The sequence below is a fragment of the Somniosus microcephalus genome, chromosome 1 (assembly GCF_052327205.1).
Source record: "Somniosus microcephalus isolate GS21.2 chromosome 1, FLI_Smic_1.0, whole genome shotgun sequence".
NCBI lineage: Eukaryota > Metazoa > Chordata > Chondrichthyes > Squaliformes > Somniosidae > Somniosus > Somniosus microcephalus.
Window position 1 is genome coordinate 261135936 of NC_140987.1, and position 101212 is coordinate 261237147.

General features: G+C 46.0%; 3 protein-coding genes across 5 annotated transcripts in view; 2 read left to right on the forward strand and 1 right to left on the reverse strand.

The window, feature by feature from the left end:
- The window catches only part of ecpas (Ecm29 proteasome adaptor and scaffold), a 167180-nt gene extending 156916 nt beyond the window's left edge, over positions 1-10264 (forward strand). Inside the window, 5 exon segments of the mRNA XM_085992949.1 lie at positions 4841-4970; positions 6527-6632; positions 6746-6834; positions 6926-6997; positions 7825-10264. Of these exon segments, the coding sequence (XP_085849075.1) occupies positions 4841-4970; positions 6527-6632; positions 6746-6834; positions 6926-6997; positions 7825-7964 (537 nt within the window). The 3' untranslated portion in view covers positions 7965-10264.
- A 17995-nt stretch (positions 10265-28259) lies between these two features.
- Positions 28260-82192, forward strand: scg5 (secretogranin V). 3 transcript variants are annotated; one of them, XM_085992976.1, is made up of 6 exons: positions 28262-28365; positions 29013-29226; positions 54599-54748; positions 60040-60152; positions 68014-68064; positions 81846-82192. In XM_085992976.1, the coding sequence occupies exons 1-6, from the start codon at positions 28309-28311 to the stop codon at positions 81942-81944; spliced, it is 684 nt and encodes a 227-aa protein (XP_085849102.1). In that variant the 5' UTR covers positions 28262-28308; the 3' UTR covers positions 81945-82192. The 3 variants fall into 3 exon arrangements, with proteins under 3 accessions (XP_085849111.1, XP_085849102.1, XP_085849120.1); XM_085992994.1 differs by lacking the exon at positions 28262-28365 and adding an exon at positions 28525-28631; XM_085992985.1 differs by lacking the exon at positions 68014-68064 and having other exon boundaries at positions 28260-28365.
- An 849-nt stretch (positions 82193-83041) lies between these two features.
- The window catches only part of smc2 (structural maintenance of chromosomes 2), a 74825-nt gene continuing 56654 nt past the window's right edge, over positions 83042-101212 (reverse strand). The window contains 5 exon segments of the mRNA XM_085992963.1: positions 83042-84110; positions 90188-90335; positions 95133-95293; positions 96948-97064; positions 98576-98776. Of these exon segments, the coding sequence (XP_085849089.1) occupies positions 83919-84110; positions 90188-90335; positions 95133-95293; positions 96948-97064; positions 98576-98776 (819 nt within the window). The 3' untranslated portion in view covers positions 83042-83918.

A 101212-nucleotide genomic window follows, 5' to 3' on the forward strand; every position in this document is an offset into this window, starting at 1 on the left:
GTCGCTCTCTCTTCCCCCCCCCCAGTCGCTCTCTCTTCCCCCCCAGTCGCTCTCTCTTCCCCCCCAGTCGCTCTCTCTTCCCCCCCAGTCGCTCTCTCTTCCCCCCCAGTCGCTCTCTCTTCCCCCCCAGTCGCTCTCTCTTCCCCCCCAGTCGCTCTCTCTTCCCCCCCAGTCGCTCTCTCTTCCCCCCCAGTCGCTCTCTCTTCCCCCCCAGTCGCTCTCTCTTCCCCCCCAGTCGCTCTCTCTTCCCCCCCAGTCGCGCTCTCTTCCCCCCCAGTCGAGCTCTCTTCCCCCCCCAGTCGAGCTCTCTTCCCCCCCCCCAGTCGCTCGCTCTCTTCCCCCCCCCCCAGTCGCTCGCTCTCTTCCCCCCCCCCCAGTCGCGCGCTCTCTTCCCCCCCCCCAGTCGCGCGCTCTCTTCCCCCCCCCCAGTCGCGCGCTCTCTTCCCCCCCCCCCAGTCGCGCGCTCTCTTCTCCCCCCCCCCCCAGTCGCGCGCTCTCTTCTCCCCCCCCCCAGTCGCTCTCTCTCTTCTCCCCCCCCCCCCAGTCGCTCTCTCTCTTCCCCCCCCCCCCCCAGTCGCTCTCTCTCTCTCCTCTCCCCCCCCCCCCCCCCCCCCCCAGTCGCTCTCTCTCTCTCTCTTCCAACAACAACATGCCCTCAAAAAAGCCTCGGCACCGCCGGGCACTCCAGCTAGTATATATATGTAAAAGGATAGATCTGTCTGTCTGTCTGTCCTTCGGTGTGTCTGTCTGGCTATACACTCGAAAGTTATAGAGCGTACCTACACGTGCCTTACGTCCAAAGAAAGTTACGATTCCAGGACGGTCGTAAGCGTATTTACTTTTCGGTCGGACAAAAATTGTTCGCGCGTTATGCAAAAAACCTTCAAAATTCCACTCATTATCCGCTCATTAGCATTGATTGACTGACGTCAAGGTCGACCAATCCTGTGCCGTCATGATTGACCAATCCTACAGTTCAGTCACCTGATGGTTGGCCAATCGCTGCAGCTGTGGACGGGACTAATCATTTTGAACTCAGGCATCGGGCAGCCATTGCTTCAACTACTTCCAGCTCAAAATCTGCTAATCCAGCTTTGAAAAAGTTAGTATCTCTTTTAAAAATAACATAACATTTACCAAAAATGTTTTATAAGTACTTTCACTTTCATCTTTGAAGGTATTAAAAGGTACAAATGTTGCCCGGCAGCAGATTCACAGAGAGACAGGGCCCAAAGCCTGGGACTCGATTTAAACCGCCCGGCCCAAAACAGCCCTGGCAACACGGGGCCCCCCCAGCTCAAGAAAAGCAGTGGTCCTTGTACCAACCCCTGGGGAACACCACTGTGTACCTTCCTCCAGTCTGAAAAACAACCGTTCAGCACTACTCTCTGTTTCCTGTCACTTAACCAATTTTGTATCCATGCTGCCACTGTCCCTTTTATTCCATGGACTTCAACTCTGCTGGCAAGCCTATTATGTGGCACTTTATCAAACGCCTTTTGGAAGTCCATGTACACCACGTCAACCGCATTGCTCTCATCAACCTTCTCTGTTACCTCATCAAAAAACTCAATGAAGTTAGTTAAACACGATTTGATATAACAAATTCGTGCTGGCTTTCCTTAATTAATCCACACATGTCCCAAGTGACTTAATTTTGTCCCGGATTATCATTTCTAAAAGTTTTCCCACTACCGAGGTTAAACTGACTGGCCTGTAGTTGCTGGGTTTATCCTTGCAGCCTTTTTTGAACAAGGGTGTAACATTTGCAATTCTCCAGTCCTCTGCCACCAACCCCATACCCAAGGAGGATTGGAAGATTATGGCCAGCACCTCTGCGATTTCGACATTAACCCCACCTCAGCATCCTAGGATGCATTCCATCCGGTCCTGGTGACTTGTCTGCTTTAAGTGCAGCCAGCCTTTCTAGTACCTCCTCTCTATCAATTTTTATCTCATCCAGTATCTCAACTACCTCCTCTTTCACTATGACTTTGGCAGCATCATCTTCCTTGGTAAAGACAGATGCAAAGTATTCATTTAGTACCTCAGCCATGCCCTCTGCCTCCATACATAGTGTAGTGTCCGTGTGTAGATAAAGACACTGAAGACAGGAGTTGGTTCATAGGTATTTACTAAGCAAGTCTGGGGGGGGGTTCTAAAGGATATACACAATACACAGGCTTATATAGCCCAAGTGGCAATTACCGGCATTACGCACACCTGGGGCTCTTAAAGGCACATACACCACACATAGGTCCCCTTTTTGGTCCCTAATCAACCCCACCCCTCCTCTTACTACCCGTTTATACTATTTATATACCAATAGAAGACTTTTGGATTACCTTTTAGGTTAGCTGCCAATCTATTCGCATACTCTCTTTGCCCCTCTTATTTCCTTTTTCACTTCTCTTCTGAACTTTCTATATTCAGTCTGGTTCTCACTTGTATTCTCAACCTAACATCTGTCATACGCTCCCTTTTTCTGCTTCATCTTACTCTATCTTTTTCGTCATCCAGGGAGCTCTGACTTTGGTTGCCCTACCTTTCCCCCTCGTGGGAATGTACCTCGACTGTACCCAAACCATCTCCTCTTTAAAGGCAGCCCATTGTTTGATTACGGTTTTGCCTGCCAATCTTTGATTCCAATTTACCTGGGCCAGATTCATTCTCAACCCACTGGAATATTCCTTCCTCCAATTAAGTATTTTTACTCTAGATTGCTCCCTGTCCTTTTCCAAAGCTAATCCAAACCTTATGATATTATGATCACTGTTCCCTAAATGTTCCCCTACTGACACTTGCTTCACTTGACCCACCTCATTCCCCAGAACTAGATCCAGTAATGCCTCCTTCCTCGGGCCGAAAAGTTCTAAATATAGTTTGGTTAGTGAAAGCAGTCATAGCCCAACATATTTCATTGTCTTGGTGATGCTTCGTAAAAATCTACATTTGTCAACTTCTTTAATGTTGCACACACTCAATGCTCACAATCTTTCTGCTATAGCTGTATCTCTGCCTCTTTTCTCAATGTCCTCCAAGTAAAATGCTTGTTTCTTTCAGTTCCTAATAAACAGTTCTAACCTCTCTGCCTTGGCTCCACTCTTAGTTCCCCATCCATCAACAGACTTTGCCTCACTATCTGTGACCGCAAAAGGAGCATTCTCATCACTTACGTTCTGTTTCCTCTTTCATGTCAAATGCTTCTTTCTCTTCAAGAGCTCATAGCTCTACTGGAAGTCTCAAGTCTAATCAAGACTGAAATACCATTGCTTTGTTTGGGAGGGCTTCCTATCCCTCCTGGACATCAGATAACTCATTCTGTACCAAAGGGTTCTCACCAACTTTCTCCCCTCTCACTTCCTCCCTTCCTAAAGTAATGACTCCTTGCTGGGCTACGGTTAATCTGTGCATTTTAGTAGCCAGTTGTGGCAGGCTATTTGATTGCGATGGGGCATTGCAGCCAATCTCGATCCAGTCCTCACTTGAAGTCCACATATGTGCACTTTCAGCAGCAGCCACTGAATAGCATCTAAAATGGAAACCCAGGCCAATGTTCACTTCCCAAACCCAGGGCACAGAGGTCCCAGTTGCCATCAGCCAATTCAGCATAGTCTAGTCATCAAATATGGGAGTTCCTGCTCTGTTATTGCTCAGCTGCTCACTGGATTAAACTCACGGAGCCATTGGAGAAGCCCTCATTTTGCTTCTAAAGTCCAAGCCTGGAATCCCTTCTGCTGTGGCTAATTTGATAAAGACAGCATGTGATTGAGGCACACAGACCAGAAGATCCCTGCTCTATGTTTAGTTAGCTGGTCTGATCCAGAGTGGCAGTAAGGGCTGTACAATTGGCCAAAAGTCCCCTGACCTAGGAAGAGAAAATGTCAATCTGGGCTCCTTCTGGAAAGGGTCTATGTGAACATTGAGTAAAGAGTTTAAGTACAGATCAACCATTGGAACAGGTTTGAGGGGCTCCTGGCCCTATAACAAGAATTGGACTCAGAAAAATAGCCAATTCGACAGGTTGCTAGAGAACATACATCAGCTCCTTCAGAAAAATCATAGAATGATACAGTGCAGAATGAGGCCATTCGGCCCATCGTGCCTGTGCTGGCTCTTTGGTAGAGCTATCCAATTAATCCCACTCTGCTGCTCTTTCCTCATAGCCCTGTAATTTTTTTCCCTTCAAGTATTTCTCCAATTCTCTTTTGAAAGTTACTATTGAATCTGCTTCCACCGCCCTTTCAGGTAGTGCATTCCAGCTCGCAACAACTCACCGTGTAAAAATAAAAAAAATAAACATTTCCTCATGTCGCCTCAGGTTCTTTTGCCAATCACCTTAAATCTGTGTCCTCTGGCTACCAACTCTTCTGTCATTGGAAACAGTTTCTTTTTTTTACTCTATCCAAACCATTCATGATTTTGAACACCTCTATCAAATCTCCTCTTAACCTTTCCTTGGTGCAGAGAAGGGAGAAAATTGGGGAAGGACCTTTTTTGAAAATAAATACGGAATGAGAAACAGCTGTTTGGGCTGTTGAGCCTACTTCTTCCAATAAAGTGCATACAGTTTTCACTGTCCTAAACCTAAAGCATACACCTGGGCATTATGTGTATGATCTCTTTATAAATGTTGCTGTGACTCAAAGTGCGAGGTGAAGACAACAAAATTAGATTGTGGTGGTTTCTCAATAATATATATACTTTTAATAATTTTGAAAGGTTAACTTTTCTGTGGGGTTTGAGTTAGGTTATAGCAACTGCAAATTGAAGTTGTAAATCAAAATAGAAAAGTTTTTGGAAAAGACTTGAACCTGGAATTTTTCACTTTCCTTTTCAGAGTGCAGCAGCAGGATCCTCCATGGAAGAGGATCATGAAGAGGATAGAGAGAAAGAGCTACGGATGGAATATCTGCTTTGTGCTTTTGAAACTCTTGGGAAGGCGTGGCCCAGCACTCCAGAAACACAAGGTAGGACAATGAACCTCGTAATGTTCCTTCATAAAATGTTAATTCACTCAATCGTCACCTGTATTCTAAAAATCTTTAAAGTATTCTGAATAAACAAATCGACCATATTCATGGGCGGCAGTACGGCTGTGAAGAGGCCACTTACTGTTCACAATTTTCAGTCTCATGTTCATTGAGCCCATATGGGAAATGAAAATAGTCCCGTTATAAAACACACAATTGAAGTTATCTATAACATACTAAAAACCTCAGTCTCTACGCACTTCCTGTCTACAAAATCTTACATTCTGTTGCCAATTTTTGTCACGTTTTTGCCTCAACATTTTCTATTAAAAATTCCCATGTCCACATTTAGAATGAAAACTTCCAATATAAACTTGTCATGCTGTAATTACACCTTCCTGCCAGTGGTAGTCCTGTGGCACATCGGTTTTGAAGACTGTACTGTAAAGAAACTCCTACGCTCCAACCATTGCTACTTCTCTGCTTCTCAAATGCCTGTAAGATTTGCTATTTAACAATAAAATAAAATCACAGTATTTATATTTAAAAAAAACTATGGACAGATTGTATGTCTTTAAAATGGGATCTGAACCCTAGTCCAATTATCCCCATCATCTAACTCCACGCCATCTAAAGATTATACTTGGTCTTGATCTCCATATGCAATGCTATGGGAAATCAACGAGTGACTGAATAATTTTAGACTTTTTTAAAAAACTGCCATAATGGTTTTTTTTTTACGTGCAGTTCATTTGTGAGGTACTGTAGATTTACAGCCCATTGCAGTTATAATAATAATCAACTTTATTGTCATTGTTAGTGCACAAGTGCAGTACAACAAAATGTAGGCTTGCGGCTCCCGAGAGTGTACATTTTGATTAAGACATTTAACATTCAACATTCATTTGGCTTGTAATACATAAACTGCATTGGCAGATGTGCAGGCTTTAGAGTTTATTTGTAGAGTTCAGTAGGATGACAGCCCTGGGAAAGAAGCTGTTCCTAAATCTGGTCGTTCGGGTGCGAATGCATCTGTAGCGTCTCCCAGATGGCAGGGGGGCGAACAAACTGTGGCTGGGGTGGGTAGGGTCTTTGATGATGGTCAGTGACCTCCGTAAACAGCGTTTCTGGTAGATGTTCTCTACGGTCGGTAGCCCGGTGCCGGTAATGCGTTGGGCAGTTTTGACTACCCGCTGCAGGGCTTTCCGGTCATAGGAGCTACAGCTGCCACACCACACTGTGATACAGTTTGTCAGGATGCTCTCTATTGTGCAGCGGTAAAAGTTAGAGAGGATCAGGGGTGACAGGTTACATCCCTTCAGCCTCCTTAGGAAATATAGGCGCTGCTGGGCCGCCTTCATCAAAGAGGAGGTATTGAGGGACCAGGAGAGGTCTTCCGTGATGTGGACTCCGAGGAACTTAAAGTGGATAGAACACCCCCCCCCCCCCCCCGCTTGTTTTATTGGTAAACTACACTAAATTTAATTTAGTCGACGTATAGAAGTCCCTATTTTGGTGACATGTTAATGAAAATGTATTTGTCTTTTCCACAGCTCGGTACCGTTTAGAACTGTGTCATTTAATGTGTGAAAGACTAAAATTGAGTACATGGAGAGTTCAACTCGGAGTGCTGCAAGCCATGAACACCTACTTCCAAGGGTAAAATAAATGATGCACCGTTTTGTGCGTGCAGTTTTATCACCAAACATTTAAGAACCCCATTAACAAACTGCCACAAAAAAAATTCAATAACAAAACAATTGTTCCTGCAGCTTATTGCTTCTAGGCCAAGACAACAAAGATGCAAGTGCATTAACTGAAATCCTGAAAGATACCTGCTCAGCACTCACATTTCCACTGGGTGAGCTAACATAAGAGTAGAGAACTTGCATGGTTTAAGCAAAAGTTGAACAAAATCTTTCGGGTTTTAAATTTTTCTTATTTTTTTTAAGAAAACAAGAGCTACTCTTCAGTACGGACAGAAGCTTTATCAATAGTGGAACTTCTATTTAAAAAACTGGAGGGTAAGCAATTTAAAGTATTTATACAACACTGCAAGACAATCTTCGGCAGCTATTAATCTGAGACGGGAGTCGCAGCAAATTTAAAATTGTACTCACTTTTTCCAAATGCTGCAACACCCCTCCTGCAATGCACCTGTTAGCGTGCACATTTCTGAAGGAATCTGGGGAGGGTGGTCCACTGGAAATATTTTAATGTTTGGATTTTTTTTTTAAGTACATTCTGATTCAGCATCTTTTACTGCATAAGTGATAGGTTTTTAATCTTTTAAAAAATATATGTGACATTTGGATTTATCTACATTTGACACATCAATCAGGCCATCATTTTCCAAAAGACTGTTTCAGCAGTTTCTCTCATCCCTTTCACAGGATAGGACTCTGTGTTGCCAGAAGGAATTCCTCATTGTTCATGAGACCAGGGATCCCAACTTGTGAGGTCCCAAATTAATCAGGAGTGTCACATGTGAGCAGCAGCCTAATGCAGCGCTAGCGAGCTCGCAAAAGCTCCAGTAGATTGTTGGAAGCTAGCTTTGTAGCTCCGGATACAATTTCCATCTCTGCCCACTGAAGTCTGGCTAAACTCTTTCCCTGCCTTGCTGTTAGTGTTCTGCCTCTTCCCCCTGGGCAAAAGGAGCTAAGGATACTTTAAACTCTAAGTACACATGGGGGACCCTCGCTCATCCAGCATTGGTATCGCCGTTATCTGAATTCTCTCAACTTTTTCTCTTAATTGCCAGCAGCCAACTTGCTCGTGATCATCGTTCTTCTAGGTCATATATATTCAGTTACAGTTTGCATGTTTAAAATCAGATTTTTTTTTTTTACAGAGACTAATCAGTGGGCAACTTTGACATCTGAGAAGAGGGACATAATTCTTCAGTCCCTAACCAGCATGGAATCAGACAACCGGCCAGAACTGAAAGACAAGGCCTCGGACCTTAAGAAACACCTTGCAAATCTCCCATAATCCTGCCAAGACCTATATTCTGCAACAGAATAACTTCAGCTGAAGACTTGACAACCCAAAATCTGGCTATCCAGTTTGGATATATAAAATCTAAAATGTTGCTTCCTATGTTGTCGGTTGGCCTGTTTTGAGTATAAGACAAATGCTGCACCTGGTACTTGGAAGAGTGCGAGTGTAGTGAATTCCATTTTCAGATGTGGGTTTGTGTGTGTGTTCAGTTAGTCGCGTTTTGCAGATTCTCGTGTCTGCGCAAGATGTAAATTATATCTCTGCATCTTGTCTTCCTCCAGTGAAGCAGGAAAGTACAGAAGCTGAGGGTTACGGTCGTGGGACATTTAATTAATGCATGTGTCAAACAGTGGATTCTGAATTGGAGGTGAGGTGCACACAGCTGCACCAGAAAAAACAATTCAGTTGAAAATAGTCCAGTTCGGTTGGTACCAGGTCTAGTAAAGTTAAATGTTGGGCTAATAAATTACAACATGAAGACATGTAAATTATGTTCGAATCTAAAAGATCTAGCACACTGCTGTCAAAGGTGCATCGTGCCTCCATTTTATATGTCATTGTATACTGCCATTGAAGTGGCATTTCTAATGTGTTAATTGGATTAAAGTTGAATATTTCTCCTGTGGGCCGTGTGCACATAATGTGCACTCCAAAATGCAATTCAGACATTAACTCTTAGTGGTAATTCCAGCATTTGTTGGTGTTAGTATGCTGTTCCTGTTCAGCTGCGTAAAGATTTAGCACTACCTTTTTCATGCCTGCATTTCATTTTTTTTTTTAAGAAACAACAAAAAGCTTTTGAGTTAAGTTTCTGCATAATTTGAGCACTAGAAAAAAATTGTTTTTGATTATATAACCATTACTGCCATGTTAGATCTTTTCCACTGCACCATTTACTTGTGAAGTGGAAGTGGAATCACCTAGGAACTATTTTAAGTAGTTCGGAGTTCGCCATATACTTCACACTTGAGTCAGGTAACCATCTACTGTGCGAAGCATTTTGCTGTGCTTGGTATTGTAGCAAAAGCAGTGATTCCTAAAGGACCCAGAAGCAGATTATCAAGATCACACACATATCCTTAAAGCACACCTTTACTCCATTTATGTCACAAATTTGCTGATTAATTCTTTAGATAGTTAAATTGAATTGGAGTTTGTATATTTTATTATTTAGAATATATACTGAATTCTTAAGCTGCCCCCCTCCCCACAAAAATCAATTTACACTTCAAATGTTTTTAAGTTACTTGCTATAAAAAAATCTTAAAATGCTGTAAATTAATCTTTCAAACTATAACCACAAAGTTTTCTTTTAAATTCAGTCTTGTGTAAAACAACCTGGAAGGATCCCATCTCATATACTGGACAGCTGTGCAAGGAGCCCTCCTAACTTTTCATCAGTACTGGGTAATTGAGAATTGCAATGCTCACCTTACATGGAGCAAGACTCCTGTTTGAATGTGCTAGAGGTAGATCAGAAGAAAGTGGTGAATAATCATCCCCCTCCTTCTCATAAATAAATTTTATTTAAATTATAAGATGTATTGAATACTTCTGTAGGTCATATGCACTTTTGCGGGAATTAAGGGAAATGATGAAAAAGTAACGAAGTTGGACATTGCCTTTCTAAATATTTCAGATCTATTAACATTTTTGCAAAGTGGTGGAACACTCCCTGTCTCAGAAGCTCAAGTCAAGTTGATTTGAGTTTAGTTAGGTCCTGGTTAAGAAGTTTCGATGGAGCATCACACAGAAGCGAAAAATTGTCCAGCTACTTGAATTGTGCCTCGTGTCAGAGCTGATGTGTGATGGTGAGTGATCTGCAATGGGGAGTTAAAAAAAACTTTTTTTTTTTTTTTTTAAAGGTGGTCTTTGTTTGAAGTATGGTTATTCCTGTAGCTATATGAGAGTATAGACTTGTAATGGATATTGGGTTGTCCTTAATGTTGTATAGTACAGTATGTGACAATTTGTTTACTGACTGAAATGTCACTTAAGATGCTCCGCTTTTTAGAATTCTTGATGGTTTCAAACTAAACTTAATGTGAAAGCAAGGTGTGTCACATGATCAGAAGAAAAGTAGTGGTGTTGCACATACAGTGTGAATGTGTGATGCCAGCCACAGCCAGGTAGAGTGTGGCCTTCCTCAAGTTTTCTATGAAGAACGATTGCACTATTTTACTAACTTTGAACACTGTACCTTGCCCCGTGTGGGCATTTACTTGCTGCTGCTGCCATTCACTGGTGAAGCTTTGTATTGAAAATTAAATCTGCTTTTGTTCTGACTGTCAGCACATGTTCTCGACATTAATTGTTTGTGCAGAACAGAAACCAGGACTTGAATTGGCCAACAAACAAGACAAGAAAAATACATTCTAGTTAAAAGACCCCATTACAGATGTAGATTCACATATTTTCAAATTGATTTTGAATTGAATTGCGTCAGTGGTGCAGATTAATTTACTCAGGCCAGAGTTAGCAACTCCAGTACCAGTTTAAAACTAATTCTGAAGCTAAAGGTGTCAGTAGGAATTGCAGTTCCTGCGATGATCTCATTTGGCCTTACAGCGTAACACCTGTAGCGTATGCTTATTTGGGCACATTTGGAATGTACATCCTGGCCCATAAGAGGGGTTCATAAGCATCAGATGCATCAAATTCATTGTGTCAGTATACATGATTTAGAGCTGGGGGGTTTAAGGATTGTTTGAGAATACTTGTGGGCCCCTTGAAGAATGTCCATATGAATTGTGCTTGCATGATGTGTATAATAAAATTATGCCTGGGTCTTCTGTGAGACATTGCTGATGGGGGAGGGGAGGGTGAATACAGACACTTTAACATTGCCAAAATCAATAAATGCTCTTGTGCTGTTGTACTAATTTTCTGCCTTTCGAATCTGCAGTTGCCAAGACAGGTGACTGTGCATTATTCTGTAAATGATTATGATGTCACTGACTAGACGCGTGCTAATTTAACTGGAGTTGAAATAAAAACTTATCAAAATGCAGGCATGTAATGCCAACGATCATCTGCAGACCGCTCACTTCAGATGGAATGTATTTGAACTCTCCTGTTCTTTTTCCCATCCCCAATTTTTTTTTAAAACACAGTAAAACTTCACAAAGCCTGAATGTGTAGCAACAACAGCAAAAAAGTTGATGGGCCCAGAGGGAGGATCATGCAATGGCTAAAATGCAGTCGCACGTGTTCTCCACCAGACTGCGTGGAGGTCTGCAGCCTGTAGGGAGCAGCATCTGATGGAGCTTGACCAGACTAAAAGAGCAGTATTGTGTTGGAATGACCTTTTGGCTCCTGGTGTCACTAAAGATTGACCTCTGAAGGAACTCACTGAACTGATTTATTTGAGAAATTGGAGAGAGTGTAAATTTTAATACTGCCTTCTAACTTCTAGGGCTGTCTTCAGTGAGTATAAAACTGTCCCTAATCCAGCACCAATTGACAATCTCTCTCTCAAGCCGGAGGGTGACTGTTGTCGGACAAATGTTGCAAGATTTTAGGTAATTGGCAAAAGAACCAGAGGCGAGATGAGAGTTTTTTTACCCAGCGAGTTATGATCTGGAATGCACTGCCTGAAAGGGTGGTGGAAGCAGATTCAACAGCAACTTTGAATTGGATAAACACTTGAAGGGGAAAATTTTGCAGTGCTGTGGGGAAAAGGCAGGGGAGCGGAACTAATAGGATAGCTCTTTCAAAGAGCTGATACAGGCACAATGGGACGAACGGCCTCCTCCTGTGCTGTATCATTCTATAAGTGGTGAGTGGGGGTGCTCTTCTGAATTGGGGCTGAGGCACATTGACCAGAGCAGAAGGGAGTGTCACTCTGCATCTGACCACTATACCATTGCCCAGCACTAAGATCTCATTTTGTGGAGCACATTTTTTTTAAAGAATGCCTGCAAATCTGCAAGCTCACTTTCAACAAGCATTGTGTTTTCTCATTTACAAAAAAACCCACTAATTGCTGTCTTAGAATGAGACACACAGTAATTTAGACTTATTTCTAAGGTAGGCATATTTTTGCCGATTAAAATATAATTGTCAAGCTATTTGTGATCTAAATCTTTAGTTATACTTCATCTGTTGGTACTGTGGATGATGCAAAAACTTTGGGGATTTTTTCTAACAACTTAGATCACCTCTTATTCTATCCGTTAAAATTGAGCCACTATATTTCAATTCTTTATCTGTTTGCGCATGCAGACTTAAATCTGTGCAGTTACTCTATACAAGGTGTAAATTCTGTTCAATTTTTTTTTCCCCTCTGGAGAATTTGTTTAGGTCTATGACCATTTTATGCCAGCTTAATTAGCTATAAGAAACCATTCCCCATCACTGATGATCACACCTGTTCTTTCATTTAGCCATAATTTATGACCTGCGCTAGTGGTTTGAGGAAATAACAAACCAATTTGAAAAAGATAGCCCAAAATTAAAATAACCAAGAAAAATGTATACTTCAGAACAAAAAAAAAACTTCTTTATTGGTTCGAACTCTTGTATATCAATGAATAAACATTTGTCCAAATCTGGAGGCAGAGGAAAAAAAAGACTTGCATTTATATAGCACCTTTCACAACCTCAGGATGTCCCAAAGCACTTTACAGTCAAGTACTGTTGAAGTGTAGTCACTGTTGTAATGTGGGAAACACGGCAGCTAATTTGCACACAGCAAGACCCCACAAACAGCAATGTGACAATGACCAGATCATTTGTTTTAGTGATGTTGGTTGAGGGATAAATATTGGCCAGGACCCCTGCTCTTTTTCGAAATAGTGCAGTGGGATCTTTTATGTACACCTGCGAGGGCCGATATGGCCTCAGTTTAACGTTTCATACGAAAGACGGCACCCCTGATAGTGTAGCAGTCCCTAGATTTTTTTACTCAAGTGTTTGGAGTGGGACTTGAACCCACAATCTTGTGAAGAAAACCACTGACACTTTGGGCCCGATTCTGTGGCTTGTGTGGGAAATGGTCGGATTCCCCCGAATGTGGGGTTCTGACACACAAAAAAATGTCAGCCAGCTCCACGCAATTTTCCCTCAAGTGGCCAATTAATTCCCAGCATGTGGGCAGCCTTGCTAATTGTCCATTTCTAGTCAGAAAGCCCCACAGTATGATGTCATCATTCGTGGTGCTTCCAAGGTCCATAGCAAGCACTAGGAGTGGGCCTTTGGTGTAGCGGTAAGCATCCCCGCCGCTGGGCCAGAAGGTGTAGGGTTTCGAACCCCGCTCCAGACAGTCCCGGCAAGTATAGTCAGAGCTCCGGCTCTAAATTCTGGGTTGACATCCAGCGGGATACTTGCATCCGTGGGTGTGGGTGGCCCCCCCCCCCTCTCGTATGGGTTGTGGGAGCCCGTAAAACCCTCCCGCCATAGGACTAACCACCCTAATGGCTGGTATGAAGATGGTTACGGTCACGGAACGAGCGTTTAACGCGGCCAGAAATCCTTCCACTACTTCATACTGTTCCCCAAAGGGAACAGTGTGTAGACACGATAAGAAGAAGCAGCAAGTACTGCATCCTCTGAAGGCTTCCAAACTAACCATACAGGATGGCAGAGGAGCCCGCAGCAGCTGTGGCTAGTGCCAGACCCTGAGCTGCCTCCAAATTTGACGAAGCTTCATTGCAGGCATTATTAGATGGGGTTAGGGCCCACAGGGAGGTCCTCTTCACTAGGTCAGGCAGGAAGAGGCCTCCCACTGAGACCAAGGCTGCATGGATGCAGGTGTCAGCAGATGTCAACTCAAATGTGCATGTAACCTTGGCATCACATCTCTAACTCCTCCTTCTACTCCCCCACAGGACCATCCAGAGCCCCCGTCCCCACTGTGGAGGAGGAAGAGGCTGTGCAGCCAGACTCCTCAGAGGAAGCTCCAACCTCTGGGCGCAGCGTCAGCAGTAGTAAGCGCACCCAGCACCAGCGCAGTCACCTCGGGGGGACTTTCGGGACATGGAGTAGTGTTGTCACCTGGTGCTTCACAGCTCACAAGTGAGCCTCAGCAGATTCTGGAGACGGACAGCAGTGGAGAGTCCTCGTCGGAGGGCGCGGGACTCTGCCAGCTCAGCTGCGCTGCATGTTGACCCTCTGGGTCTATCCGCAAGAGAAGAGGTGATGGATCTCCATGCACAGATGCAGGTTTTGTCTCCAGGGTCGCTGCGAGTGTGGAGCGAATGGAGCAGTCCATAGCGACCATGAGCAGAGCCTTTGTGGAGTCATTGGTGCATGAACGCATCACCAAGGAAAGGTTGGCAACCTCCATGGAGGAGATAACTCGCCAGGGTACGGAAAACATGGTGAGTGCTCATAAGAGAATGACCTCTCTTGAGCAGCGTTGGCCATCTATTGAACAGAGAAACCAGACCTTCATGAAAGTCCTGAGTAGGACTGCCAGTGCAGAAACGGGTCCCCGTGGCCCCCTAAAGCACAGCAAGGTGCTCTCAAGCCACTTCCAAGCGCTGGTCCCTTCTGGCCTGTGCAGCTTCAGGTGAGTGAGCAGCAGCCTGGTGCTCATCCTGCTGTTCCTGGTTCTGCTGCTGCCGCCTCTGCTGCTGGAGATCCTCTAATGGCAAGAAGGGAAGGAAAAAAGGCATCCCATGCTTCTCGTAGATGCCTCCGCTGAGGAAGCACTGAGTGAGGGTGGCGAGAGGGGCTTCCCAGGAGATCACATTGGAGAAGTGTGTGAGGCTCCAACCTTCCACAGCTGTGCCTAAGCCTTGAAGAAGTAGCCCCAAGCCTGCAGCAACAAGGTCCTTCACCATACAAATGCTGTCCCTTTAAATCGCAGCTTTCCTGAATGACCTACAGCTGACAGCAAGCAAGCCGGCAAGCTTCACACCAGGTTTCATCAGCGGGGTTCCCCGCAGGCGTGTTTAGCATAGGGAACCCCACAAAATCGCAACGGCCCCTGAAAATCAGCTTAAACATGGAAATAAGTGGTAATTAGTGTTCCAACGGCCAGTCCCGCCAGCGGCGGGTGGGACTGAATTGGGTCGCAGAGAAACGGCGGTCCGAAAGTCGGACGGGGCGGGGAATCAGGCGGGGGGTTGAATGTTGAAATACTCAACATTTCATTGTGCAGTACACACGTCTGCTGCATATATGACAAATAAAATTGAATTGAATTTGGGGGGGGGTCGCGACCCGCTTTTTCGGCCCCCGGCCGCATGACAAGCTGCCCGGCGTTGCCAGAAAATCGGGGCCTTTGAGTTCAGTTGCTCTTGGTTACCTATGTGGGTGCATCCTTTCATTCCCCCTGCCCCCCACACATAAAATAATGTATTTTGTTTTTGTAAAAGATTTTTCTTCCAACTTCGTTCTGTTATGAACAGTCAACAGCATCAGCCTTTTTTTGTAAAGTCCATGATTGGTTTTTAACTTAAGAACTTGTTAATAATTCTATTGGCTGAATCAGTTGAAGCCTGAAAGTCCTGCCTGGAAGTGGGTGAGGCACTATGTTACATAGAATTTACAGCACAGAAACAGGCCATTTGGCCCATCTGATCTATGCCAGTGTTTATGCTCCACACGAGCCTCCTCCCACCCCTCTTCATCTCACCCTATCAACGCTTCCTATTCCTTTCTCCCTCATGTGCTTATCTAGATTTAGCTTAAATGCATCTATGCTATTGGCCTCAACCACTCCATGTGGTAGTGAGTTCCATGTTCTAACCACTCTCTGGGTATAGAAGTTTCTCCTGAATTCCTTATTGGAAACATCTCTATGTCTACCCTAATCGAACCCCTCCATAATTTGAACATCCGTAATATTTGACATGAATCAGTCATTCATGAAAGAAAGACTTATGAAATAATACTGAGCGGCCTGCGGGTGGTGCGGTCCAGGGAGAGTATGAATACTTGGGCATGGGCCCAGCTTGCTCAGGACATTCTTAACAGGAACTAGTGAAGGACACAACTAGCCCTCCACATTGTAAAACGGTTGATTAAAGCTTTGTTTAATGCTTAGACCAAGTGCCTAGTAGTTTTCTTACGTCAATATTCACAGCCTGAGGGTCCAGACCAGAAGTGACGCTCAAAATTGACCCTTCGATTTCTGTTGGACCTGCCGCTTATCCGCACCAAATATCACCAGCTTTTTAGGCTTAACCACCACTGTGGAGCACAAAGCAAAGCTTGAAGACTATACGCCTGTTTTCATTGATTCCAACTAATCATTCTGTGTTCCCAGTTACTTGCTGCAGATTGTTACTCTGTGATTTTCCACACAATAGACTAAATACGGTAAATCATCCATTCAGGGCAAGAACCTTCTCTCCCTGAAAATAATAAAGAAATTAAATGCATTGGGTGAGACGGTGCCTATGAAGAGCATCCGCTACGTGATAATTGTGGCACCCTAAACTCTGGTTTTAAGTTCAGTCCTTGTCAAGCAGATGATAAATGTGGCATAAAGTGGGGGTGACTGACTTGCCCACACAAGCAACATAATACTGTAAAACTCTGCCAAAAATAATCAATTGATGCGATTAACAAACTAATGTGCTATGCAGCTCCAAAAACTCCTTAGTAAAATGCTTCAATATGACAACATTTCCTGGTTTTCTCCCAGTAAATTGATGATTCAATTGTATGTGAAACTGAAACTCCATTTAAATAAGGAACATAAGATTTGGATGCATGCAATCCAATACTCGGCCTGTTCAACTCCCTCCATCATTGACATTTTCATTTAGGACCCAAACAGACCAATTTAATTTCACGTCTGAAGATTCCTCTATTGGGGTGCCAGTATAGCATAAGAATTAACTCTGCTAGTTAATCTAATGTGTATTAGAGCTAGGCCATTCAGGGGTGATGTCAGGAAGCACTTCTTCACACAAAGGGTAGTGGAAATAAGGACATGGAATAAGAATATGGAACTCTCCCCCAAAAAGCTGTTGAGGCTGGGGGTCAATTGAAAATTTCATGCAGCAAGACCTGGACAACATCGCTGCAGGAGTTCCTCAGGGCAGTGTCCTAGGCCCAACCATCTTCAGCTGCTTCATCAATGACCTTCCCTCCATCATTCGGTCAGAAGTGGGGATATTCGCTGATGATTGCACAGTGTTCAGTTCCATTCGCAACTCCTCAGATAATGAAGCAATCCGTGCCTGCAGAAAATAGGAGCAGGAGTAGACCATTTGGCCCCTCGAGCCTGCTCTGCCCTTCAATAAGATCATGGCTGATCTTCTACCTCATCTCCACTTTCCTGCACTGTCCCCATATCCCTTGATTCTCTTAATATCCAAAAATTTATCGATCAGTGTCTTGAATTTACTCAACAACTGAGCCTCCAATGCCCTCTGCGGTAGAGAATTTCAAAGATTCACCACCCTCTGAGTGAAGAAATTTCTCATGCCCTGGCCAATAATTATCCCTCAATCAGCATCACTAAAAAATAGATTATCTGGTCATTTTCACATTGTTGTTTGTGGGAGCTTGCTGTGTGCAAATTGGCTGCCGCGTTTCCTACATTACAACAGTGACTCCACTTCAAAAGTACTTCATGGGCTGTAAAATGCTTTGAGATGTCCGGTGGTCATGAAAGGCGCTATATAAATGCAAGTCTTTCTTTTTAAATGGCCGACCACTTATTCTGAGACTGTGACCCCGTGTTCTAGAATCCCCAGCCAGGGGAAACATTTTCCCAGCGTTAACCCTGTCAAGCCCCTTAAGAATTTTAATATGTTTCAATTAGATCACCTCTCATTCTTCTAAACTCGAGGGAATATAGGCCTAGTCTACTCAATCTCTCCTCATAGGGCAATCCCCTCATCCCAGGAACCAGTCTAGTGAACCTTCATTGCACTCCCTCAAAGGCAAGTATGTCTTTCCTTAGGTAAGGAGACCAGAACTGTGCACAGTACTCCAGTTGTGACCTCACCAATGCCCTGTATAATTGTGGTAAGACCTCTTTACTCTTATACTCTAATGCCTTTGTAACAAAAGCTAACATACCATTGATTTCTTAATTGCTTGCTGTACCTGCATGTTAACTTCCTATGATTCATGTACAAGGACACCCAGGTCCTTCTGAATGCAAACATTTCCCAGTCTTCATTCAAAAAATATTCTGCTTTTTTGTTTTTCCTACTAAAGTGGATAACTTCACACTTCCCCACATTGTATTCCATTTGCCATGTTCTTGCCCACTCAGTCAACCTGTCTTTATCCCTCTGCCACCTCTTTGCGTCCTCCTCACAGTTTACTTTCCCACCTAACTTTGTATCATCAACAAACTTGGATACGTTACACTCAGTCCTTTCATCTAAGTCATTAATATAGATTGTAAATAGCTGAGGCCCAAGCACTGATCCTTGCGGTACCCCGCTAGTTACAGCCTGCCAACCCAATTCAATGGCATTACCATCGTCGAATCCCCCACCATCCACATCCTGGGGGGGTCACCATTGACCAGAAACTTAACTGGACCAGCCACATAAATACTGTGGCTACAAGAGCAGGTCAGAGGCTGGGTATTCTGTGGGGAGTGACTCAGCTCCTGACTCCTCAAAGCCTTTCCACCATCTACAAGGCACAAGTAAGGAGTGTGATGGAATACTCTCCACTCGCCTGGATGAGTGCAGCTCCAACAACACTCAAGAAGCTCGACACCATCCAGGACAAAGCAGCCCGCTTGATTGCCACCCCATCCACCACTTTAAACATTTACTCCCTCCACCACTGGTGTACCGTGGCTGCAGTGTGTACCATCTACAAGGTGCGCTGCAGCACCTCCCAAACCCGTGACCTCTACCACCTAGAAGGACAAGGGCAGCAGGCGCATGGGAACACCACCACGTCCAGGTTCCCTTCCAAGTCACACACCATCCTGACTTGGAAATACATCGACATTCCTTCATCATTGGGTCAAAATCCTGGAACTCCCTCCCTAACAGCACTGTGGGAGTACCTTCACCACACGGACCGCAGCGGCTCAAGAAGGTGGCTCACCACCACCTTCTCAAGGGCAATTAGGGATGGGCAATAAATGCTGGCCTGGCTAGCAACACCCACATCCCGTGAATGAATTAAAAAAACTGTGATAGCTTTTTGTTAGGCAAGGCTATTAAGGGTTACAGAACCAAGGTTGGGGGGGGGGGGTGGTAGATGGAGTTAAGATACAGATCAGCCATGATCTAATTGAATGGCGGAACAAGCTCAAGGGGCTGAATGACCTCCTCCTGTTCCTATGTGTAGCTGAGCCATTTACAAATGGGAAAGGCCCCAGGTTTGATTGTATGTCTCTGCTGCGAGCCGATCTCTGGTAGGATGGAAGTGCTATAGTTGCTCTCCGTGCCCTTGAGTAATGAAGGAGAAGAATTATCTCAGGTTCTTACTGCTTGCCATCCACCATATGTGCATGAGAGCTGGCTGAGGATAGTTTCAGACTGATGAGATGCCAACACTGATTGTCAGGACTTGCACAAGAACACTCGCCATTTGGGTGAATTATTGGAAGGCGGCCTACCCCTTATGGAACGAGAAGTGAATTGGCTAGACTTTCTGATTGATGTTATTTTAACACCAACAGCAACCCACTGCCAGAGCCTTATTAAAACCTATCTCTGCAACATCCCTTCCCACAAGATTAGGACCTCTAACACTGGGTTTTGTACATTCTCCCTGCTTTCGTCCTACAATTGGTGGTAGAGTCTTTCTCCTTGGCCCGACTCACTGGAAATCCCTCCCTAAACCTTTCCATGTCTTCTTCTCTCTCCACCTTTACAAACCTTCCCAAAACCCATCTTTTCAACCAAGCTTTTAGCCACTCATCCTGCTCTCTCCCTCCAGGGCTCAATGTCCATCTCAATTCTTGAGGATATTGTTTACATGATAGGCAGCATATAAATGGCAGCTGTTGTTGCTGCTCTCCAGCTTGTGCGCCTAAATTAGGAATAATCAGATTCCAAAAACAAACCAATCACCCAATCAAACCAGCGGATAATAACCATCCATTCACCAATAGGCATTCCCCCACCCCACCCCCACTACAGCCAGTAACAGCACCTGGAACTACCCCTACCTGTAACATTTGCATATTGAATTACCATTAGCCCGCAGGCATCTGTAAGGAATACCTATTATTCACATGTGATCACATGCTGAGTTGTCATTGGCCTGCAGGCATTTGTAAGGACTACTATTGTTTTGGAAGACCCAGGGTCCTGGCTCCATCTTGTCTCCACTGTACTGCTGTGAGTAAGAGCAGACCTGATGCTTCATAAAAGAGTTTAAACTGTAATACTCCGTTGCCCTGCAATTTATTATTTTTGTACAAAGTGTGCAAAACAAGACATGGTGTCAGAACAGGGATTGAAAATGGACATCGTTGGAGCTCCCTCGCCTCGAATGAATTGGGAATCTTTGAACTTACATAGAGAATGGAGCAAGTTCAAGCAACACGTGCAGTTGATGTTCTCGGGTCCACTGAAAAACAAAGGGGAGGAAGAAAGATGCAGCTGCCTACTCCTGTGGATCGGAGAAAAAGGGAGAGACATTGTTAACACATGGGCCTAGAAATTGGGTTTTGGCTTAGCCAGGGCTTTAGCGCCGGAAATTAGTGCCGGCGCTAAGTCCCCTGCGCGCGCCAAAAATTCAGTGGCGCCGCGCCCAAACGGCTGCCGGCGCTACTGAAGGGTCTTAGCGCCTGGAAAAGGGCGCTAACTGCCGTTTCGCGCCGCAATTCCGGCGCTGCGGCACCCGATGCGGTGCGGCAGGCTGGGGAAGTGCAGGCCTCCTCCTTCCGTTAAGGAGGAGCTGCCTGCACCCGGCCGCGGCCCGCGCAAATCTCCTCAAAAATGAGCCCGGCACCTCGGACAAGTGCCGGGCTTGCATCTGTTCCGGGGGGGGGGGGGGGGGAGAAGTCCGGGGAGGGAGCTGCGGGCAGGCGGCCGGCGGGAAAGCGGCCGGCCGCCGCGCCTCCTTAAAGCGCCGGCGCAGACTCCGGCAGCACTCGTTTGCCGGAGTCTTAGTTGCGGCTGCCACTGGCGAGGCGGCCGCAACTGAATTTCGGCTTGGGGCCGGGTTACCACGGCAACCGGGACGCTGCGCACACCGATGACGTCATCGGTGCCGGCGCAGCGCTACCGGTCTACCGCGGCGGAAGGGCCCCAGGCAATTTAGGCGCCGGCGCCAATTGCAGCGCTAGGCCCTCTAGCGCCGCAAAATCGGCGCTAAGGGCACTGAATTTCTAGGCCATGGTCTCTCACTGCGGATGAAGCAAAGGTACTGAAAAGTTATTTTGACCGTTTTGAAGCATATGTGATGCCCAAGACAAATACGATATTCGCTAGGTACAAGTTTCAGGAGAAAGTACAAGGAGCTAGTGAATCGTTTGAACAGTTCGTAACTGAGTTAAAACTGCTGGTAAATGACTGTGAATATGCAGATAAAGACGAGATGGTCAGAGACCGCATCGTGTTTGGAATACATTCAGCTAAAGTGAGAGAGAAACTTTTGAATGTTGGGTCCGGGCTAACGCTGGACAAAGCTATGGACATAGCTAGATCGCATGAGATAGCCCAAGCACAGTTGAAAACCATAACCGGCGCCACGAACAGCTCATGTGAACAGACAATGCACGCAGTTAATAGACACACACCAAAGAACACCGCCCAGAGAGCGTGTTTCAGAGTCCTAAAAATGGGCGACACAGACATAAAACGCTTCAAAAACTGTGAATATTGTGGAAACAACTGGCATGGAGAAAAGGAGCAATGCCCTGCCAAAGGAAGGCAATGTACTAAATGTGGTAAACGGAACCACTTTGCTAAAGTTTGCAGGACTGTTTTCTGAATAGCAGTACACACAGTGAGTGACAGCCAAATGCCAGATAGAGAGCCAAATGCAGAGGAACTGTTTATTGATTCTGTGTCACAGAAAAAACAGATTTCAGAGACTGAGCAAGCCTTTGCTGATATTGAGATAAGAAAACAGGGCACAGAGCTTCGGTTTAAACTAGACACTGGAGCTCAGGTTAATGTAATTCCTCTGAGTGAGTATCACAGCTTGAAGGATGAGTGTGAGCTACAGCCCACCTCACGCAGACTGACCAGCTATGGGGGTGAGCAGCTCATTGTAAAAGGCACATGCGTGATGAAATGCAAGTACAAAGAAAGCGACACGATGCTGGACTTTTACATTGTTGACACTCAAGCACCTCCAGTGCTAGGTCTAAAGGCATGTTTAGACATGGACCTCATCAAGCTAGTGCTATCATTGACAGCACCAGTTGAGAAGCAAAGACAGTCATGGAAGAGTTTGCTGACGTTTTCAAAGGAATCTGACTATTCCCAGGTGAATGCACTATTCACCTTGACCCAGCAGCAACCCCTGTGGTTTGCCCACCAAGAAGGATACCCCTTGCTCTACGTAGTCACCTGAACGAGGAGCTGCAGAGCATGGAGAATACAGAAATCATCGTCCGGGAAACAAAACCGACAGAGTAGGTCAACGCGTTAGTAGTGGTTGAGAAACCACATACAGGCAAGCTCAGAGTCTGTCTCGACCCCAGAGATTTGAACAAGGCTATCAAACGCCCTCACTACCCTCTACCAATGCTAGATGACATCACACCCAAGCTAGTGGGAGCACGTTACTTCAGTGTAATGGACGCACGATCAGGATACTGGACTATCAAGCTCACGGAAGAGTCATCTAAGCTAACAACGTTCAACACACCATTTGGATGCTACCGATTTCTGCGTTTACCATTTGGTCTTAGCTCAGGATGAATTCCAGCTGAAGATCGACGAAACCTATGAAGGTCACGACGGAGTAGTCGCAATCGTAGACAACATCCTCATCTATGGCAGGAATAGAGAGGAACATGACAGGAACCTCCGTGCGATGCTACAAAGATCACGGGAGAAAGGTATCCGGCTCAACTCCGAGAAAAGCATAATCAGATCCACCGAGATCAGTTATTTCGGGCATCGCCTCTCAACTGATGGCATTAAGCCAGATCCAGAGAAAATCTCCGCCATCAAGAAGATGGAGCCGCCGAAGAACCACACAGAGCTGGAGACAGTACTAGGCATGGTTAACTACTTAGCCAAGTTTGCCCCGAGCCTCTCCGAAATCAACGCACCCATGCGTCAGTTGCTCAAACAATCCAATGAGTTCCTGTGGGACAAACAACATGACACAGCATTTCAGAAAATGAAAGACCTAATCACCAGAGAACCAGGACCAGTTCTTGCCTACTTCGACCCCAACAAAGAGCTCAGACTACAAGTGGACGTGTCAAAGTATGGACTAGGCACAGTATTACTGCAAGAAGGAAAGCCCATCGGCTATGCTTCCAGATCTCTCTCAGATAGTGAAATCAACTATGCTCAAATCGAGAAAGAGCTATATGCAATTCTGTTCGGATGTAAGCGTTTCCACCAGTACGTCTATGGCCGACAAGTCATTGTGGAATCCGACCACAAGCCCCTCGAGTCAATCATGAGGAAACCACTAGCCGCAGCCCCACCAAGGCTACAGAGAATGATCCTTCAGCTACAGAAGTACGACTTCACAATCATTCACCATCCAGGCAAAGACATTCCTGTTGCAGACACGCTCTCCAGAAAGTCTCTTAGCTACCAGGACAGCAGCCTCAGTGAAGGCATGGATGTGCAGGTGCACATGGTGTACAACAGCTTACCTGTGAGTGACTCAAAACTGAAGGAGATCCGAGCAGGAACAGAGAAAGATGCACAACTCACACTGCTGAGCAAAGTCATACATGAAGGATGGCCTGAGGAAAGGAGGAAATGCCCTCAGAGCATATCTGAATTCTGGAACCACAGAGACGAACTGTCACAAATCAACAGAATTGTCTTCAAAGGGGAGAAAATCATTATTCCTACCAGTCTCAGACAAGAGATGTTGACAAAAATTCATGCTGGACATATGGGCATGAAAAAATGCAAACAAAGAGCACGTGACGTTATGTTTTGGCCCGGAATGTGCAAACACGTTGAGGACATTGTCGGAAAATGTTCCATTTGTCTAGAATGCCGCCCATCAAATGTCAAAGAGTCCATGATACCTCACCGCATCCCAGACAGGCCCTGGCAGGTCGTGGCAACAGATCTGTTCACATGGAACAATGAGGACTACATAGTGACTGTTGATTACTACAGCAGATTTTTTGAACTGGACAAGCTTCACAGCACCACATCTGCAGCTGTGATCCACAAGCTAAAGGCAGCCTTTGCCAGGCATGGCATGGTAGAGACTTTAGTCTCAGACAATGGCCCCCAATATAAATCAAAAGAGTTCGAGTCGTTTGCCAAGGCATGGAATTTCACACATGTCACATCAAGCCCACATTACCCTCAAAGTAATGGCCTTGCTGAAAAAACTGTCCAGATTGCAAAAACACTCATGGACAAAGCCAAAGCGGACAAAAGAGAACCCTACATCAGTCTCCCGGAGTACCTCGACACTCCGGTTGACAACTTCAAGTCACCAGCACAGCTGTTGATGAGCCGCAGACTTCGCTCAATCCTTCCAAGCACCAACCAGCAGCTGCAGCCAGAGGTCGTCAGCTGCAAGCAAGTGCATGCAAAACGTGTACAGAGACAGCAACACCAAAAGAGATACTATGACAGGTCAGCTAGACTACTGCCGCCGCTGCACAATGGAGAATCCGTCAGAATCCAGGAGCATGACTACTGGAAGCCAGCAGTCGTCATCCAGCCAGCTGACACTGAGCGATCGTATCACGTCCGCACCCCAGAAGGACAGGTGTACCGCCGCAATCGCAGGCATCTCCTGAACACCAAGGAACAACACCGTCATTCCGACGAGAGGATCAGTTCAACAGAGTGTGATGAACAGAGCAATACACAAAACACATCATACTTACCTGAACCTAAACCTGAACTTGATTTGTTGACCGATTCAGGAGCATGCTCAGTTCCATACCACACAAGGTCGGGACGAGAGGTCAAGCCTAGAGTTATCCTTGACTTGTGAACTGTCAGAGTGTCGGCGGATCACTGCCCTAAAAAACTGTACATCGTTATTGAAACGTTGAGATGTTTTCAGTGCTAGTTAAATGCTGAGTTTACTTATATGTTTATGCTACTGAGAACATTAGCTAGAAGAAAGGTTTAAAAGTAATGCATAACATTTTTCTTTTGAAAGAAAGGGGATGTAACATTTGCATATTGAATTACCATTGGCCCGTAGGCATCTGTAAGGAATACCTATTATATTCACGTGATTACATGCTGAGTTGTCATTGGCCTGCAGGCATCTGTAAGGACTACTATTGTTTTGGAAGACCCAGGGTCCTGACTCCATCTTGTCTCCACTGTACTGCTGTGAGTAAAAGCAGACCTGATGCTTCATAAAAGAGTTTAAACTGTAATACTCAGTTGTCCTGCAATTTATTATTTTTGTACAAAGTGTGCAAAACAAGACACTACCAACTAAAGGGAGTGCTATCTTTTTGGGTTGTACACTAGGTAGTCATCTTGGTGTTAACCTCAATAACCACTCCCCTAGGCAGACCTCATGACCTATGTGAACCTGAGTGTGCATTTAACTGGCCAATATCTGGGTAAACAATAGTGAGGCTCAGGAAATAGAGAACCCGTACACTGTATGTCAGCTTACTGGAGTGTATTACATTGTCACTATGTGATTCTCCTCATCTTTGATTGGCACATTGACGATACATTCTATCAGACTGAGGCTGGGGCTATAAACCAACAGGCAGTTTGTTAAATATAGAACTGAAAAATGAACAGTAATCAGTGAAAAATAGTGTAACTACAGTAACTTACGAATTTTGCTATCCTTCACATAGTGTTGCCAACCCTCCAGGATTGTCCTGGAGTCTCCAGGAATTGAAGATTAATGTCCAGGACACGGCTGGGAGCAACACCCAGGAGAACAATCATCGGGCATTAAACAAAAATGTGGGGGGTTTTCAATTTTCTTTGAACACTTTTGTTTATTAGCTATAAAAATAATGGAGATGGGGGGATAGGGAGGCTGTTTGACTGACGGCCAAGAATCATCTGATTGGGTAATGAAGAGTTTTTGTGCTTCCCAATTGGCCGTGGGAAGGCGGGCCACTGAGGATGGGCATGTTGGGTGACCAATGGAGAGAGTGTGGGGGCGGGGCAGTTAGAGGCAGAAGGTCATATGATGAAACCTCCAGGAATACATCCAACCAGAGTTGGCAACCCTACTTTCACTCCAGGTGGATTCCCTGCTCAGGCCTGAATTAAAATTACAGTCGGGTCTCAATGATGTCATCAGGCCGCAGCATGCATATGTAAAGAAGGACCCTGTTGTGGAGGCGGGACTGCCGGGAAAATGGCAGAAACTGGGAGCGGGTGCGCGTCCTTGCTGCCTGCTCAGGAGAGCAGGTTAAAATTGCAGATGTTGCGATCATGGTGGCTTTCGGACAGGTAAGAGCCAGGGCGATTTTAACTGCCAACCTGCCAGGTTTCTGCTGAGTAGGTCTAAAATCGCCCCCGGTAACCCTGAGCTATCATTCAGCATAACTAGATCCCTGAAAATGGATGACCAGATTGCAGGATTGGATTTTAATAGACTATACATTCTGAGGAAAGTTCTTGTGCTGACTCTATGGGCTGGATTTTCTCAATGGAGATGTGCTGGAGGCGGGACTTCTGGTTTCCGGGTTTCAGTCCCACCCCCAGCGACGTCTGACCAACCCACGGTATTTTCCCTTGATTGGCCTTGTTAAGCCTGCCCTGCGGGCTTACCGGCCAATTAAGGGAAAGCCGGTGACAGATGACGTCAGCGTATGACGCTTCATGTCGAACATTTTTTGACAGATGAATTGTCAGCTTTGAGAAGCTGTCAAACACTGACAATCTCTGTTCTAAGGTGAGCCCTTGCACACAGGCCTTACCAAGACTTCACTTCTCAGCAGAAAGCAGATGGCTGCTGTATCTGAGAATGCAGCAGCCATTCTGTCATCTCTGCCGTTGAGATGCGGCACCTCCGGATCCTCAAAGGTTGAAGCCTGCAGAAAGAAGCAAAGATAAGGAAACTTTTTCCAACACTTTACACTCACCTCTCATACTTACCTCTCCACACTTGCACCCATCACTCACCTCTACAGGTGATATTTCAACCCCTCTCACCCCCGCAGACCCACTGCTCGCCTCGCTGACCCTGGCGAGGTTCGCAGCCATCGGGAAGCCCGCACTTGCAGGGGTAAAATGGGGAAAAGCCTCAAAACTGCATGTTAACTATCTGTTACCAGGCAGTTAATTGGCTCTAATCCCCTTCCTGCCTCGAGGAGACGGGTCCCTGCGCGACTTGGGGACCAGCCTCCTGGGAAGATGGCACGGAGGTGGGTTGGGAGCGGGGTCATTACCCGCTCCCAGTTTCTGCCATTTTCCCGGCAGTCCCGCCTCCACACCCGCCTCCCCAGAACTGGGAAAATTCCCCCCTATGCTTCTTTCTACTGAGGACTCGCAGTTAGGCCATCCTGGCTGATGCCCTGGAACAGATTTTTTTTTAATTATTAGTTTTTTATGGGATGTGGGCATCGCTGGCAAGACCAGCATTTATTGCCCATCTCTAATTGCCCTTGAGAAGGTGGTGGTGAGCCGCTTTCTTGAACCGCTGCAGTCCGTGTGGTGAAGGTACTCCCACAATGCTGTTAGGGAGGGAGTTCCAGGATTTTGACCCAGCGACGATGAAGGAAGGGCGATATACTTCCAAGTCAGGATGGTGTGCGACTTCGAGGGGACCTTGGAGGTGGTGGTGTGCCCTTGCGCCTGCTGCTCTTGTCCTTCCAGGTGGAAGAGGTCACAGGTTTGGGATATAATCATTGATGTGCCATGTCCAATTAATATTCCTCTGGGAATTTATGTTGAGGAATTTAATTAACTTGCTTGGATAAGGCAATCACAGATTAAAGCCCCCAGTCAGAGGCTTCTGGACACAAGCTACCCACCAAAAGACTACAGATAATCATTGACTCTGCCCCTTCTCAAAGGCCAGAGACGCATTTCCAAAATTTAAAAAAATGAAGTAAAACTCTCCATATTGCTACTCCATTGTGGAGTTTAGGAGTATTTACTAAGCCCAGACTTTCCATCTGCTCTCTGTTCCAACTATTATTGTACTCTGAATAGGAATGATTCCAGCATCCTGCCCATTTCCATTGTGGGAATATTAAGAGTTGTCGCTGATTTGATCACCATCTTAGTAGCCACTGAACTGGTGATGGCAGCTGCCATTTTGTAACCAGGCATCCTCACAGATCCTGCAGGGGGCTAACAAGCCCTCACATATACATCGCACAGACCAGTTAGTGATGAGCCAGATTTTAAACAAATGTACACTGGCTAGGTATTTCACAGATAATGAAAAGGTAAGTTATCTTTTTTTTTTTAAAGAGTGACGGTCAAGCAGCGACATTGCACTCATCCTATCCTTCGTTCCTGCATTGGTGAAAACAAATGGAAAATTCCCTGCAGCAGCTGGTCCTGTCGGCAGGTGATGTCATTGCCCTGCTGCCTAGGCAACAGCAAATGAATTATTCACAGCAGATAAAAGGAGCCAGCACAAGCTGCAAAAATAATACTCCTGGCTGTTTTTCATAGAACACATTTGCCAAGGTACCATACCTTGTGTAAGGTAAGTCCCGTCAGGCTGGCACATTTTGTAAATGTTTAATTTTAACATAGATACGTTTTACGGTAAGAGAATCAGGCTATTAAGAAAATATAAATCCAACGTTGCAGTAACTGCTTTAAATGTATGATAGAAATACAATGGAGAGATGCATTTTACCAATATTACTGTCGTTCAGTAATATTTGTTGTGCTAATGCTGCTCTATTCTTAGACTGCCAATTTAATATTATGTTCTGTACTTCATTGCTCATCACAATGCTGTTTCTGTTCTGCAGTATTTGATTTAATTTCAGGTGCTTGTAGTGAATGTTGTAGATGGTGAGTGAAAGAAATTCTCCCATTTACTCCTTGTCTTGTCAGTCATATATCTTTCTGCCTGCAGGTTGCCATGCCCTCGGCTATCATGTTCAAGACAGTGATGCTGACAGTCTTGGCTCTAGCTTCAGGTCACAGCTCCCGGGATCCAGACAAGGTGACTGAAGCAGACGTCCAACGATTGCTGCATGGAGTCATGGAGCAGTTAGGCATCGCTCGGCCTAGAGTCGAATATCCAGCCCACCAAGCAACAAATCTGGTCGGACCACAGAGCATTGAAGGTAATGAGTTCCAGCAATATTCAGGAGATCACGGAGTTGTGTACCTAAGCGGTTTTTTTGTTTTGATTGGCAAAATAAAAGTAAATCCCAGAAAATATTATGAATGTAACATCAGATAACATAAAAATAATTCTTGCAGTAGTTATACCTTTTAATAGGGAATTCAGGAGAAACTTTGGTGAAAATGTGAACTCGCTACCACATGGAATTTAAAGGGAAGCTGGATTAGTACATGAGGGAGAAGGAATAGAAGATTATGCTGATAGGGTGAGATGAAGAGAAGTGGGAGGAGGCTCATGTGGAGCATAAACACCAGCTCAATGATGTCATCGGGTCGCAAAATGCATATGTGAAGAAGGAGCATAGACCTGTTGGGCCGAATGGCCTATTTATGTGCTATAAATTCTATGCAATTTTATTGAAGTAACTTAAAAAATTGTAATACCAAAACTTGTATTTATAATACAGCTGAAATAGTGAGGTAATCCTGCCACTTTAAAAATCATTGGCGTGACCGCATTTAGAATACTGTGTACAATCCTGGGGCTGGATTTTGCCAGTGTGGGCGGGCTGGGGCGTGTCAGGACCCCAACTCCTAAGTAGTGTTGAAAAAGTGGGATTTCCCCCTAATTGGGCAATTGATTTCCAGCGTGTGGGAACACCTGGCCCATTGAGTCTTTTCACACAGAAAGTCGCCTCCGATGACATCATCAATGCTGCTGGATTTAAGGCCTGCAAGCAGACTTGCTTCTTCTGGAGACTGCAAAGGCTTTGCAAATTGTATGAAGGAGTTGATTTCCCGATCAAGCAAAAGTGTGCACCTCGGTTTGATGAACCCTCCCTCCAAGCTCTGCTGCACGGAGCCAGATGTAATAAGGAGGTGCTGTTCCCTTCCTCGGAGAAAAAAGCCACCTCAGCAGACAAAAGCTGTGTGGCTGCAAGTGGTCGAGGAGGTCAACTCCATTTCAATGAGCCGCAGAACCTGGCTGCAATGTAGGAAGAGGTTTCATGACCTTCTCCGTACAGGAAAAGTGAGTATGTCTTTCACATCACCCTCAATCTGATCCCCATCGCCTCCTCACCAGCACTCTGCTTTGCCAACCTCTTCCTCCACATTCCACTTGACACTTACATCCCTGCACCCTTACCCATTCCCTCTCTCTCTCTATGGTCACATTTACTTAACTATTCGACCATGCAGCCCTCACACTCCCTATCACTGTGCTGCAATGACAACAACAACTTACAACACACAGGGAGGGTCCTTTGTATCCTTGTAAGCAGCTATGCTTTGGAATCTCTACACTCACTCCTTCATTCTCACTCAAACTCCACTTGTGTCACTCATTGCAGGAAAAGAGAGCCCGCAATAAGAGGGAAAGAGCCATGACAGGAGGAGGGCCACCCTCAATAGCCCAGCTCACCGCCTGGGAGGAGGCGGCCCTGGAAATCGCCGGGCTCAAGGACGATTCCCAAGTGGGGGACGGACAGACGGGCGCATCACAGCAAGCTGGTGACAGAATAGTTTGGCATCTCTCTCATTGTCATTGCATGAGTCACTGATAATGAATCTGATGATCTAACAGATTGACTTGTGATCATCTGCACTATTTAATGTGCATGTAACCTTGACCTCATCTCTAACTCTTTCCTTTATTGCCCCACAGGACCATTGAAAGCCCCCATCCCCACTGTCCAGGAGGAAGAGTCTGAGCTTCCAGACTCCTCAGAAGAAGCTGCCACCTCTGAGGGCGCAACATCAGCAGAATTCAGCGCACCCAGCACCAGCGCAAATACTCACACCTCAGTGGGACCTTCGCGAGATAGTGTTGGCACCTGGTGTAGCACAGCTCACAAGTGAGCATCAGCAGATGGTGGAGACAGGGTCAGTAGCGGAGTCCTCATCGGAGGGCGCAGGACTCTGCTAGCTCGGCTCAGCTGCATGTCGACCCTGTGCCTCCGGGTCCATCCAGAAGGAGAGTGTTGCGGGAACTCGAGGAACAGGTGCAGGAGTCTCTGGCAGGTTTTGTCTCCAGGGTCACTGCAAGTGTGAAGCGAATGGAGGAGTCCATCATGAACATGAGCAGAGCCTTTGTGGAGGCATTGGCGCATGAACGCATCACTGCAGAAAGGATGGCAACCTCTGTGGAAAGGATGGCTAACTCCCTGGCCACCATAGAGGAGAGGATGGCTACGGCCATGGAGGAGCTTAGTCGCCAGGGTATGGAAAACATGGTAATTGTTGAGTAGATTGGGACTCTACTCATTGGAGTTCAGAAGAATGAGAGGCGATCTTATTGAAACATATAAGATTGTGAAGGGGTTGGATCGGGTGGATGCGGGGAAGATGTTCCCGATGATGGGTGAAACTAGAACTAGGGGGCATAGTCTTAGAATAAGGGGCTGCTCTTTCAAAACTGAGATGAGGAGGAACTACTTCACTCAGAGGGTGGTAGGTCCATGGAATATGCTGCCCCAAAAAGCTGTAGAAGCTACATTATTACATAAATTTAAAACAGAAATAGACAGTTTCCTAGAAGTAAAGGGAATTAAGGGTTACAGGGAGCGGGCAGGAATTTGGACATGAGTCTAGGTTCAGATCGGTCATGGCCCTGTGGGTAGCGGAGCGGGCCCAGGGGCCGTGTAGCCTGATCCTGCTCCTATTTCGTGTGTCTAATTCTGTTAGATTCAGGAGATGGTTCTGTGATAGTGGATTGGCGGTTAGGATCAGATCAGCCATGATCTTATTGAATGGCGGAGCAGGCTCGAGGGGCCGATTGGCCTACTCCTGCTCCTAGTTCTTATGTTCAGACTAGAATGACATTTCTTGAGGAGCGATGGTCAGCTATTGAGCAGACAAACCAGACCTTCATGGAAGTCCTCTGGAGTAGGACTTCCAGTGCAGAAACGGGTCCTCATGGGCCCCTGAAGTGCAGTAAGGTGCTGTCAAGCCACTTGCTAGCTCTGAAGTGGGGCTGACCCAGGAGAAGGATGTTGGTGGCAGAGAACAAGGAAGTGGGGGCTCCTCTCCAACCGCTCACACGACCATGCCACTGCAGAGCCCTCGGTCAGAGCCCCACTAGAGTCCTCACCCAACTGAGATGGGCGTCTCAGCCCCTGCGCAGCCGCAGGAGCAGCAGACTGTTGGCAAGCCCGCACAGGTTCGCCACCCCAAAGGACGGCCGCCAAAGGTGTCTAGTCAGGAGCAGCAAGAAAGTGAGCAAGGGGCCTCCACATTTGCTGAAGCCACAGGGGAAGCACCACGTAGGAGCACGCATAAGAGGAAGATAAAGCACAAGTAGTCACAAGGGTAGTCACTTGGGTGCTGTAATGTTTTGTATTTGGACCAGCTGTCATTGTCATTGTATTATAAACAGATTTGATGGCAAACTGTTGAAGTTGTGGCCTGTGTCATTTCGCAAATGGGACTCTCACATTTAGGGCTTAGGGTGCCTTGCAATTGTCAGTATGGTGGTCAGAGTGATAGGTTCTTGTCCATTGTGGATGCTCTATTAAGGTGCGAGACAAAAGTGTTTGATTGTGCAGGCTCACCAAATCTGGCCAACATGCATGCATCCCTTGCAGCAATGTTGTCGCGCGCTGGTGCCTTCTGGCCTGTGCAGCTTCAGGTGGGTGACTAGCAGCTTGGCGCTCCTGTTGATGCTCCTGCTGTTGATCATGGTTCTGCTGCTGCCGCGGCTGGTCTTCATCTGAATCTGATGTCCAGGAGGAAAGGAATTAAATGGTTGCTGTGCTTCTGCTATATGCCTCAGTTGAGGAAGCGCTCAATCAAGGTGGGGAGAGGGGTTTCCCAGGAGGTCACACCGGAGATGGGTGTCAGGCTCCAAACTTCCACAACAATGAGTAGGCCTGCTAAAAGTTCGCCCAGACATAAGACAACAAAGTTCTGCCACCTGCAAATGATCATCGGTGAAAACTCCTTTGTAGTGGTGAAGCTGCAGCTGTTAGTAAGCAATCCAATTGTGAGGCCACCAGGATTACCTGGTGTGTTCCAGAGGAGGCATGGAGGATAGGGGAAATGTCTAAAAATCGGAAAGGCCTCTCAAAATGGGATAATAGAGGCAATTAAGGGGCTGTTAAGGGCTTATCCCGCCTCTTGGAGGCGGGATGGAAAGAGGGTCAGAAAACACGCATTTGGGAAAATTGCTTGGAGGCAGGATGGGGCCTGCCTGCCATTTTTTGCGATTTTACCACCTCGCTGCCTCCAAACCTGCCTCCTCGTCCGTGGCAAAAATCTAGCCCCTGGTCTCCAAACCTTTCTTTCAGATCCACCTCTTTCTCCCTAATTCTCTTCTCCATTTAACTCTTGATCACTTAGAGTCATAGAGTCATACAGCACAGAAAGAGGCCCTTCGGCCCATCGTGTCTGCGCCGTCCATCAAGCCCTGTCCAATCTAATCCCATTTTCCAGCATTTGATCCATAGCCTTGTATGCAATGGCATTTCAAGTGCTCATCCAAATGCTTCTTGAATGCTGTGAGGGTTCCTGCCTCTACCACCCTTTCAGGCAGTGAGTTCCAGATTCCAACCACCCTCTGGGTGAAAAAGTTCCTCCTCAAATCCCCTCTAAACCTCCTGCCCCTTACCTTGAATCTATGCCCCCTTGTTATTGACCCCCCTACTAAGGGGAAAAGTTCCTCTGTCTACCCTATCTATGCCCCTCATCATTTTGTACACCTCAATCAGGTCCCCCCCTCAGCCTTCTTTGCTCCAAGGAAAACAACCCCAGCCTGTTTAGTCTTTCTTCATAGCTGAGGCGCTCCATCCCAGGTAACATCCTGGTGAATCTTCTCTGCACCCTCTCCAAAGCAATCACATCCTTTCTATAGTGAGGCAACCAGAACTGCACACAGTACTCCAGCTGTGGCCTTACCAGCGTTTTGTACAGCTCCATCATAACCTCCCTGCTCTTATATTCTATGCCTCGGCTAATGAAGGCAAGTATCCCATATGCCTTTTTAACCACCTTATCTACCTGTTCCGCTGCCTTCAGGGATCTATGTACATGTACACCAAGGTCCCTCTGACCCTCTGTACTTCCTAGGGTCCTACCACTCATTGTGTATTCCCTTGCCTTATTTGTCCGTCCAAAATGCATCACCTCACACTTTTCAGGGTTAAATTCCATTTGCCACTTTTCCGCCCATCTGACCAACCCGTTTATATCGTCCTGTAGCCTGAGGCTTTCCTCCTCGCAATTTACCACCCCACCAATTTTCGTGTCATCTGCGAACTTACTGATCATACCTTTTACATTCTCATCCAAATCATTTATGTAGATCACAAACAGCAAGGGACCCAGCACCGATCCCTGAGGTACCCCACTGGACACAGGCTTCCAGTCACAAAAGCAACCTTCGACCATCACCCTCTGCCTCCTGCCACTCAGCCAGTTTAGGATCCAACGTGCCAAGGCACCCTGGATCCCATGGGCTCTTACCTTCTTGACCAGTCTCCTATGCGGGACTTTGTCAAAAGCCTTACTGAAGTCCATGTATACCACATCCACAGCATTTGCCTCATCCACACACCTAGTCACCCCCTCGAAAAATTCAATCAGATTGGTCAGACATGATTTACCCTTGACAAAGCCATGCTGACTATCCCCGATTAATCCTTGCCTCTCCAAGTGGAGACTAATTTTGTCCCTCAGAATTTTTTCCAATAATTTCCCTACCACAGATGTTAGGCTCACTGGCCTGTAATTCCCTGCTACCCTTCTTGAATAATGGTACTACGTTAGCTGTTCTCCAGTCCTCTGGTACATCCCCTGTGGCCAGAGAGGTTCTGAAAATTTGTGTCAGAGCCCCTGCAATCTCCTCCTTAGCCTGGGATAAATCTCGTCCGGGCCTGGGGATTTATCCACTTTTTGGCCTGCTAAAACCGCTAGTAACTCCTCCCTCTCGATGCTAATATGTTCAAGTATATCACAGTCCCCTTGCCCGATTTCTATGTCTACATCGTCTTTCTCCATAGTGAACACAGATGCAAAAAATTCATTTAAAACCCCGCCTACATCATCTGGCTCTACACACAGATTGCCACTTTGGTCCCTAATGGGCCCTACCCTTTCCCTGGTTATCCTCTTGCCCTTAATATACTTATAAAACATCTTAGGATTTTCCTTTATTTTCTCGCCAGTGTTATTTCATGGCCCCTCCTCGCTCTCCTAATTTCTTTTTTAAGTATGCCCCTGCACCTTTTATACTCCTTTAGGGCTTCCTCCGTCTTTAGTCTTTTGTAACTGCCAAAAGCCCCCCTTTTTTTCCTAATGCATTTTTGTATATCCCTTGTCATCCAAGGTTCCCTTTGCTTGTTGGTCCCACCCTTGACCTTTACGGGAACATGTTGGCGTTGTACTCTCTCTATTTCCCTTCTGAAAGTCTCCCACTGCTTTGATGTGCATTTTCCTATAAGTAGCTGCTCCCAGTCCACTTTGGCCAGATCCTGCCTTATCATATTAAAATCGGCCTTCCCCCAATTTAGAACCCTTATTTCCGGGCCGTCTTTGTCTTTTTCCATGACCACCTTAAATCTCACCGAATTATGGTCACTGTCGCCAAAATGCTCTCCTACTGACATTTTCACCACTTGCCCGGCTACATTCCCTAGAATTAGGTCCAGTACCGCCCCCTCTCTTGTAGGACTTTCTACATGTTGGCTCAAAAAGCTCTCCTGGATGCACTTTAAGAATTCTGCACCCTCTAAGCCTTTCACACTCTGACTATCCCAATTAATATTGGGGAAGTTGAAATCCTCCACTATTATTACCCTATTATTTTCGCACTTCTCTGAGATTTGCCTACATATCTGTTCCTCTATCGGGGGCCTATAGTACACTCCCAGCAAAGTGCTTGCCCCCTTTTTGTTTTTAAGTTCTACCCATATGGCCTCATTAGAGGAACCCGCTAATATATCATCCCTCCTTACAGCAGTAATTGACTCCTTAATTAATATTGCAACACCCCCTCCCCTTTTACACCCCCCTCTGTCTCGCCTGAAGATTCTATACCCCGGAATATTCAGCTGCCAGTCCTGACCCTCCCTCAACCATGTCTCCGTGATAGCAACAATATCGTACTCCCATGTGTTCAACAGCAACTTCAGTTCATCCACCTTATTTGCAAGACTCCTTGCATTAAAATAAATGCCTTCCAGCCTTGCCATATTCCCTTTTGCCTTCACCTATTTGCTCTGCCTTCCCAGCTCACTTGTTTTTTCCTCCGTATTTGGCTGTAAATCACCCCCCTACTATAGCTCCACTCTGTATCCCATCCCCCTGCCAAGTTAGTTTAAACCCCCCCCAACAGTGCTAACAAACCTCCCCGCAAGGATATTGGTCCCCCTCTGGTTCAGGTGTAAACCGTCTGACTTGTACAAGTCCCACCTTTCCCAGAAGCAGACCCAGTGATCCAGGAAACTAAAGCCCTCCCTCCTGCACCATCCCTTTAGCCACGCATTCATCTGTTCTATCTTCCTATTCCTATACTCACTAGCACGTGGCACCGGGAGTAATCCAGAGATTACAACCTTTGAGGTCCTGCTCTTTAATCTTCTACCTAGCTCCCTAAATTCTTGCTGCAGGACCTCATCCCTCTTTTTACCTATGTCGTTGGTACCAATGTGGACCACGACCTCTGGCTGTTCGCCCTCCCCCTCCAGAATGCCCTGCAGCCGCTCAGTGACATCCTTGACCCTGGCACCAGGGAGGCAACAAACCATCCTGGATTCACGTCTACGGCCACAGAAACGCCTATCTGTTCCCCTTACTATAGAATCCCCTACCACTATTGCTCTCCCACTCTTTTTCCTCCCTTCCTGGGCAGCAGGAGCACCCCCAGTGCCAGGAAGTTGGCTGCTGCTGCCTTCCCCTGGTACATCATCCCCCCCAACAGTATCCAAAGCGGTATACCTGGTTGAAAGGGGGATGGCCACAGGGGTCTCCTGCACTACCTGCCTGCTTCTATTGTCCCGCCTGGTGGTCACCCATTTCCCTTCTGCCTCTGTAGCCCTACCCTGCGGTGTGACCAACTCACTGTACCAGGCCTTGAATGAGTCACAACTCCTTCATCTTAAAGTCAGCAAGGGTTTAATGGGTGACATGGGAGTGATTGTTTCCTCGGGTTGCAGAGTCAGTGACGAGGGGTCATCGATTTAAAGTTGTCACTGAGCGAGTGAGTAGAGAGGTGAGGAGAAATGTCTTTAGAGTTGGAAAGCTTTGCCACTGGGAGCAGTTGAGGCAGAGACCGCTCTATCTTTTAAGGGAAGAGTAGGTAAATATTTGAAGCAGAAGATATAGGGTTATGGAGAAAGCATGGAGCAGTGGGATTAGTTTGGGATTTCTCCAGCAAAAAGCCTGTGATTTTCCAATCTGTGCCCCCAATGGGTGAAGATCCCTACCACTGTGCACTTAGAAAATCACCCCCTTTTTATATACGGAAATATTTTATGATTTATATGTTACTTCACGAGAGAATATATCCCACTAAACTGAACAGAAATAAATTAAAACTGTGAGTAACCTGTTGTAATATACTTACCCTTGGCTCGTTTCAAGTTGTTTCTTGCGATACTCAACTTGTTTTCTTAACCTAAATATCTCTGCTGGTAATCCTAACAGGCAAATGCGTATCTTATTTGAACATAAGAAATAGGAGCAAGAGTTGGCCATTTGGCCCTTTGAACCTGCTCCGCAAAAAAGGAGTCACATTCCCTGACCGGGCGGCAGCGATGAAAGCACTGAATCCTAAGCACTAGACCACCAGGGAATCTGTAATAATTGTACTGTATAATATTCCTTTGTCCATTTTTGTAATGGAGGGGTTATGGTGTTTAAATAAACGGTTAAGTAAACCTTGATTAAAACAGTGGACAAGGAAATGCCATACCAACCCATTAATCATTATCATAGAATGGTTACAGCACGGAAGAAGGCCATTCAGCCCATCGAGCCCATGCCAGCTCCCTGCAAGAGCACCTCAGCTAGTCCCGCACCCCCGCCCTTTCCCCATAGCCCTGCAAATTTTTTTCTCTCAGGTACTTATCCAACTCCCTTTTGAAAGCTGTGATTGAATCTGCCTTCTCCACCCTTTCAGGCAGTGCATTCAAGATCTTAACCACTTGCTGCGTAAAAAAGTTTTTTCTTATGTCACCTTTGTTTTTTTTGCCAATCACCTTAAATCTGTGTCCTCTGGTTCTCGACCCTTCCGCCAATGGGAACAGTTTCTCTCTATCTACTCTGTCTTGACCCATCATGATTTTTGAACACCTCTATCAAATCTCTCAATCTTTTCTGCTCGAAGGAGAACAAACCCAGCTTCTGCAGTCTATCCATGTAACTGAAGTCTCTCATGCCTGGAATCATTCTCGTAAATCTTTTCTGCACCCTCACTAAGGCCTTCACATCCTTCCTAAAGTGCAGTGCCCAGAATTGGACACACTACTCCAGTTGGGGCCAAACCAGTGTTTTATACAGGTTAATCAGAATTTCCACACTTTTATACTCTATACCTCTATTTATGAATCCCAGGATCCCATAAGCTTTTTTAACTGCTTTCTCAACCTGCCCTGCCACCTTCAACGATTTGTGCACATATACCCCCAGGTCTCTCTGTTCATGCACCCCCTTTAGTTTATATTTGCTCTCCTCATTCTTTCTACCAAAATGCACTTCGCACTTTGCTCCGTTAAATTTCATCTTCCACGTGTCTGCCTATGCCACCAGCCTGTCTATGTCCTCTTGAAGTCTATCACTATCCTCCTCACTGGTTACTATAGTTCCAAGTTTTGTGTCATCTGCAAATTTTGTTACAATTCATTCATCCACTAATATCGCCAAAATTAATTCCTAGGCTTTGGTCTCTAAAATGAATTCTGATAGTATAATATTATAGGAGTAAAAAAACTCTTCGTTACAGTCTTCATCATAAGGTGGCTGCCCACATCACCTTGTCCTCATGGCATCTGCCATTTTGTGCTTTTGGAGTCCGGATTTGGTGTAGTTATGGATCCCATAAGAGGCGGCCCATTTAGGTTTGAAATGAGGAGTGCCATTCTATTGTTTAATCTTCATCAATAGTTAGCCTCTAAAAATGAGATGTGGATATATTCCATACAACCAAGTATTCGCTCCATTACACGCTGTCAAAAAGTCAGCATATTCTCACCTCCAAAATAAACAGTGGGATTATTCAGCATACCCTAATGATCCCTTTAAGCAGCGCTTTGTTCTACGCGGCCGGTTTCTTTTAGTGCGCGGTCTGTTTAAATTTCCGCACATGCGCGGTATTTACAATGGAGAAGTCGGTGAGCGGCTTGCGTGGGACCTTTCCAATTGCTACGCAGCTTAGAGGGGACATTGCTGCCATATATACCCTTTATTATATCGCTATACACCCCTGCACCAGGAGTACAAAATTGTTGCACAAATTGGTTGTTTTTATTATAGTTAAAAATCACATCTGAAAATTGTAACAAAACACAGCGGATACTGGAAATCTGAAATAGAAACAGAAAATGCTGGCAATACTCAGCAAGTCAGGCAGAACCTGAGTAGATACCTGATCAAACACGAGAAACGAAACAGATAGCAATGAACATAAGAAATAGGAGCAGGAGTAGGCCAATCGGCCCCTCGAGCCTGCTCTGCCATTCAATAAGATCATGGCTGATCTGATCCTAACGGCCAATCCACTATCGCAGAACCATCTCCTGAATCTAACAGAATGAGACACACGAAATAGGAGCAGGATCAGGCTACACGGCCCCTGGGCCCGCTCCGCTACCCACAGGGCCATGACCGATCCGAACCTAGACTGATGTCCAAATTCCTGCCCGCTCCCCATAACCCTTAATTCCCTTTACTTCTAGGAAACTGTCTATTTCTGTTTTAAATTTATGTAATGATGTAGCTTCTACAGCTTTTTGGGGCAGCATATTCCATGGACCTACCACCCTCTGAGTGAAGTAGTTCCTCCTCATCTCAGTTTTGAAAGAGCAGCCCCTTATTCTAAGACTATGCCCCCTAGTTCTAGTTTCACCCATCATCGGGAACATCCTCCCCGCATCCACCCGATCCAACCCCTTCACAATCTTATATGTTTCAATAAGATCGCCTCTCATTCTTCTGAACTCCAATGAGTAGAGTCCCAATCTACTCAACCTCTCCTCATATGTCCATCCCCTCATCCCCGGGATTAACCAAGTGAACCTTAGTTGTACTGACTCGAGAGCAAGTATGTCCTTTCTTAAGTATGGACACCAAAACTGTACGCAGTATTCCAGGTGCAGTCTCACCAATACCTTGTACAACTGAAGCAATACCTCCCTATTTTTATATTCTATCCCCCTAGCAATGAAAGCCAACATTCCATTGGCCTTCTTAATCACTTGCTGCACCTGCATACTAACCTTTTGAGTTTCGTGCACCAGGACCCCCAGATCCCTTTGTACTTCAGTACTTTCCAGTTTCTTGCCATTAAGATAATAACTTGCTCTACGATTTTTCCTGCCAAAGTGCATAACCTCACACTTTCCAGTATTGTATTCCATCTGCCAAATCTCTGCCCACTTACTTAGCCTGTCTATGTCCCCTTGCAGGTTTTTTATGTCCTCCTCACTCACTACTTCCCCTCCCATCTTAGTATCATCTGCAAACTTTGATATGTTACACTCGGTCCCCTCCTCCAAATCGTTAATATAGATTGTAAAGAGTTGGGGACCCAGCACTGACCCCTGCGGAACACCACTAGTTACTGATTGCCAGTCTGAGAATGAACCATTTATCCCAACTCTCTGCCTTCTGTTAGATAGCCAATCCTCTATCCATGCCAGAATATTACCCCCAATCCCATGATTTTTTATCTTAAGCAATAATCTTCTGTGTGGCACCTTGTCAAATGCCTTTTGGAAGTCTAAATACACTACGTCCACTGGTTCCCCTTTATCCACCCTATATGTTACTTCCTCAAAGAACTCCAACAAATTTGTCAAACATGACTTCCCCTTCATAAAACCATGCTGACTTTGTCCTGTTAAATTATGATTATCCAAATGTCCTGTTACTGTCGCCTTAATAATGGACTCCAAAATTTTACCTACCACAGATGTTAGGCTAACCGGTCTATAGTTTCCAGCCTTCTGTCTACTGCCCTTTTTAAATAAGGGTGTTACATTAGCAGTTTTCCAGTCTGCCGGGACATTTGCTGAGTCCAGGGAGTTTTGGAAAATTATTACCAATGCATCCACAATCCCTACCGCCACTTCCCTCAAGACCCTAGGATGTAAGCCATCCGGTCCAGGTGATTTATCCGCCTTGAGTCCCATTATTTTACCGAGTACCACTTCCTTAGTGATTTTGATCGTGTTTAGCTCCTCCCCCCCCATAGCCCCCTGTTTGTCCAGTGTTGGGATATTCTTAGTGTCCTCTACTGTAAAGACTGATACAAAATATTCAGTGCTTTTGCCATCTCCATATTTCCCACCATTAATTTCCCGGTCTCATCCTCTAAGGGACCAACATTTACTTTAGCCACCCTTTTTCTTTTTATATAACTATAAAAACTCTTCCTATCTGTTTTAATATTTTTTGCTAATTTACTTTCATAATCTATCTTCCCTTTCTTAATCAATCTTTTTGTTATTTTTTGCTGTCTTAAAGTTTTCCCAATCCTCTATCCTCCCACTAGATTTGGCTACCTTATATGCCCTTGTTTTTAGTCGAATACTATCCTTAATTTCTTTACTTAGCCACGGATGGCTGTCTTTTCTTTTACACCCTTTTCTTCTCAGTGGAATATATATTTTTTGGAAGTTGTAAAATAACTCCTTAAACGTACACCACTGATCATGTATCGTCTTACCCTTTAATCTATTTTCCCAATCCACTCTACTCAATTCCGCTCTCATACCTTCATAGTCTCCTTTATTCAAGCTTAGCATGCTTGTATGAGATCCAACCTTCTCACCCTCTAATTGAATATGGAATTCAACCATGTTATGGTCACTCATTCCAAGGGGATCCTTTACTGGGACATTTTTAATTAATCCTGTCTCGTTACACAGGACCAGATCTAAGGTTGCTTGCCCCCTGGTCGGTTCAGTTACATACTGCTCAAGAAACCCATCCCTAATACACTCAATGAACTCATCCTCAAGGCAGCCCTGCCCAATTTGATCTGTCCAATTAATATGATAGTTAAAATCCCCCATAATTATAGATGCTCCCTTATTACAAGCCTCAACTATTTCCTGATTGATACTCCGTCCAACAGAGTTGCAACTGTTCGGAGGCCTATAGACTACGCCCACTAGTGTTTTTTCCCCCTTATTATTCCTTATCTCCACCCAAACTGTTTCATTATCCTGATCTTTTGACCCAATATCATTTCTCTGTATTAGTGATTCCTTCCTTTATTAACATAGCCACCCCACCTCCCCTTCCTTCCTGCCTGCCTGTCCTTCCTGATCGTTAAATAACCTGGTATGTTTAATTCCCAGGCATTGTCACCCTGCAGCCATGTTTCTGTAATGGCCACAAGATCATACCCATATGTAGTTATTTGTGCCATTAACTCGTCTATTTTGTTACGAATGCTACGTGCATTCAGATAGAGAACTTTCAAATATGTTTTGTGACACTTAGTTCCTGCTTTTGCCCTTTTTATTACTTTACCTTTTACTCCATACCTTCTGCCTCTTCCTGACACGCTCTGGTTTTTAATTTCCCCACTGCTACGTAAGTCTATGACCTTCTCTGTTGTCAATTTTATTATTTGCTCTCTAGGAACCTCCCCCCCACTAGTTAGTTTAAAGCCCTCTCTACAGCCCTAGTTATATGATCCGCCAGGACTCTAGTCCCAGCACTGGCCAAGTGAAGCCCGTCCCAACGGAACAGCTCCCTCCTGCCCCAGTACTGGTGCCAGTGTCCCAGGAAGCAAAACCCATTTCTCCCACACCAGTCTTTGAGCCACGCATTTAACTCTCTAATTTTATTTGTCCCAGCCAAATTCGCTCGTGGCTCAGGTAATAATCCAGAGATTATTACCCTTGAGGTTCTGTTTTTTAATTTGACCCCGAGCTGCTCATACTCCTTTAACAGAACCGGCTTCCTAGTCCTATCTACGTCGTTTGTACCAACATGAACCACGACAACTGGATCCACCCCCTCCCACTGCAAGTTTCTTTCCAGCCCAGAGGAGATGTCCTTAACCCTGGCACCGGGTAGGCAACACAGCCTTCGGGACTCTCGCTCTCGGCTGCAGAGAACTCTATCTATCCCCCTAATAATACTATCCCCTACCACTACAACATTTCTATTTACTCCCCTATTGAATGGCCCCCCGTTCCACGGTGCTGTGGCCAGGTTGCTCATCCTCCCTGCAGTCCCTGCTCCTGTCCCCACAGGGAGTAAAAACCTCGAACCTGTTGGTCAAGAGCAAGGGCTGCGGCTCCTCCAGCTCTACCTCCTGGATCCCCGTACCTGCCTCACTCGTAGTCACACCGTTATGTCCCTGACCATGGGCTACATCTGAATTACTTAACTTCATAGGTGTGACCACCTCCTGATACACAGAGTCCAGGTACTTCTCCCCCTCCCTGATGTGTCGCAGTGTCTGAAGCTCAGACTCCAGCTCATCAACACGGAGCTGGAGTTCCTGTAGCAGCAGACACTTGTCACAGGCGTAATCACCGTGAGCCTCAATGGTGAAGGTGAACAAGATAAAAGATGATGTGCCTCAATGAATCCGAGACTCGATGTTAACGGAGCAAAGCAAGGCTGTTATTAACTCAAAGTAATACACATTGGAGAAGTGTCTCTCATCCAGAGATCTGCTGTACTGCCGTGAGACACGCTGGGGCTTGCTTAAGTAGGGGCCAGGTATGGGCGGAGCCCTACACACAATACAGGTAAGGAAATGAAACTGAAACTAAACTAAACACAGGGAATACAGTGCCTGATGAATGGCATATTTCATCACATTCACCCCTTCTACAGATTTAGTCTGTTCGGGGGTTTGATAGTTCTCTGTGACCGACGTAGCTGTTGTGGTGCCGCGGGTGTCCCCGGTGGCCTCCTGGGTCTCTGCCGGGGGCGCCGCCAGGGTTGTTGAAGGGGTAGTTGGTGGGGGCACCGTTAGTCGATGTTCTTCCGGGGGTGGTGAAAGGATAGTGGGTGGGTAAGAATTGCTGTGATCGTTGTTGTCGTGGTTGTTGTCGTTACCGGCTGGGGCGACGTCTTTTATGGACACGGTGTCCTCCCTTCCGTCGGCGTGCATACGCGTATTGGGGGTTGGCGTGGAGTAGGTGCACTGACTCCACGAGGGGGTCCGTCTTGTGGCCCCTCACATGCCTTCGTACAAATACCGGACCTGGGGTGGAGAGCCATGACGGCATGGATACGCCAGAGGTGGATTTCCGGGGAAAGACAAACATTCGTTCATGAGGCGTGGTATTAGTGGCAGTGCACAATAGCGACCGTATCGAATGGAGCACCTCTGGGAGGACTTCCTGCCAGCGGGAGATAGGGAGGCCCTTGGTCCTTAGAGCTAGAGTGACTGCTTTCCATACAGTCCTGTTCTCTCGCTCCACCTGGCCGTTACCCTGGGGGTTGTAGCTGGTGGTATGGCTCGTGGCGATCCCCCTGGACAGCATGTACTGGCGTAGCTCTTCACTCATGAAGGACGCCCCCCTATCCGTATGGATGTAGCTCGGCATACCGAACAGGCAGAACAGGCTGTTGAGGCATTTAATGACCGTGGCGCTGGTCATGTCTGGGCAGGGGAAGGCGAATGGGAAACGGGAGTATTCGTCCACAATGTTCAGGAAGTAAACATTGCGGTCGACTGACGGGAGGGGGCCCTTGAAATCTAAGCTGAGCCGCTCAAAGGGCCGTGTAGCTTTGATTAAGTGGGCTCTATCTGGGCAGTAGAACCGAGGCTTGCACTCAGCGCAAGTGCGGCAGTTCCTGGTCAGAGACCGAACTTCCTCAATCGAGTCGGGTAAGTTGCGGGACTTTATGAAGTGGAACAGCTGCGTGACCCCTGGGTGGCAGAGGTCGTTGTGGAGGGCCTGTAGCCGATGCCCGGTGGCGCTGGCACACATCCCTCGTGAGAGGGCGTCAGGGGATTCGTTAAGGGCCCCTGGCCGGTAAATGATGTCATACTCGAAGGTGGAGAGCTCGATCCGCCACCTAAGAATCTTATCATTTTTAATCTTCCCCCTCTGTTTATTATTGAACATAAACGCTACCGACCGCTGGTCGGTAAGTAGGGTGAAGCGTTTGCCGGCTAGGTAGTGCCGCCAGTGGCGCACTGCCTCCACGATGGCTTGGGCCTCCTTTTCCACGGAGGAGTGTCTGATCTCGGGCCCTTGGAGGGTCCTCGAGAAGAAAGCTACGGGCCGCCCCGCCTGGTTGAGGGTGGCCGCCAAGGCAAAGTCAGACACATCACTTTCCACTTGAAAGGGAGTGTTCTCGTCCACTGCCTGTAGCGTGGCCCGCTCAATATCCCGCTTAATGCTTTTGAAGGCGGTGTGGGCCTCAGCAGAGAGTGGAAAAGAGGATGCTTTCAAGAGGGGGCGGGCTTTGTCGGAGTAGTTGGGGACCCATTGGGCATAATAAGAAAATAACCCCAGGCACCTTTTCAGGGCTTTGGGAGTGTTGGGCAGGGGGAGCTCCCGTAGGGGGCGCAATCGGTCGGGGTCTGGTCCGATTTCCCCATTCTCCACCACGCTGCCTAGTATGCAGAGGCGCGTGGTGTTGTAAACGCACTTGTCCTCGTTGTAGGTGAGGTTGAGTTTTTGTGCGGTTTTCAGGAACCTCTCGAGGTTCGAGTCGTGATCCCGCTGGTTGTGACCGCAGATGGTGACGTTGTCGAGGTAGGGGAAGGTTGCCTGCAAGTGGTGGTCATCGACCATGCGGTCCATCTCCCTCTGGAAGACCGAGACCCCATTTGTCACCCCAAAGGGGACTCTGAGGAATTGGTAGAGGCGTCCGTTCGCCTCGAAGGCGGTGTACGGGCGGTCCTCTGGTCTGATAGGGAGCTGGTGGTACGCTGACTTGAGGTCGATGGTGAACACCCGGTATTGGGCGATTTGGTTCACCATCTCGGATATGCGGGGTAGCGGGTAGGCGTCTAGCTGGGTGTATAGATTAACCGTCTGGCTATAATCTATCACCATCCGCTTCTTCTCGCTACCCCTCACCACCACCACTTGGGCGCGCCACGGGCTGTTGCTGCGTTCAATAATGTGCTCCTTCAGGAGCCTGTCTACCTCGGTCGCGATAAACCACCTGTCCTCCCAGCTGTACCTCCTGCTTTTGGTCGCTATTGGCCGGCAGTTGGGAGTAAGGTTCGCGAATAGCGAAGGCGGCTTTACCTTCAGGGTAGCCAGACCGCACACTGTGAGGGGCGGCTGGGACCCACCGTAATTGAGCGTGATGCTTTGGTGGTGGCACTGGAAATCCAGGCCCAAGATCACGCTCGCACATAGATTCTTCATGATTAGTAATTTAAAATTATCGTATACAGTTCCGTTAACGGACAATTGTACCGCGCAGTAACCCATAATGGTCGATGTCTGGGTCTTATCAGCCATAGAGATGGTGCCCCGAGCAGGGACCACCGTTAGAGAGAGTTGTTGTGCTAGTTCAGGGTGGATAAAACTCTCCGTGCTTCCACTGTCAATTAAACATTTAACCCCGCACCCGTTTACCTCGATGTCCACCATTGATTTGGATAGCGGGTGCGGTCTGGTCTGGTTCACTGTGACCGATGCCACTGTAGGGCCCTGATCAAGACAAGATGGCGTCCACGCTGTCTGCTCACAAGATGGCGGACCCCACGAGGTCGGGCAAGATGGTGTCCAAGAGGGCCGCTCCCACGGCGCACACGCGGCGGTGGCGGGTTTTCCAGCGGGGTTCCCTCTGCACACCTTCCCGAAGTGCCCCTTCTTACCGCACTTAAAGCAGGTGGTGCCTTTCGCCGGGCACAGGTTTCTGATCTGCTTCGGCTGCCCGCAGAAGTAGCAGTTGGGGCCCCGACGCTTCACGGCTGTCGTAGGGCTTCTGGGGGGGGGGGGGGGAGAGCGGGGCCCCGACGGTGTCGGGCTGCCTGGCGGGGAAGATGCCTTCCAAGATGGCGGCGCCCTTGGTGCACACGTGGCAGCGTGGGCGGCGCGGGCCGAAGAGTAGGCGTCCGAGTTTCTCTGGGCCACATCCAGGGATCGCGCTGTGTCCACAGCCTGTTTCAGGTCCAATCCCATTTTTTCCAGTAGTCTCTGCCGGATGTAAGTGGAGCTGAGGCCTGCGATAAAGGCATCACGAACAAGCTCGTCAGTGTACACTGCGGTTTTTACATCTTGGCACTTGCAGTCTTTGCCAAGCATTTTCAGGGTGACTAGGAACTCATCCAGCGATTCTCCAGGTCGCTGTATGCGAGTAGCGAGCAGATGCCTAGCGTACACTTCGTTCGTAGGCTGCTGGTAATGCGCCTTTAGGATGTCGCAGGCGGCCGGGTACGTGTCGGCGTCTTGGATGAGGGGGTAAACCCGGTGGCTTACCCAATTCCGCAGGATTCCAAGTTTCATACTCTCAGCGTCCGTAGCGCCTGTGATGGCTGCGGAATTGTCCAGGAAGAATTCCATACACTTAAACCAGTGTCCGAATCGTGCCGATGCGTCCGAAGCATGCGGGTCCAAATCCAAATGTTCGGGTTTCAAGAGTTGGTCCATTGCGTTGAAAATTGAGTTAATAAAATTGATGTGCCTCAATGAATCCGAGACTCGACGTTAATGGAGCAAAGCAAGGCTGTTATTAACTCAAAGTAATACACATTGGAGAAGTGTCTCTCATCCAGAGATCTGCTGTACTGCTGTGAGACACGCTGGGGCTTGCTTAAGTAGGGGCCAGGTATGGGCGGAGCCCTACACACAATACAATACAGGTAAGGAAATGAAACTGAAACTAAACTAAACACAGGGAATACAGTGCCTGATGAATGGCATATTTCATCACAAAAGAGACCAACGGAAATGCCATCGGGAGAGAAAGAGCAGAACTTCTTCAAGGTGGGGCATTCCTGGAAGAGAAGTGGCAGTGAATTAAAACACTGCATCTAAAGCAAAATACTGCAAATGTTGGAAATCTGCAATAGAAACAGAAACTGCTGGAAACAGATGCTGCTTGACCTGCTGGGTGTTTCTGAAAAATTGTAACTTATCTTTCAAATATCACTTCAAGTTCATTAGCAAGATCTCTCTCCCCTCCCCCACTCTTTTGTCTTTGTTTCCCCATACCTCCTCTTCTATAGAGGTTTAGGAGGGGGAAGTGGAAAGGCCAGACCCGTTGCTGTTGTTGATAAATGTGCACGTCCAGATAGAGGTCAGGAGTGGGAGCGACGGCCAATATTCTGTCCCTAATCCAGAGATGCTGGAGGCAATTGCAGCTCCCCTTCCTCAGCCCCCTACTCAGATCAGCTAGCTCCGCACAGATCAGGGATCAAACCCAGGAGCCTGTCCTGTTCTTCAGGAAAAGAGGGAAATGTGAACAATTGGCAAGAAAACGAACACCTTAAGAAAATAAACACATCCGTTGATAAAGTTGTATTTCTGTACCAATAGGTAACACACACACATACACACATATGTGGAGACTTCAATTCTACTCCCCATCAAACATTAATCCTGGGAATAAAAAAATAGAATGCAATTTTATTTTGGTTGCTGAATTATTACCAACTAAAGTTGCCCTTTCCATGACTGTTAAAAAGTCTCTCCTGTGCACAGACATCCACTGAACAGTCCATCTCAATATTTTGATTTTTTTTTCCCCCATTACACTGCAAACATGTCGGGCGCGATCTTGCCAGCCCTGGGGAGGCGGGACTGCTGGGAAAATGGCAGAATCTGGGGGCAGGTGCCCATCCTGCCTCCGTGCCATCTTCCCGGGAGTCGGGTAGCCGACTCGCGCCGGGTCCCGTCTCCTGGAGGCGGGAAGGGGATTATAGCCACTTAGCTGCCTAACAGGTAGTTAACAGGCAGCTAACAGGATTATCCCCATTTTACCCACACAAGAGCGAGCTTCCCGAAGGCTGCGAACCCCGTCAGGGTCACCAAGGTGAGCAGTGGGTCTGCAAAACTGCGCTGTGAAGGTAAGTGATGGGTGTTATGTATTGTGTGTTCTATTGTGTGTTCTCCTCCCACCTGTGGTGGCGCTGTCACAGGAGATAAATGGTTGGGTGTTCTCTGTTAAGTTTTAGCTCTCTTTGTTCGGAACTTTCCAGAACTTCCTTTCCTTCCAATAAAGCACTTCATGTTTGAATCTCGAGTCCTAAATTGTGTCGAGGTAGAAAGGTACCGACACAAGTGGCAACGAGGAGCGGATGAATCTGCGTACATTACGGGTGCAGTGAGTAAACAGAATATTTAATTTGAAACGTGAGATGGCTACTATATTAGGAAACATCGGTGATTTTGATGAAAATGTGGAGCAATGGAGCGCATATACTGAACGTTTTGACTATTTTGTATTGGCGAATGCAGTGGCAAATGAAAAGGTCGTGCCTACCTTTTTGAGTGTAATCAGGCCGAAGACTTTCAATTTACTTTGCAGCCTCGTGCAGCCAGATAAGCCAGGAACTAAAACATATAAGCAACTAGTGGAAATTCTTGGAGCACATTTTTCACCAAAACCTCTGGTTATTGCTGAGAGATTTAGATTTCACAAACGGAATCAAGAGGAGGGGGAATCAGTGACGATGTTTATTGCTGCTTTAAAAAGGTTGTCGGAACACTGCCAGTTCAAGGAGGTGCTGAACGACACCATTAGAGACAGACTTGTGTGTGGTCTGCAAAATGCCTTCTTACTAAGGACAACCTTACTCTTGAAAAGGCCATTGAAGTTAGTGTCTCCATGGAGATGGCGGAAAAGGAGGCTCACCAGTTGAGTTCAACAGGGAGAGTTCACAAGGTGTCGTCTGAGCCTAAAGGTGCGCGGAACGGCACATGTTACCGTTGTGGGAAAACGGGCCATCACGCTAATGACTGCTGGTGTACGGAGCTGGAATGCCAAAATTGTGGCAAAAAGGGTCACATTGAACGCGCCTGTAGAGGTAAAAAAACAGACAGAGCTGGGAAGCATAATGTCTGTATTTGGACAAGAGAGGAAAAAGTGTGTTCATTCAGTGCAGTATGATGGAACAAGCAAAACAGAGGTGAGCGACACCTCTGAGGAGGAAGAGGTGCACATACTGACGGTTGCAGGTGGTTCAAATGGCTACTGGGCGTCACCACTGGTGGAGGGACAATCAGTGCGGATGGAGGTGGACACAGGCACGGCTGTGTCCCTTGTTTCAGACACTGTCTACAACTTACCCTTCAGCCAACAAACATTGTGCTAAAGACGTATACCGGCGAACCTGTGGCCATGAGAGGCGTCATTGAGGTGACAGTTAAATTGAACGGACAGACTGCAAAACTGCCACTATATGTGGTAAAGGGAAATTACCCATCGCTACTGGGACGTGCGTGGTTAGAGAAAATCATGCTGGACTGGCCTGCAGTCCGCATGATGTCAAAAGGGGAGTCAGGTCTGACTGCAGTGTTAAACAAACATGCAGAACTCTTCAATGGGGAACTTGGGAGCATGAAAAAGATCAGCGTGAGACTGGACATTAAACCTGACAGCAAGCCGAAGTTTCACAAAGCCCGACCTGTACCCTATGCAATTAGGCCAAAAGTTGAGGCTAACTTGGAGGCCTTAGTCGAGAATGGAGTCCTGGAGCCTGTGAGCGTGAGCAAATGGGCCACACCCATTGTTCCTGTCCTGAAAAAGGATGGATCTGTTCGAATCTGCGGGGATTTTAAAGTGACTATTAACCCGGTGCTGTCTGTGGAACAGTACCCTCTTCCGCTCATTGATGATCTTTTTACGGGCCTGGCCGGAGGGCAAAAGTTCAGCAAAATAGACTTATGCCAGGCTTATCTACAAATGCATGTCGATGACAAATCAAAGGAGCTGCTGACAATTGTGACACACAAGGGGCTATACAGGTACTGCCACCTTCCGTTTGGAATTACGTCGGCCCCTGCTCTATTCCAAAGGGCAATGGATCAGATTTTGAGTGGACTGCCAGGAGTCCAGTGCTACCTGGACGACATCCTTGTCACTGGGACAAATGAGGAGGATCATCTTCTGAACTTGGATGCGACACTACAACGACTGAAAGAGTATGGACTCAGAGTTCGTAAAGACAAATGTGAATTCTTTCAGTCTTCAGTTGAGTACCTGGGGCATGTGATTGACGCTATTGGCCTGCATAAGGCGCCGCCAAAGGTCAAGGCGATCGTGGAGGCCCCAGCACCCCAGAATGTGAGCCAGTTACGTTCATTTCTGGGGCTACTTAACTACTATGGGAAGTTTATTCCAGAATTAGCAACATTGCTGAAGCTGTTACATCAGTTGCTATGTCAAGGTAAAACATGGAAATGGACTGAACTGTGCAACGAAGCTTTCGCCCAAGCAAAGAAAGCATTGCTGAATTCGGAGGTCCTGACACACTTCAACCCAAAGCTACCCGTGCAGCTAGCATGTGATGCATCACCATATGGTGTGGGAGCAGTCATATCCCACATCATGCCTTCGGGTGAAGAGAAACCTGTCGCCTTCGCATCACGCACCTTGAACAAGGCTGAGAGTAACTATGCGCAGATCGAGCGCGAGGCCTTGGGAATCGTTTTTGGAATTCGAAAATGTCATCAGTACCTATTTGGGAGAAGGTTCACACTCCTGAAGGACCACCGTCCATTGACTTCAATCTTCGGGCCCCACACCGGAATTCCGTCTCTCGCTGCAAGCAGGATGCAAAGGCGGGCTTTACTGTTGTCAGGACACACATACGACATCAAATATCGCAAATCAGACTTGCACAGCAACGCAGACGGTCTCTCGAGGCTACCCTTGCCTGTTACTCCCCCAGAGCCTCGTCAGATAGACATCTTCTACTTTAGACAAGTGGAGGGAGCACTTGTCACTGCAGTTCAGGTGCGAAGGTACACCCGCAACGATCCAGTCGTATCTGAGGTAATGGACGATGTCATTCGAGGGAGAGCAATAGGAGATTCTCCTAGTTTGAAACCTTACGTTTCAAAAAGAAATGAGCTCTCCGTCCAGGCAGGTTGTCTTCTTTGGGGACGCCGTGTCATCATTCCGCCACCTCTGAGGGAACCTATACTGCAACAACTTCATACAGGCCACAGTGGGATGGTTCGGATGAAGGAAATGGCAAGAAGCTACTTCTGGTGGCCAGGTCTCGATGGGAATATTGAGGAGAAAGCCAAAACATATTCCCCATGTCAAAGGGTCCGGAATGTTCCACAGCTGGCAACCCTACACCCCTGAGATTGGCCTGCAGAAGTGTGGCAACGAGTACATGTGGACTTCGCCGGTCCTTTCGAAGGGAAGATTTTATGGTGGTTGTGGACGCTCGTAGCAAGTGGCCGGAGGTCGCTGTGATGAGGTCTACCACGGCAGAGAAAACAATTGAGAAACTTGGTGAGATGTTCAGCCGTTATGGCTCACCAGAACAACTCGTAAGTGACAACGGTCCACAATTTGTATCACAGGAGTTTGCAACCTTCCTGCATGTGAATGGTGTCCAACACATCAGGTCTGCACCCTATCATCCCTCTACTAACGGCCAGGCAGAAAGGTTTGTGCAAACTTTGAAGCATGCCTTGAAGGCATCGCAAGGTCAGGGCTCAATCCACCAACGTCTGAACAGCTTCCTGTTGTCCTACAGGAACGAGCCGCATGCCACAACCAAAACTTCCCCCGCTTCGCTCATGATGAAGAGGCAGTTGCGGACAAGTTTTGACTTACTCAAACCTCCAAGGGCAGAACAGGTTGTCCATTGTCAACAACAAGCTCAAGTTGAAAAGAGAGAGAAAAGAGCCAAGGAGAGACGGTTTCATCCGGGAGAGCACGTCCTAGCTCGAAACTAAAACACTGGACCGAAATGGGTTCCTGCTACGGTGATCGCGCAGACGGGCCCTGTGTCTTACACGGTTGAGACTGCTGAGGACGTCGTCTGGAGAAGACACACAGATCAACTGTTGCTAGGAGCAGAGACAGCCACAGCGGCTCCAACAGCTGGTTGGCCTGAACTGTTTGCGGATGATACCGCAAACCAGCATCCTTTGCCACAGTGCTCTTCTCCAACACAGGAAGTCAAAGAGACTGTTCCACCTGTGCAAACTCCTGACTTTCGACTGACACAGGCACCTTCTCCATCCAGGCCTGTGTCAATGCCTACTGCTGTGGAAGCCAGCGATGACCGCCGGTATCCTGTCAGAGAGCGGCGGCCTCCAAGACGCTTGGATCTGTAGGCTTAGTGACTTACCCACAAGACTGGGGCAGAATAAACCCCAGGGTAAAGTCAGGGTTTGAGGCAGTCTACCTCTACCCTAGGTTCGTTGAGTGCATTGAAAGTAACTTACCTGTTGAGGAATAAAGTGGACCTTCCATTTAAGAGGGGAGGAAATGTTATGTATTGTGTGTTCTCCTCCCACCTGTGGTGGCGCTGTCACAGGAGATAAATGGTTGGGTGTTCTCTGTTAAGTTTTAGCTCTCTTTGTTCGGAACTTTCCAGAACTTCCTTTCCTTCCAATAAAGCACTTCATGTTTGAATCTCTGAGTCCTAAATTGTGTCTAGGTAGAAAGGTACCGACACAACAATGGGTGCAAGTGTGGAGAGGTATGTGAGGGAAGTGGAAAGTGTTAGAAAAAGTGTACTTACCATTGTTTCTTCCTGCAGACTTCAAATCGGTGGGTATGCGGAGAGTCTCGCATCTCACCGGCAGAGATGACAGATGGCTGCTGCATTCTCCAATGCAACAACCATCTCATTTCTGCTAAAGAAAGAGGTTTGATGAGGTCTTGAATACAAGAATTCATCAAACTACAGAGAATGTCAGTGTTTGACAGCTTCACAGAGCTGTCAAACAATGACAATTCATCTGACAAAAATTTGACAGATGAAACATCATACGCTGACGTTCTCTGTAACTGGCTTCCCCTTAATTGGCCGGTTAAGCCCGCTGGGCGAGCTTAACAAGGTCAATCAAGGGAAAATAGCGTGGGTTGGCCAGAAGTCGATGGAGGCAGGACTAAAACCCGACAAGTGGGAGTCCCGCCTCCAAAAGCTTCCCATTGGCAAAATCCAGCCCATCATTGCAATGCATTGTGCTATGATAGTTTAATAAATATAAAATTCATTAACAATCTTTATGGAGCAGAGTGTTGTAGTCAGATATTGCTGAAGCAAAGCCCCTTTTTTTGCCCCGGTGTTGTCTTTAGGAGGCGCTCATGAAGGATTGCAGCACCTGGGTCCCTACGGCAACATTCCCAACATCGTGGCAGAACTCACTGGAGATAACATACCAAAGAATTTCAATCAAGATCAAGGGTATCCAGATCCACCTAACCCCTGCCCACTGAGAAGAAAAGGTAATTCACACATCTCAGGAGAGGCTCCTTCACTTTCAATACAAATGTCTAAACGAAACAGCAATTGAACACTTATGACAAATCTCAATTATTCCCCTTTTGTAATACTTTTTTTTGAAGATCATAACATTTCAGTATTGCTCATTAAACCTTACTGTTGATGCCAGCAAGAATACTTCACTCCAATTCATCCAAGGCTGGATTTGCTCATGATTGAATGTAAGATTTCTGACATGTTGGTTGATACTTGTATCTATGAAATTGATGTATCTATTGAAAACAGAGAATGGCACTATTCTAAACAATAACAAGGGACAGTAGCAACATAGGTACGAACTTGGCTAAGTGACAGGAAACAGAGAGTAGTGGTGAACGGTTGTTTTTCAGACTGGAGGAAGGTATACAGTGGTGTGTCCCAGGGGTCAGTTCTAGGACCACTGCTTTTCTTGATATATATTAATGACTTGGACGTGGGTGTACAGGGCACAATTACAAAATTTGCATATTACACAAAACCTGTAAGTATAGTGAACAGTGAAGAGAGCGATAGGCTTCAGGAAGACAGAGGCTGGTGAAATGGGCGGACACGTGGCAGATGAAATTTAACACACAAAAGTGTGAAGTGATACATTTTAATAGAAAGAATGAGGAGAGGACATATAAACTAAAGGGTACAATCCTAAAGGGGGTACATGAACAGACAGACTTAGGGGTATGTGTGCACAAATCGTTGAAGGTGACAAGGCAAGGTTGAGAAAGCAGTTAAAAAGGCTTATGGGATCCGGGACTTCGTAAATAGAGATATAGGCCTAGAAATTCAGTTGGCTGCGCCAGCCGTTAGCGCCTTAGGAGGAGTAGATCTCGAGCGCTAGGCGCTTAGCGCCCGGGCGCAGCGCGATCTGCGCCTCGCCCCAACTTCAGTAGACATTTAGCGCCGGCGCAAAGTCATTGCGCGCGCTCATCTGCGCGCGCAGGTCATGACGTCATTTCGTCATGCAACGCCCTTTGTGCGCCCGGAACCGGAACTTCACTCGCGCCGCCCCATTGTGCGCCTGGCGGCCCGAACGACTGTGAAGTGGAACGGTACACAGCCGAGGCGGGCCGGGGGGAGCGCAAATTAAAGGGCACTCCTGCAGTAGAAAAGGCAGCCGCTTTGCAACACTCCTTCTTTGGGAGGAGGAGGAGGAGGAGGAGACCGGTACCACATAACAAACTGATGGGGAGAAAGAAGCCCTCCCCAAAAACACAAATATACACTAGTCTCGGCCTTTCAAAAAAACAAATCCACCCTCCCCCTTTAAGAGCTCACCGGAGCCAGAGTGTCTGCCGGCAATCAGCAGCTCGCCGCACCTGCCCTGCGCCCAACTTCCGGTGTTAGCGCCCCGGGCTGCCGGCTTAGCGCCTAATGATAGTCGTGCATCTGTAGGGTTTTTTTTTCCTGCTCTCTTGCCCGTTCTGGCCCCCTGCCAGGCTTCGTGCAAGAATTACCCTTGAGTGGTTCGACCCACCCCCCCCCTACGGTTCTAGACCTTGGACTTAGATGCAGAGAACAGTAATGCAGAGAAGAGGACTCAATAGACCAGGCTGAATAGCACGAAATGGATGCTTTTATTTTTGAACAGTTGGAAGCATTACAAAATACATGTCATAGGCACAGATTAAAGTAACTACAATCATGCACAAATTTATGAACTTGACTCTATGGAAATGGGGAACACACGGCACATCGAAAAAGGGGAAACACATTACGATTTCCCTTAACTCCCTCCCCTATACCTAAACTAAGTTTCGACCTGGGGAACTTGGGATCATGCTCACCACTCTCGAAATCGCGAAAAGGGGTTCGCAGCCTTTTTGACACCGCTTCCCGTCGTCACGTGGATTGGAAGCTTCTCGCGCAGTCGATATTCTCTCCTCCCTCGAGGCGGTGGGGTAGACCCAGCCTCGATGAGCGCTCGTCAAGGTTGAGATCCACTAGGCCTGTCGTGGATTTTTGTTCGTGGAGTAGACCTAGATGCAGGTTATGCACATGGGAGAATCTTGTGGCATCGATCGCCAGTTCTCCAGAGGGTTTCTTCTCCGTCGGCCTGGGTCGTCGATGATCTCCCGACCCCAGTACCCGGGCCACCCTTGTCGTCTTCTCGTCGTGGCCGAGCCTTGTTTGGCTGAACACCGGCCACGTTGTCCTTTTTCCGAAACCGTCCGTCTTTAAAAAGACGAAAACGTTTTCATCGATCTGCCGAAGTGGAAGAGGCGCCGATCCGGGCACCGTCCGCCCTTCGTTCGTTCCTCGTAGAAGAAAGTTCTTGAAGAAATGGAAGCCTGAAGTCGCCCAACAAGAAGCCGTAGCAGTGAAGAAGTAACTTAGATGGACTTTCAATCCATAGTTATACTCTTTTGGGACAGTCTTATCTCCCGCCAAATCATAGTCCTGTCTTTGTATTAATTTTGGCGGGCAGAGATCTCTGCAGGGGCGCTTTGTCTTGTAACAGAGCCGGTGATAACTTGAACTGGCCTTCCTGGCCGATAATGTCTGTTAATGTCCTTTGCATTGTCACCGCGGCTCGGTTCGCATATTGATCGGTCCGGACATTTTCCTTGATGGCTGCTAAACGGTTTTTCCTTTGTACAATAAATGGGTATAAGTGTTTTTACATTGTCCGCCCATATCTTGATGGGCACCATCCTGTACTTATAATCCATTGAATATGTATGCTGTTGCTCTGAGTTTCGGTTCCCAGATACTGGCTTTCGCGGGTTTACTGTCTTCAATCCACAAGCCTGTCTAGCTTGCAGTAACAGAAATAAACTGGTTCAGAAACTGATCACGGGGCCTGGCGGCCATTTTGTATGCCCTTTTATCAAAGGTTTTTCTGTGCAAGCTTACTTTGGTCAATAAACAGTCTTATTTTATCCAGTTTTCTTGCTTGATTTTTGCTGAAAATTTTCGAATCTTACACATCGCCTGTTTTAGCGCAGCAGCAACCTCTTAGGGCGATGCAACTGAATATCGGCGAAGGGGGCTCGACTTTGCGCCGGGCGCAAACTTTAGCGGCCGCCCGACTTTACCGCCCCAAAAGTGGCTATACTGAATTTCTAGGCCATAGAGTACAAAAGTGTGGAAATTCTGATTAACCTGTATAAAACACTGGTTCGGACCCAACTGGAGTAGTGTCCAATTCTGGGTGCCACACTTTAGGAAGGATGTGAAGGCCTTAGAGAAGGTACAGAAAAGATTTACGAGAATAATTCCAGGGATGAGGGACTTCAGTTACGTTGATAGACTGGAGAAGCTGGGGTTGTTCTCCTTGGAGCAGAGAAGATTGAGAGGAGATTTGATGGTGGTGTTCAAAATCATGAGAGGTCTGGGCAGAGTAGATAGAGAGAAACTGTTCCCATTAGCAGAAGAGGAAATAGATTTAAGGTGATTGGCAAAAGAACCAAAGGCGATGTAAGAAAAAACTTTTACACGCAGCGAATGGTTAGGATCTGGAATGCACTGCCTGAAAGGGTGGTGGAGGCAGACTCAATCTTATCTTTCAAAAGGGAGTTGGGTAAGTATCTGAAGGAAAAGAATTTGCAGGGCTACAGGGAAAGGCCAGGGGAGTGGGACTAGCTGAGAGTCAGCACGGGCCTTCTTCCGTGCTTTAACCATTCTATGATTCTATGAATATCTATTCAGTATTTTATAAGAAATCTACCAATGGCTGAACTGTGGCTCAGTTGGTTAAGGCAGGTAGTAGCTTCACCATACAGAGCAGGAAGGTCTTAGGTTTGACTGTTTCCCTGTGGTGGTTACATTTCACTCTTTAGGGAAAGGTCCTTACATCCAACTGAGCTGTATGGGATAGGTGTGAGAAATCCAGTTACTCAGCCTGTCCGCAGCCAACAGATAACCATCCCTGAGAGCGATCTGCTTCAGACTCGAGCGGCCCCGACTCCACTGCTGTGTCGAGGAGGCTCGTGCGTCTGGAGCAATCCCATCTGAACTTACCCCCGGGAAACCGCCCTCGGGAACCTGCGCCTCAAAGCTCGAGCCATCTCTCGGAAATTCCCTCCATGCCATTCCGCACTGCGCGGAGGAATTTTCTGTCAGGGTTGCTCCTGCACACTCTCCACTTCCTTGCCCTCGTCTTCCATTCGGGCATGTGCCATCCTTCCGTCCATGGAGGGCTCTCTACCCAGGAGTCCTCCTCCCTTGTTCCATTGGGGATCTGGAGTGAAGAGTGTTGCCCAGAGCAGTCTCATCCAATAGGCTTTTAAGCTATTTTACAGACTCCCAGGCCACCTGTAACTTTCACGGCCTGGACAAGACCATGTTCCATAATTTTGTCCAATGTGAGAGGTTGCAGCACCTCTTCCATTATCTGAAGGGGCTGCTCCTCAACCTCTGGTTCCACCTTCAGTCCCATACTCCTGATCGTTGGCCGCCTGGTGCGGAGTGGGGTGCTGGGGGAGCAGGTGGTCAAGTTGGAGGACCTTCTCATGGGTCTCCTCCTGGGCGTGGCCAAGGTGAGCATCCACAGGTCCATGTTGGTTGTGGCCCATGTGGGGGTCACTCTGCCTGCCTGCCTGCCTCTCTTCCGCAGTCTTCTCCTTTGGTTTTATGGTTAAGTTCTTTATTAGTTGGTCTCCTGTTTTGGTTGATGACATGGGGCAACGCCATGTCTCCTTTCTGTTTATTTCAGAAAAGGCTTCAGACTTAAGTTACAACCGCTATTGAAAGCCTTGGTTCTTATGGTGGTGCGCACTGGAGCTGCCTTGCTTACTTTATTAATTAAAACTATTCTTCAAAGCTGCCATTGGCAGCAAAGTAAATGGTTTCGAAACATTAATTCCCTCCACCAGCAGCGCACCATGTTTACCATCTACAAGATGCACTGTAGCAACTCGCCAAGGCTCCTTTGATAGCACCTCCCAAACCCGCGACCTCTACCACCTAGAAGGACAAGGGCAGCAGGCGCATGGGAACACCCCCACCTCCAAGTTCCCCTCCAAGTCACACACCATCCTAACGTGGAAATATATCGCCATTCCTTCATCATCGCTGGGTCAAAATCCTGGAACTCCCTCCATAACAGCACTGTGGGAGTACCTTCACCACACAGACTGCAGCGGTTCAAGGCGGCTCACCACCACCTTCTCAAGGGCAACTAGGGATGGGCAATAAATGCTGGCCTTGCCAGCGACGCCCACATTCCGTGAATGAATAAAAATAAATAAACCAGGTTCAAACTGACATTGACGCACAAGATGATCAAACGTTCAGGAAAGTGTATGATTGCTTTCAGCTGCTGACGGGTGCCTGGAACATACTCCTGACACAGCCAAATTCAGCAGCGAATACCAGGTCCATCAACACCTCTTTGATCCAGAGCACGATTACCCAGCGATTGGTAAATGGGTAAGCACTAGAATAGATTCTATTTCCATTTTATTTCAAATCTTGACTAAATATTTGTAATTACACACACGTTAACTGCACGTTATTTGGTCAGCTCATTTGGCTAAACCAACTTAATTATGATGGTGTAACCATTTAATCAGTTGACTCCAGTTCATTGAGTAAATCCTTTTTCTTCAAGTTGTTCATTTTAAGCTGTTTAGAGCTCAAATTGCAGCCACGTATTGCATAAATAATGTTATTTCAATAACCTCGCCGGTGACAGCAAGTTAAAAGAACAAACATCATGTAAGCATTACATTCCATTGAAACTAAAATATTACAATAAATGGAGCAACATAATATTCTTATTGGTGGAGATAAACACAAATGCTAGAAGTCTAAAAGAAAACAGAACATGCTGTTAGTGCAAAGCGGGAGCACCAGCAAGGGAGAGAGATTGAGCTGCATTGTATTTTCAGCATGTTCTCATTAATGCTTCATTGAGAATTCATGACAAGTACATGTGGGGGAAAAAAATAATTCACTTACCCTCACTTAATCTGTAAAATCAGCTCAATGCAATGTTTGAAATAAGCATTAAGGCACACAGACTGTTAAATGAAGGATGTCTGAAATCCAGTCAGTCTCTCAGCCTCACAAAAGCAATGAAAACAAAGTTCATTGCTGGTATTTCAGTCGAGCTGGGTGTCCAAAACTTCTCTGTTGTGTCCAATGGAGTCCCGTATTCAACAAATGAATAATTAGAATATAAAACACCAAATTCAAGGAGTATTTCATGTTGAAATAGACAATTCACAAAACTTTTTCCAGTTAGATATTTTATATATGAAAGGTTTATGGAAACTCCAATAAAAATTGAAATCATAAAAGCCACAGATAGTGTAAAGGCTATTAACTTAGCCGACCTGACCTCTATTTGCTGGCTGTCTGTCCCTTGCTTACTTTATTGCTTCTGCTATTCCTCACACTCCTTACCTCCACTTCTGCTGCTCCCTGTTCTTATCTCTACCAATGCTCCCTGCTAGTCATGCTGGTGCTTCAACAACAGCTTGCATTTATATAGCACCTTTAATGTAGTAAAGCGTCCCAAGGTGCTTCACAGGAGCGATTATCAGACAAAAATTTGACAGCGAGCCACATAAGGAGGTATTAGGACAAGTGACAGGCGGGGCGGAGAAGGACAATGTTACGGAGGTGGAAATAGTTTCCTGCTCTCCTTCTCTGGTGCTACTTACTCTCCGTATCTTTACTGGATTGTTTTCTCTCAATACCTGCAGATTTAAACTAGATTTTCCCGCTGTTAAATTTTACATCGTGAACTTCGAACGATTGGAAAAGGATGCTCCCTCAGCGGTGGGTTTAGGCCCCTAAAGTTCAAGAAGCCAAACTTAAAAATGTAGTAAATACAGTTGAAGTGTGAAAGTAAGCCAAAATAGAAAATGCAGGATTAGGGACTGAGATTTCCTGGGCTGGGAACCCAGAACTTGTGGGCTGAATATGACTGCAAGATGTAATCTGGACACCCTATCAATAGAAGAGGACGATGGATACTATTACGTCCGTGAATGATTGAGACACGGACAGCAGGAGTTGAACAAAACAGGTCTTTACTGATGGAAGTCAATAGTGAAACTGAAAACAACAGAGGCTCACTAGCTCCTTTTATACAGGGGTGGTCACTGCCGGTACTGCAGTCTGAGACCAGTTATTCTCTTAAAGGTACATACACAACAATTCCTCCCCTTTTAGATAAACAGTACATAACATTCATTTAACAGCTAAATGATAACTAATTACAATCACAATTACGGTTGCTAGATACATTGGTTAAGTTTAAGCAATTATAAGTTCAGTCTTTGAGGAGGCTTCCTGATTCTGTCTGGATAACGCCTCTTTGGGGTATCAGGTTCTTCTGGCAATGTTGAGTCGGGATCAATGTCGTTGTTTGGTTCATCTGCTTCCAATATTACCGGTTCTGCGGTAGCTGCAATTGGAACGTCGATGTCATTACCAGGTGTATCAGATCGTGGTGTGGAGTTGACGTTTTCCAGTGACTCTAGAATCTGGTCAGCATGGCGTCTTACAATGCTCTCCCCAACGTCCACGGTATACATGAGAGGTCCTTGCCGTGTACAAATCGTTCCTGGCTGCCATTTCTCAGTGCGGTAGTCCCGGGCCAAAACTGGTTGACCTATCTTAAAACTCCTGGTCGGCCTTTCATTCATATTCTGAAACTGCCTGTTCTCCACATCTCTTCGGACGTTTGGCTTAACCAAATCCAAGCTGCATCGTAGTCTTCGATTGAAGAACATCATGGCTGGGGTTTGGTTGGTAACCGCATGTGTCGCATTCCGGTAGGCAAACAAGAAGTTGTCCACCTTGTGTTGTAGGGGTATATCTTCATTACACATTGCCTTGATAGCCTTCTTGAATGTTTGGACAAACCTCTCGGCCAATCCATTAGTGGCTGGATGATATGGGGCAGATGTGTAGTACTTAACACCATTGTTCTTTAAGAACCTCCGGAACTCTTCAGACACAAACTGTGGTCCATTGTCAGAGCAAATCTGTTCAGGCAGCCCATTCCTGGCGAATATGGTTCGTAAAACTGTGATAGTTTTTTCCGTGGTGGTTGAGGACATTTTTATTACCTCTGGCCACTTTGAATGTGCATCCACCGCAATTAAAAACATCGAGTCCATGAAGGGACCAGCAAAATCAATGTGCACCCTTTGCCATGGAGATGAGGGCCACTCCCATGGATGCAGAGGAGCTTGTGGTGGGGCGTTTTGGACCTTCTGGCATCCTGCACAGCTCTTGGTCATCTCTTCGATTTCTCTATCGATTCCCTGCCACCACACAAACGCTCTGGCTAAGTTCTTCATTTTTACCCCACCCAGATGACCCTCATGAAGCTCATTGAGCACTCTATCCGTCAACTTAGGTGGAATTACTACTCTGGATCCACACATCAAGGTGTGTGACACTGCACACTGACAGCTGTTCTCTTCTCGGCGAGAATGCTGGCAGCAGTGGTTCGCCATGTGCTGGCCATCCCTTCACCGTTAAATCATAGACCCGTGATAGTGTCGGGTCATTCCGTGTTTCCTTTTCTATGTTTGCATTCGGCACAGGGAGACATTCGACTATGGTTGAGTGGAATAACTCCATTGGATCCACTGCAAGGTCTTCTTCTTCCACCGTCGGCAACGGTAGGCGTGACAATCCATCAGCATTTCCATGCTGTTTAGTTCCTTTGTACTCGATGTCATATTGGTGTGCCCCTAGGAAAAGGGACCACCTCTGCAGCCGTTGTGCTGTCATTATCGGTACGCCCTTCTGAGGGTTGAAAATGGAGACAAGAGGTTGATGATCGGTTAGTAGAGTAAATTTTTGACCGTGCAGGTAGTGATTGAACTTCTTCACCCCCCACACTAGGCTGAGGGCCTCTCTGTCAATCTGAGCGTAGTTACGCTCGGCAGAAGTTAACGAGCGTGACGCAAAAGCTATCGGCCTCTCTAAACCATCAAGGAATTTATGTGACAGTACCGCCCCAATGCCGTAGGGAGACGCATCACACGCCAGTCTGATTGGCAGTGCTGGGTTGTAGTGAGCCAATACTTCCCTTGAAGTGATTAAGTCCTTACTCTTCTGAAAGGCCCGCTTACAATCATCGCCCCATTTCCATGCTACCCCCGTTCGTAGCAGGGCGTTCAGTGGGTGCAGAATTGTCGACAAATTCGGCAAAAACTTATGGTAGTAATTCACCAATCCGAGGAATGACCTCAGTTGCGACACATTTTCAGGCGCTGGGGCCTTAACAACCGCTTCAATTTTGTCAGGGGACTTATGTAACCCCTCTTCATCAATCACGTGGCCACAATACGATATCTGTTTCTTAAAAAATTCGCACTGGGGCGGTTGGCTCGCAGCCCATGTTCCCGTAGTCTAGTGAGCACCTGCTCTAGGTTGTTACGGTGTTCACTGTCATCTTCACCTGTCACAAGGATGTCGTCCAAGTAACACCGAGTCCCCGGAATCCCTTGCAGGACTTGTTCCATCGCTCTTCAAATCAAATCAAATCAACTTTTATTGTCATTGTTAGTGCACAAGTGCAGTACAACGAAATGTAGGCTTGCGGCTCCCGAGAGTGTACAATTTGGATTAGGACACTTAAACATTTCAACATACATTTGTACATATATATTAGCATAAATATGACCATAATAAAGTGCATCGGCAGATGTGCAGGCTTTAGTGTTTATTTGTGGAGTTCAGTAGGATGACAGCCCTGGGAAAGAAGCTGTTCCTAAATCTGGTCGTATGGGTGCGAATGCATCTGTAGCGTCTTCCAGATGGTAGGAGGGCGAACAGACTGTGGCTGGGGTGGGTAGGGTCTTTGATGATGGACCGTGCCCTCCGTAGGCAGCGTTGCCATCTTTGCCATATCGCCGGAGCCGATGCTACTCCGAATACCAATCGATGATACTGGTAAAGACCTTTGTGAGTGTTTATCGTGAGATACTTCCTAGAGGACTCTTCAACCTCCATCTGCAAATATGCTTGTGCTAGGTCAATTTTTGTAAAACGCTTCCCTCCAGACAGTGAGGCGAAGATGTCTTCTATCCTTGGAAGAGGATATTGTACTGTGTGAAGGACTGGGTTCACCATCACCTTGAAATCCCCACAGATGCGAATCTTCCTTGGCTCCCCAGACTTATTGCTTAATGTTTTCTTCATGACAGGAACGATGGGTGTCGCCCAATCGCTCCAGTCGACTTTAGACAACACGCCTGCCTTCTCCAGCTCTGCCTCGACGGCTGGGCGAATTGCATATGGTACCGGTCTTGCTTTGAAAAACTTGGGAACTGCATTCTCTTCTATTTTTATCGAGGCGGTTACACCTTTAAGCGTGCCCAGTTCTTGTTGAAATACCTCTTTGGCGTTAGCTAAGATTGTTGACAATCGTCCAGGAGTGACGTCTTCATCTTTTTTACCGTCCACCGTCATTGCATGAATGGAGTGCCAATCTAAGTTTATCTTCCTGATCCATTCCCGTCCCAATAACGGTGGTCCACCATTTGGCAGTATGTAGAGATACAATTTCCGTATTTTCTTGCCGTTGTATTCGACAGGCACCCTTATTTTTTCTCTGGGGTATACTTTTTGCCCCGTATACGTCGTCAAGACGATGGATGTCTCTCTCAAGGGTATGTGTGAAAATAGCCGCTCGTAGTCTCGTCGATTCATGACAGTTAGCGCTGATCCTGTATCCAATTCCATTTTAACTTGGGACCCTGCTATCGTGAGGGTGACCCAAATGGTTCGGTGATCCTCTTTTGCGATTACATTGTGAAGTTTGAGACAGCTTAGTCTCCTGTTCCCGGATTCACTATCGCTCATCTGGTCTTCGGAACTACTGTCCGTCATCTTCTGTACTTTCTTGTACGGTTCCTTAGTAGCCTTTTTGTTGTCGCTGGTCTTCTTCCCAGACCTGCAAACTCGTGCAATGTGTCCCATCTTCCCACATTGCCTGCATATTTTGTCTTTGGACCAGCAGTCCTTCTGGTCATGGTTAGTTCTGCCGCAGCGATAACATTTTGCAAATCCCCGTGTCATTTCGTGGGTGCCGTATTCCTGTGGTTTTTGTTGAATTTCTGCAGCTCCCCTGGCTGCTGCTTCATACGATACTGCCATGCTGAAAGCCTTATCTCGCGTCAGCTCTTTCTCTGAGAGTAACTTCTCCTGTGTTCCTTCACTCAGGAGTCCACAGACAAATTTGTCCCGTAAGGTATCTGCCAGTCCTGCTCATCTTTATGCTGAGTTCTCCTGTGGAATTTAAATCTTTCTGCTATCAACAGCGGTGCAGGGTTTAGGTGTTCCTGTAGGACAGCAACAATTTCGTTAAAACTCTTCACCTTCGGTTTGGCTGGAGTAATCAGGTCCCGCAATAGGCCGTACGTTCTAGCGCCCATTAAGTTTAGCAATATCGATGCCTTTTTCTCCTCCGCTATTTCATTTGCCTCGAAATATACCTCGACTCTTTCCACATACGTGGTCCAGTCCTCTATTGTATTATCAAAAGCAGTGATACAGCCAGTCTTTGGCATCTTGCAAATCTAAAATGGCGCCTCCCGCGCTTTGCCTTCTTCCCCGATTTAACAAAATGGCACCTCCCGCGCTTTGCCTTCTTCCCCGCTGATTAAGATGGCGCCTCCCGCGCTTTGCCTTCTTCCCCGCTGTTGTTAGCACTGCTTTCCGCGGTTCCCGTTGCAACCTGCAGCTCCTCGCGGTTTCTTGCGCGTTTAATATTTTTTTTATTATTTTCCCGTCGTGGAACAACCCTGTGGGACTCTTGCCTCCCTCTTCGTGGGTCTATACGCAGCCCGGCTTCGTAGCACCGGCCGCACCCTGTGTGCTCCACCCTCTCTCTCTCTTGTTCCCGACAACGCTGCTCGGCCCCGTTGCAAACCACCCGCTCGAGTTCGCGACCACCGCAGCCCAGGAAGGATCAGTGCACTACCTGCCACCAGCCCGATTAGCTGAAGCACCGTTGACAGGAACCAGGCCCCGCTTCCAACAGCTTCTCCAGCAATCTTCAACTCCGCAAACACAGGGGCGGATGCCCACGGTCGACGCCCGTTTCTACTGCCTCTTACTTTCTTTTCTTTCTGGCCTCGACCTCTGCTCACTTCGCTGTAGGAATGGATCCCAGGAGGTGGTGCAGACTGTATGTAGGTTCGTATCTGCTTGTCGCCAGTATTACGTCCGTGAATGATTGAGACACGGACAGCAGGAGTTGAACAAAACAGGTCTTTACTGATGGAAGTCAATAGTGAAACTGAAAACAACAGAGGCTCACTAGCGCCTTTTATACAGGGGTGGTCACTGCCGGTACTGCAGTCTGAGACCAGTTATTCTCTTAAAGGTACATACACAACAGATACAAAGGAGTAGTTCCCCAAGCCACTCATTCTCAAATGTATACCTTGGTTGAAGTGGCATTATATGGCCTGTAACCAAATCTCAAGCCTGTCCTCCGAGCTAGGAATTGAATAAGTAGGTTCACTCATGTCATTTTGTTTTTACATTATTGGTGTATTTGTGATATGGCTTCCCAAACAGCTGCCCTTCAATCATCCATTGTTTGACCAAGCTATAAGCAGTGGCTCAGTAGGAGCCATTAGCCATCAATCATAAGCTACAGCTGTTTCTTGAAAATGTATTGTAGACATAAACGATAAACTGGCTTACAACACCGTAGAGTAAATATTTATAGTCATTGCTACAATGTTAGCTTGCTATCATTGCAAGGAACACAGAGAAAATTCTGGGGTTTTACACATCTTTTATCATGTTACAGCCAATATATTGTGCTAAATATGTTTAGGTGTCAGCCGTGGCTCAGTTGGTAGCTCTCTTGGCTCTGAGTTAGAAGATTGGGGGTTCAAGTCCCACTCCAGAGACTTGAGCACAAAAATCTAGGCCGACACTCCAGTGCAGAACTGCGGGAGTACTGCTCTGTCGGAGGTGCATCTTTCAGATGAGACATTAAACCAAGGCCCTGTCTGCCCTCTCAGGTGGACATAAAAGATCCTATGGCACAATTTTGAAGAAGAGCAGGGGAGTTATCCCCAGGTCCTGGCCAATATTTATCCCTCACTCAACATCACTAAAACAAATTATCTGATCATTATCACATTGCTGTTTGTGGCTGCCGTGTTTCCTACATTACAACAGTGACTACACTCCAAAAGTACTTCATTGGCTGTAAATCGCTTTGGCACGTCCGGTGGTCGTGAAAGGTGCTATATAAATGCAAGTCTTTTTTTAAACTTGTGTCTGAATTCCTTCACAGAACAAGAACCTGTTGTACGGAAATGTGAAAGGTGCACCAAGGAGGAGGAGGGTAATTTTTTGGATTTTCTTTCCTGTAGTTGGTTTCTGTAATTTTGTAATCCATTCACTGATCCAAATATGATTTTCCATAATTTACCAAAAGGCCTTTTACTTTTTTTCCAAACTATCAAAAGTAAGTTTTGAAGAATATATACACAGAATAAGAAATTTTAAAAAAGCACAAGGAGGAATCATTGAATTTACTCACTGTCCCTTTTACCTTTTAATTTAAACCCAGCCCAACCTAATGGAATGAAAGGCTCTTTCTGCTTGCTGTGAAATGAAGTTAGGCAGACTCAACCCAGTCACTACTGGGATATTAAAAAAAAACTCCAACATGCTGCAAATCTGAAATAAAAACATAAAATGCTGGAAAAACACAGTGGGTCAGTCAACATCAGTAAAGAGAAAAGGCCTGGTTACGATATTTCGGGTGTCTACCCTTAGTCTGAACTGGTAATGAAGGGTTGCATAGGATCAGGAGTAGACCATTCCACCTCTCAAGCCTGTTCCACCTGAAACATCACTTGCCTTTTCTCTTTACAGATGTTGATTGACCTGCCCTGCATTTCTGATCTTTCTTGGTTTTATTTCAGTTATTAGTGGGCATGGGACCACAACGCAAAACTACTCTTAATGCAGCAGAAATTGGCACAAGAATGGCAGCCTTACTCAGAGAGACTGCAACTGGCGATGGATGGGAGTTGTAGCCGATTCCTCCACACTTTCATTCTCGGCTAAGCCACCGTGGGAGTTGCCGAGTAGAGTGGAGGGAAGAGAATAGGGAAAATCATATGGATTGTCATCCCAGAAACTTTGGGATACATTTTCTTGGACTTGCACCTGGACATATTGGATTACCTGGGTGCCGCAAATACAGGAAAAACTGGGCGGAGAGAAGTGCACACCTGTAAGGGAGCCTGATTTTCCTGTATCCACAGCACTCAGGTAACCCAGTACACTCTGGCACAAGACCAGGAAAGTCTACCACTTTGTCTCTTGGTAGTTTTAATAACAAAGCTACCCCAGGCTAACAAACAGAAAACGGGATGGTCTGCTCTGGGGTTAGAGGCCAGGCAGTTCCCTATCAGGCTGTTTGGGGCCTGAAATTACGTCATGCAAGTCAGAAAACAGCATCACTGTGATCAGGAAGACACATGCATGACCTCCTGACAGTCCCTCCCACAAGGCTTCCTGGATGTAAGATTATAAAAAACCTAGGCGTCAAGAGTGGGAGTGTTTTTGCCTACCAGGATTTAAGGTTGTCCAGTTACCAGTAGTGATCCAGACCAAATATTCGATTGAGCAGGGACACAAGGGGCACGATCTACAGCAGAGCATTGTTGACAAAAGTGACTTTAAGGGACAAGATAGAGATGCTCTTTGCTTTAGTCGCTGCTGCAGGGATGCATGTTTAGTGTGGGGGTTAGATGCATTGTCTGCAAGAGATAATGCTGGTTTAGATGGTTTCCTTATCGAGATTATATCGTTTCAAGTGTTTTCAAGTAAAATTCAGAACAACATTAGGTGAACCCCTTAGCAAAAATGACACGCTGTGATATGGCATTAATGAAGATCCCAGTTGTTTAGACAATGGCTTGCAACTGCATCTATTGTTTTGGTTAGCTAGACTACCCTACGTAAACTTGAGGTGATCCAGAACTCGGCTGCCCATGTCCTAACTCGCACCAAGTCCCGTTCACCCATCACCCTGTGCTTGCTGACCAACATTGGCTCCCAGTTAAGCAACGCCTCGATTTCAAAATTCTCATCCTTGTTTTTAAATCCCTCCCTGTCTCTGTAATCTCCTTCAGCCCCCGCCAGATATCTGCGCTTCTCTAATTCTGCCCTCTTGAATATCCTTGATTATAATCGCTCAACCATTGGTGGCCGTGCCTTCTGTTGCCTAAGCCCTAAGCTTTGGAATTCCCTGCCTAAACCTCTCTGCCTGTCTACCTCTCTTTCCTCCTTTAAGACTCCTTAAAGCCTACCTCTTTAACCAAGCTTTTGGTCACCTGCCCTAATTTCTCATGTGGCTCAGTGTCAAATTTTTTGTCTTATAATACTCCTGTGACACTCATTGGGACGTTTTACTATGATAAAGGTGCTATATAAATACAAGTTGTTGTTATTGCAGACAATATAAGGAATGGTTACTTGTACAAGGCACCAGAGGGCTGCCCATGCCTGTGGAATTGTACTCCTAGCAAAAGTCAACTCCTTCAGGAGAGGAGAGAAAATTGAGTGGGAGGGGGGGGGATTTAATTTTTTAAAAATCTAATTACTCTTCTGCATGATTACGTCTCCAGTGATCTGTACTTTTGCACTCGCCTATCTGACTTCCTATTTCATACTCTTCTAATAGAAACATAGAAGATAGGAGCAGGAGTAGGCCATTTGGCCCCTCGAGCCTGCTCCGCCATTTAATGAGATCATGGCTGATCATCCAAATTCAGTACCCTGTCCCTGCTTTCTCCCCATATCCCTTGATCCCTTTAGCCTTAAGAAATATATCTAACTCCTTCTTGAATATATTTAATGAATTGGCCTCAACTGCCTTCTGTGGTAGAGAATTCCACAGGTTCACCACTCTCTGGGTGAAGAAATTCCTCCTCATCTCAGTCCTAAATGGCTTACCCCTTATCCTTAGACTGTGACCCCTGGTTCTGGACTCCCCCGCCATCGGGAACATCCTTTCCGCATCTAGTCTGTCTAGTCCTGTTAGAATTTTATAAGTTTCAATGAGATCCCCTCTCAATCTTCTAAACTCCAGCGAATACAAGCCCAATCGACCCAATCTCTCTTCATACGTCATTCCTGCCATCCCAGGTATCAGTCTGGTGAATCTTCGCTGCACTCCCTCCACGGCAAGAACATCCTTCCTCAGATAAGGCGACCAAAACTGCACACAATACTCAAGGTGTGGTCTCACCAAGGCCCTGTACAACTGCAGCAAGACATCCTTACTCCTGTACTCGAATCCTCTCGCTATGAAGGCCAACATACCATTTGCCTTCTTAACCGCCTGCTGCACCTGCATGCTTATCTTCAGCGACTGGTGCACAAGGACACCCAGGTCTCCACTTTTCCCAATCTATTGCCATTCAGATAATAATCTGCCTTCCTGTTTTTGCCACCACAGTGGATAACCTCACATTTATCCACATTATACTGCATCTGCCATGCATCAGCCCAATCACCCAACCTGTCCAAATCATACTGGAGTTTCTCTGCATCCTCCTCACAGCACACATGCCCATCCAGCTTTGTGTCGTCTGCAAACTTGGAGATATTAAATCTAGTTCCTTTGTCTAGATCATTAATATATATTGTGAATAACTAGGGTTCTAGCACCGATCCCTGCGGTACCCCACTAGTCACTGCCTGCCACTTGGAAAAAGTCCCGTTTATTCCAACTCTTTGCTTCCTGTCTGTCAACCAGTTCTCTATCCAAGTCAGTACCTTACCCTGAATCCCATGTGCTTTAACTTTGCACGCTAATCTCTTATGCGGGACCTCATCGAAAGCCTTCTGAAAGTCCAAATACTTTACATCCACTGGTTCTCCCTTATCTATTCTACCAGTTACATCCTCAAAAAATTCCAGTTGTAAATCCATGTTGACTTTGTCCGATCCTGTCACTGTTTTCCAAGTGCTCTGCTATTACATCTTTTATAATGGACTCTAGCATTTTCCCTACTACCGAAGTCAGGCTTACCGGTCTATAATTCCCTGTTTTCTCTCTACCAGCTTTTTTAAATAGTGGGGTTACATCAGCTACCCTCCAATCCATGGGGACTGTTCCAGAGTCTGTAGAATTTTGGAAGATGACCAGCAATGCATCTACTATTTCTAGGGCCACTTTCTTAAGTACCCTAGGATGTAGATTATCAGGCCCTGGGGATTTATCGGCCTTCAATTTCCCTACAAATACTGATTTCATTCAGTTCCTCCCTCTCATTAGACCCTATGTTCCCCGACATCTCTGGGAGGTTATTTGTGTCCTCCTTTGTGAAGACAAAACCAAAGTATATATTTAATTGGTCTGTCATTTCTTTGTTCCCCATTATAAATTCCTCTGATTCTGACTGCAAGGGACCTACGCTTGACTTCACCAATCTTTTTCTCTTCACATATCTATAGAAGCTTTTACAGTCAGTTTTTATGTTCCCTGCAAGCTTACTCGCATACTCTATTTTCCCCCTCTTAATTAATCCCTTTGTCCTCCTTTGCTGAATCCTAAACTGCTCCCAATCCTCAGGTTTGCTGCTTTTTCTGGCCAATTTATATGTCCTCTCCTTGGATCTTATGCTATCCCTAATTTCCCTTGTTAGCCACGGTTGAGTCACCTTTTTTGTTTTATTTTTATGCCAAACAGGGATGAACAAATTCAGTAGTTCATCCATGTGATCTTTAAATGTTTGCCATTGCCTATCCACCGTCAACCCTTTAAGTAACGTTCCCCAATCCATCCAAGCCAACTCGCGCCTCATACCATCGTAGTTTCCTTTATTTAAATTCAGGACCCTAGTCTCTGAGTCAACTACTTCACTCTCCATCTTAATGAAGAATTCTATCATATTATGATTGCTCCTCCCCAAGGGGCCTCGCACAAGATTGCTAATTAATCCTTTCTCATTACATAATACCCAGTCTAAGATGGCCTGATCTCTAGTTGGTTCCTCGACATATTGGTCCAGGAAACCATCCCATATACACTCTAGGAATTTCTCCTCCACAGTATGGTTACTAATTTGGTTAGCCCAATCTACATGTAGATTAAAGTTACCCATGATAACTGCTGTGCCCTTATTGCACGTGTCTCTAATTTCCCTTTTAATGTCATCCCCAACCTCAGCATTACTGTTTGGGGGTCTGTATACAACTCTCTAACGTTTTCTGCCCCTTGGTATTTCTCAGCTCTACCCATACAGATTCCACATCATCAGAGCTAATATCTTTCCTTACTATTGTGTTAATCTCCTCTTTAACCAGCAATGCTACCCCACCTCCTTTTCCTTTTTGCTTGTCTTTCCTGAATATTGAATTCCCAGCCTTGGTCACCCTGAAGCCATGTCTCCATAATCCCAATTATATTATATCCGATTACATCTATTTGCGCAGCTAATTCATCCACCTTATTACGAATGCCCTTCGCATTAAGACACAAAGCCTTCAAGCTTGTTTTTTTTTTTTAAACACTCTTAGAATTATTATTTACTGTGGCCATGTTTGATTTACACCCTCGATTTCTTTTTTGCTTTTCTCCTTCCTGTCTTTTGCTTCTATCCTTGCTTCCCTTTCCTCTGTCTCCCTGCACAGGTTCCCAACCCCCTGCCATTTTAGTTTAAACCCTCCCCCAGAGCACTAGCAAACACTCCCCCTAGGACATCAGTCCCGGTCTTGCCCAGGTGCAAACCATCCAGTTTGTACTGGTCCCACCTCCCCCAGAACCGGTTCCAATGTCCAATGTCCCAAGAATTTGAATCCCTCCCCCTTGCACCATTCCTCTAGCCACGTATTCATCTGAAATATCCTCTATTTCTACTCTGACTAGCACGTGGTACTGGTAGCAATCCTGAGATTACTACCTTTGAGGTCCTATTTTTTAATTTACCTCCTAACTCTCTATATTCAGCTTTTAGGACCTCATCCCGGTTTTTACCTATATCGTTGGTACCTATATGCACCACGACAACTGGCTGTTCACCCTCCCCCTCCAGAAAGCCCTACAGCCGCTCCGAGACATCCTTGACCCTTGCACCAGAGAGGCAACATACCATCCTGGAGTCTTGTTTGCAGCCGCAGAAATGCCTATCTATTCCCCTTACAATAGAATCCCCCATCACTATAGCTCTTCCACTTGTTTTCCTCCCGTCCTGTGCAGCAGAACCACCCATGGTGCCAGGAAGTTGGCTGCTGCTGCCTTCCCCCGATAAGCCATCTCCCTCAACAATATCCAAAGCGGTATATCTGTTTGAGAGGGGGATGGCCACTACCTGCCTGCGCCTACTACTCTGCCTGGCGGTCACCCATTCCTTTCCTGCCTGTGCAGCCTTTACCTGCGGTGTGACCAACTGAGCGAATGCTCCAGAATGTATCCATTCGCAGCTCCAGCGCCACAATGCGGTCTGCCAGTAGCTGCAGCTGGATACACTTCCTGCACACATGGTCGTCAGGGACACAGGAAGTGTCCCCGATTTCCCACAAAGTGCAGGAGGAGCATGCCACAGGGCCGAGCTGCGCTGCCATGACTTACCCTTTAATTAATTTAAATTAAATTAAATCAAAGCCACTAATTACACTACAATTAAATGATATACTCAAGGGCCCTTGTTTACTAGCACTCCCCGCTACACAACAGAGACCTTAGAAACTATAACCACAAAAATTAAGACCTTCTAAACTTTATAAACTATTAACCTTAACTGTCAAACTATATAGTATAAATACTCACCTGTCCGTACTCACCCAATCAGCGGCTTCCTCTTGCCCGCGTCACTTTTTGAATTATGGCGTGGCTCTAGTACGCTGCCGCCGGTCTGCGAGATTGACTGGCCTTCGAAAAAAAGCCTGCAAAAGTAAGTTTAAATACTCACTGTACTCTCCTGCTGCTCCCGACACCGGCCTCTTCCTACAGGGTGAAAAGTTAGGAAAAACAAAGGCGAAGCAAGGGAGCTCCTTCTTCCACTCCTCACCTATCTCCCTGACTCACCCAACTCGCAGCACTCTGTCCAAACCGCACTCAGTGCAAAATCACACTTCAAAGCCTGTTTTATAGCTCCTGAAACAAAGGAGACTTGCTGAGCCCAGCTACAGGAGAACCAGCTTAATCTAGTTTCCCTAATTAACTGCCTTCAGCTGCTCTGAATTGTAAGCCTTGCATATCCCTTTATAACCCTGCTTAAAGCTGGGAAATTTCAATTTTAAACAGTAGACAGTAACAGTAAATATGAAACAAACAAAAGTTTGATTTTAGCAACCAGTTAAGCCTCCCTGACTCACCCAACTTGCAGCACTCTGTTGAAACCGCACTCAATGATCCTGTATGACTCCTCGATGTAAGCTTCGATATAAATGTTGTTAGCAAGCTGCTGGGCAGCCAACAAGCTGTCTAAGCAGCCAATCACAATGCAGAATTCTCACAGGCAGGGTACAAGGAAGTGAAGAAGCTACTTTTAAAAATGTTAGAGAGCAAAACAAAGATTGGGGCTCTCAAATGGAGAAAAGGTAAAACTGAAATAAATGTGAATACTTTTTTTTTTATTTTTATAAACGTTTCTTAAAAATTGTAATTTATTAAAATGGAGAAATTTGACACTCCATAAAATTATAATAGTTTTTCAGGGCCATAACATTTGATTAGCAGTCAATATGCTGTTAAAACCCCAGTTACACCTAATCCAACAAGGCCTAACACTTTTAAAGGGTTATTTAACAGCATTATTACTGTGGAAAAGCTGAAGTTTGTGTCAGTTTCACCAATTTTCCTGATTACACTGATTGTCGGCTATGGGGTGGGCCACAGCGCAACCAGTGTCAGCAACTTCAGGACTTCCGAGTTAGGATACGCATGTGCAAAATCCTGAAGCTGCGGTCAGTTTCAAAGGGGTTCATTCACTGTTATTACCCACCACAAATTCCAGGCCAATGTCTACCTCAACTACATCCATCAATCCTTGCACGAGTCTTTTTTGATTGACTTTTCCAAGCCAATATTATTGTGCTGTATGTGTCATGAATCAGCCCCTAAAGAAATGGTCCCAAGCAGAAAGCTCAATTTCTTTAACATTTAAGCATCTATTTATTTATATATATAAAACGGTATGTCTCTCTCTCTGTCTTTCTGTCCGGCTATACAATCAAAAGTTATAGAGCGTACCTACACGTGTGTTACATCAAAAGAGAGCTTACGATTCCAGAACGGTTGTAAGCGTATTTACGTTTCGGTGAGACAAAAATTGTGCCCGCGGCATCCAAAAAACGTTCAAAATTCCACTCATTAGCATTGAGTGACATCGAGGTCGACCAATCGTACGGTCGAGCGACCCGATGGCCGACCAATCACTGCGTGGCGGGGGCGGGTTCCTGGTGCGTGCGGGCGGGCCCTCCTAGAGTCAAGTGACGGGACGATTGACCAATCCTACGCTTCGGTGACCTGACGGTCGACCAATCGGTGTGTGTGTGTGGGCGGGCCTTATCGTTCTGAACCGAGGTGAGTCGTCGCCATCTTGATTCCAAACTTTTCATTTCTTTTTCCCGCTTTCTGCGTCTTTAAAAAAAAAGTTGCTTTTAAAACACATTGTTTTTTTAAAAAGTTAATTACTTTCTAAATCTTTTATTAAATCTTTTATCTAATCTCATTAATTTTCCTACCTTTCCCCATTTTTGCAGGTAGGCCTCGAAGCCTGGGCGTCTGTTGCCAGCCATGCTGGACCCTAGGCAATTGTTTTGTGGCAAGCTCCTCCCACCCCTCACCTGGGCCCGATTCCGATCCAGCAGCCAGCCATCTTGGTAAAGGCTGGCTGGGCTCACGGCAAGCTCCTCGCGCTTGCGCTGCATGGCGCACCTCCACACAGAGTGCGGCCAGAGGGAAGCGAGGTTAGCGGGGGGGGGGGGGGGGGGAGCGGAGAGGGTTACCCCGGCAACCAGGCTCACCAGCCGCAATCGGCCATCTCAAGCCGCTCAGGCCCAGAGATCGGGAGGCGGAGAGGGAAGGAGGGTTACCAAGGCAACCGGGCCCGGCCAGCCGCAATCGGCCATCTCAAGCCCGGCCTCAGGAGGGTGGGGCTCGGGCTGACCGGGGCGCTGCGCTCGGCATGTCAGTGCGTGGGGCGGCACGGAGCTCAGCGGAGCCATCACCAGCAGAGGGGAGGGGGTCTGCTGGCTCCCCCCTCCCTTTCTCCCCGCCTCCTTCCCCCACCTCCCCGCCTCTCACCCTCCCTGAGCCACCCCCCTCTCCCCCCTTCCCCCCAGTCGCGCTCTCTTCCCCCCCAGTCGCGCTCTCTCTCTTCCCCCCGTCGCGCTCTCTCTTCCCCCCAGTCGCGCTCTCTCTTCCCCCCCAGTCGCGCTCTCTCTCTTCCCCCCCAGTCGCGCTCGCTCTCTTCCCCCCAGTCGCGCTCTCTCTCTTCCCCCCAGTCGCGCTCTCTCTCTTCCCCCCAGTCGCGCTCTCTCTCTTCCCCCCAGTCGCGCTCTCTCTCTTCCCCCCAGTCGCGCTCTCTCTCTTCCCCCCAAGTCGCGCTCTCTCTCTTCCCCCCAGTCGCGCTCTCTCTCTTCCCCCCCCGTCGCGCTCTCTCTCTTCCCCCCCCCGTCGCGCTCTCTCTCTTCCCCCCCAGTCGCGCTCTCTCTCTTCCCCCCCCAGTCGCGCTCTCTCTCTCCCCCCCCAGTCGCGCTCTCTCTCTCTTCCCCCCAGTCGCGCGCTCTCTCTTCCCCCGTCGCGCTCTCTCTCTTCCCCCCAGTCGCGCTCTCTCTTCCCCCCAGTCGCGCTCTCTCTCTTCCCCCCAGTCGCGCTCTCTCTCTTCCCCCCCCCGTCGCGCTCTCTCTCTCCCCCCCCCAGTCGCGCTCTCTCTCTCCCCCCCCCAGTCGCGCTCTCTCTCTCTTCCCCCCAGTCGCGCGCTCTCTTCCCCCGTCGCGCTCTCTCTCTTCCCCCCAGTCGCGCTCTCTCTTCCCCCCAGTCGCGCTCTCTCTTCCCCCCAGTCGCGCTCTCTCTCTTCCCCCCAGTCGCGCGCTCTCTTCCCCCGTCGCGCTCTCTCTTCCCCCGTCGCGCTCTCTCTCTTCCCCCCAGTCGCGCTCTCTCTCTTCCCCCCAGTCGCGCTCTCTCTCTTCCCCCCAGTCGCGCTCTCTCTCTTCCCCCCAGTCGCGCTCTCTCTCTTCCCCCCAGTCGCGCTCTCTCTCTTCCCCCCAGTCGCGCTCTCTCTCTTCCCCCCCGTCGCGCTCTCTCTCTTCCCCCCCAGTCGCGCTCTCTCTCTTCCCCCCCCAGTCGCGCTCTCTCTCCCCCCCAGTCGCGCTCTCTCTTCCCCCCAGTCGCGCGCTCTCTCTTCCCCCGTCGCGCTCTCTCTCTTCCCCCCCAGTCGCGCTCTCTCTTCCCCCCAGTCGCGCTCTCTCTTCCCCCCAGTCGCGCTCTCTCTTCCCCCCAGTCGCGCTCTCTCTTCCCCCCAGTCGCGCTCTCTCTTCCCCCCAGTCGCGCTCTCTCTTCCCCCCAGTCGCGCTCTCTCTTCCCCCCAGTCGCGCTCTCTCTCTTCCCCCCAGTCGCGCTCTCTCTCTTCCCCCCCAGTCGCGCTCTCTCTCTTCCCCCCAGTCGCGCTCTCTCTCTTCCCCCCAGTCGCGCTCTCTCTCTTCCCCCCAGTCGCGCTCTCTCTTCCCCCCAGTCGCGCTCTCTCTTCCCCCCAGTCGCGCTCTCTCTCTTCCCCCCAGTCGCGCTCTCTCTCTTCCCCGCCAGTCGCGCTCTCTCTCTTCCCCCCAGTCGCGCTCTCTCTCTTCCCCCCAGTCGCGATCTCTCTCTTCCCCCCAGTCGCGCTCTCTCTTCCCCCCAGTCGCGCTCTCTCTCTTCCCCCCAGTCGCGCTCTCTCTCTTCCCCCCAGTCGCGCTCTCTCTCTTCCCCCCCGTCGCGCTCTCTCTTCCCCCCAGTCGCGCTCTCTCTCTTCCCCCCAGTCGCGCTCTCTCTCTTCCCCCCAGTCGCGCTCTCTCTCTTCCCCCCAGTCGCGCTCTCTCTCTTCCCCCCAGTCGCGCTCTCTCTCTTCCCCCCAGTCGCGCTCTCTCTCTTCCCCCCAGTCGCGCTCTCCCTCTTCCCCCCAGTCGCGCTCTCTCTCTTCCCCCCAGTCGCGCTCTCTCTTCCCCCCAGTCGCGCTCTCTCTCTTCCCCCCAGTCGCGCTCTCTCTCTTCCCCCCAGTCGCGCTCTCTCTCTTCCCCCCCAGTCGCGCTCTCTCTCTCTTCCCCCCAGTCGCGCTCTCTCTCTTCCCCCCAGTCGCGCTCTCTCTCTTCCCCCCAGTCGCGCTCTCTCTCTTCCCCCCAGTCTCTCTCTCTCTTCCAACAACAACATGCCCTCAAAAATCCCTCGGCACCGCCGGGCACTTCAGCTAGTTTATGATGTAGTAATTGCTCACTAAATCTGCAGTCTCCAGTGTAGTAAATGTATCAATATATTCTACAAATTTAAACTGAGAAGCAGGTTGTCCATTTGCCATTAGCAGAATGCTGAAAGGCTCAGAAATCAGGAATTAAGTTAAAATTGTTTAAAATCAATAAAAATGCTGGTGTCTATTCTGTATTTATTGGTACACTCCTGCCCTCCACAGGACTGAATGGACATTAGATTTTAATAGGTGGCTGCACTACTTTCGTTGCTTTCTGCAGCAAATTAATTTATTAGGTGTAGATTATGAGCACATTGTTGTTTTGGGAACTTGTGCCACAAACTGTAGACACCTAATAAAGTGTCAGAACTCTATGGTCAGACCCTTGGGGTTTAAACAGGCAAAATATGTCTGAGCAGTCAGTCAGTAAGCAATATTTAAAAATATGTCATGTTATATATTTTAGTCAATCACATCTAAAGTTCAGTATATAAAATAGTTGGATTTGCTCTGCAGGTGGGGACTAATTTTTTTTTTTTTTTAAATACCCATCTGGCTCTAATTTTTCACCCTGGGCTATTGACTATTTACCCCCAACTGCTTGTAGGAATTGGGATTTCTCATGTAAACTGTCCAATTGTTACAGGCAATAAATACAAGAGATTGATAGATTCTTGTTAACCAAAGGTATTAAAGGGATATGGGGCAAAGACGGGTATATGGAGTTAGATCACAGATGGTCTCATTGAATGGCGGAACAGGCTCAAGGGGCTAAATGGCATCCTCCTGTTCCTATAATTATTTCAATATACGGGTGTATGTCTGGCAGAAACCTAAACATATCTTCCTATGTAGTAACACCATGCACTTCCTAAGCAGGAAATTAAGACATTAAAAGAGCATAATGAAGGAATGAAATAAAAAACCTTTACTGTTTCCATTTGGTATCATTTTGTTCCGGGTTCAGAAATAAAGAACCTGTCTGCTCTCGGACATCGGCTGCTTGTTTAAACACCAAGGGACTGACCACATCGTTCAATTTCTTAGGTGTAGATAATGCGTAAGTCACCAACACATCAACATATGTCTCTCACACTCTATTCTACACCCAAGAATTACTGCAAACTTGAACAGCACAACTTCAGTTAACACTCTTAATCATTTTATTCAACATTAAAACTGAAGACAGTCAAAATTGAAATCTTTTTAATTGGGAGTCATTAATAGCATAATAGGTTTGTGACGCAAAGTACATTGGAGCTCTGCCATTCTGTGGCATTAAGGAGAGAGATATAGATTGCCACCAGTGATTATCCACAGCATACCAAATTACTGATCGCAGCTGCCCAAGGGAGATGCCACGTCAGGCATTTCCCAAGGGGGGAAAAAAAAAGCAGGATTAATCCCCCTGACCTGCTCACCCATCAATGAGCTGTAACTTGATACTGGCATGTGTCTGCGAGCTAGTTGCTTAGCTCCCCTCAGGTCAGGAACAGTATATGATAAAAGAGAGGGGGAAAATGAACACCTTAAAATATAAATAAAAATGAATATTTTGAATACTGTGTTTTATATTTAATAGACTGCCATTAAAGACTATGGGGATTATTTTGGCCAAAGGGTAGCAACAGGTGCTAAATGGGTGCTGTGCTAATAAGACACGCCTGTTTGAAAGTCTGGATTTAGCACACAATTTTGGTCCCAATTGCTGATTACCATAATTTGAATTTGCCTGGAGGTGCTAAACCAGAAACTTGCAGGTTTAGCACTCAAGTGCTGATTACGCAATTTTCGTGCAGCAGTGTGTGGCCTCCTCACACCCACTTCCACTGAAGGTGTGGAGTGCTCTGGCTGGCACACAGAGACATGTTGCAAGATGGCTCCAGGACCGAGGGAGGGGGGCGCACAGGTTTCGGATGCAGCACTGGGAGGTCCTGGTGGAAGATGTCCAGAGGAGGAGAGATATCCTGTACCCACAAGGGTGGCCGGGGGGGGGTGGTGGCAGGTAGGACGCCACCTCACCCTCCTGTCCCTCTGTCCTACAGCAGCTGGTGCTGCTCTGCCTGGCCTCATGTCCTCCTCCCATTCCTCATGCAGACCAAGGGGGATTCCTAGCAAGGTGCCCATGACCAAGCAGTCATTTTCTCCTGGTGACTCTCAAGGTGTCCAATAAAGTGAATTAGCATAGCACTTACTCTTTTTAGGTGCAGTCCTCAGAATTTCTGGAATAAATGTTGCTCGAGTGTTGGTGTAGTCTTGTCAAGTGTCCCAGAAAGTCTCCCCAATGTGTTTCGGATGTCCCCATCACAGTTTCAGCAGCAATGAACATGAAATGGTGAGTATCCCTTTAAGTAGCACTTGAAATTGATTTCAATGCCGGGTTTACTCCCAAACAGCTGGTCGCTGTTAGGAGAGAGCGTCAGTTGAAGCACGAGCCACCAAATGCCTCTTCAATGAGTGCTTGCAGGCATTTTAAGTGACAATCAGCGGTTTAACAAGTCTCCGGTCAGCTATTTCTAATGCAGGCATCAACGCCTTTACCAAGATGCTGTCTTGTGCTAAACTGGCTTTTCAGCTCAAAGCCCCATCTTGGCCACCTTGGAGAATTGTTAGCGCCTGAATGTGCTGCCGAAAATCACCCCCTAGGCAAATACATAAAGTTTAATCAATACTATTTCAATATAGACATCAGATACTAAAATATTACTTTTATTTCCAGAGTGTGAATCCATATCTGCAAGGGAAGAGACTCAACAATGTTGTCGCCAAGAAATCGGCTCCTCATTTCTCTGAAGAGGACAGAAGTGCCAATGAGTAGATCATTTAGCAAATCTAAAACATCTCCACATCTAATTGCATAGGATGTGGATCAGTCATCACATAAAAGTTCATAAAGCTATGGTAATCACTGTTAAGTAGGTAGCAAGTAGAAATCTGGCTGTTGTGTGTCTCTGGCAGTGGTGACAGCTTAGGTTTGCGAGAAATAGTGCAAGAGTGCCTTGATAGTTGCAGTAACGTTAATTGAGCAAGCCTCCACTACAACTGTAATAAAAGTCTAACTTAAAATGACAACTTAATGCATCTGAAAGTTAATGAAATATTGAATGGTTCTAATTTTAACTTCAGCAGTCATCTCAAAGTTTGGATTTCCATTTCTCTGCACACTAATTATCAGGGGACATTACAGATGTTAATGCCTCGAGCTTCAGGCCAGCTGTTTCACATCTCCAGCTCAGACTCATGCCTGGGTACTGACTTTTGTAGCAACTTAAACCTCAGAAAGTAATATCTACTGAATGGGTATAAACAACCCTCATATTTTTAAGATAGAAGCACATTAATGGAATAGAGAAATATTAGAGTGGACCATGTTACTATTATTTAACATGGTTATTTCAACCTTTTCTGTGGTAATACACGTCTGGTGAAAAACACAATTTCTAGATCATTATCTGACAGGTACATTGGTGTACAATGTCCAGGGAAGGCAGAATATGATTTTTGAAACCAAAGTTCTATACAGCCTAATTGGGAGATGGAGGGAAAACTGACTGGGGAGAATTCCTACCTCTTAACTCCAAGCAACTAGTCGGAACTCAGTGTTGTTGGTAGACGGCTGAAATGCCTAATATATATATCCATAGCACCTAGCCAGAAAAATAGCTAACATGACAAGAACCTGAAAAAGAGTAAGAAAAATAACTACTTAAAAAGTCTCCTTTAAATTGTTCATTCAATGATCATTATGGTAAGTGATTTTTACCTCAGATTTCCTCTAAAACTGGCATTTTCATTGCCTCCAGAATTTGGGAAAAATTGCAGTACCCAATCAGCAACACTGCACACAGGAAGGATACAAGTGCAGGTTGTGTATAACCCCTATAGTAGAAATATGACATTAACCTAAAACAAAAATTAAGGTTGTACAATTTTTTTAATGCATTATTGACAAGTCATTGTGAAAGGCGAAGATTCATGAAGCTGCCACTACAAAAGTGAAAAAACATAAAAGAGGTAAATCAGGAGAACAAATTATCAGGTAGCACAGCATGGAGTTTAATGTCTGAAGATTATAGGAAGGCGGCAAGACTTGGGGATGTAAGGAGTTCTGTGGCTGAGGTTGTGGGAAAGAATCAGTTGGAGTTCAATACTGTGTGATGAATCTTGATCAATAGTGGGGATATAGGGATGAGAAACTTGAGTGTATTTGGAACTTAATGGGAACAAGGTGATCACAACAGTACTGATTTAAAAAGAGAGAGAAAGGTCTGTAACAAAGCCTGAGAGGAGGATTGCCTACCAAATGACAAGCTTTGTCTTGTACCATGTCCAGGAGCACGAGAGAAATGTTAGCAGAGCCTCAGAGATATGCAGCAGTATCAAAGTCTTGTGTTGAGTGGGAAAGGAGCAATTGACAAGAACATAAACTGAGCTAGGAGGCATGAAGGTTAATTAAAAGCATAAACTTACATGCTGTACATCATTCCTTTACTTTTCTATCACGTAAAATAGACTGTCTAACTATTTGGCCAGCAGTATTTTGAACATTGATGCAAGAAATAATCTATACATTTAAGTTACTGTTGTGCATGAAAAGTTTTCATAATTATAGGGAAAAAAGCAACTTTCAAAAAGGAGTTTATTAAAAATATTGAAAACATGTAAAAAAAAGTATCAGGAAAATATAAAGAGAAAGGAAAAGAGTGATTTTGCTGTGCAGTATTACATATACAGAAGACAGCATGCAGAGTTCTATACAGCCATTTGAGAGAAACTTGTGCGGTATTTAGACCTATATTTGCAGTCTGTTCCTCTTCTCTTTTGTTTTTCCTTTATCTGCATGACCAGGAAGGTGATTGGACGTGACTGAACCATTCTGGCTCTGAGCAAATCTTGCGACTGTTGACACGCCGTCCACAAACTTGGTTTTGAACAAGACGTTAGCATTACTGAACATACCATCTTTCAGTGACACGACGATAAACTGCAGAGTTTTAGAAAAAAAAGTTACTTTAACAGGGCGTGTTTTTTTTTTTTTTTATTAAAGTTATTCCCATCTTCTATTTCTCCTCTTCTACCCTGCCACAAAGATGCAGCACAGACCAAATAACTACCAAAGTAACTAGCTGCAGAATGAGAATGGAGTTTCACTTGTGTCACAATGATAATTTATCTCTTCCATTCCATAGACTCTGACTCCCAAGAAACAAGGCAGATTCAAGGATTGGATGGAGTGCAGGGGGCAGTTACAAGGCTGATCCCTAGTGTTAGAGGTCCGAGTTGTCAGGAAAGATTGAAGAAACATGGGCTTTCAGAAGCTACTGAGAAGTGATCTTATAGAAATAAATACAATAGCAAACAGTCATAGAGTCATAACGGCACAGAAGGAAGCCATTCGGCCCATCAAGTCCATGCCGGCTCTCTGTAGAGCAATCCAGTCAGTCCCATTCCCCCACTCTATCCCCGTAGCCCTGCAAGTTTATTTCCCTCAAGTGCCTATGCAGTCTCCCCTTGAAAACATTGAGTGTCTCCACTTCCACCACTTTCGTTGGCAATGAGTTCCAGGTCCTCACCACTCGCTGCATAAAATAGCTTTTCCTCACATTCCCCCCTGTATCTATTAAATCTGTGTCCCCTAGTTCTTGTACCATCAACTAGTGGGAACAGCCTTTCCCCGTCTAGCCTATCCAAACCCATCATAATCTTGTACACCTCGATCAAATCACCCCTCAACCTCCTTTGCTCTAATGAAAACAAATCCAGCTTCTCCAACCTGTCCTTGTAGCTAAGATCCCCCATCCCCGGAACCATTCTGGTAAATCTCCTCTGCACCCTCTCAAGGGCCTTCACATCCTTCCTAAAGTGTGGTCACCAGAACTGGACGCAATACTCCAGTTGTGGCCTAACCAGCGCTTTATAAAGGTTCAGCATAACTACTCTACTTTTGTACTCAACACCTCTATTTATGAAGCCCAAGATCCCATATGCTTTGCTAACCACTCAATATATCCAACCACCTTCAGGGTCCTATGCACATTAACTCCCAGGTCCCTCTATCCCTGCACACTCTTTAAAATTGTGCCATTAAGTGTATATTACCTCTCCCCGTTCCTTCTGCCAAAATGCATCACCTCACACTTCTCTATTAAATTCCATCTGCTAGCCTTTCTATGTCCTGTTGCAGTCGATTGGTATCATCCTCACTGTTTGCCACACCCCCAAGTTTGGCGTCATCGGCAAATTTAGAAATTCTACTCTGTATTCAAATATCCAGGTCATTTATATATATCAAAAAAAGCAGTGACCCCAGCACTGACCCTTGGGGAACACCACTGTCTACCATCCTCCAGTCTGAAAAACAGCCATTTACCACAACTCGCTGTTTGCTGTCCTTAAGCCAATTCCTTATCCAAGCTGCCACTGACCCACCTATTCCATGAGCCTCAATTTTGTTAACCAGCCGTCTATGTGATACTTTGTCAAATGCCTTTCTAAAATCCATGTAGACAACATCCATTGCATTCCCTTCATCAATCCTCTGTTCCTTCATCAAAAATTTCAGTTAGATCAGTCAAACACAATCTGCTTTTACAAATCCGTGTTGGCGCTCTTTAATTAGCTTAAACCTCTCCAAGTGCCTGTTAATTTTTTCCTTGATTGTTTCTAAAACTTTACCCACCACTGATGTTAAAGTGACTAGCCTATAGTTACTAGGATTGTCCTTACACCCTTTCTTTAACAATGGTGTCACATTTGCCACTTTCCAATCCTCAGGCCCCTCCCCCGCATCTAGGGAAGATTGGAAAATTATGGCAAGCCCTTCCGCTATCTCCTCCCCCAATTCCCTTAGCAACCTGGGATGCAAGCCATCTGGATCAGGCAACTTATCCACTCAAAGCATACCCAGCCTTTCTAGTACATCCTGTCTATCAATTGTCACCCCTTCCATTGCTTCTACCTTTTCCACTTCTACCAATATTTTGTCAGCACCACCTCCTTAGTAAACACCAATACAAAGTACTCATTGAGTATTCTAGCCTTGTCCTGTGCCTCTAAGCATATATCACCTTCATTGTCCCCAATAGGCCCCACCCTGCCTTTTACTACCCACTTACTGTTTACACGCCGGTAGAAGATTTCTGGCTTCACTTTTATGTTAACCATTCTACTCTCATATTCTCTCTTTGCCAATCTTATTTTCATCTTCACTTCCCTTCTCAACTTATTGTATTTGGTCTGGTTCTCCCTTGAAGAAGTCACCTGACATTCATCATACACCCTCTTTTTTTGTTTCATCATCTTCTAAATCTCCCGCGTCATCCAAGGAGCCCTTGCTTTGTTCCCTTACCTTTCCCTCTTGTTGGAATGTACCTAGCCTGTACTTGGAACATCTCCTCCTTAAAGATCACCCACTGTTCTGTACATTTTTTCCTGTCAGTCTTTGGTTCCATTTTACCCTGGCTAGATCCTTTCGCATCCCATTGAAGTTAGCCCTATTCCAGTTTAGAAGTTCCACTCTAGATTGTTCCTTGCTCCTCTCCATTGCTAATCTAAATCTTATGATACGATGATCACTCATACCCGTGTTCTCCCACAGACACTTGGTTAACCTGGCCCTCCTCATTCCCCAGCACCAGATCCAGCAATGCCTCCTTCCTAGTTGGGCTAAGAACATATTGGTCAAGGAAATTCTCCTGAACACATTTCAGAAATTCCTCCCCCTCCTTTCCCTTTACCCTAGCATTATCCCAATCGATATTTGGGTAATTAAAGTCGCCCAGTATCACCACTCTATAGCTCTTGCATATCCCTGCGATTTCCCTGCAGATTTGCTCTTCTACCTCCCTCTCACTATTTGGAGGTCTGTAGAATACCCCCAATAGTGTGATCATACCCTCTTTGCTCCTCAACTCTAACCAAATGGACTCTGTCCTCGTCCCCTCAAGAACACTATAATGTCTTCCTTAATCAGCACTGCCACCCCATCACCCTTTTATCCTTCCCTATCTGTTCTGAACACCTTGTACCCTTGAATATTAAGTGCCCAGTCCTCACCATTATTGCCACAACATCATATTGCCACATGGCTAATTGTGCTTGTAGCTCACCAACCTTATTCACCACACTTTGGTGCGTTTATGTACATGCATTCTAAACCCATTTTTGAATTTTTCATAGTCTTTCTTAGTATGGAAAAGTAACTCTGGAAAATCACTAACGTAAATCGAGGGAGTAGGCCAGGGAGACACAGGTTCAAACGAGTAAAAGAAATTTAGGATTGGCGTCAATGAGCTCTTATTCACGCAGAGTGATCAAGATCCCAGATAGAGAAGTAGAGGCGAAACAAAAGACATTTAAGAACCAACCTGAATGCTGCAAGGGGGAGACATCAGGGTCTTTTGGATGGATGAACTAAAGATGGTCTGAATGGCCTCTCTCATCCATAATTACCTCATGACTAGTTATCAGGTCTTCACAGTAGGAAAAAAAGCCATATTGCTATGGTCATATCCCGTCTGAACGTTCCTCTATTTTTATCCTTCTAAACTCCAATTTCCCCCAGTCTCTCCCCTCCCCCCAACAAAAGTCACATTAGTGACCAGCAGTTCTTCCCCCACCCCACTCTTCTCTACCAATTTTCTAACTTCTCCGGAATTCACAAGATAGTTACAGATGAGGATGGCCATTTGGCCCATATTCGATTAACCATCCAGGAAGATCCAAAGATCTCCCCTGTTCAGCCTCCAATTGTTTCTCAAACAATTCCAGAGTTTTTGCCTTTTCCTCTCTGCCTGGAAGTCTATCCCATATGTTGATCCAAAGAATTTCCTGATATCAGTCCTAAATTTACCTTTTTACGAGTTTCAATCTAGGTCTCGTCTTACTCTCACTATTTAACAAAGGAATATTTCAGATTTTTCTTTTCTACAAGACTTCCCTTTGGACACCCCCTTTCCAGGCTACAATAAATAAAACAAGTTGCATTTATATAGTGCCTTTAACTTAGTAAAACATCCCAAGGAGCTTCACCGGAGCGTATTCTGACAAAAATTGACAGCCATAGAAGCCCAAGTTTCTCCAGTCTCTCCTCACAATGCCGAGCTTTGCCACCAACGATCAACCTGGTGGCTCTCCTTCAGCACTGCCACCATCACTCAAATATCTTCCTTGTGTCTTAACAACCAGAAACGGATGCTGTACCCAAGGTGCAGTCTGACCAGAAAACTATATAGTTTGATCTCTACTTCCTCTGACTTGTACGTTACTGTTTCGGCTCTGCAGTTCAACGTATTGTTGGATTTATCGATTGCTGCTCTACATTGGTTGGACACATTAAGTTCCAGTCCATTAAGATTGCCAAATCTCTTTCAGCTTCATCCTTAGCCACTTCAACTCCATTCACGGTTGCTTCTTTTCCTAAAGCATCGAAGTTTGCTGAGATATTGGCCCGTAATTTACGGTCAGTGGCAACGTGACGGCGATTGCCGCTGACATCAAAGAAAGCTGCCCACAGAGATCTCACAATCTCTGTGGCAAGAACTTTAGGTTTCTCAATGTGTAATTGATTGTAGCGTTGTGAATAGGGGATTCTTAGCGTAGTGCAGCAATGATGTCATCAAGCTGTCTAAGCAGCCTATCACTTTGAAAAATTCTCAGAAAACAAACCAGAAAATGAAAAGCACCGATTAGCTGCACTTTGAAAAAATGTTAGAGAACGAAATAAAGATTGGAACATACACAAGGGGTTACGGTAGAAACTGAAATATGAAAAAAACTTAAATTATAATTTTTTTTTAAAATTACATTTGATCATACTGGAGAAACTTGACAAGTCCACAAATATAAAAATTAGTTTTTCAGACCCAGAACGGTTGATTAGCAATCAATACGCTGTTAAAACCCCAGTTACACCTATTCCAAAAAGGCTCAACATTTAATGGGGTGTTTAACAGCGATATTAGCAAAGAAAAGCTTAAGTTTTCGCCAGTTCCACTGATTGCTGGCTATGGAGGGTGGGGCCCACAGCGCAGCCAGTGTCTGAGCAGTGAATGACTGACCGCAACTTCAGATTTCCGCATTTAGATGCACATGCGCTAAACTTGAAGTTACAGTCAGTTTCAGAGGGGTAATGATAACTAACGCTGACAGTTCACAGTCATTACCCACTGCAAAATCCGGGCCATTCCCTCTGGTAACTCAATGAGGCAGGCATTATCCACGTGTGAACCTTGACAGTGAGTGCTGGCAGGCTATTCAATTGCTGAGTCATCCTCCCTCACCCAACATCCTGACATGCATTGCCAGCAGAGTTTGCTGGTCGATCAGCAGCAAGAACCTTGGGCAATTTGGAATCCTCAACCCAGTGACAGAGACCAGTTGAAACACCTAACCATGCACTCTGACCGAGATCAGTTAACTCAACATGGACACGAAAATCAAACCCGGGACCTTCCTGCTCAGCTATTGAATGTAAAATTCAGCTGTTCCTTGATTGCTGAGCTAGTTAAAGCAATGAATAACAGAGGTATACAGGAAGGTTCCACATTTGATCCAGAGCCTGTGCTGAATTAGCTGTTCTTAGTAGGTCGTGGTAGGACCACTAAAATTGCCCTCAGCACCCTAGATCAAGGGGGAAATTGGCCTGCGTTACCATTACTGATCAGTGTCCAATAATCCCTGTTGGAAGCATTAGCGGAGGACAGTAACATGCATAAATGTGATGTTCCCGCTGTTGAACAGCCCACCAACGCTCAAAATAACACTTGTGCAAGGTGCTGGGGGCCTCAGGCACACATGGAACTATGCCTCAGCGAGGAATCGGAATTATGCCTCAGCAAGGTATCAAAGTTTCAAGAATGGGAGGGGAGATAGGGGAAAAAGGAATACGGTGAGGGAGGCGACAGCAGGGAGAGGAGAAGGAAAGGAGCAGAGAAAATGGGAGGAAGAGGGGAGTAGAAATTGTAGGATTCAACTGGCTATTTGTTCAAAATTAAATTAGGCCCACGTCAAACTTTTATCCGCTCTTCTCATTTCTTTTTACATTAACTATACACAACATACCTGGGAGTGCTGGAAATGTGTTCGCAGCATCTGTCCAATGTTCTGGGTATGAGAGAGGTCCAGGGCTGCATCTACTTCATCCAGAATATAAATTGGAGCAGGTTTGAACAGCAGCATGGCTAGGATCAGAGATAGAGCCACCAGTGACCTACGGATTACAAATGCAGAACAAATCCCATTCTGTTAGTGCAATAGAACCTGAACGAAAAGAATCAGTTGTCCATAGATTTGAACAGATCAAGTGTTAATTAAATATGCATCTCCTTCCCATCAAACCCCAGCCATTGCTTCTTTCATAAGTATTCTCACATGCAGAGTTCAGGGTTGTCAAAAGGTCCTTTATCTACTATTTAACATAGTGCTAACTTGCTTGAATAATTTTATCTTGATATGGCATGACATGCTTGGTATCATCTCATCAAGCAGTAAAACTATGGGCAAAATATTTGTAATAAAAAAATAAAGTCTTATATTACTGCAATAGTGACTTTTTTTTTAAAATCATAACCTGACACCATAAGTATATATCTAATATTTTTCACAAATTGATCTGAAAAATCAATTGTTGAAATATGCATCTATACCAAATAATGACAACTGAAAAAAGTATCAGGAGCAGAGGTAAATTGAAGTCTGGTCCCCTCACATGGTGGGTGATATAGTGGCCTTGGAAAAAGTTCAGAGGAGAGCCACGAGAATGATTCCTAGCTGAAAGAACCTTACTCATATAGGCTTAAAGACCCTATATTTACTCTGGAGCAGCATAGACTTAAAGGCAACCGGATAGAGAGTTACAAAATAATGAAAGAGCTGGATTGCACGCCTACTGATAAGATTATTCCAGTTTGACAGACTGGGGAGGGCATGGGGACATGCGTTTAAGCTATGCAAAAGTAGAATCCGGCTAGCGGTTCTTCTATTCCCAGAGAGTAGTGAGCCTCTGGAATGTGATGCCGGCTGGTGTGGTGGGTGCTGACTCTCTGCATGTCTTCAAGAGGGAGCTGGACCGGGTGTTCCTGACTGGGGCAGAGATCGCATCATATAGAAGGTAAGTGGATTAATAAATAACAAACACATGATCCATGTGATCTCCAGGACTGGTTTTGACCGTCTGAGGAGGTCAGAAGGGAATTTTCCAGAGTTTGTTTTCTCCTTTATTGGCCCTGGGTTTCTCGCTTGTTTTTTTTTGCCACTCCTGGGAGATTACATGGCTGTAGGGGGATAGGAAGTGTCTAGTCGCGATGCTCCAGACATCAGGAATGTGAGGCAGGCTTGATGGACCTGCTGGTCTTTTCCTGCCTGTCATTTTTGTATGAAAACAATCAAGGTTCCTATTCCCGAGTGCTATTCCGAAACCCGCACTGTAACATGCATGTTAGACAAGTGCAAGGTAAGCTCAGTTGGGATGCTGCCCCCAGCCAACACTTACTATTGAGTCCCTAGGCAATAACTTGGGGTAAACAACAATTCTCCCAACAGCAGGGGTGGGGGGAAAGAGAATTGCACCCTCACTATTTCCACCGGGTGGCATCAGTCTCTCAAACTTCAGCTCTCAGTTTACAACCAGGCAAGTTTCCAGGTGCACAAGATCCACTGCCAACTTCATTACCTCGCCCTTTCTGTATTATTCTTTTAAACTGTCTGACCTCTTGTAACTGTCTTGGGCACTAATTTTGTAACAAAATTCAAATAAGGATTACTGGAGCTTCAACACATGGATGGAGGAGCAGAACTGGGGCAGCTGCTGGCTGGTTTCCCTTTGCATTCATTCTGGTTTTTTAAAAAGTGAATTTGTTTTCAGAGTAACAATATAAAGTATGACCTCATCTCCTCTGGAGATCTTCCCCCCCGCGGCCGCCAACCTCATAGTTCCCCAACCCCGCACAGCCCGCTGCTACCTCCTTCCCAAGATCCACAAACAGGACAGCCCTGGTAGACTCATCCTTTCAGCCTGTTCTTGCCCCACGGAACTTATCTCTTCCTATCTTGACTCTACCATTTCTTCCCTTGTCCAGTCTCTTCCCACCGACATCCACAACTCTTCCGACGCCCTCCGCCACGTTAACAGTTTCCTGGCCCCAACCGTCTCCTTTTCACTATGGACGTCCAATCCCTGTACACCTCCATCCCCCAACAGGATGGCCTGAGGGCGCTCCGCTTCTTCCTTGAACAGAGACCCGACCAGACCCATCCACCACCACCTGGCTGAACTTGTTCTCACATTGAACGACGTCTCTTTTGACTCCACTCACTTCTTCCAAATTAAAGGTGTTGCTATGGGAACCCACATGGGTCCTAGCTATGCCTGCCTTTTCGTGGGACAGTCTTTGTTCCAGTCCTACTTGGGTCCCCTCCCTCACCTCTTTTCCAGTACATTGATAACTGTATCGGTGCCGTTTCCTGCTCTCGCCCTGAACTAGAAAATTTCATTCACTTTGCTTCCAATTTCCACCCTTCCCTCACCTTCACATGGTCAATCTCAGACTCTTCCCTTCCCTTCCTCGACTTCTCTGTCTCCATCTCTAGGGATAGGTTATTGACAAACATTCACTACAAGCCCACTGACTCCCACAGCTACCTGGACTACACTTCCTCCCACCCCACTTCCTGTAAGGACTCTATTCCACTCTCCCAGTTTCTCCGTCTCTGCCGCATCTGCTCTGACGATGCCACCTTCCGTACTGGTGCTTCAGACATGTCTTCCTTTTCCCCCTCCACTGTGGTTGACACGGCCCTTGACTGTGTCCGTTCTATTTCCCGCACTTCTACTCTCACCGCTTCCCCTCCCTCCTGGAACCACGATAGGGTTCCCCTTGTCCTCACCTTTCACTCCACCAGCCTCCACATTCAACAGATCATCCGCCACCATTTCCGCCACCTCCAGTGTGATCCCACCACCAAACACATCTTCCCTTTCAGCATTCTGAAGGGACCGCTCCCTCCGCGACACCCTGGTCCACTCTATCACCAACACCCTGCACCTTCACGTGCAAGCGCAGGAGATGCAACACCTGCCCTTTTACCTCCTCCCTCCCCCACTGTCCAAGGCCCCAAACAGTCCTTCCAGGTGAAACAGCAATTTACTTGTATTTCTTGCAATTTAGTATATTGTATTCACTGCTCACGATGTGGTCTCCTCTACATTGGGGAGACGAAACGCAGATTGGGTGATCGCTTTGCGGAACACCTCCGTTCAGTCCGTATGGGTGACCCCGAGCTTCCAGTCGCTTGTCACTTTAATTCTCCGCTCCATTCCCACTCTGACCTCTCCGTGCTCGGCCTCTTACACTGTTCCAATGCAGTTAAACGTAAGATCGAGGAACAGCACCTCATCTTTCAATTAGACATTTTACAGCCTTCTGGACTCAACATCGAGTTCAACAATTTCAGACCATAACCTTTGCCCCTATCTTTTTTCCCCTTTTTTCTCTCTCACATGGCAGCTGTCGATCATTCTGCCATTGCCATTTACACTTCATCTAGAGCCATCTTTTGTTTCTTAACTTGTCCCATTACCATCTCCTTTTGCCTTGTACCATCACCCATTTTGTCTCTTAATCTCTCCTGCCTTCCATCCTATCTCAGACCTTCCCTTTTGTTCTTTCCTCCCCTCCCCCCACACTTGCTTAAAAACCTGCTCCATCTCCAATTTTTTCCAGTTCTGAGGAAGGGTCATCGACCTGAAACGTTAACTCTGTTTCTCTCTCCACATATGCTGCCTGACCTGCTGAGTATTTCCAGCATTTTCTGTTTTTATTTATAATATAAAGTATGGGTTTACCAATAACCCGTCACCTAATTGAGTCTGCTACTCTAAACTCAGCAATTCACGAGACTGTGTACAATGGTTATGAACAGCAGCTGCTGCAACAAAGTTGGAAAAACTGACAGTAAATAGGAGGGGCCAGGGATTTTTCTATTTAAAAAAAAAATTAATTAACATTGGCTGGACTCAACATTTTCTACTGGCAAAGGCTATAGTTTTAAAACAAGAGATTCTGATCAAGACCTTGCTGTGTGCAAATTAGCTACCCTGTTTGGCGATAAAACAACAATGACTACACTTAAAAGTAATTAATTGCTGTATATCTCTTTGGGACACTTTGAGGATATGAAAGGCACTAAATAAATGAGAGTTCTTTCTTTCAAAATAGCATCAGACTCTATGATGGAATTTGCAAATGCTATAAAGGCTAAAATTCCAAATATCAAAAAAGAGTTTGAGAACACTAATACGGGTTAACTGGAGTTTGTAAGCGGAGAAAAATTATGATCTCATATCAATTCTAGCACGTAGACCTGGAATAGAAAGCAAGCATCAGTAATGGTGACCATGAAACTACCAGATTGTCATAAAAACCCATTTGGTTCACTAGTGTCCTTTAGGGAAGGAAATCTGCCGTCCTTACTTGGTCTGGCCTGTGCGTGAGTCCAGACCCACAGCAATGTGATTGACTCTTAACTGCCCTCTGAAATGGCCTAGCAAGCCACGCAGTTGTACCAAACCACTACAAAGACAACAGACTTCAGCAGTTCAAGGAGGTGGCTCACCACCCCCTTCTCAAGGGCAATTAGGGATGGGCAATACATGCTAGCCTTGCCAGCGATACCCACATCCCATGCACAAATAAAAAGAGTTTGAGAACACTACTATGGGTTAACTGGAGATATGCAGTACACCTGTGTCTCCTCCAAAACTGTGACCAAGTTGGTGCTTATGGTCCAGGCTCAAACTAGAACTCTGGCTAGGTAGGTGGCAAATCTTTACAGCACACTTTTAAACAGAAAATGACAGCAATTATTGATAGTACATTACTGAGGGGGAAAACTGAGGTTTATAGATGAAAGAAAGCAAGGCACTAGAGCTGAAAATTGAGGGGGGGAAAAAGTATCTACATTAAAAGCTAATTAATATCCAGAAATCGAATAAAAAGGAAAGACAGACCTTTGACCGCCACTAAGTTCAGTGAGGTTGTCCTTCCAGGCATCTCCAAGGGCTACTTTGAATTCAAGTCCATCTAGAATAGTCTTGCCCTCAGGAGGAACCAACATGGCATTTGCTCCAGGAAGCAGTGTGGAGAAAATGGAGCCAAAATCTGTGTTTACCTAGATTAAGAGAGATAAATTTGGATACCAGGAATGACAACAGCCAATATTACAGGGTCAAGATAGATTGGTTAAAATGAATTTGTTCTATTAGCTACATATCAAGTTGTGTATTCTGCTCCGTCACAAATCAATTAGCAAAGTAACTCAGTATCTCCACTTCTTTACAGATTATGTACTTCAGACGTCAGTAAGTCTACAGGTACAGGCCATAGTCACCTGAACTGAACAGGACAGGTTTAGACACGTGAAAAATGTACTAAAAGATCACCACCATGTTTTAGCATTTTTTAAAAATACTTCAAAGAAAGAATTTTGGGACTGAGTTATATTTAAGTTGTGTTTTAAAACAAAGTGAATTCACACAGGTTTAAAAAAAAAGGCCACACGCATTAAAGTTGTATATTAAAGTCCAAGGGTACAGTTTGTGGAATATCACAACTCAGTCTATTCTAAACTGATACAATGAAGGCCAATTGTCTCATTCCAGGCCCTTTAGCCAGGATGGTCCCCATTTATTTTGAGAACAGATGATGTCTTTTTTAAACCCACACACTAAAGGGAAGGGGGGGGGCAGGGACCAGGATGAGAAGGGAGGGGGAAAAAAGTAGCTTTTTTTAAATTGGTCAATCACCAACAGGAAGGAAGTCAGCATCACAGACTGAAGATATTCAAAGATAGTCCCTGCAAACTCCAAGGTGGTTTGGGAAATTCAGTCTGGGACAAGTGATTGTTTTGCTATGAATCGTTGGCCCAGTAATTCGGGTCCCAACGCGTGCACGGGAAAACGGGACTTCCGGTCCCCTGAAAGCAGGGGTTAAGAGGTGAAACACGTGCGAGGTATGAGGCAGCGCGTGAGCGTTGAACTTCCTTTTTTTTGACAGGTTTGCCCGTGCGTGAAGGCCTCCACTTTTTACACATTAAAAAAGCAGACGTAAGGACTTCATTTTAACAGGTAAGTGGTCAATTAATTAAAATTAGAACATTTTTCCCCACAGGTTTATTATTTTTAAATACTTTACAGTAAGGTAAGTGTATTTTTAGCTCCGATTTTGTATAAAATTATTTTTTTCAAAAATTTAAATTATTGTTTAAAATGGTTATTTAATGTTATTTATAGTTGATTTAAATAGTGTGATGTTTTTTAAAAATTTATTTTAAGGTTATTTACTGTTTTGGGCGCCCGGAGTTTTCATGAGTTTGACAGGTCTTATGTCAAACTCATGAATGGACTTTTCCCTCCTCCGATTGGTTGCCCAGTGCTCACGCGATCCCAGCCGACGCATCGCACTAAGTACGCCGCTGGATCACGCAAGCACAGCGCGCCGGGAGCTGGAACGGGCCACAGACAGGAAATCCACGCAGGCCCAGGCCTCAACTGTCGGCGCGCTAGGTAAGTGTAGGTCGGGGGCTTGCACCCGCGGGAAGCCCCCGACACGAATTTCTGGGCCGTTAATTCTAGGTCTTGTACAGAAGGCCTATCATTGTTATTGGTTGACATTTAAGACAGAAGCTGTATTACTTTAGCTTTCAATAGTAGGTTTATTGACTATACATCTGCTCATTGTGCCTTATATTTATTCCGGATCTTCAAGAACAAAAAAAACACCCGCCCCCCAACCCCAAAAAACTGTTGATATAAATTGGTGCTTACCTGTTTCCATGCAACATTCAAAGCTTCATTTTTCTTTTTATCCAGCTCTTCGATAGTTGAAAGAATTTTTGACTTGTCATTTTTAACTATTCTTTTTTTCTTCATCAAATCATTGTACTGTGAACAAGCATAAAGAGAGCCCACTCAGATTTCATGAATGTTTCTCACATCCAATTGCACCTTTCATACACACATCAATAAGTGGATGTTCAAGACTGGCATCTATAGTTTTAATCAAAGCTGTTTTATAATTAATACCCATCATGACATTGATGTTAATTAACTTCATACTTGATTACTGCCTACCATGATGGTGAAAGTTACACGCATGGTCACTTATAGGTGAACTTCAGTATAGGAGTGAATACAATCCTCGGTCACTTCATAGGGAACCGACATATAATATTAAATGACGCACACACTAGAATTATGTAGGACATAGGGACTCCCTTACACATCCCACAGCGCTAAACCCCTGTGTTCTGGTTACAGTGTTCTCTGGCAGCCTTTTCTGTCCCATGGGATATTTGTTTACAACAAAGCAAATACTCAGTGGGGGATGCCAAGGCAGGAAATGAAACAGAGAACTGTTCCAAACGCTATGGGACAGGTGTGTTGCAAAACAACCCCCAAAACATTCACTCCCTCAACCCGAGGATAAACACGGCTCCTATGAAGCGCTTTAATTACTATGTTAGCTGAAGGGGACTGATGTCGGAGTGCATGCATATCATTCCTTGTACTTAATCACTGAAATGCTCCTTTAATAGCAGAACATACCCAATACCCACTTATGGAATAACATATCACATCGTTGGCAGTGCATTACAAAAAGCTCTTTCATGCAAGATCGTCTTGAGTTACTTGTAAGCTCCTACAACTCTCAGGCAGTTCAATGCCATACAATATCATCTTTGTTTCAAAGATATTTGTTCAAGATTAAATGCAATGCCAAAGAGAACCCAAATTATTTACATTTAGAACTGACTTAAGGTGCTTTTATATTAAGAGTGCAGCAGACCGAGGAAAAATAGTTCTCCCACTGTCAACTGCACTAACAGACTTGCAGGGAACAGAGCATCACAGAGGGGTCAAAATCCTGGAACTCCCTCCCGAACAGCACTATGTGAGTACCTTCACCACATGGACTGCAGCGGTTCAAGGCAGCTCACTACAGGAAACTTTTGATTAACCGGTCCCTAAATAGTCGGTTCAGATAACTTATTACTTTTTTTTACTCCATTTGTTGCTGTGCAAGGGTGTAGCTGAAGCTGTTGCTAAGCTACAGAGACGCTTGCAACTTGTGCCGATTGTTTTGAAGCTGTTACAGGGTTTGTTGCTTTATACGGAGCTCTGAGCTCTGTATCTTTTACTATAGCATTCGGTTATCCGGAATTGTTGATGAACAGGCAACACGTCGGTCCCATCCGTGCCAGATACCAGAAAGTTTCCTGTACTACCTTCTCAAGGGCAATTAGGGATGGGCAATAAATGTTGGCCTTGCCAGCAATGCCCACAGCCCATGAACGTATTAAAAACAAAACAAAACAAAAAAATCAATCAGCATGTGGGACTCCAAATCTGCTTTCGTTTCTTTTGCACTCAGAGATTTAAATGTAAAGTTATACCCGTTCTTCTGCCTGGCTCAGCATGTTCATTGCCCTCACGTTGACATTTTTGCCCAGTTTATCTTTCTTCTCCTGTAGCTTCTGCAGCCGCTGGCCTGCTTCTTTAGGGCTGTTTGCTTTAAAATCATAGACCGTGTTGGCCTGGCCAAAGAGGTGCTTTTCAGAAGTAATCCACTCGTACTCTTTAAGCATTCTGGTCACCTGCACAAGTTTTAAATAGGACAAGAAAAGGAAGAGTGCTATTGTAAAGACCAGCAGTCCAACTCCAACTTCTAATTAAACAATTCATACTAAACTCTTGATTTGTGAAGAAGATAAGTAGTTTCCAGTTGAGGCAGAAAAGAACTAACTGCCCGACTGTTAAGTGAATGCTTATGAGAACACTATTTTGTTTTCAGTGTTCAACTGTCTGTGCTTATTTGCACCAGGAGTGGAATTTGTAAATAATTTAAAACTCTTACACTTTTCAATTAACAGAAAATTACAGATTTTTGGGTCAGTGTGTGGCTCTGATGGGACTAGCACCCATGTAACTGCATGGGTGCTGACCCACCCAGGACTGCTAGGGTCTGTCTCATTTTATTAAAGGTGCCAAGTTCCTCGCATATTAGGCCTGGCACTGGGAGGTTGCCAAAGAGGGAAGGGGGCAGGAAATCATGCATCAGCAACTTTGAGATGATAGAAAACCTTTATAGCATGCAGCTAGTTAAAGCACCAACAACACTCAGTTCTACTTCTCCGCCTCGTGCATGGACACAACAGTCTCAAATGGTCTCCTCCATCATACGGTCACCAAAACTACCCTCGGATTCCCACAAACACCTACCTACACCAAACACCAGCCTCTACCCCATTCATCTTCCAGAGAGAGAATCTTGACGTATTGCTCAATCCTGAGCGGAGCTTCATTCCCAACATCTGATCAGTTTTACCACTAGAACAGCCAGTGTCAACTACCTCTCCCCCTGAAACCCTAGCCCATACTTCTGTCACAACTAAACTTCTCCAATGCTCTCCTGGCTGACCTTCCCCCTTTCCACTAACTACAAGCTACACTTAGGCTCGGATCCTCATCACTCCTGTCCTCACCAAATTCTATTGGTTTGCTGTGCTCCTGCGAATTGACTGAAGTCCTCCTCACCATCAACTTCACTCAATGGCCTTGCTCCCTTTCTCTAATCCCCAGCCCATCAAATGCACCCTCCGACCTTCCAACACTGGCCTAATTGTTGCTCAACATATGCACCTGCCTCTGGATTTATATATGTATACACAAGATCTCGCAATCTCTCTCAACCTCTTTTGACTGTGCTCTGTACTTCACCCCCTCCTGACACTCTTCCCTTTTCTCCTCAGCACGTTCTTGCTATCCAACATCCCAAGACATCTCTTTGTATGCAAGGAGTGCTACATAAATGCAAATTGTTGTTGGATAGTATTCCATGACTGCTTTGAAGAGGTTTTAAAACAGGTACGAGCATGCAAAAACATTGATAGCGGCCATTGGTTTGTGTTTTCCATAGAAAAATGGTCAAAATTGTGAAATTCAATCCCAAAACATTAATAATCCTACAAAATCATGCAATGCCATGTAATAAAAATATGATTTTATTCAGTCACCATATACCAGTGGGCCTATTTATTCATTAACTTGGACTTTCATATAGACCGCATGATTTTTACTCTGATTTCCCATGATTTTTAAATTTTATTGGAAGTTGGATTAAAAAAAGGAAACAAACTGCTTATAAAAGCCAGGTAAGGGAGCCAGAGAAGGGATGTGTTGTTGACTGGAGCACCACAAACCTCAGTGCTTGAACCTCTATTGTTTCTGATCTATATAAATGACCTGGATGTAGAAACCAATTGTAAGCTTGCTCAATTTGCATTCAACACTAAAGGGAGAGCAGTAGGGATAGAGGATGCAGTTAAACAATTTGCCATGGATTTAGATCAGTTATGCAATTAGGTTGACAAGTAGCATAAAATTTTATGTAAAGTATTGCAGACTAGTTGTAAAAAATTGAGCATAGTTATACAATGAAGGTAATAGAATTAGCAAAGGAAGACTTGGATAGCAAACAGAGAATGACAACAAACTTGTCACCTTCAATGTGAAGACAATGTGGAAAGGTAATTAAAAAAGCAAAACAGATTGTTGAAATAGAAGTGGAAGTTTACAAATCTATACTGAAACTTTTGATCTGCTATTCAGGCCACATTCAAATCACTGCGTATAATTTAGGTCACCATGCTTTGAAACAACACATTTTCTGGAAGGTAGCTTGCACTTGGAACAGCTGACTTGCCACATTCCTTGTAGGCAGTGTATGGGAAGCTGTGCTTTCTATATTTGTGCCAGCATTTTGGGCTCTATGGGAAAGCTGGATGCAGAAATCAGCATCAATGTGCAGAATCCTCACCCCAAGCAACTAGCTGAATCATAACCAGGATGTTACTGGAAGTCTACTATAGGACCGCCAACAATCCTTCAGGATAGCTAGAAGAGACGATGATCATCTCACCAATCAAGTGGTACATACCCCATTCGTTTCTGAACCCAGAACTTTGTAAACCCAAGGCAGCACCACTATTGATCTGCAATTGTATTAGGAGACTAGCTGGAGTGCCCGGCGG

Coding starts and splice junctions, on each gene's coding strand:
- scg5 (XM_085992976.1), top strand. CDS start 28,309: ATGAGCCAGATTTTAAACAAATGTACACTGGCTAGGTATTTCACAGAT. Junction 29,227..54,598: donor CGGACCACAGAGCATTGAAG/GTAATGAGTTCC, acceptor TGTTGTCTTTAG/GAGGCGCTCATGAAGGATTG. Junction 54,749..60,039: donor CTGCCCACTGAGAAGAAAAG/GTAATTCACACA, acceptor GATTGCTTTCAG/CTGCTGACGGGTGCCTGGAA.